This window comes from Tenrec ecaudatus, chromosome 1, assembly GCF_050624435.1.
Source record: "Tenrec ecaudatus isolate mTenEca1 chromosome 1, mTenEca1.hap1, whole genome shotgun sequence".
Taxonomy (NCBI): Eukaryota; Metazoa; Chordata; class Mammalia; order Afrosoricida; family Tenrecidae; genus Tenrec; species Tenrec ecaudatus.
The window spans coordinates 23,297,314-23,438,725 of record NC_134530.1 but is presented as its reverse complement, the minus strand read 5'-3'; the positions used below and the strand labels follow the sequence as shown (position 1 = coordinate 23,438,725).

Below are 141,412 nucleotides of genomic sequence, written 5' to 3'. Positions count from 1 at the left end.
CTCTGACACTTTTCCCTTTGTCATATTTGAATTTTGTTATTGTCCTCTCTGGATCACACAAGCTGGCGTGCTTCATCTGTGTGGCCTTAGTTGACTCCTTGCTTAGATGGCTGCTTGTTTGAATACAAGCCTTTAACACCCTAGACACTATTTCAAGTGATAGCCAGGCACCATCTATTCTCTTCACTACACTTTGCTGTAATACCTTTATCTTCAGTGATAGGTGAGTATGGAGCAGGGCCATGTTATTAGAACTAACTCTTCTTAGATTGGGGCTAGAGTTACGTAGGAGTGCACAATCCATCTGCTTGTCCATGGGATATTCACGAGTGGCCGCACTATGACAAAATCAAAACCCCATAAGACCAACTACATCAAGAACAGCTACAAACCAACCAGCAAACAAACAGAAGAAGAAGAGCTAAAGGCAGGAAAACAAAATCCCATCGAAACAAAAGAGCACAACACTGGCAATCATCCCCTGGGTATATGAGGAGTCTATGAGAGTGCATTCCACCTTGAGCCACAGCCCAGGGTTGTTGCCTTACACAGTTGTAGCTCCCATTTGATTGGGCTCTGTTGACTCCAAGTATGGGGGTTGGTGCCAGTGGGGACCTTCCTGGATCAATTCTTCCAAGTGCAGCTCCTGGTCCAGTAGATGAAATCATGTCATTTCACTGCAAGGTGGGCATTGAAGTACTAAAAATATGGTGCTTCTGGGTCCCTTTCCATTGGACACCCACCATGCCAGGGGTTCCTCCCAAGGTCTAATCACCACCACTTCCATGGTCCCGGGTGTCCCACTGCTTCCTCTCCCATCCAAGTACCCCAGTCCTCAGTCCAAGGGTGCAGGCAACTTCAAGGCAGGGCTCGGTTCATGTAGAGTGGCCTCTATGTTAAGTCCTTCTAGTGTAGCCCTTGTGTTATGCCACGCTGCCTGCAAGGTTGACTTCCATAATCATCATGGTGCTCAGTCCAAGCGTGATTCACCCACGGTTGGGTAGAAAAGTATTCGTGGTGTCTACCCAGGAACATAAAAATCTGGCCCATTGTCCCCATAGATTCCCTATAACCATTGTCTAGCATCCCTTCCCCAATCTCTCCCCAATCACCCACCAGACTCACCAACAGAACTCTCTGCATCTCCTCCAAAATGTAGACGGCCCCTCCCCTTGCTTAGCTTGATTTTCCAGCCAGGTTCTCTTCCCAGTCCTGTGGTGGGGCCCGTGGATTTGCTCCTGCCTTGTCTTGGTGCTGCATCGCCTCAAGGGGACGGTCCCCTCCCATAGCCCCCTTTGTTGGAGGAGTGGCCCCGGGCGATGTATGGTCTCCTTCATGTTGGCTCTTGTGAAGTGTGCAAATGGGAGGCGATGGGTGGTTCCTGGCCAGTCGGTAGCCTTCTCAACTTTCGTTCAAGAATTGGGTCCTAGGATTTGTTTATTTGGTGCTTCTTCGTACAGTAGTGAACTCGTGCAATGCTTGTCCTTTTGTGATTGACTTACTTCACTCGGCATAATGGTTTCCACGTCCTTTCAGGTCATGTGGCGTTTCATACTGTCATGGCTGTTTTAGGAACGCACAGCATTCCATTGTGTGTGCGTATATAGGAGGGGGCACCCAAAAGACCCAGAATTTCTTTTCAAAGCTATGTATTAAAAAAATTCTTTTTAATGAAACAACCTTATCACCTTCAAAGTACTTTCCATCACACGGAATACATTTGTCAAACCCAGTCTTGGAAACATTTCTCTGACTCATCTGTTTGGATGGCTGACACAATCCCTCTCATTTTTTCTTCACCTCTTCTCGCTGTTAAATTGCTGTCCTTTCATGACCTTCTTCATTCATGGAAGCAAAAATAAGTCACATGAAGTGAGGTCAGGTGAGTAAGGTGCATGTGACGAAAGAGGCATGCTGTTTTTTTTTGGGGGGGGTTGCCAAAAACTGGCCCTCTGAGATGGCTGCATGAGCAGGTGCATTGTCGTGGTGGCAAAACCAGTCTCCCGTCTGCCACAAATCAGGCCTTTTTTGTCACACAGTTAGGCAATCTTTTCGGAATCTCTAAATAGAAAGCTTAATTAACAGTCTGACTTGATGGAATGAAGTCCAAATGCACTACGAGTCATCATTTTTGCCTCTTCAAGATCTTGACCGACATCCAGAAAGAGGTTTGTCATCAATGGACATTTTACCTTTATGAAACAAGAAAACCACTTGTACACTTGAGTTATTCATGTGGTACTGTCTTTGTAAGCTGGGTTCAACCTCTCAACAGTTTCAACCACAAGCCAAGGAACCCAGGAGCACCTAAGCTACCAAGGGAAGAATTCATAAAGGTGAGACCCTGATATGATGAACTTTTAGCCACCAGAATTGTGAGACAATAAAGTTCTGGTCTTTAAAACACCTACTAATGTCATTTGTGTCATTGCAGCCCTAGAAAACCAGAACAGGCTTCTCTGATCAGATCTTTGTGTCTCTAAGGACTGATTTTTTTTTAAGCTTCATTAGGGTAGAACCAAGTAGTGGGTCCAGCCCCTTATCTACTGGCCCTTATCAAAATTTGGAGACCTAATTTTGTATAAGCAGCATGATATACTGCTATTTTCCAATGATCCTCCTCCTCCTCTTCTAAGGTCAAACGAGATACCACTCCATCCTTTCTAGAATGGCAATTGCTATAAATTAAATTGTTTACTACCCCCCCCACCAAATATGTATTGCAAACCTAACCTTATGCTTGCCCATTGGGTAATGAGTTTTCTGATGAATGAGTTATGCTGATGAAGCAGGATTAGTGTAGGATGTGTCTGAAGTTAATCTCGTACAGGAGGTCAAAAGAGCAGATTAGGCAAGCAGAGATGGGGGAAGAGAGAAGCCAAGACACAGGAAGATTGCCCAGGAGCAAAGATGCAGAAGAGAAAAGAATCTTCCTCTAGATGTTACGGAGAAGGAAAATCTTCCCCCGAAGACCAGCCGTGAGGACGGAGCGGGCCTGGGCAGTGCGCATAGTGTGCAGGCTGTTGCGTGTCGGGTCGCTGAGTCAGAACTGACAACAACAGTGACAGAGACTGAATGTTGAATCGCATGGGAATTAGACTTCTAGCCTCCTAAACTGTGAGGAGATGCATTTTTATTTGCTAAAGCCACTCAGTTGGTATGGCTGTTATGTCATCACTAGTTAATTCACCCTGGTGAGGAGAGTTATAGGGAAAGTCTTTATCATCTTAGAGAACACATACCGTGCCAACAACAGAATGCTGCTACAGATGAACATTGTGTTAGGCGATGTTGACTGGAGAAACAAATGCAGTAATTTTATCTCAAGAATTATATGTCAACATCCCAGTCCAGTCCCACTCATGTCCATGAGACCAATAATAGTCCCTCTTCAGACTCACACACTCACATGCAATGCTGCAGAATGCGGGAACATCACAGGCCAGGGGACACAAAGTCGCGTGGATTCAAAGTTGGTGAGAACCATTGCAGGGTCTGGCAGCAATCGGGGTGAGCAAGCAGGAAGGTCAAGGCGGAGAGAAGAGGACGTTCCCAGGGTCTTCTTAGGAGAAGGTCACTCCCACCAGGAGCTATCATCAGTCTGTGTGTTAGTTTTGGTAGACCAGAGAGACAAATCCAGGGAGACTCGCATGTTGATAAAAAAGAGCTTTCTATACAAGAGCAATTGAATATCGAGAGAACATTCCAGCCCAGTCCAGATCAAGTCCATAAGTCCGATATTAATTAGCCCATATGTCCAATACCAATCTATAAAGTCCTCCTCAGACTCACACACTCACATGCAATGATGCTGAATTCAGGAAGATCACAGGCCAGTCGGTGGGAAGTCTTGTGGATCCAGTGGCGCTGTATGCATCTCAGCGCTGGCAGGGGTCACCACGTGGCTCCTCCAGCTCAGGGCACTATCATAGCTGCCTGTGTCTTGTCAGCAGCAATGTCTCCCAGGGAGTGAGCCTGTGTCCTGCCTCCAGACAGTTATTGATCTCCTTAGTGCCTCCAAATGAGGTCATTAAGCTGCCACCTGATTGACAGGCTAAACTCCACCCCTTCACTCATTAGTCTCAAATTGATAACAGATTACATAACTACCACAGGCTACCTGATTCACAGCTTGGATCCCACCCCCACACTTTTACAGGTCTTCAAGATGACATGAAATTATGTCACTATCACAAACATTATTGTGGTAGCTACATAATCTGTTGTCAATTTAGGACCTGAGAGAACTATGTGTGAAGGGGTGGAGTCTAGTCAATCTTTGTACAGCCAAGGAGGCCTCTGTGTGGGCATGGTCTACCCCCTGATAATTCTGGGAATTCCTATTTTTCCTCCTTGGAAGCAGGAGAGACTCTCTGCTCACTCCCTTGGAGACTCTCTACTAACAAGACACGTGGCACTATGCTGATGGACCCTGTGCCTTGGGAACTGGAGAAGCCACATGGAGACCCCTGTCAGTGCTGAGATGCTTACAACTCCACTGGATCTAAAGTCTTTCTACCCACTGGCCTGTGACCTTCTTGCGTTTGGCACCATTGCATGTGTTTTGTGAGTCCAAAGAGAACTTTATAGATTGGTATCAGACATATAGGCTAAAATCGGATTTATGGACTTGATCTGGACTGGGTTGGGATGGTTTCTTAATGTACAATTACCCTTTATATATATAAAACTCTCTCTTATACACATGAGACCCTATGGATTTCACCCGAACCGACGCAATTATATTTACTTTGGGTGAGGCTTTAAAAGAAAATGGAGAACAAACGATAGGATAATGTTCTCTCTCTGTCTCTCTCTCTTGATTGTAATCTTTTAAAAAATCATTTTATTGGGAGTTCTTACAAGGATGGTGCTTTTTTATGTAGTGCCAAAGAATTTGTCTGAATGATACTCAAAGGTTTCTCTGGAGGGTAGAACTTGTAAGTGATGACCTTGCATTGGCCAAGGAGAGATCTTAAAGGGCCAGTGTGTTTTCTTCCTGTCACAATAAAATTAGAGGAGAGAGAGACTTTAAATGAAATGAGCCAAATGGAAACCAAACTTGACGATTTGGAAAATTCTGTTGTACAAAGTACGGGCACATATCTAGCATTTTCATCAAGTATGTGGCTGCACAACCTTTTGCTAAAAGTGTTAAAACCCGGCTAGACCAGAGGATGTGCACTGGTACAGAGAGGAACTGGAAACACAGGGAATCCAGGACACATGATCCCTTCAGGACCAGTGGTGAGAGTGGCGATACGGGGAGGGTGGGGTAGAAAGGGGGAACCAATTACAGGGACCTACATATAATCTCCTCCCTAGGGGACGTACAACAGAAAAGTGGGTAAAGAGAGACATTGGACAGTTTAAGACACGACAAAATAATAATTTATAAACTATGAAGGGTTCATGGCAGGGGACAGGGAGGAAGGGGAAAATGAGGAGCTGATACCAAGGGCTCAAGTAGAAAGCAAATGTTTCGAGAATGATGATGACAACAAATGTGCTTTACACAATGGAGGTATGTATGGATTGTGATAGGAGCTGTATGAGCCCCCAATAAAATGATTTTTTTAAAAGCATTAAACCCATGACTGACAAATCGAACCAAGTGTCACAGCCGAAACCCGTCCGCTTGGACAGAAAAGACACAGGGACAGAATGAAAGGACAACACACAGTCAGCCTTTTGGAATTGGGCAGGCAGAAAGCAGGCGCTGCATCCGTGGTCCTCCAGAAAAAGCAACGAGCCCTCTCTGGAGCAAGTCAAAGATCAGCAGGATCGCTGGAAGAAGCCCTAAAAGTAAGGTGTTCCTGATTTCGAGCGGTGGAATCATGGCCTTCTGGGTGCCAAGTGGTGGGGCCGTGACCTTGTGCAGGTTTAAGAGTCAGATCTTCCCGAGCTCTAGTCCAGAGCGTAGGGCTGCCCTTCTCAAATTCCAGAGGGCACAGGCTGAGGGGCCGGAACTGACGTGCCCAAAGGACAGAAGCACGAGACCTGCCGTCGCCGAAGCCACGGTAGCAGAGTTGCCATCTCAGTGGGCCTAGTGTCAGAGACCAGAGCCAAGGGATGTACATCCAGGACCTACAGAGCATGGCCAATCCCCAGAGTCGAGAGCAAGACCTTTGCACAGAAGGTCTCAGAAACCAGGGGGCTCTTTCCCAGACTGGAGAGCGGTGGCCGGCACGTGCGTCTGTGCTTTGAAACGGTCTTGGCCGTAGTCGCCCTCCTTGTCTGCCAAGGTCTCCTTTGGGTCCTGGAAATGTCTGCCTTGTTCCTGCGCCATCACGGTCTGGTAGAAACCGGTAACTTGTCGTCTAGATTTCACTGAGAAGTATTGACTCCAGCGATTCAGGAGATGAGGTTTGGGCACTGAGTGAAGACTTTGGGGATGCTTGTGATGGATTGAATGTGATTTGCACATGAGAAGGACGTGCATTTTCGGGGAGGGGGTGTGGGCCAAGGGTAGAGTGTCGTGGATGAATTGTGTCTCCCCCAAATGTGCACCTATGTCCTAACCTGTGTGCCCGTGGTTAGACTCCCACTGGCAAGGAGTTTTCCTCTGTGTTTAGGAGGCAGGATTGGTGTAGGGCACCTCTTGAGCTAATCGCTTAGGGGACAAGAGATCCCAAGCCACCGAGAAAGAGAGCCTTCCCCTAGAGCCAGTGCTCTGAATGCAGACTTCTAGCCCACACCGCTGTGGGTCAAAGAACTTTGTTTGTTCAAGGCACACCTGTGCTGTTTCTTACTGTCAGAGCGGCCTGCTGTGGTCAGAAGAATGGGAAGCCAGCGTGGGTGTGAACGCTGGCATGATCGGAAACCTCATCCACTGCAGGTGGCAATGGGAGATGGTGCGACCACTTAGAAAACCGTGTGGCCGTTTCTCAGCAAGCTAAGCACGAGTTACTCCTTAGAGGAGAGGCCCATAGACAGAGGAGGGCATTCATGTGTGGCCTGGGGTCAGTAGGAGGGTAACACGGGGATATCTTTCTTTCTTTTTTTATTAAATACTTTTATTGGGGAGCTTGGACATCTCTTATCACAATCCACACATTCAGTCATTGTGTCGAGCAGGGAGGTGTTTCTTAGGAGACCCTGAGTTTCTGGTGACAAACTGTGGGAACAGATCGTGGGGATGGTAAGGCAGCATGGTGAACGGAATGCGTGTCGCTCAGTGGTCTGCGGAAAAGTGGCTGAAATGACAAATGTCGTGTTGGACGCACTTCACTGCAGTTGGACAGCGGTGCCTTGCTTGAGCCCATTGATGCAGTTCCTGTGTCCACCCGTCTCGACAAGGGCCTTCCTCTCGTTCGCCGCCAAGCATGATGTCCTTCCCCAGGGACTGGTCTCTCCTGACCACATGTCCAAAGCACAAATGGAAGATGAGCGCCCTGGCTGGACTTCTTGCAGAATAGAGGTGTCCTGTTAGCAGTCCATGGTTCTTTCAATATGCTTCTTCAGCACCCAACTCAAGCTCATTAATCCATCCTCGGTCTTCCTTAGTCAATGTCCAATGCTATAGTTTCTTGTATTATATCTATCTTTATAAATATATTTATATATAATTACTAGCAATCTGGTTTGTCTCTCTAGAGAAACCTGTCTAACACATCCAACTTTCACACGCATAGGAGGCAATGGGAAATACCATGGCTTGGGCCAGATAGGCCTTAGTCCTCAAAGTAACATCCCACAAAGTGACATCCAAGTACCTGAGTAGGGTGGGTTCTAAAGCCAATTACTTGTGAGGCATAAAAAAAATAATAGATGAGGAGGACTGATGCCCTGGAAGGACCCCCGACAGACCAAGGAACCTAGGACGACCTAGGGTTACTGACAAGGAAGAAGTCAATACTGTCGTGCCCCTGAGGTGGGTTTTTAGCCTCCAGAACCATGAGACAATCGATTCCTGATTTTCTTACGGTATTTGTGCTACTGTAGCACGTGTGTGTGTGTATGTGTGTGTGTGTGTGAGAGAGAGAGAGAGAGAGAGAGAGAGACTTATGGCAGCATGATTCACAGTAGCTAAAACAGTGACAATAACTAAGGTCCACCAGCAGATGAAGGTGCCACAAGGTGGCGTGTCCAGAGGATGGCCTATCACTCGGCCACAAAAAGAACAAAATCAAAAACTCCTACTACAACCTGGACGAACCTTGAAACGTGATATGCTGAGTGGAAGAAGTCAGCCACAAAAGAGCACACGTTGTACGGACAGACAGACCCTTGGTTTGGGGTTGCCAGGGCCTGGAGAGGGGAAATTGTGGGTGCCGAGCCCTGGAGACACAGTGGTTATGGGCTGCCGTCCCAAAGATCCACAATTCGAAACTACCAGAGGCTCCTCGGGAGAAAGACAGGCTTCCTACTCCCACCGACAATTCCAGCCTCGGAGACCCACAGGCACAGTTCCAGCCTGTCCTATTGGGTCACTGTGAATCGACAGCCACTCAGTGGTGGTGAGTTCAGGAGAGTGGCCTTGGGTGTTTGGCTCCTTCGTCTTTTTTTTAAATTGTCAGGTATGATTTTTAGAAAGATCATTTTATTGGGGGCTTGTACAGCTCTTGTCACAATCCATCCATCCATCCACCCATCCATTGTGCCAAGCATATTTGTACATATGTTGCTATCATCATTTTCTTTCTACGTCAGCCCTTGATATCAGCTCAATTTTCCCTCCGTCCTTCATGAACCCTTGATAATTTACACTTTATTTTTCATGTCTTACACTGACCGCTGTCTCCCTTCACCTACTTTTCTGTTGTCTCTCCCCCAAGGAGGAGCTTATATATCGGTCATTGTGATAGGTTCCCCCTTTCTCCCCTGATCTTCTCCTTCCCCTCATGGTATCTCTACCCCCATTATTGGTCCTGAGGGGATGTTATCTGTCCTGGATTCCCTGTGTTTATGTTCCTATCTGCACCAGTGTACATGCTCTGGTCTAGCCAGATTTGTAAGGCAGAATTGGGATCATGATAGTGGGGGGTGGGGAGGAAGCATTTAGGAACTAGAGAAAAGTTATATGTTTCATTGATGCTGTACTGCACCCTGACTGGCTCATCTCTTCCTTGTGACCCTTCTGTAAAGGGATGTCCAATTGTCTACAGATGGGCTTTGGGTCTCCACTCCACACTCCCCTCATTTACATTGATATGATTTTTTTGTTCTGGGTCTTTGATGCCTGATCCCATCAACACCTCAGGATCACACAGGCTGGTGTGCTTTTTCCATGTGGACCTTGTTGCTTCTCAGCTAGATTGTCTAGTTTCTTTTACTCACTATAACATTGCTCTATTGCTGTTGTTTCTTCTTCCGATAACATTAACGAGCTACACTCTCAGTGGGAGAAAGAGGAGTCTGTCTGCTCGTATTCAGATGAGCAGCCTTGGATGTCCCAGGGCACATCAGTTCCACTCCGCCCTAGAGGGTGGATTGCTGTGGGTTGGAATCGACTCGATGACACAGCGTTTGGGACTTGGGGATCATTGAGACATAGCTCACATGCTATGAAATTCATCCCTCGAAAGGTAGGACTCTAGTTTTTATGCTAAGCACCAAGTTGCACAACCACTCCCAAAGCTAGAACGTTTTCTTCACCCCGAAAGGAAACTCCATGCCCATTAGCAGTGGTTCTTCCTGGCCTAGCCCCGCAAGCTCTAAACCTCACTGCTGAGGCATGATCCCACTCCACAGGACAAGGGCAGCAGATGACTGCCCCGTCTGTAGTTTAGCAGGCCAAGGCTGAACCTCCGGCACCACCAGGGTGCCCCACAAGCGCTCAAACCTCAAGACAAGTTCAATCCGTGAGTCGATTTCAACTCAGAGCAAGCCTGCAGGCAGAGTGGCACTGGCCCTGTGTGTCCCTGAGACCGTCCATCTTTACCAGAGCAGCAAACTGCCTCTTCCCAACCCCCGCATCTCCCCGCTCCCCGCCCAAACCCTGCCAAGCAGCTAGTGGTTTTGAACTGCTGGCCTTGCAATGAGCCGTCTACTGGGCCAACAGGAGCCTCCGCAAGTCTCCCACGAGCAGTGGTTGGCATCCTGTCTACATGAATCTGCCTCCTCTGGGCATTTCTATCCACAGATGGAAAATGCCTTTTGCACCTGGCTGCTTTCCCAGGTGTTCAAGGTTCGTGCCCACCTTGCCCGCTGCTGCGAACACCAGTTCACAGTCTCCGAGGGCCTTCCTACGTTCAGGGCTACCATGTTAGTACCCAACTCTGCCGTGTGTGTGTGTGTGTGTGTGGTGGGTGGGGAGTGAGCTGTTCTTGTCCTTGGTGCTCTGCAGGGACCCCGTGAAAGTGCACAGGACCCCCCCCCCCCGAGATCTTGTCTTGGAAGTCAATGTTTGAGCAAGGACTGAACTCAACAAACACAGCCAACACCTTCTGCCTTCGTGCGGAAGGCAGGTGAGTTCTTGGGGAGATAACATGAAACCTCGGTTGACCCCTTGGTGACACAAAGCCACTGTTTGCTCTCAAGGGTGGGGGAGTGGCCCGATAGACCGCACTCGGCTGGCACCCCGCGCCCTCCCTCACCTGGGACCTACTTTTATTTTGCTCAGACCCTGGCTCTCTGGCAGCATTTCTCCTAAATCAGGCACACACTGGGGTCCCTGGCAGAGCCTGGAATTGCCCTGGCAAGGCCCCCTTACCTTGTGGTAGAAGGCCCTTCCCCTCCTCCCAGGAACGCCCCCACCCCACATTCTGGGTGAGCCCCAGGGTTCACCCAAGCGGGAATTGGGGCTTTGAGTGCTGGAGCCATACAGACGCTGCTGTGTAAAAGTGAGACACCAAGGGCTCAAGGAGAAGGCAAATGTTTTGAGAATGACGATGGCAACAAATGGACAAATGCGCTTGACAGAATGGATTGTGATAAGAGTTGTATGAGCCCCCAATTAAATGATCAAAAACTATATCAATGTCAATGGCAACATATGTATAAGTGGGTTTGACACAATGGATGAATGTATGGATTGTGGTGAGAGCTATAAGAGCCCCCAATAAAAGCATTTAATTAAAAAAAGAATAAATAAGTACATAAAAATGACACGGGGAGGACAAAAGGTAAAGTACTTAGGAATAACCCTGAAGAGGGAAACCAAAGACTTGTACGAAGCAAACCACAACACACTGTTAAAAGAAACCAAAAGAGCCCTCCATAAATGGAAGTATGGTCCATGTTCATGGATAGAAAGGCTTACGCTTGTGAAAAATGTCCATACTTACCAAAGCCATCTATAAATACAATGCAATTCCAATCCAGATCCCTACTTCCTTCTTTAAAGAAATGGGAAAATGAACCACCAACTTTATCGAGAGAGGAAATAGACCCGGGATAAGCAAAGCAAAGCAAGAAGTCCCTCACTTCCTGAACTTAAAATGGGTGACACAGCCACGACACTCCAAACAGCCTGGCACTTGGTCCAATGAGAGACACTTGGGCCAATGGAACAGAATAGAGAAGCCAGAAATAAACCCATCCACCTTCAGACAACTGATCTTCAGCAAAGGGGGAAAGGCAAACCACAAGCAAACAAAACATTAAATGGGGGAAGAGCCAGTCTCTTTAACAAGCGATGCTGGAAAATCGGATCTCCATCTGCACAAGAATGAAACAGGACCCATACCTCTCTCTCAACAGGAAAAACAAGCTCAAGGTGGATTGAAGACCTACATGTAAATCCCAGAGCAATAGAGACCCTCACTGAGAAAATCGGGATTCATTTAAGGGCATAAACACATTATGGAACATCATGGAGTCAAAAAGCACACACAAGTGAAGATAAAAATACGATCGCAAACCTACTGAAAATAAGACACTATGTGCATCAAAAGAAAACATAGCAGACCTATTAAGCGGGGGTGGGGTGGGGAGGCGGGGATGTTTGGCACTGACACATCGGACAAGGGACTCAAATTTAGAGAAAGCTGTGACACCTCAATAAGAAAAAGATGAGTAATCCATGAAAATGGACAAAGGATTGAACGGGCAGTTCACCAAAGAAGACATCCAGAAAGGCAACAAACCAGTGAAGAACTACCCACGCCCACTAGCCATCCAGGAGAGCAAACCAAAACAAGAGGCTGTGGAGCACTGGGTCCCTCATACGCTCCCGGCGGAACTGTAAAAAATGCCCAGCCCCTGTGGTCGGCGAGGTGGCACTCCCTCAAAGAGCCGAGGATAGAAATCCCATACCATCCAGCAATCCCTGTGATGGGCAAATTCCCTAAAGAAGTAAAAGCCGTAACGTGAACAGATCCACGCACGCCCATGTCCGTCACAACACTGTGTAGAGTAGCAAGGAGACGGAGTCCACGTCAGTGGGCACCCGCAGAAGGATGTGTAAGGAAATTTTGGCAAGGATACACCGGATGACGATGCCTCCCTAAGAAACAATGATGAAACCAGGAAGCACTTCGTGGTTTGGACCTAGAGAATATTATGAGTGAAATTCGACAATCACAAAAGGACAAATATCGTCTGAGAGCACTGTTACCAAGGGGAAATGCAAACAGGTCAGAGGTTTCCAGAGGAACAGACTTAAGATTGCTGGGAAGGGGGAGGAAAAGAAGGAGCCGTGAATCACTAGGCTATAGAGTGGCCAGGTGTGGACCTGGGTGAAGGAGAAGATGGTATTTCACAAGAGGGAGAAAAGTCAAAGAGGTGGAGCGAGGGCTAGCTACTGGGAGGTAGGCGAGTCGAAGTTTGTTAAATAAAATGAATAATCTGAAAGGCAAACTCCACCTAATTCGCCAGTTTTCAAGACTGACACGGGGCAGGATCCTCAGGCCACCTCTGACTCAGGACTAATCAGTTGGAGGCTGATTGCGAATGAGGCAGAGGTAAGACATGCCTCCCCACTCCAACCTTTCCACGAATTCTGACACCAACCATCCCTCCCATGGCACTCTTTCCTCCCTGTGCTGAGTCTGAGTGTCCGTTCAAGGACCCCACAGACCCCACAGACAAGGCTCGAGTTTATGGGCCTTATTAGGGACGTCAGCAAGTTACAGTTCAGGGTCAGAAAGGCTCAGGGTAGTTTTTTTCAGCGAGGCGCTCATCTTTACAGTCACCCCAGCAGGCACGACCCTCAGCCTGGTCCTGAGATCTCTCCTTTCTGCTTCTGAGGCGGCTCCTGGTAAACCCAGTGGGATGGCAAAGCCGAGCAATCCCCACAGGAAGGCTCCACGCATCTTATGTGCCTGGCCCTACCCCAAGGCTGCCCCGTGCCTTATTATTAGGGTATTATTCTGAGTACTTGAGAGAAACAAATCCACAGAAACTCATGGATAAGAGAGAGTTTTATATAAAGGGTAAGTGCGCATCAAGAAAACATCCTAACCCAGTGCTGAGCAAGTCCAACATTAACCCATATGTCCAACACCAATCCACAAAGTCCTCCTCCATCTCTCAAAACAGACGCAATGACACCGACTGCAGGAGGAAAGCCGAGTCAGTGAGTGTGTAAGCATCTCAGCGCTGGCAGGGGTCTCCACACGGCTGCTCCAGCACCCAGGGCTGCATCAGGGTAGGTCCATGCGGCTTCTCCTCAGGGATGTCTTGCAGGAAATGAGCCTTGCCAGCTGAAGCAGGGAACTGGCTAAGGCAGCTGCTCCCTGGTCCAACCATCAGAAAGCAAGAGACCCGAGAACTCAAAAGGGGAGGCTCACCGAGCCATTTATCCCTCCACCCTTCAATTAACCCCAAATGTGTTTATCGACCAGGTTGGCACAATAAACTCACTACCTCAATTAGCAAGGTACAAAATCTCCTTGAAAACAACCAGCACCTCACATGTGCTTGGTCCTTCCCAGTCATGTGATGGGGGTTATGAAGGGACAGATGCATTCTTCACAGCCATGCGAACTGGTATGCAGCAAGGATACGGTTCAAACCCTGCTCCACCTGGCTCTGTATTCCAGCCTTGTGGCCACCTCACTGGGAGAAGATGACAGTGGGGTCTCAGGAATCAGAGTCAGGGCCTGTGCATTAGTCTCCTAGGCCTGCTGTCACAAATGCCACACACGCCTGGGCCCCAAATAGTTTGCAATCAGCTCCTCACCTGTCTCCGTCTTCGAGGACTGTGCAGGGATACCGTGAAGGATGGCTTTCACCATCGGGAATGTAGTATTCTCTCACGGTCTAGGAGGCTCAGCATTTGACTTCAAGGTGCCGGGTCGAGGGAAAGGTTTTCTCTCTGTCAGCTCTGGGGGAAGATTCGTTCTTCCTCTCAGCATCTGCGAGCCTGGTGCTCTTTGGAGATTTCTGGGTGTCTTGGCATGGATCTGTCTCTGGGTCTAGGAGCTTCTCATCCCAGGAACCCTGAGGCCAGAGGACAAACCCTGTTCCTGGTTTTCCTTTCTTGGCGATAGCAGCTCTCTCTGATCTCGGGTCACATATGTCCTTTTATATGGCAAAAGCAACCGACTCAAATCCTGCAGTTTGTATCCTGCCTTATTAACCTCACAGGGCTTAGGATTTACAGCCCATGAGCTGATTACATCAGGTCACAAAAATGAGGATAAATATGTAACACTGGGGATCATGCCCGAGCCAAGTTGACATGTGGAGCCACGGCTCTGTCTCCCAGTTTCTTTCTTTTCTGCCAGAAGGACACTAGTCACAGGAGATGAAGACTCACTCTACTCCAATATGACCTCCTGTTGGCGGTGGTGGTGGGAGATGCCCAGCTCATGGTGACCCCATTTACAACCCTGGCCCTACACCGCCGCGCCTGTGGTCACTGGCATCCCATTGGAATCCACGGGGTTTTCATGGGCTCACTTTCAGAGACAGAGTGCCAGGCCTTTCCCCCTAGTCCTTCTCAGTTGCAAAGCTCCGCATAAACCTGTGCAGCGTCCTAGCACCACGCAACCCTCCACCGACAGGTGGGTGGTGGCTGTGCTTGGGGAGCGTGGCCTGGAAATCCAGCCTCCTTCCCCACAGCCTCCTTCTCCCTTCCCGTCCCCTCCCCGTACATGCTGCCAAGGAAAGCCAAGCCTCAATCGCAAGCCAAGCATCGCGACCAACAACACACGGCTCTTTCTCCCAGGCAGTGTCAACATGTTTCTTGATCTCATCGAACATCAAAAGATCTCTCCCTCTCTAGAATTTGTTTTTCATGGCTTGGCCGGGGGCTTGGGAGAAAGCAACCTGGACTATGCAGTGAGGGGAGGTGGCTGGAAGGAGGTGGCAGGACGGTTTCGCCGGGACGCTATACGGCTGCCAGGTGGGGGTTAAAGGAGATGCCTCTTGAAAATCCATAAGCTCTGTGTGGGGAAATCCTTGTCCTCAGCCCCAGCCCGAGACTGGCCCTGAGGGGGGCAGGGCATAGGGTAGATCCTCCATCCCTGGACCTTGCACCTCTGGGACTCCTAGATCCAGCGATCCTGAAGCTGACTCCGGCAGCAGTCTTGGGGAGGAGGCAGGAGTTCCTGGACCAGTGGAAACTTACCAGCTTCTGGCCTGGTCTTGCCTCCTGCTCCGCCTGGCTCCCTGGCCAGCCTCCAGACATCCCGAATGAACAGGAATGTAGGGTCTTAGCCGTGAATGCCCAGAGCAGCAGGGGAAGCTGGGCGATGCCTCTAGGCCTTGTGTGGCGGCAGGGCCGGGAGGTGGAGGTGAGAGGGTGCTGGCCAGGTGAGCAGCAGGATCACCTGGAGGAGGGTCTCAGAGAGGGTCTGGGGAGCAGGGCTGGGTTCATCTTGTTGATCCCCTGCAGATATTCTGGCAGACACCCACGTTTATCGTCACAGTGGAAATCAGCTCAGCTGTGGGGGGCAGAGATGCCAGGAAGGGGTCAGGAGTTTGGTGCATGCAAAAATGCTAAATAAAACATCAGCAAATTGAGTCCAGCTGTGTCCTCCAAGGACAACATGCCAGGAGCAGGCCAGGCTCTGTTCCAGGGAGACAAGGAGGGGTCAGCCCCAGAAAGCTCTGCACATCACTGACCCAAAAAGGAGATGAAAGGAGAAAACATCCCGCATCTCAAACGGTCATCGCGACTCTGCTGGGGGAAAACAGTGGGCCTCTTTCCACATCCACTTCCGATGGCTTTGGCTTGTTTTAAGTGCTTGGTCAATGAGGAGTCGGAAGAAGCTTCCTTTGCCTGATCACGGATGGGGGCTAGGAAGGAATTGCCTAACCCTGTTGACGGTGGGACGGAAGGGAAAGGTATTCGGGTACAAGGCAGGATACTCGCATTCCCGGCTAATGAGAAATGCCGGTGCAGAACATGGAGACACTGGACGATGCAATAAGATAAGAAAAAGAACTAAGTGACCACAGGATACTATCATCTCTGCAGTAGTTGTGGGGTGTTGGGGAGTGGCGCCCCCACGTATGACAGAATAGAACTTCCCCATCGGATTTTCTAGCCTGTAAAATCCATGGGAGCAGATGACCAGGGTGGTCTCAGGCGGAGAGGCTGGGTGGATTCAAGCTGCCAGCTTTGGGGTGATCTGCTTAGTGCTTAATTGTTGCACCTCTAGGTCGCTTGACAACCACCTTGAGAAAATTGTGGGGGGGGGTGGGAAAGCAAACAAACAAATGGATAAACCAGGTAGAGCAGTGGAGAGCAAGATCGACAGACAGACAGCGGTAGCTCTGTCCCAGTAATAGCTGTTCCACTCGATGGCCACAGGCCGTAAGGGACACCCAGCAGTGGACCTGTCAGAAACACAGACTGGTTTTTCCCATGCAGAAAATTGCACTGAAGGAGCACGTGTCTAGATGGGCAGGACTCCGGTGGCTACGTCATTTCCGCCTGAGTTCACCTATAAATGAATTCAGTGCTACGCTGTGATAGCTGGCTTTTTTGGGCGCCAACATGGCACCCCTAAGAAGATATGGGTGGAGTTTAGCCCGTCAATCAGGTCACGATTTGATGACCTCATTTAGAGGTGCCATGAAGATAAATGGCTCTCAGGAAGTGGGCCTCTCTCTCTCTCTGACCTTCACCTTCCTGTTGACGAGCCACGTGGAATCCCACTGAGCCCTGCGAGAGCCCTGTCAGTGCTTCCACCGCCCCTGGAGCCACAAGGCTCGGACCCACTGGCCTGTGATCTTTCTGCCTTTTGCATCACTGCATGTGCTGCGGAGTCTGAGGAGGGCTTTGGGGACTAGTATCGGACTTATGGGCTAACATCAGACTGGACTGGGCTGGGCGGTTTTCTTAATATACAGTTCTTCTTATATATAAAGCTCGTTCTTACACATATGTGAGTGTCTCTGGATTTGTTTCTCTAGCCAAGCCGGTCTAATACACATGCCATCCAAGAGCCAAGCACAATGTCGCTCCCATCTTGATGACCTGCGAGGGAATGCATTTCCTCTCCTCATCTGGAAGCTGTTGGACAAGGGGGATAAGAACGAATTATCGTGTTGGATAGCAACACCTATCATCAAAGTGCAGGAATGATGAGGGCATCGCTCGAGCACGGAAAAGGACCAAGGAGCCCCCTGAGCAGAAGCAGCAAGCCCACACTGCTGTTTGGGGATTGGAGGAAGGGGACGCTCATGTAGGGAGAAAGACGAGCACAGCAGCTGGCTGTCCACGTCGCATGACCACCGAGGGGACTCCAGCTCCTGTCGGCTCCATGCGCTAGAGTTGACAGTGGCTGTGTGTTGGAAAGCAGATTCCCAGGCCTTGCTTTGGTGGTGTGCCCTGGTGGGCTGGACTTCGGAAAGCCAGGATGTAACTTTGAGGAGTAGGATGTGCCTGCTCCAAGTCACGGTAATTCCAATCGCCTCCTATGCGGGTGGAGGGTGGACATTGACTAAGGGGGACTGAAAGAACATGGATGTATTTGAACTACAGTGTTGGCGAAGAAGATTGAAAATGGCATGGGCCGCCAAAAGAACCAACGGTACTGTCTTGGAAGAAGTCCAGCCAGGAGGCTCCTTCGAGGGAAAGATAAGGAGATATCTTCTCACGGGCTTCGTGCTTGGTGAAGCACCAGTCGTGCTTGGTGAAGTTGAGGGACAGGGACAAAGAGGAAGACCATCAACAAGGAGTGACACGGTGGCTGCCACACGGGCTCACACGCAGCAAGGCCGACTGTGAGGCTGGGGCAGGACTGGGCGGTGGTTTATTCGGCTGAATAGAGGTTGCGATGAGCCAGAGCCTACCCAACGGCCCCTAATACTACCACCTGGGCTTTGGAGAACCCCAAAGACACTGGCCATTTCCAGAGCCCCATCCCCACGGATCCTGAGCACATCTAATCCTGGTCCTTCCTGACAGCAACAGGACGCAGGCCCCTCTGCTGTCGTCACCCCAAGGGGGCGCGGTTTGTCAAATCCAGATCAAGTTTGCATCCTATTTGCACACTGGCCAGGAGCCCCTGGTCATTTGCAGGTGGTGGTGGTTGGGAGACGCCATCGAGTCGGTGCCGATTCCGGCTCCATCCCTTAACAAGCCCGTGCGCTGCGCAGTCTGGCTCCATCCTCACCATTGTTTCCATGTCTGAGCCCATGGTTGTAGCCGCTGTGTCCGTCCCTCTCAGTGAGGACCTTCCTCTCTCTCTCTGCCCCTCCACCTTACCAAGCCTGATGGCCTTCTCCAGGGACCCATCTCTCCTGGCAAGATGTCCCCAGTATCCTGCAACTCTCCTCCGGCACCATAATTCAAATGCCTTGTCCAATGCTCACACACACAGGAGCAGATTGAAAACACCCTGGCTTGGGTCAGATGCATCTTAGTCCTCAAAGTACCTGATTTTCAATACTCTAGAGAGGTCTTGTGCAGCAGATTTACCCAGTGGAACTTGTCTTTTGATCTCTTGACTGCTGCCAGTGGGCATTGATTATGGATCCAAGCAGACAAAATCCTTGACGACTTCAACCTTTTCTCCATCGACCATGACGGCGGTCCAGCTGTGAGGACCCGGGCCTTCTTTACATTGAGTCGTGTCCATCCTGAAGGCTGCAGTCCTTGAACTTCATCAGCAAGTCCTTCAAGTCCTCTTCGCTTTCAGCAAGCCGGGTGGTGTCATCTGCATGGCACAGGTTGCTAACAAGCCTCCCTCCAACCCTGACGCCACATTCTTCTCTATAAGCCAGCTTCACTGATGATTTGTTCAGCGTGCATATAGAACAAGTATGGTGAGAGGCTACAGCCCTCAGGCACACCTTTCCTGGTTTTAAACCGTGCAGTTTAAAAGTCATTTGCATAAAGTGTCTGTACTTCCCCCTAGCCCCACCCTGCTTCCTACTTGGGTTTGACAAACAAAGATAGGGTTTCCGGTGTGAGTCCTAGAGATGGGCTGGCCCCAGCTGGGCCTGAACTGGCAAGCTCCGTGAGGAGTGTACGGATGTATGTGTTCTGTCCAGCAAAGATTATAGACCTTTGCCTTGCTACCCTCTGTCCCATCAGAGGCCCTGACCACAGCCAGCCCGGGCCCCAGACCCTCACCCGGAAACACAGTGCACACATCACTCGCCATTGTCCTGGATGACCCCTTACTTAATTACATCACTCACGGGAATCACTTACTCAAGGGACATCCATGCCTTCCCTGCCTCCCTTGCTACAGCACTTTCACAGCGCTGTCAAATGTGACGTTCCATTAAGACGGAACCAACCGTGGTAGTTACATAATCTGGTGTCAATTTGGGACTTGAGAAGATTAAGAGTGAAGAGGTGGTGTCTGGCCTGTCAATCAAGATATAACCAATGAGGCCTCTGTGTGGGCATGGCCTTCTCCTTGGAATTCTGGGAACTCCTTCATTTCCCCCTTGGAGGCAGGAGACACATCCCTCTGTCTTTTTCTCTCTACTCACTCCCTTGGAGACTCTCTACTGACAAGACTGACTCCCTGCGAGACATCCCTGAGGAGAAGCCGCATGGACCCACCCTGATGCACCAGAACCCTGGACCTGGAGAAGCCATGTGGAGACTCCTGCCAGTGCTGAGATGCTTACACCGCCACAGGATCCACAAGACTCCCCACTCACTGGCCTGTGATCTTCCTGAATTCGGCATCATTGCATATGGTTCTGGAGTCTGAAGAGGACTTTATAGATGGGTGTCGGACATATGGGCTAATATTGGACTCATGGACTTGATCTAGACTGGGATGGGACATTTTCTCAATAGTCAATTGCTCTTGTATATAAAATTCTTTCTTTTTTTGTAGATATCAAAGTTTATTAGTGATTACTAAGGTCAGTATACAGAAAGTGGGGGTGGAGGATAGCGGGGATGGAAAAACTACATGGATCATGGAACGGTACACTTGCAAACATATTCTTTTAATTGCTGCCAATAAGGCTTGAACATGTAAATAGTTGAATGGGGAAAAGTTGTGTGATAGATATACAAGTGGGCTTCAAAAAGTTGGTGGGAGACTTCTGTTACTTTACATTTTATTTGCCGTCATCTCTGGGGCTATTTCTTGCTGATTTGTTTGCTGGCTTGCTCTCCACCCGCATGGCCAGGTGCAGGGTCTTCCTGAAACCTTGGAGGGCTGAGAGGTGCTTGGTAAAGTTGGCGAGGGTGGACTCCGCTTTGTTCTCAATGGTCTCCAGGTCAGCGTCAAGCTGCTTGGTCACCGTGGGAGAGCTTAAGTCAGGTGGGCCCTTGCTTTGAGCTGAACAGGTGCAAGGAGTCTTGGGCAGAAGACACATCTGGGAGTGCTGGTACGAAGTGTTCAGGCTGTGGACGCTTCTCTGGCACTGGGGTCCCCGTACATGGGAAGTAGGAGCCGCCCTGTGAGCCCATAAAATTCTTTCTTATACACATATGCGTGTTTATGAATGTGTTTCTCTAGTCTACCCAGACTGACACAACAACACACACACACACATAAGTGTGCACCTGAGTATTTACAGCAAGATTCACAATAGCCCAAAGGTGAAAACACTCCTTGTGTTCATCCACAGATGGGTGGACAAGCACAGTGCGGTCCATCCACGCGGTGGAATACGAGAGCAGCCACAAAGAGGAACAAAGCACTGCTGCATGCTACCATGTGGATGAACCTCGAAAACACATGTTCAATGAAAAAAAAAAAAACAGACACAAAAGACCACATGTGTTGTGGTTGCCTTCACATCAAATGTCCAGACCAAGAAAGTCCACAGAGACAGGAAGCAGGTTCGTGGTTGACTAGGGCTCGGGGTGAGAAGAGGAACAGAGTGGTTACTAACCTCACGGGTACGTGATCTTCCTTTGAGTGACAGAAATGTTCCGGGACACAACAGAAGCGGCGATGGCGCAGTCCTACGAACGTATTAACTAACACCCATGGGGCTGTGCATTTTCAACGGGTGAAGTGCATGCTGCATGAATTACACCACAATGACACTGTTTTAGAAAGGGAGACTCTGAAAACATGAACAAAACAAGAACGTGTTCTTTGGCCCAGTGGGGGCAAAGGAAGAAGAGAAGAGGGGGAACAAAGATACATGTGGGCTTTGCGGTCACCATCCGGCCTCCCCATCGCCTGGTCCCCTCACTCACAGAAACTGGCCACTCGGACAGAGCTTGAGGATGAGGGGTCGGGGGAGCTCCAGGGAGCTGACCGGGGAACCTGGCTGGCCTGGAGGTGAGTTCGGGTTCCCAGCCCCATTGGAAACGGTGATTCGGTGGTGGTCTGTTCTCCATGTTCTCCTAAAGCATCCCTTGGGGGGACTGAAATGTTCTGTGATGGATCTGAGGGCTCTGTGAGCAAGACCGCCCCTTTCCTCCCCGTCAGAGGAAACCAGCCTCTGACAACCACATGGTCCACAGGCACAATGGCACGGCGATAATACATCAAGGTGATAGTAAAATCATAGAGAATGGGAGAGAGAGTAAAATGAAGGAGTCAGACATTTCATGGTTGCACGCTCACCTCAGCCCCTCTTAGTGGACCACCTGGGGGGTGGGAGAAGAGAGAGGAGGAGAGAGAATATGTTTCAATCACAGCTTATATAAATTTAGGAGTGTGCAAGCCCCCCCGCCCCCCGATTACAGGTAACCACATTCGTAACAGGAAAGGTCTGTACAATAAGTAAATGCACGACAGGAAGAGGGTGAGCTGGGGTGTACACGCAATAGGAAGAGAAGGGACTGGGGGTACCATGTAAGAAGATTGGCGACTCTAGATTCAAGATGGCAGCCCAACCTTGGTCTCCTTGAGTTGGCTTGACCTTGTCTCTGGGCTCTCCTTCAGGGAAACAACCAAGTTCCTTATTAGCATGGAGTGGGCCCCACTTAGGGTGGGACAGAATAGGGTCTGATTGCTCTAGATGACTGATACACTCTGGGAGATAACCTCCAAGCTGCTGACCTCCCGTGTGATCCCTGTGGGTCGAGACCCTTTTGGATGTCGAACAACCCTTTCACAGGGTTCGCCCATTTCATAACAATTGCAAAACGACAGTGATGAAGCAGCAATGGAAATAATGTTATGGTTGGGGGGTCCCCACCACATGAGGAACTGTATGAAAGGATGGCGGCATTAGGAAGGCTGAGAATCGCTGTGCTACAGTCATTTACCATGTGTTGCAAGCAGCATCCTAGGTTTAGCATATATTTGGGGGACTGGGAGGAACAACCTGGGTAAAACCTTTCTGTATCCCACATCCCCCAAACCACCTTTCGACTCATGTATCCTCCTCATTGAGATCTCAGCAGGTAAGTTCTAAAATGTCCCAGGCCCCCCACCTAATTCACAATAAATTTTTTTTAATGTTTCAGGGATTTCAAAGAACCAAGAATAGCCCAAACCTTGAAAAAGAATAACATTGAAACTCAAGTCTTACTACCTCGGTGAAACACACACATGCACAACACACTGATAAGAAAGGGAGGTAGGAAAACACTCAACACAAAAGGTATAAGATGACATCACAGAGTCCGCAGATGGAGATAATAACCCTGCATATCAATGGACTGAACTCAGGCATCAAAAGACTGAGGCTAGCAGACTGGCTTAGAAAACACAACCCAGAGATTCAACAATCCAGTAGAGATGAATTCACCAGATGGCAGTGAGGAAGTGAACGGTGGTTCGTTTTTAGAAATAAAGGGCTAAACCACATGCACAATGTCCAGAAGCAGAAACTCAGAGAGAAGGACCTTCCCTTGAGCTAAAAAAATTCACTGCCATTGAGTGAATTCTGACTCCTAGGGAGCCTGTAGAATAGAGTGGAAATGCCCCTGGGGTTTCTGAGACTAATTCTTGACAGGAGTAGAGAGCTCCATCTTGCCTCTAGAGCTTGCACCCAGAATTTGGACTTTCAGCCCCCTAAACTGTGAGAAAATAAATTTCTGTTTATGAAGAACAAAAGGAAAAAAGAAAAAGAAAACACAACCCTGTTAATCTGCTGCCTACAGGAGACACATCTCAAGACTGCAGACAAAAATAGGCTGAGAATCAAAGGCTGGAGAAAAGCAGACCAAGCAAACAGCAATCTTAAAAAAGCAGGGGCTGCAATCTTAATCTTGGATAAAATTGACCTTAAAGTGCAAACCACAAAAAGAGATAAGGAGGGACACTACATAATGCTCAAGGGAATGGTAGACAAAGAACCACTAAGCATTTTAAACACATATTCCCTGAATGAGAGGCCCGCTGACTACGTCAATCAAACACTCCAAAATATGAAAAAAGAAATCACAGCCTCAACAAGTACAGTAGATAGCTTCAATACATCACTCTCTGAGAAAGACTGATCACAGGGAAAGAAATTCAACAAAGAGGCTAGAGATCTAAACACTAAAATTTGACAATTTTACCTGATAGATATTTAGAGAATTTCATCCAAATACAAAAAAATTCACATTCTTATCAAGCCCATGTGGCATGTATTTGAAGAAAGACCACATGCTGGGCCATAAGGCGAATCTGCATTTATTTAATCACATTGATATCATACAGACCTCTCGCTCTCTGACCACTGTGGCATCGGACTGGAAATCAACAAAAGGAAGATGAAGAACACAATTGGAGGATAAATAACTCTCTATTGCAAATGGAGAAGGCAAATGCCCAGATCAGAGATGAAATTAGAAAATTTCTAGAAACTAACAAGAAGGAGAACAAGATGTACCAAAGCTTCTGGGACACAGCAAAGGCAGTTATCAGAGGAAGTTTTATAACAATACATACATTCCTGAAAAAGGAAAAGAGACTTATGATTGATATGCTGGCACAAAACTTACAGCAACTAGAACAGAGTCAACAGGACAATCCTACTAATAGAAAAGAAATGATAAAAATCAGGGCTGAGATTCAGGAGATGGAAAATAAGAAAACTATGGAAAAATTAATGCTGCTAAAAGTTGGTTCTTTGAAAGGATAAGCAGAATTAACAGACCACTGGCAACCTAACCAAAAAGAGGAGGGAACAAATTTCAATAGCAAGGATGAGGGATGAAAGAGGGGACATTACAACAGACCCTTCTGAAATCAAAAGAATAATTACACAGTACTATGAAGGACTGTACTCCAATGAATTCAACAACTTGGAAGACACGGACAAATTCTTGGAAAAACAGTCCCTCCCTAGACTATCCTCGATGGACGTCAAGAATCTCAACAGACCCATAGCAATGGAAGAAATAGACAAGGTTATCAAGGGATTACCAACAAAAAATCCCCTGGACCAGATGGCTACACTGGAGAATTCTACCAAGCATTTAGGGAAGAACTAACACCAATCCTACCCAAACTCTTCCAGAAGATAGAAAAAGACGGCAAACTCCCGGATTCCTTCTATCAGTATAACTCTGATAGCCAAACCCACAAGAATCGAGAACTAGAGATCAATATCCTTAATGAAAATTGATGCAAAAATCCTTAACAAAATACTGGCCAATAGAATACAAAAATACATAAAACAAATTATACACCATGACCAAGTGGGATTCATACCAGGGATGCAGAATGGTTCAACATACAAAAGACCACTAGTGTCATTCACCACATTGACATGAAAAAGTATAAGAACCACAGGACAATATTGATAGATGTGGAAAAAGCATTCAACAACATCCAACACCAAATCCTGTTTAAGACACTCAAGAAGATAAAAATGGAAGGAAAATTCCTCAAGACGATACAAACTATGTATGAAAATCCAACCATCAATGTGGTAGTTAATGGAGAAAATAACACAATCCCACTGAAAAGGGGGACCAGACAAGGATGCCCCTTGTCCTCACCCTTTTGTTTTGTTTTTGTTTTACTTAATATTTGTAGCAGTTTGTGCATTTAAATTTATTAACAAGGGTTATTTCTCAGTAGCAAGGTCTTTCAGTATGCCTTTATCATCTTAAAATATTTTAATTTTCTTTTTTAATCGTTTTATTAGGGGCACATACAACTCTTATCATAATCCATACATACATCAATTGTGTAAAGCACTTTTGTACATTCATTGCCCTCATCATTCTCAAAACATTTGCTCTCCACCTAAGCCCCTGGCATCAGCTCCTCATTTTTACCCCTCCCTCCCTCGTGGTACCCTTGATGATTTATAAATTATTATTTTGCCATATCTCGCCCTGTCTGACGTCTCCCTTCACCCACTTTTCTGTTGTCCATCCCCCAGGGAGGAGGTTATATGTAGATCCTTGTAATTGGTTCCCCCTTTCCAACCCACCCTCCCTTCACCCTCCCAGTATCGCCACTCACACCACTGGTCCTGAAGGGATCATCCGTCCTGGATTCCCTGTGTTTCCAGTTCCTATCTGTACCAGTGTACATCCTCTGGTCTAGCCGGATTTGTAAGGTAGAATTGAGATCATGATAATGGGTGGGGAGGAAGCATTTAGGAACTAGAGGAAAGTTGTATGTTTCATCGTTGCTACTGCACCCTGACTGGTTCGTCTCCTCCCCGATACTCTTCTGTAAGGGGATGTCCAGTGGCCTACAAATGGGTTTTGGGTCTTCACTCTGCACCCACCCCCCCATTCACTATAAGATTTTTTGCTCTGATGATGTCTGATACCTGATCCCTTTGACACCTCGTGATCACACAGGCTGGTGTGCTTCTCCCATGTTGGCTTTGTTGTTTCTGAGCTAGATGGCTGCTTGTTTACCTTCAAGCCTCTAAGACCCTAGATGCTATATCTTTTAATAGCTGGGCACCATCAGCTTTCTTCGCCACATTTGCTTATGCACCCATTTGTCTTCAGCGATCGTATCATGGAGGTGAGCACACAAGGATATGATTTTTGTTCTTTGATGTCTGATAATTGATCCCTATGGCACCTCGTGGTCACACAGGCTGGTGTGCTTCTTCCACGTGGGCTTTGTTGCTTCTGAGCTAGATGGACATTGTTTACCTTCAAGCCTTTAAGACTGCAGACACTATATCTTTTGATAGCTCGGCACCATCAGCGTTCTTCACCACATTAGCTTATTCACCTGTTTTGTCTTCAGTGATCATATAGGGAAGGTGAGCATCATAGAATGCCAATTTAATAGAAGAAATTATTCTTGCATTGAGGGAGTACTTGAGTGGAGGCCCAATGTCCTTCTGCTACCTTAGTGCTAAACCTATAAATATACGCACATAGATGGTCCTCACTCTTATTTAACATATCATACTGGAGGTTTTAGCTAACAGCATAAGGCAAATAAAAGACATCAAAGGTGTTCGCCTAGGTAAAGAAGATGAAACTATTATTATTTGCAGATGATATGATTTTATATATAGAAAATCCCAAAAGCTCCACAAGGGGAGTACTGGAAGCAATAGAGGAATATGGCAGAGTGGCAAGATACAAGATCAAAGAAGTCTATCAGACTTGTAGACACATCAGATAAGATCACAGAAGAGGAGATAAAAAAGGTAGTACCCTTCACAATAGCCAAACACAAATTGAAATCGAGGAAATAACTAGGGATATACTTGACTAAAAGAACAAAAGACTTATATGAGGAAAACTACAGAACACTATTACAAAAAACCAAGAGTGACCTCAACAAATGGAAGACTATCCCATGCTCATGGATTGGAAGACTCAATGTAATAAAGATGCCAGTTCTGCCCAAGGCGCTATATAAGTTTAATGCAATCATGATACAATCCCGATACAATTACCCTCATCTTTCTTCAAAGAAATGGAAAAACTGATTACCAACTTCATATGGAGAGGGAAGAAGGCCAGAATTAGCAGAGAACTCCTCAAGAAGGACACAGGGCGAGGGCTTGCTTTACCTGACTTTAGCACATACTATACAGCCACCGTTGTCAAAACCACATAGTATTGGGACAATGACAGATACTCAGACCAATGGAAAACAACTGAAGACCCAGAAATAAAATCATCAGCATACAGACAGCTGATCTTTGATAAGGGCCCCACAAGTATCAAATGGGAAGCAGATGCCCTCTTCAACAAGTGGTGCTGGGAAAAATATGAAGCAATACCATTATCTCATTCCATGCACAAGAATAAACTCAAGGTGGATCACAGACCTCGAGGTAAAACCCCAAACTATTAGGACCACCCATGAGGGAAATGGGACCAACCTGAGAACTTTGGCGGAGGGAATACATAGGCTATTGTCAGGGGAAGCCAGCCCCTAACACATCATTACGGGTCCAGTAGGCGCAATTGTACAGCGATAATAAGTAAAGATCATAGTAAAGTCATAGAGAGCATGAGAGATAGAAGAGAAGTATTGAAATAAACGGAGTCAGACACAATTCATGGTAGCATGCTCACCTCAGCCCTGCTTGGTGGTCCACGTGGAGGGAGAGAGAGATCTTTAAGCTAGCCCAGGCTTTTATCTTCTCTGGGGACATGCAAGCCCCCTAATTACAGGTAAAGACATACATCACAGGAAGGGTTTGTGCTATAGAAAATACAGTAATGATAGGGGGTGGTCTAGGGACATACATGCAACAGGAAGAAGAGGGATTGGGGGTATACATGTGACAAGATGGGCAGATCCTAGATTTAGGATGGCAGAGTAACCTTGGTCATCCTGGGGCGAGTTTAACTTCTCTGGGGTTTCCTACAAGGAAATAGACAACTATTATCCTTATCAGAAGGGAGTGGGCCCTACTTGTTGTGGGATAAACAGTGGTGACTGCTTGCTCTAGATGGCTGATAACCCTTAGGGAGAATGACCCATGATCTACTCCTGATGATCTCCAAGTGTATACTCATTCACAGGCAGCTAAGTTTGGCATATATTTGGGGGAGACAACTTGGGAGAATTCCTTCTGTTTCCCACAGGCTATCTGAAATAGTGAAGGACACAAAGACAGATGAGTCACAGTTGACAAATGGGATATACTGAAAATAAAACACCTGTGTACATCAAAAGAATTCACCAAGAGAGTCCATGGACTGGGAAAACATCTTTAGCAATGACACATCAGACAAAGGCCTTATTATTAAAATCTACAATACTCTGCTAGCTTCCTAAAAGAAAAAAGCTAATTGCCCACTGAGGAGGTGGGCAAAGGACCTGAACAGAAGTTTCAGAAGGGCAGAAATCTGAATGGCCAATAAACATATGAGAAAATGCTCCTGATTACTAGCCATAAGAGAAATGCAAATTAAAACACCAATGAGATGCCACCTATCACCCTCAAAGTTAGCCCAATTCAATAAACCAGAAAGCAACAAATGTTGGAGGGGCTGTGGTGAGATAGGAACTATCATCCACTGCTGGTGGACCTGTAGGTATGTATAACCCCTATGAAAATCGATCTGGCGGTATCTAAAACAGATGGAAATTGAGCTACCCTATGACCCAGCAATCCCTCTACTGAGCATATACCCAGAAGAGGCAAGAAACAAACCACAGCCAGACTTCTGAGCTCCAGGGTTCATTGTGACACAGTTCACAATTTCAGGGAGTTGGAAACAACCCAAATTTCCATCAACAGACGAATGGATTAAAAAATTGTGGTTCATACATACAATGGAGTACTATGCATCGCTAAAAAGCAGTGATGAACGCATGAAGCACGTTGCCGCAAGGGAAGGACTGGAGGAAATTATGCTAAGTGAAGTAAGCCAAGCGCAAAAGGACAAATACAACTTGAGTCCATGAGGTAAGCTTAAAAAAAACAAAAAGCAAGAGGGGCATAAGGAAAACGCTACTGTATACAAACATTCCTGGGGTGAGGCCCAGGTAGTATGGCAGGGGTCAGACCAAATCCAGGGATACATATGGTAGCCCATAAAAAGCAGGGGGCACAGGACACTAACCCACCAAAAGAGAGGGTATTGTTTACATCTTCACAAGGAAAGAGGGACCAGACTTCAACCCAGTGCTCCAAGATGTGAATGCAACATACCGGCATGAAGCAGGGAACAAATAGAGAGATCTGAGGGGCTGGCCCCAATCCAAACTGCGTGGACAGCTGCCCCTCCCCCCAGAAGAATTGACTTCAGAGGACAGCACTGAAGCTACAGCTCAGGGAGAGGGACATGTCTGACCAGAGCACATGGGAGCACATGAAGGGGAGGAAGAGAGAGTGGAGAACCTCCTGGTCCACCAAGCCCTGAGGACGATATCCCCACACAGAGTAGCCAATGCACAGAGAGGAGCATATGACCGGCCCCACTATGAGACATGAGGTTCCTCACTAGCCCTACAGGGACAACACTGGAGACACAGTGTGGGAATTGCACCCGATCTGACACCACCACACCGAGGCAAAACACTAAGGGCATGCAACAGAACAGCAAGGGGAACAGAGTAAGGAAGTCCCCAGGGAATACCAAAGATAGACTTTGGGGCCAGGGCATGGCAGCCCATCAGAGTCAACGAGAAAACACTCCTAAAGTCAACAAACAGTCCTTGAACTATTTACAGGATTTTCTTTTCTGGTCATTTTTTGTTGTTGTTTTCTTTTCTTTTCTTGCTTTGCTCTGTCTTGTTTTTGTGCATATTATTATCTCTGCAGGTCTATCTAGATAAGATAGGCAGGGTAAACAATCTGGAGGAGAAAACAATGGGACTGAAGGTTCCGGGGTTGCACATGGGAGAGGCAGAGGTGGGGGAAAGGAAGTGGTGTTAACAAACTCAGGGACAAGGGAACACGTGATCCAAAATCAGTGGCAAGGAGGGTGTAAGAGGCCTGGTAGGGATTGATCAAGGGCAATGGAACTGAGAGGAATTACTGAAGCCCAAATGAAGGCTGAGCATGATAGTGGGACAAGAGAAAAGTAAAAGGAAATAGAGGAAAGAGCTAGGAGGCAAAGGTCATTTATAGAGGTCTATTTATAGGCATGTACATATGTAAATATATTTATATATGATGAAGATGAAATAGATCTATGTCCATGTATTTATAGCTTTAGTATTAAGGTAACAGATGGACATTGGGTCTCCGCTCAAGTACTCCCTCAATGCAAGAACACTTTGTTCTATTAACCTGGCACTCCATGATGCTCACCTTCCCAACACTATTGCTGAAGACAAAGCGGCTGCATAAGCAAATGTGATGAAGAAAGCTGATGGAGCCTATATCAAAAGATATGGTGTCTGGGGTCTTAAAGGCTTGAAGATAAACAAGCGGTTATCTACCTGAGAAGCAACAAAGTCCACATAAAAGAAGCACACCAGCCTGTGTGATCATGAGCTGTCAATAGGATCAGGAATTAGGCATTAACGAACAAAAAATCATATCATTGTGAATGAGGGGGAGTGCAGAGTGGAGACACAAAGCCCATCTGTAGGCAACTGGACATCCCCTTAGAGAAGGGTCGCGGGGAGGAGACGAGCCAGTCAGAGTGCAGTATAGCAACAATGAAGCATACAACTTTCCTCTAGTTCTTTAATGATCCCCCCCCCCCACTATCTCAATTCTACCTTACAAATCCAGCTAGACCAGAGAATGTACACTGGTACAGATAAGAGCTGGAAACACAGGGAATCCAGGACAGATGAACCCTCCAGGACCAATGGTGAGAGTGGTGATACCAGGAGGGTGGAGGGTAGGTGGGGTAGAAAGGGGGAACCAATTACAATGCTCTACATATAACCCCCTTCCTGGGGGACAGACAACAGAAAAGTGGGTGAAGGGAGACATCAGACAGTGCAAGATATGACAAAATAATAATAATTTATAAATTATCAAGGGTTCATGAGGGAGAGGGGTGGGGAGGGAGAGGAAAAATGAGGAGCTGATACCAAGGGCTCAAGTAGGAGACAAATGTTTTGAGAATGATGATGGCAACAAATGTACAAATGTGCTTGACACAATGGATGGATGTATGGATTGTGATAAGAGTTGTATGAGCCCCCAATAAAATGATTTTAAAAAATAAAGCTTGTAGAAGAAAACAATGGCTAAAGTCTTTGTGACTTTGTGTTTAGCAAGCATCATTTAGAATACAAAAAGCATCAACCTTCAAAGGAAAAAAAGACAAATTTTGATAAATTGATATTACAAATTCTACTCCTCCAAAGGCAGTCTCAAACCACCCATACACGAGGGAAGCATTAGCAATCTGTACAGTGAACAAAGAACTTGTATCCAGATCATAAAAAATAAAATCATAAGATAAACCACCCAATTTTTTTCAAAAAATGGTTAGAAGGGTGAGAAGACAAGGCACCGACGGGGAGAACATATTTGTAAAACACATATCTGATCGAGTGCTAGTGTCCACAATACTCTGGGGACAGCGTTCTCTTACCTCCTGTGACTTCACAAGGGAGAAGAAGATGCAGGTCCACAGCCCCCGGCGGATCCTGAGAAGTGAAGTCAGACCTGCCTGCAAGCTCTGGACTTTTTACCAACGAACGCCAGCCAACACCCGCTGGGCCTCCCTCAGCACGCTCTGCTTCCCTGCTGCGTTAACCCAGGCCCCAGCCACAATTATGCAGCTTGTGAGGGAAGCAACACTCTAGGATCAGGAAAGACTCAGGATGCTGTTCTTCTCTCAGGATGCTGTTCTTCCCTCAGGATGCTGTTCTTCTCTCAGGATGCTGTTCTTCCCTCAGGACAGCTTCCTCTCGGCTGTGCCCACAAACAGACTTTCTCTGGTCCTTGCTCTCTTAGCCCATGGCACCTTGGCCTCTGCCCTACTTGGGAAAGTATTGCAAAGCTCTCTAGTTCTGCCCCAGCGTGCCCAGAGGCAGCCCACTCTGCCAGCAAGACTCACTCTCTCGCCCACCTCCCCCTTTTCCTTCTCCATCCAGTCTCCTGGTTCAGTTGCCGGTTCTCTGTTGCTTCTTCTTGCCCTCTCTCCCCATGTCTGGTGTTGCCACTCTCCGTGTCTCCACAGGGTAGGGGGCTCTCAGGGCAGGGATCTCAGGTTCAAAAGCTGGTGTCTGCTTCCAGCTCATCTTTCTGGGTGACCATGAGGTTTTCTTTCTCGTCTCCAAGAGGACTCATTTCAAGGCAGCAGGATGGCAAAAGTGACCAATTCTGGTTCCATAGATCTTCTTTTCAGGTTCCACGCCCTACCTTATTTACCATATGAGCTCATTAGCAAGCTCTCCCATCCCCTTGGCGGGTCACATCTGCATAGGCCTGCTCGGTCATTATAAGACGCCCTGGTGATGCCGGGGCACCAGTTGGGTTGCTAACTTCTGGGTCAGCATTTTGAAACGACCAACCATATCGAAGGGGAAAGGCAGGTCCTTCTGTTAGCTCTCTCTCGTGGGAGAAATATACCTTGGTCCTTAGTTGGTGTGAGAAAGAATTCACCCCAAAGCCTGGCTTGTGATCCAAGTGAGTTTTATGAAAGATAGGCATTTCAGGCTGTACACAGACACCTCAGGGTGCTTTACCCCCCGCACGTAGAGTCCTGAGGCCAGAGGAAATTGCTGCATGATCTCTGACTTCCGAGGGGCCGCAGGCTCTGGATTCTGGCTTTTCAGGTCCTCTGTTGGGAGGTGTGGTCGATGATCCTGGTCAACTCCATTGGCTGAATTGAATTCACCTGGCTCAGATGGGCCCATCCAGTTGTAACGCCCACCTAGGTGTACCACTCCTTCCTGGCCGGGATCTCGAACCTCTGAGCATGTGCAGTGGACACCCCGGTCCTTGTGCTAGCTACCTCAACACTTCTACTTCCATAAAGAGGAAACTCACAGGGGACGGTTCTACCCTGTCCTAGGGGGTCATTAGGAGGCACATCAGCTCCTACACGGAGTGGGTTTGGAATTTGGTTTACCCGGGCCTTTGGGGACAGTGAGAACGTTGACAGCTGTTGTTGGGAGACACTGAGCCAGAACAAGCCTAAGCAAAACACTGCCCGGGGCTGTGCCATCCTCCCAAATGTATTTGAGGCCATGGTTGCAGCCTCTGGGCCGATCCATCTCACTGAGCGTCCCTGTCTTTATCGCTGACCCTTTGCTTGGCCAAGCGTGACATCCTTTCCCAGGAACTAGTCTCTCCGCATAACATGTCCAAAGGACATGAGACAAACCCTAACACAAACCCTAACCCTACCCCTAAGCCTCGTCCTAACCCTAACCCTAACCCTAAACCCAAGTCTAACCCTAACTGAAACCCTAACCCTAACCCTACACCTAACCCTAATCCCAACCATAACACAAACCCTAACCTACCTCTAAGTCTCTGAACCCTAAACCTAAGTCTAACCCTAACCCTAAAAATAATTTTAAAAAAAGTATGTGAGACAAAGTCTCAAGAGCCTTGCTTGTAGGTCTTCTGTCGCTCTTTCCCCAGGAGGTCCAGACGGCCTGTGGACGTGTGCAAAGATGCTCGGCATCATGCATCAAGAGGGAACCTCAAGTTCAAACGATGACAGGGGCACCACACCTCCCACATGTCAGTGTGCTGGATTATGTAAGACGGCCTACTTGTCGCGGGTGGTCTTGGGAGCCGCACACAATGGCTGGGCAAGGCTACGCCAATCAGGGGCTGATGGCCCACCTAGGGGCCGGCTTGCCAACAATGCAGATAAAGTGCCTAGACACCTGGGGGGGGGAGCCATCCAAACCAGGCGTAGGGAACGTCAGCAAGGGGATCGGCCAGCTTGCCATCCCGGTGGGTCTGAAAGGAGCCGATCACGGAACTGAGGAGGAGACCTCTTGGCCATCAGGGAAGAAGAATCAGAAGTGGAGTGCTTCGTTTGGACCTGGGGCCCCTCCACTAAGAGACCCAGAGGGCCCTAACTCCCCGAGGCGGCGCAAGGTGACAAGCAGCAGCAGCAGCAAGCAGGGCAGCGTCCTCCCTCCCTGCCATCGAATCGATCCTGCCTCCTGGTGACCCCACAGGACAGCGTAGAACTGCCCCTGTACGCTTCTGAGACTGGAACGCTTTGCCGGTGTACGAAGCCCCGTCTTTGTCCCCAGTAGCGCCTGGTGGTTTCGAACTGCTGACTTTGCCGTTGGCAGCCCGACACAGTAACCATGATGCCACCGGGGCAGAGAAATGATGACAGGGAGCAGGTAGCCCACGGAGGGGGCCATCTAAGTGGGCACTCTGACCCCCTTGCAGGGAGGGCTGAGCACCTTCCGGCAGAGGCTTCCTGGTGGGAGGTGGTCCCTCCAGGCACGCCTTGACGGAGCTAACCAGCTTCTGAGGCCAGGCTGAGTGGGAACTGGGGTGGAGGCCTGGCCTGAGAGACCTAAGAGCGGTTCTCAACCTGTGGGTCGCGACCCCTTTGGGGTTCGAAGGACTCTTTCACAGGGGTCACCCGATTCATAACAGTAGCACAATGACAGTGATGAAGTAGCAACGAAACTAATGTTATGGCTTTTTTTGGGGGGGTCCCCACCACATGAGGAGCTGTATGAAAGGGTCGCAGCATGAGGAAGGTGGGGAACCACTGAGCTAAGAGAATGGTCCCCCCCAGGAGAAAGGAGGCGTCACCTATGCGCCTCCTGCTCCTGAGGCTGAGTTGTAGCCTGTTCCCTCCCTAGCGAACCCCATGATCCTGGGTGTGATCTGTGACCTCTGCGTGGCCATCGCAAGGGACCAACGATCCTAGCGGAGAAGTGAAAATTGCCTTGGAAGGGACAGCCAGTACCACCATCAGTTAAACCTCTTTAGGAAAGAATTGCCAACTCTAACCTCCACCTCACTCCAATCAGCTTTGGACTGATGCGGATTCCCATTCTCTCCCCTCCTCTTCAGAGCCCTGGGGATGGTGTGAGTCAAGCTTAGGGCCGCTACCCACAAAGCTGGTGGTTCAAACCCGCCGCAGGGCGTTTGTTTCAGAGACCCCACGGAGCGCTTCGACCAGCCCTAAGGGGGTCACTAGAAATTGAAGGGGCCTTGATGGCCTTGGGTTAGGGTCCCTCTCGTGGCATCAGAGGAGGAGGTTTGGCTTAGCCACATGTTTGTGTGTGTACGGTCCAATCCTGTTGCTCTGTCGCTGACTCTAACTCATGCGACCGTAGAGGACACAGCAGACCTGCCCCTGAGGGTTTCCAAGGCGGTGATCGTTAGGGACACAGACTCGTTCTCCTGCACAACGGCTGGCAGGCTCAAACCACCGACCTTTCGGTGAGCAGCTGGGTGCTTTAACCACTGCACAAACCGAGGCACCCCATAGAATGGCCCTGGAGGAGCTCTGGTACCATCGTGGTCTCATCAGGCTGCAAGCCACAAGGTCAGCAGTTCTGTGGGAGGAAGACCAGGCTTCTCCCGTGAAGGGTTCTAGTCTCCGGCAGCCCCACCCTGTGCTATAGGGTCGCTGAGCTGGAATGGACTCAGTGAGAGTGAGCGTTTTTTTTTTCTCTTTCTCTTTAATGGAGAATGACAAACATCCCAAACACCGTGACACCAAAGGCTGGTGACGGTGTGGAGTGGTAGAAGCTCTCGCCCAGAGTTGGGAGACAGCCTGGCGGTTCCTTACAGCATCACGCCGACGACTCATTGATTCAGCACAGCCTATGATTCATTGATCACGTGCCTCATTGCTCACCCAAGTGAGATGAAGATGCATGCCCACCCAAAATCCTCACATGGATGTATATTGACCACCGCCTATTTATTAATTTTAATTTAATCATTTATTGGAGGCTCATACAATTGTTATCACAATCCATACATACATACGTTGTGTCAAGAACATATGTACATTTGTTGCCAGCATCATTCTCAAAACATTTGCCTTTACTTGAGCCCTTAATATCTGCTGCTCATTTTCCCCCTCCCTCCCCACTCCCCCTACCTCATTAATTCTTCATCATTCATATATTATTATTATTATTTTGTCATATATTACACTGTCTGACATCTTCCCCTGCCCTCTTCTCTGCTGTCCCTCCCCCAGGGAGGAGGCTATACATAGATTCCTGTAATCAGTTCCCCATTTCTACCTTACATTCTCTCCACCCTCCAGGCATCCCCACTCTCACCACTGGTCCTGAAGGAGTCATCTGTCCTGGATTCCCTATGTTTCTAGTTGCTCTCTGTACCTATGTACATCCTCTGGTCTAGCCAGATTTGTAAGGTAGAATTGGGACTCATGATAGTGGGGCAGAGGAAACATTGAAGAACTAGAGGGAAGTTATATGTTTCATCGTTGCTTCCCTGCACCCTGACTGGTTCATCTCCTCCTCACAACCCTTCAGTAAGGGGTGTCCGGTTGGCTGCCAATGGACTTTGTGTCTCCACTCTGCACCCACCCACATTTTCTTTCTTTTTTTTTTTTTTGCTAGTAGTCTTTATTATTTTTTTTTTAATTTTAACAATTTATTGGGGCTCATACAATTCTTTTCACAGTTCATATATATACATACATCAATTGTATAAAGCACATCTGTACAGTCTTTGCCCTAATCATTTTTTTCTCTTTTCTTCTTTTACATTTTATTAGGGACTCATACAACTCTTACCACAATCCATACATATACATACATCAATTGTATAAAGCACATCCATACATTCCCTGCCCCAATCATTCTCAAGGCATTTGCTCTCCACTTAAGCCCCTTGCATCAGGTCCTCTTTTTTTTCCCCTCCTCCCTCCCTCTTCCCCCCTCCCTCATATGCCCTTGGTAATTTATACATCGTTGTTTTGTCATATCTTGCCCTATCCGGAGTCTCCCTTCCCCCCTTCTCTGCTGTCCCTCTCCCAGGGAAGAGGTCACATGTGGATCCTTGTAATCAGTTCCCACCCACCCACATTTTCAATGATATGATATTTTGCTCCTTGATGCTTGATACCTGGTCCCTTCGATAGCTCGTGGTCAAACAGGCTGGTGTGTTTCTTCCATGTGGACTTTGTTGCTTCTGAGCTAGGTGGACACTTGTTTATTGTCGAGCCTTTAAGACCCCAGATGCTATATCTTTTGATAGCCGGGCACCAATAGCTTTCTTCACCACATTTTCTTTTTTTTTTTCCTGATACACAGCTCACCAATTTATTGCAGTAAAAGTGCTGTGATTGTTTTTATTTTTTCCAAGATCATTTACTTTTGTTGTACTTGAGAACATACACAGCAGCACAGACACCATGCCAACAATTTCTACACGCACCATTCAAAGATGCCTGCTTTGAAGAGGACATTCTTCAGGCTGGGCAAGTATCCTGACCCCCTTTCCTAATGTGTTCCTCTTTCAATCACAAACTTGCTGCCGCTGGCTTTCCCATGGAATCTTAGAAGTTGCTGTTGTCAATTGGATCTCATATAGCTGGATCTTAAAAGAGCACCATATCCCAGGCAGACATTCTTTATTAGACTAACCTGTTTTGCAGGGATATTTCACTGTTGGTTGTTGTTGATGTATGCACAGCAAAACATACCAATTCAACCTTTTCTGCACCTCCAATTCAATGATGTTGGTCATAGTCTTAGGGTTAAGCAACCATTCACACCCTCCGTTTCTGAGTTGTTCCTTTCTCATTCACATCCAATATTAGGGGGCTGGAGGGGGGTCACCACATTTTCTTATGCACCTGTTTGTCTTCAGTGATCGTGTCAGGAGGTGGGCACCCACTGATGTGATTTTTAGTTCTTTGATGTCTAATAACTGGTCTCTTTTACACCTTGTGGTCAGCCAAGCTGGTGTGCTTCTTCCATGGACCACCCGCCTATTTCTAACTGCCCAATACTGGAAGCATGAATGGATAAACACAACAGACTCTGGTATGTCCATCTGATGGAGTATTAGTCAGCAGTGAAAAAGATTCCACTATCTGGTACAGATAAGAACTTGAAACACAGGGACTCCAGGACAGATAAACCCCTCAGGACCAATAATGAGAGTAGCAATACCAGGAGGAGAAGGGGAAGGGGAAGGGGGGGGGAGACCAATCACAATGATCTAAATATAACCCCCCCCCAAAAGGGGGCGAACAACAGAAAAGTGAGTGAAGGGAGTCATCCATCAGTGTAAGACATGAAAAAATCATTTATAAATTATCAAAGGTTCATGAGGGAGAATGGGGGAATGAGGAGCTGATACCAAGGGCTCAAGTAGAAAGGAAATGTTTTGAGAATGATGATGGCAACACATGTACAAATGTGCTTGACACAATGGATGGATGGATTGTGATAAGAGCTGTACGAGCCCGCAATAAAATGATTTTTTTTAAAAAGCACTATCCGGCCACAGAAAGACCTGGGGGAACCACAAATGCACGTTGCCAAGTGAAAGACGCCACTCGGAAAAGCCTGCGAACCAGGTGCTTCCAGTCCTCTGCTGTTCTGGAAAAGACAAAGCGACAGACACAATAAAGCGTTGCTGGTTGCAGGGAGCTGGGAGGCAAAGGGAGGGCCCGGTGGAGCACGGGCCAGTGTCCAGGCAGTGGGACACTCGGTGTGATGTTACAGTGCCGGGCACAAGCTGGATGCCTTTGTCCAAGTCCACAACACAACACAGAGCTGGACCTTCATGGACTCTGCCCTCGGTGCAGACTCGTGCCCCGTATCGTCTTATCAGAGGTAACACGTGCACCTGTGGAGCAGTGAATGACTTACGACGAGTCTTCTGGCCAGTCTTTGTAATGCCCACCAAATGACTGGGTAACGCTGAAAATCAAACTCACTGCCACAAGCTGATTCCAACTCACAGCGTCCTCCAGGGCAGGACGGACTTGCTTCTGGGGGTTTCTGAGACTGTGACTCTTTACCCGAGTAGAAAACCTCCTCTCTTTCTCCCAAAGATGATGGATAGGACCATGCAAATATGAGGCGTTTGCAGGCTCAAGGGGATCCGACAACTTGCTAATAAAGTAAATCAGATCCATGGGCACCCCTGTGGCATCAAAACCAAACTGAATTCACTGCCATCAAGTTGATTCTGACTCTTTGTGACCCTATAGGGCGGAAGGGAACGGCCCGGGTGGGTTTCTGAGGCTGTACAATCTTTATGCGTCCAAAAAACCTCATCTTTCTCCCTTGGAGTGGCTGGTGGTTTTGAGTCGCCAACCTGCCAGTTAGTAGCCCAACACATAATCCGCCAGGCCACCAGAGCTCCCTCGGGGTCAGCCCATATACAAAATGCAGATGGCTGTAAGGTGCTAGGTTTCAAATGTGCCATCTCAGAAGCGAAAGAGAGGATCTCGTTACTCTCAAGAAAGGAGAGCCGGGAGTGGAGCACGTCCTTTGGACTGAGACCCCTGCACTGAGCCTCCTCCCTCCAGCAGACACAGAGATGGCACAGAAACGGCAGCACTAAAGACCGCAGAATCTAGAGCACACGACAGAGTGGAAGGTTCCTAGCCCACAGGGCACCTCCGACAGGGAGGCTTGGTGGCAGAGTGGGCTGCCTCCAGGCACTTGATCGGGAATGAAGTGGGGCCGGGAGCTGAGTCTGGCGAACCCACAGGGGGCTAGAGCAGAACACTTCGGGGTTCGGGCTTACTGGCAGAACTAGTGTTCAATCAGCAGAGCTACACTTGCCCAAGCAGAGGAGAGGCCAAGGGGCCCCAGGGCGGAGTGGCCAAGGACCAGAGGGAGAAGTGTGCCGGTCGGCATGGCTGAGAAGAGGCTGTCCTGACTGAAGAATTGTATCCTGGGGATTTCTGATCCTGGGCTGTCACCTGGTAAACTTCCCTCCAAGCTAAGAGTGTGGTCTGTGAGCTCTGTGTGGCCACGGTACCAGCCTGATTGAATCCCCCAGGGGTGGTGGGTGTCAGAATGGGGAAGGAAGTGGGGAGGGGGAGGCAAATCTGACCTTGGCCTCAGAGGAATCCACCGCGGGGCTAACATTGTATTCAAGTCAGAGGTCAGGCACAGTCTCTGCACCATTTTTTGCCAGAATTCTAAATGTTAGTTATAGGAGGTATCATGGTGGTGGTGGTGGGGGGTGTGGTGGTGGGGGGCAGCAGGGAAGGGACAAATTCAGATGTGTGTCTGAAAGGGCAGTGAGACCCCCCCCCATACTCCCGCATTAAACACACACACACACACACACACAGACCTGGCTCACTCTGTGAATATTCAAGAGTTTATTTACTTGCAAGCTGGGGCTCTAAGGGGAGTTCGTTATGTCTCCTGCGGCCACTGTGGCAAAGTGGGTGGCCTACAGGAACAGAACCTCACTGCCTCCAGTCTGGAGGTCGGAACTCAGAGGCCATGTCGATTCTTCCAGGACGCTCTACCCATGCTCACCGCTCAGCGTCCGGTGGCTCCCAGCAGCCCTCCACTCACATCCTGGCTGCCCTAGTTGGTTGGCTAGTCACAGGAATGCCACAGTGGGTGGTGCTGAACAACAGCGATTTATTCCTCCCTCCGTACCCCCTCCCCATTTAGGAGGCTCAGAGTTTGAATCCAGGCGTACTCTCTGTCGGTTCTGGGAAGGTAGGGGTGGGGGGCAGGAAGGGGAGCTCTGTCTCCATTTCTGTACACCCAGGATCCCTTGGTTCCTTGGCAGGCACTTCTACTGTCCCTTGTTTGTGTCTGCTTGGCTCTGTGCCTAATCCCCTCTTTTTAGATCTGGAAAGTGGACAGGCCTAAGACCCAACCTGAACAAGTGAGCTGACACTCACAACCAATGCAACCCTTCCCAAATGGGACCTGTCCCCAGCGGCAGCTCTGGGCGAGGGTTTCATCCTGCCATTGGAGGGGGCGTCATTCCATCCATAACTGCATCTCCCCAGGTCTCTTCTCTTCTTACAGCGACACCAGTTATGTTGGGTTAGGACCCACCTTGCTCCAGCAAGACGTCAGTTCAGTCTCACTGACAGCAACACCAAAGGCCTTACTTTACAACGAGGTCCAGTTCACAGGGATGATGGGCTAGAGCCTCAGCAGTTCAATCCCCTCCACCCCCTGAGGGGCACAGAGATGCACTCCGCCCTGGTCAGGAGCTCTGGGGTGACGATGGGATAATCAGAGAGCTGGGGACACTGAACTCTAGCATCCAAGAATTTGAGTCCCCAAGCATGTGGCAGGGACGGGAGCTTGCCCTCCCACCCTACCCTTTTATCCCTTTACCCAGCGAATAGGAAGACAGGGAGGCTGTGGAATCCTGCAGCTCAGGGCCCCTCCCTGCGCAGAACCTCTCTTTGAGCCTCAGTTTCAGTCTCCATAAAATAAGTTCTGGGTCTTTGGTGCATGAGAGCGCTAATGGACGGTGGCAGTTACATCATCTCCTATCAACTTGTGAGGGGGTGGAGTCTAGCCTGTCAATCAGGTAGCAGTCTGATGGCCTCAATTGGAGGCGCAAAGGAGATCGTATAAAGTTTTTTCCTAAACATATATGAGTCTCCCTGGATTTGTTTCTCTAGTCAACCCAGAATAACACAAGTACCCAGCCTGCATCCAGCTCATGGAAGAAAGCCCTGAACACCAGAGTCTTCTACTTCCTCCCCTCCTGCTTCCCAGGTGGCCTCACATCCCTCAAGGGAGGAAACAGGGATAGGCCAAGGAAGAGACGGGTTCCTGCTGTGCTGTGTGATGCTGGGCAAGTGTCAGCCCCTCCCTGGGCTTTCGTTCCCTTCCCTGTGGATTGGGATACAAGGGGCTGGATGCAAGAACTGCCAAACACCTTTTCCCAGGTCCAGGAGGATCCCAGGGAAGAGTTGGGGGTCTTCCTGAGACCCTGATGTTGGGTTTGGGGGTTCCATGTCACCCAGAGGAAATGCTATCACCTGTGCATTCTAAACAGAGACACCTGCCATCGTGTTGGGAGATCAGCAACATCTAAGACTACAGGGGGCTGGACAAAATGACCTGGACACGGACGCTTCTCTTCTTCCCACAGGGAATCTCAGCCTAATTTGCACACAATATGGGCCCAGCCCATTGGAGCGCAGACCACTAGTGCTCCAATCTGGGATTGGCCAGTCCCAAGGTTCTCTCCCAGGAAATCAGTCCAGCTGACTTCTCTCTCAAAGGTCCGACTCCCTTAGGTCAGGGCCGCCATCTTGACCATGGTGGTGGGTCCGCAAGGCAGCCGTCTCCACCTCCTTCTGCCCGAGGAAAATTAGATGGCCCTTGTAGATGGGCAGGAAGTCGGGGGTCCTCTTGTCTCCCACGGGGACGTCCTTGGTATCCTGGGGGGAGGGAAGAAGAAAACGCCCCCTATGTCAGCTCATCTCACAACTGGGGGTCTTGAAGGCGAACCAGTCAGGGTCCCACGCACCCCTTGTCTAGTCCTGTCTCCCTTCAAAAGAGCCATCGCTGTGGAGTTCACGCCCAGTCAGTGTGACCCAGTGAGCATCACGGTCCACTGTGCTCCATCGAGGCTTCAGCAGAAGCAGATCGCCAGGCTTGTCTTCTGAGGCACCTCCTGGGAGGACGTGAGCAGGCAAGCACCATAACCATGGGCACAACCCAGGGGAGCTCCAGCCCTGATATCGCTGCCTCTGACCTCTCATGGTGCCCACAAGGGCAGGCCATCAGCTTGTGCACCGATGTTTGCCGTCGTCGCCTCCCTCCTGCCCATCTCCTTGCTATGCCTGGCTACCTGGTCCCTCGGAGAGAGAAACCAGTGAGGGAGTCCCAAGTGGCCACAGGAAGCTTTGAAAGCAACGTCACCCAAATCCGTTCCTTCCCTGGTCTTCTGTTCTCCTCTGCCAAGCCTGTCTGGCCTCGGGATCTTTGCACCTGCTCTGCCTGCTCCCAAGAAGGTCCTCCCCATCCCCCCCGCCCGCCCCAGATCTCTCTATTGCCGGTTCTTGCTCTCCTTTAGAGCTCAAGGTTACCTTCCCCAAGAGGCTGCTCCTGACCTCCCGGGCTGACCCGTTGTCCTGGTGTTGATTCTGACTCATGCAGCCCCATGAGGGTCAGAGCGGAACCATGCCCCACAGGGTTTCCTTGCCAGGAAGCTTCTGCAGAAGCAGGTGCTAGGTCTTTCTTCCCCAGCACCATTGAGTGGGTTCGAACCACCAATCACCCATTTGTAGTTGAGCTGCACAGGGACCTCCGTGAAATGCTATGGAAGCTTATTGTCAGAGGTCACCCTCGTCTGTCAGCTTTGAAGACCGTGGTGATTTGTGAGCTGCTGGTGGGCTGGAAGGTGTGTCACCAGGATTTCAAACACCACAAACAGGCTCACTCGAGGTGGATGGGTTTCAGTGGTGCTTCCAGATTAAGACAGCCGAGAAAGAAAGAGGTAGTCTGTTTCTGAGAGGTGAGCCCGTGAAAACCTGGTGGGTAGCAGCAGGACACTGTCTAACAGAGTGCCGGGAATCTGGCCCCGGGTTGGGAATGTGTTGGAAGGCAGTAAAATACAACTGGGGAGGAGCTGCCTCCTCAAGGTGGAGTCTCTCTCGATGACCTGGACAGAGCAAAGCTCCTGACTTTTGTTTGCTAACAACGGCGCCCTGCTCAAACCGAGAGGAAGGAGCTGCAAACGTCTATCAACAACCCGACCACGACATGTACGAAGCATGAAACAAAAACAAAACAAACCAACTGGAAGTCTTCGAAAACAAAGATCAACGTCCTAGACATTGGTGAACTGAAATGGACTGGCACGGGCCACTTCAAAGGGGACAATAACAACGAGGTTTGCTGCTCAGGAGTGACAGATGAAGCGCAATGGTGCCGCCTTTACTGCCCAAAGGACCATTTCAAGGCCTTTCTGGATGAACAGCTCTGTCAGGGATAGAATCATATGTATATGCCTACAAGGAAGACCAGCTTATATAACTATCTATCCAATTTTATGCACCAACCATCAACACCAATGATGAAGAATTTGAAGAATTCTACCAACTTCTACCTGAAATCAGACAGACTGTCCAATACCAGTGTACTGATAATCACTGGTGATTGGAACACAAACGTTGGAAACCAACAGGACAGATGAGTAGTTGGAAACAGTGGCCTTGGTGACAGAAATGAAGCTTGCGATTGCACGATAGAATTTTGCAAGACCAACGATTTAGTCGTTGCAAATACCCTTTTTTTTTTTTTTCAAAAACATAAGCAGCATCTGTACCTACGGACCTCCCCAGACGGAATGCTCAGAAACCAAATACATTGTATCTGTGTAAAGAGATGATGGAGAAGCTCAATAACATCAGTCTAAAAAAGGCCAGGGTCCAACTGGGGACCAGGCCATCAGTTGCTTATATACAAGTTCAGGTTGATGCTGAAGAATGTTAAAACCAGTCCATGACAACAACATATGGCCTGCAGTATATTCCACCCAGATTGAGAAAGCTTCTCCCACAGATTTATGCACTGAATGACTGCCTGGCAGAGGCGGTGGGGGGTGCTGATAAGAGCACCACACGTGAAGAAAGCCAACAGTGGCTAAAAAAGGTCGGGCAAACGAAGAAAAGGAACCCCCAAAGTGGATGTCTGAAGACACTCAGACCTTGCTCCTCCCCCCGCCCTCCCGAGCCCCCTGCCCTGGAACTTGCTCTTGATGGCAGAAAAAATCAAGTAAATGGAAGAAACGATGCAGCCAAAGAACTGAAGAGAGAAACGTCAAGGACGGCTCAGGCCGACCAAGTATAATGAACTATGGAAAGACCTGGGCTTAGAAAAATAAAAGGGATAAAGGACACTCAGCATTTCTTAAGCCGAAAGGCCTGACCTCCAAAAACCAAGCTTCAAGTGGAAACACTGGAAGATTCTCCGGGGACACAGGGAACGATGCAGGAAGCATCCAGAGAAGATGGAAGGTAGATCTGAGGAGGAGTCACTGAACCAAAGGGAACCTGTCAGGAGGCAGCATGTGTCAGGAACCACTGACACTCAGGGAAGAAACGCAGGCTGCACTTACGGTGTTGGCGATAAATGAGGCTGAAATGCCCATGGAAATCGTTTGATAACCTGAAATGGCAATTCTGGAAGCACTCCTTCACGTCTGCCAAGAAATCTGGAAGACAACGGCCTGGCCAACCGATTGGAACACGTCTATGACTCATGCCCATGCCCAAGGAAAGTGACTCAACAGAATGCAGAAATTATCCAACAAGATCACTGATTCATATGCAAATAAAATTTTTGCTGAAGATGGTTGAAAAGAACCAGGCGCCTTCCTGCTCCTTGGAAGTGAGGACGGTGAGGCTTTGTCTCCCATCCTTTGAGCTGTCCCGGGAAAAGGCCGTCACGCTTGGTAAAGTAGAGGGTTAGCGACAAAGAGAAAGGTCTTCACGGGGATGAATGGACACAGGGGCTGTAACCGTGGGTTCAAATAGCACGCTGGCGAGGCTGGTGCCGCCCAGGCAGTGCTTCACGCTCCCGTCCAGATGGGTCGCTGTGAGTCGTCATAGACCCGACGGCACTTCAAACAGCACCGTCTCTGAAGCAGTGTCCCTGAGTGGCACGTGCTCAACTGCTAGCCAAAAGGTGGAAGGTTTGAAGCCCTACAGGGGTGCCTTGGAAGAAGGGCCTGGTATTCCATTTCAAAAGACGCAGCCCTGAAACCCTGCGGAGCCAGTTCTACTCTGACAGGCACAGGGTGGCCAGGAATCCTGATTTCCTGCATGGAAAGGGATCACTGGTGATGGAATTTAAGAGAGAGACTTTCTGTGAGTATCTTCTTAGCAGGGCAGCTTCCCTTTCCCTGGATTACAGATCATTGTACCAACAGAGACCCAGGAAGTACGCTGTGCACCTTCTGTGTTCAGCGAGCGGTCAGCCAGTCCATTCCGGCTCTTGGCCCCCTGTGCGTTACAGAGCAGACCAGAACAGCACCACAGGGTTCTCTTGGCTGGATCTTGACAGAAGCAGATGGCCAGCCTTCGGCGGCATTGCGAGGTAGCTTCATTGTCCAGGGCACCCATTTGCATCACCCAGGGACTCTGAGGGGTGAAAGACGCCCTGACTCCCAGTAGAATCTTTTCCCAGTGGAAGAATTGATGACATCCATCATGCCCCTCCTCTGAGTTGGGGTGGGGGCACCCTGAGCATCCACAAAGTCACCTCTCTGGCCCTCTCTCCATTGTAGAAACCCAGCCCTGGGACTGACCTTGGCCAATCTTTGATCTAGGGGGGTTGCATCCTCTGCGGGGGCCACCGACACCGTCTGTTTCTTGAGGTCCCACCACAGCAGCCCAGGACCCAGGGCGCTGCGTTTGGTTGGGCCTGAGGGTCAAGGAGAAAGAGATGATTAATGACGAGGGAAGGAGGCTGGTGATGGGGCCCTGGTGTGGAGCAGGGCAGGTCCTGGTGTCTGATCGATTTAATGATCAGCTCTGATAGTGAGCTGCTAGAAAGCCCTGGCAGGACTGCCCTGCTCTGACCTCAGAAAGAAATTGAAAGTCCTTCATGATTACCCTAGAGGGCCCACCGGCATGTTCCATTCACTGTGTGTCCCCAGTACGAAGAACAGTGCCCGGCACATCAGAGGTGCTGACTAAAGGCTGGATGACCTAAGGCTCTCAAGACCTGGCACTCAGAGAAGAACAGGTACTGCTGAATGTCTGTCTCGAATTACTCCGTGGGAGTCAGAAGCTGTTTCAGCACCGCGGACAGCACCACGGACAGCACCCACTGTCTTGACCACTAGGGCAGGATGTGATATTACGGATCGGGATGGGGACCTGGGGGACAGGTGCCTACGTTTCTCCTTCTGCAAAGTGTCAAAAGTGACTGCCACCCCACAGGGCTGTGGTGAGAGTAAAGGGCTCCGATGTGCCCAGCATAGAGTGGGCACAAGGCCAGTGGCGCCTCCTTCTTCCCCGTTCCTGCCGACCTGGAGGCTGCACTCACCTGTCAGTGATGGCTGCACTCACCTGTCAGGAAGCTGACCAGGGCTCCACACAGCACAGTGCTCAGAGTGCCCAGGGCGCCATAATAGAGGTAGGAGATGGCGTAGAAGCTGTCAGCTAAGGCCGGCCGGCTGGAGGGGACAAGATGAGCAGTGAGCCTCTTCCTGCACCCCTTCCACATTTATCCCCAAAGCATCCGCTTCCTCCTGTCTCCATAGCCACAGCCACCGCCCCACCCACCATCGGTGCCTGCTAGGATAGGTGCAGTAGCCAGCCCTTCCTCCTCTCCATTCCCTGGCATTCTCCAGACCCAGCCGAGGGGAGGGGAGGGGAGGGACTTTCCTAAAACTTGAGTCAGAGTATCTCTGGCTCCTGCTTATCCCCTTCCATGGCTCTCCATTGTCCTCAGAATCAAATCCAAGGAAACGCTCAGAAGAAAGCTAAGGCGTGCCTCTTTAGTGCCTTGGATGAGGCAATCACAGCTTGGGTATGACGTCAAGCATCTGAGTGACCCAAGGAAAAAAAAATGAGACTTCATCAGCATTTAAAATGTTTGTGAATCAAAAGACAGCATCAACTCTAGAAGAGTCCTGGTCGGAAGGAGGGCAATGCAGCGCAGAGTTTAAAATACTCAGGGAATCAGACTTTAGGGAGCCATGGACTCTGGATGAGTCCCCCAAACTGTTGCCTTAATGTAATTTTTAAACACGATTTGGGGTTTCTCTGAGGCTCAGATGTTGGCCCCAGGGGTTTCCATGTTGTCTGGAGGAATCCCATGTCCCTTTGCACGCTAGCTAAAGTTCAGTTTAATAAGTAAAGAATGCCAGCCTTCATCTGAGAGGAAGCAGATGGGGCAGTTAGCTATGTTCAACGTGAAGGAGCTCAGAAAAAAGAGGGTGGGGTGGGTGGCACAACTTGGAGAACAAAATCCGTGACACTAACTTCTACATGCAGAAATTTGGGTCTGTGGGTGCTAGGGTGCAACAAGTCTCAACAACACCCACACACACTTTTTTTAATGGGCAACACACTTGAATGGGCACTTTAGAAAAGAACACACACACACACACACACACACATGGCGGGGGTGGTGGAGAGCGCCCTGGTGGTAAAGCCGTGATCCGCATGGTCTGTAGTTTGAAACCACTAGCAGCTCGTGGGAGACAGACTGGGCTTTCCAATCTACACACCCATTCGAATCGTTAACATTAAAACAAACAAAAAACAATGGCAATGTTGGTCAGGCTCTAAAGTGAACCCAGCTCTTGTATCCTACTAGTTGAAATGTAATATGCCACAATCACGTTGGAAGGTTTGGCCATTTACTAAAAGGTTCAATTTATACCAACCCGTGAACTCTGCTATTGATCACACTCTGAGACCAGAGCAAACCTGTCTGCAAAACACCTGTACAGGAATGTGCATCCCAGCTTGATTTCAAGAGAACCCCTCCAGCAGCCACCCACTGGAGGCCGGACGACTGGATCGGGATATAGTTATTCCCAGAAACATTTCCAAGCCACGAAAAAGAATGAATTATGGAAACCTCAGACCTGGCGCTGAGAATAGGAGCAGCCTAGCACCAAAGGGTGTATTTTGAGAATATGGAATTCCAGGAATACATGGATTCATCTATGATGGAGGAAAATAAGAATCCGAACTCTGGTTGCCTGGAAGGTGAAGAGTGCAAGATGAAATGATGGGAAGAACAAGGAAGAAACTTCCGGGGGGGGCGGGGTCATGTAAATGTTCTGTATCTTTCTTGCGCAGTGAGCTACAAAGGGGTACCCATTTTCAAAGCATAACACAACAGGTGAGCAGTTTACTTTAGAATTTAACCCGGAAAAGGGATGGAGTGGGAGACAGAGAGCGGGTGGAGGCAGAGATTGAACAAAATGGCAAGGTTGATAATAGTCAAACCATGCTTAAGGATATTCATGACACTATGGTGTTTACTTTGTGATTGCTTAGAAATTTTCCACAATAGCTATTTGTTTGTTTACATTTTCAAAAACAGGGGTGGGTGGAAGATACCCTCAGAAGAGTGAAAAGACAACATAGAGGATGAGATATCTGTCAATCACATATCTGATAAGACTGCAGTAGTCAGTAAATACAAAGAGCCTCTACAGTTCAAGTTCGGGAAGAAAACAGCCCAATTTTTAAATGGGCAAAGAAATTGAACAGACATATCTCCAAAGAAGATATACAAATGGTCAGTAGACTCAAGAAAAGATGATCGATGCATCATGTCCATCAGGGAGATGCAAAGCAAAGCCAAAGAGTCAGAAATATAAAAACACAATAACAGGAGTGGGCAAGCCATCTCAGGCGCTACTGTTGGTCACTGCCTGCACCAAGCAAAACAGAGTGGAGACAAATGAAGACACATGGAAACAATTAGGCCAGTGGGCTTTTGGACCGTGCAAACCCAGTTTCCATGCCCTCGAGACCAACAGCACTAGATGGTGCCCAGCAATCACAATTGCTCTGAAAGGGATCACATTAAAAGGTCCTGGAGAGAGAGGAAGGAAAAAATGGATCAAAACTAAAAAAAAAAAAAATTAAACAGACCAGTGATACTGGTCAGAGACTGCTGCACCCCCTGCCTATGGGCCTGAGCCTTCAGGCCTGCAAAGCGAATTCATGCCTGCAACTCGAATTCACGCCTGCAACTCGATTTTCAGCCCAACCGCTGACAAGTCTTAGTGAAAACAATGGCACTCGGGAGCCATCCACTCCTAGGAACAATCCAGCACTTGCACCAGAAGGGCAGCGTTTGTCCCAGGACCCGGTTCCGCCGGGTGGTTACTGGGAAGAGTTGTGGAATCCAGTGTGACTCACAGAGAAGGAAACACTGCCTGGTCCTGTGCTGCCCTCACAAGTGTTCCCCCGAAGTCTTGGTTGCAAATGTTAGATTCCTAGGTGAGAAACACCTCCGTCCTTGGCTCGCAGGAGAAAGAATTCACACCCAAGCCTAGTTTGTGATCCAAGTGGGTTTTTCTGAAGGATAGAAGTTTCAGGTTTTACCATACATGTGGCGACCTAAGGGGGGAGGTGAGAAGGGAGGGAGAGTGAGAAAGAGAGACCCTGAAGCGCGGATGAGCGGAAGGCAGAGGAACGATGGGAAAGAGAGGGTGGTCTCCAGGTCCTGGCCATTATGGGCTTTCCGGCTCGGAGGTGTGGTCAACAGTCCTGGTTGATCCCATTGGCTGTATTAAGCCCACCAGGCCTAATGGGGGCCCACCCAGGTGTACCACCTGCCTGGCTCTTAGGCCCGAATTTACACATGCCTTTTAGCCTTTATTGGCTTCCACCTTCCGGTAGGGGACCCCTAGGCACGGAGAGGAACCACCACCTTCCTTGCTACCTACACAAAGGTTAGCAAAGGAAAGATGCACGTGGGAGACACAGGGAGGAAGTGGGACAAGTAAGTGATGTCACGTTGTGGGGCTTGTAGCCCATGACCTTCAGCCGTGTGCAAGCGGATGGTTGAAGGGCAAGCTGATCTCTTCTGTCAGCATTCACCCAATTTACAACAAGAAACAGCTTTACAAGCACAAGTCCTGGCAAGGATCTGAGGGGAGGTGAAACCCTGGTAACATGCCTGGTGGGAATGGTGCAGCCGCGACGGAAAACATTTTGGAGGGTGCTCAAAAAAGTGAAATCTAGAGCTACCACCCGAACAAGCCAATCCACGCCTAGGCATTCATATCCAAGAGAACGGACATCGTAGGCGCACACATCACCCGATGAAATGGCCGGCACCACATCACTGACCACAGCCAAAAGGTGCAAACTGCCCACGTACTCATCAGCAGGGCAACAACGCAGCAACTACCCTCTGTACAGAGCGACGTTCAGCTCTCCACGACGACATGTGATGCTGAGTGAACGTAGCCAGGCACAAAGAGCCTGGAGTGTCTGACCCTCATTCTAGGAAACGTCCCCAAAGAGGAGAGTCCATAGAACAGAAAGTGAATTAGTGGTTGCCAAGGGCTTGAGTGACCACTAAGGGCTACGGTGTCTCCTTCGGGGGATGCGAATGTTCCTGAGTTACATAGTGATGATTGGGGTTCACACAATGTGGGGTGAGGGGGAAACTGAGTCGGACACGTTGAAAGGGTTGATTTTATGCTTTGTAAATTATATCTGAATTGTAATTAAAAAAAATATCAAACCACATCCCTTCAGCCAGACCTCAGCTCTCCCCTCGCCTCTTTTTCCTATTAAATCTCTCCCAACCTCATTGTCTACCACTCCTCTGTCAGCTTCGGCCAATAGGAACATGTGGGATTAATATGGTTGCAGTTTGATTGGAGGACAAACAGATAAATGGCTCTGTAAGGCCCGCCCCTCCCCACCCCTCTTACTCTCTGGTGATTAGAGTGTGCTGGAGTGTGCTGCTGCTTTAGCTAGTTCTCTGCCTCAACCTGTGAGCTACACTACCTGTGGGCCAGGCCAACCCATGGATTGTAGATCATGTCACCAAAGCTTGAGGCTCCTACAGAGACCTACTTTGTCACGCTGCTGGTGCACATATCGCTTGAGCTTGAGGCTGGTGGATCCTGTCGTCTTGCATTGCTTGCATTTGATATCCCATCCGGGCCTGCTTCACCAAGTTCCCAAGCTCCTAACTGTTGGTGACGCACCCTCTGCTTGCCTTGCCTGAGGGAGAATTCTGCTGTCTGCTCCCTTGAACTTGGATCTGGCAGCCCTCGTGAGTTGAAGGACTTCCAGCAGATTAACTTCCCCTGAAGTGAGTTGAACTGAACCCTCTGTACTGCTGTGTGGACTAATTAGCTGCTCTATTCCTTCTCGCAGTATATATGTATATATATACATAAGTTTATACATATACATAAGTTTCCTGGTTTCGTTTCTCTAGAGAACCCTGCCTGACACAGTCACCCATGGCAGACAGGTTTTGGCAGAGCTTCCAGACTAAGAACAGGCAAAGGCAAAGGAAGCGGAGGTCCATTTATAAGGGATTAGCCACTGAAAACTCTATGACCAGCAGTGGAACATTGTCAGATATAATGTTGGAAGGTGGGCTGGTCAGGTTGGAAGGCACGGAAAATACAGCTAGAGAAGAGCTGGCTCCCCAGAGTGGGTTTTCATGGCCCAAATGGAGCAAAGCTCTGGGGACTTTTATTTGCTGGTGGATCGTGACTCCAACTGAGAAGAAACAGCAGCAATCATGTATTAATAAATTTGGAGTATGTGAAGTCTGAATCTAGAAAGATCGGAAGTTGTATAAAATGAAATGGAATGCCAAAAGTTCAATACCCTAAGCATTAGTGAGCTGAAATGGGCTGGTATTAGTCACATGGAATCAGACAATCATATGACTTGTGCTGGGAATGAGATTTCCAGAGGAATGGTATTGCATTCACTGCCAAAAATAAACCAACCTTTCCACACCCATCTTGAACTAGCTGTCTCTGGTAAGATAACATCTCTGTGACTAAAAGGAAAACCAGTTAACCCAACTACTATTCAAATTTCTGCACCAACCACTAATGCCAGTAATGAAGAAGTTGAAGAAGCCCATCAAGCGATTTAGTCTAAAATTAATCACACATGCAATCAAGACGCATTGATAATTACTGGTCATTGGAATGCGAACACGAAATAAGAAGAAAAGATCAGTAGTTGAAAGCATGACCTTGGTGATTGAAATGGAGACCATATGATTGGATTTTGCAATTCCAATGACTTTTCCATTACAAATACCCTTTTTCCAACAATGCAAATGGAGACTATACACATGAACCTTGCCAGATTGAATACACAGGAGTCAACTTGATTATGTTTGTGGGAAGAAACCATAGAAAAGCTCAACATCCTTAGCCAAAACAAAGCTAGGGGCTGACTGTGGAACAGACAATCAATTGTTCAAATGCAAGTTCAGGTTGATGTTTAAAAAAATTAAAACAAGTCCCTGGGAGCAAAATACAATCTTGAGTATACCGCACCTGGATTTAAAGACCGTCTCAAGAACAGATTTGAGACATTGAGAACTAGTGACTGAAGAGCAGTTGAGTTGTGGGATAACATCAAGAACATCATACACGAAGAAAGCAAAAAGTTATTAAAAAGTTGGAAAAGAAAGAAAAGCCCAAGGTGGGTGTCAGAAGAGACTCTGAAGCTTGCTGTTGAACATAAAGTCGCTCAAGCAAATGGAAGGCATGATGAAGTGAGTTAGTTGAACAGAAAATTGCAATGGGTTCTCCATAAGACAAAGTAAAGCACTATCATGAAATGTGCTAGAGCTAGACAACCAGTGCTAGAGCGTGCTCACCGAAGCTGACATTGGAAGACCTGAGGAAGACAGTCAAGTTGCGATATCGACGGGTTCTATGGGCAAAATATCGAATGATGCAGGAAGCATTCAGAGAAGATGGAAGGAATGCACAGGGTCACTGCACCAAAGCAGAATCGGTCAATGTCCCACCATTTCAGGAGTTAGCATGTTGGTGAGGACCAATGCTATCGAAGGAAGAAATCAAAGCTGCGATGAAGACCTTGATTTTTAAAAAAGCTACAGGAATTGATGGGATACCAACTGAAATGTTTAAAAACATCAATACAGCAAGGAAGGCGGAAATTGGAAGCTACTAGCCAATCAGCTGAAATGATTCCTATCTGTGCCCACTCCAAAGAAAGGGGACCCAATAGAATGCAGAAATTATCGAACAATATCATTAATATTACAGTCAAGTAAAATTGTGCTGGAGCTACATAAAAATGGATACAGCAGATTATCAACAGAAGGTTGCTAGAAACCCAAGCAGATGCAGAAGAGGACGTAGACCGGATCTTGGCTGAAGGCAGAGCATACGAGGAAGATGTTTACTCGTGTTTCATTGACCATGCAAAGCATTCGACTGTGTGGATCATATCCAATTCTAGTTTACACTGGGAAGAACAGGGGTTCTGGGGTACTTCACTGTGCTCTGGTGATGTTGGGAGTTGGGCTACTAACCGCAAAGCCGGCAGTTCAAACCCACCACAAACTGAAGATGAGGTTTTCTGTTCCTGTAAAGACGGATAGCCTTGGAAACCCACAGGGGCAGTTCAACACTGTCCCTGTGGAATCAACACGAGTTGGAACAGACAAGACGGCCGTGACAGTGAGGGTTTTTTCATTGTTACTTTTTTTTTGCGTTTTTAATTGTGCTCACCTGGAACCTATCATCTACAGACCAAGAAGCAGTTGTTTGAACAGAACAAGGGGAAACGGTGCGGTTTAAAATCAGGAAAGGTGGACATCAGGGCGACATCCTGCCACCCTATTTCTCCGCTCTACAGGCTGATTGGATTACGTGAAGAAAAGATTGGATTATGTGAAGAAAAGCGCAGCATCAGTATTGGAGGAAGAGCCATGATCAAAGAATGTGAGTATACAAGTGACACCCCCTTGCTTGCTGAAAGGGAGGACGACTTGGGGCGCTTCTTGAAGATCAAAGAACACAGCTTGCAGGGTGGAAATAAATGAACAAACACCCCCCCCAAAAAAAAATCCTCACAACTGGACCAGCAGACAACATCCCGATAGAGACAAGGCCGATATTGTCAATAATTTCATTGTACTTGCCCCCACAAAGAACAGCTCACGGAGCAGCCAACCAGAAATCAAACACTGCCCCGGGCCCCCACAAAGAACAGCTCACGGAGCAGCCAACCAGAAATCAAACACTGCCCCGGGCAAACCTGCTGCCCAGGGTCCATAGAGCGTGTTAGCGAGGACTAAGTGCCCCCAAGCCCAGCCATGGCATTTTTCAGTCACCCACACAGTGCATGTGGCATCTGCGAAACATAAAGGAAGCAGACCGCGGAAGAATCCATGCATTTGAACACTAGTGTAAGGACCATGGACCTGACAGAAGGACAAACAAATCCGTCTAGGAGGAAGTACAGCCAGAATGCTTCTTCGAAGAGAGGGGGACGGGACTTTGTACTTCGTCCACGGTCTCCGGAGAGACCAGTCCCTGGAGAAGGACATCAAGCTCGGAGAAAAAGAAAAAAACTCAAACGAGAACAGACACAGGGGCTCCCGCCAAGATCCCCAACAATGCGGAGGATGGCGCGACACTGGTCGTGCTTCCTGCTGTTGTCCATAGGGGTCGCTACCTGCCGGGGATGACGTCAGAGGCACCGAACAATCACACACCTCACCGTCCTGGAAGCCAAAGTAACATTGGCCCTGGCTTCTCGCTCAGTCCACCCTCAGCCAGAAACGCCCTTGCCCTCCCCTCCTCCCGCTTTCGTCTCCCTGTCGTGGAGGCTCAGCGCAGACCACACCCTCCCAGGCCACGCCTCCCACACCTGCCCGCTCACCTGGGCGCGGGGCTGGGGGCTTTGGAGACCAGCATGGGGTCCAGGAGGGCAGAGGCGTTGGCTGGTGAGGCCGCGCAGCCCGTGGCTGAGGTGGGCAGGACCCCCATGGTCTGCTCACTCGGCGGGTACAGGATGGCACCCACAACCACCCACAGCGAAAGCGCCAAGCCCACGATGAGTCCGGAGAGAACTCCCTGGCGGGTGCGAGGAGAAGGTGGGAGGAAGGAAAGCCTGCTTCAGGACCGGGGTTAGTCCGGCTACGCCCCCACCCCGCCTGTCCGTTCCTCTGGGGCCCTCACTCACCGGCACATTGCAGGCCGGAAGGAACATTCCCAGGATGAAGGCCCCCAGGAGGGGTCCGCTGATGACGCCCATGACGGTGAAGGAGCCCTAGGGGTGGGAGGCAGGGCGTGAGAGATTCCGTCTACCTAAGCGGGGGTGGAGGGTAGAGCCAAACGCACTGCTATCTGACTCACAGCGACCCTACAGGACAGGGTGAAACTGCCCCTGTGGGTTTCTGAGACTCACTCTTTACAGGCGTAAAAAGCCCCAACTGTCTCCCCTCCAAGGGAAGGGGCCCCTTATTTCTGGCTCTTTCTCCTAGATTAGAGGTCAAACCGAATTCTGAGTCATGGCTGGGCACACAGTGACGTTTGATGACTGATCCTAATGGCCTCTCTCATGTCCCAAGCACCTCCTCTGTTCTCCGGGGTGGGGGTGGGGGGGTCCATTTCCCTCCCAGAGCTGATGAGGTCAAGGTGGTCTTGCCTCTCACTCCTAACTCCTTTCCCGCCCACTCGGAGCCTCAGTGTCAGGGGGATGAAGTCCAAGTCCTTGGAGGAGAACTGGGTGGGAGGGGTCTCACCTGGAGGACTCCGCCCCCTAGCAGCGAGGACAGAGCTGCCACTGTTAGACAGGCTGAGCCATAGATGAGAGCTGCGGACAGGGGATGGGGTGGGGTTGGAGCAGGAGGGTCAAGGCTGAGAAGCCCCATCCCCACCCCTGCCCCAGCTTAACACCCTCCCCCGCCCCCCAACTCACAGAGTCCCTTAGAGATGACCATGAGCCTCCGGGGTGCCAGGTTCACCATCCATGGCTTAATGAGGTCCTCAACCGTCACCGCAGCCATGGCGTTGATGCTGGTGGATGCGGTGCTGGGGGACAGACAGACAAGAGGGAGGCAGGGTTGAGGCACATTTGGGGATCACACCCACTCCTGTGTCCACCTGCTCCTGGGGCCTCTGGCTACATGCCCCTTCCGTCCTGCCAGGTACCCCTCCCCCCATCAACTCAAGAGTCCTGAGGAATGATGTCCAGACTCCTGCCAGAACCTAAAATACCCTCTCCACCCCCACCCCTGGGGGAGGGGCCAAGGATGTGTAGGCAAAACGAATGAGCAAGTGTGTTCTTGTATGGGGCAATCAAAAGGGCTAGGGCAGGGCAGGCAGGGCTACATGGGGCCCAGGTCACAGCTGGGGGCTCACAACAGGGGGGCAGTATAGAGCAGTGGGGGTGGGGAGAGCTGGCTGTATGGGTCTTGCTTTGCCCCTGGAGTTAGCACAGCAATACCTGACCCCCGCCCCCCAGTTGTAGGTGCTCATTAAACATTGGTTGGAAGTAAGGAGGGAGGGCAAGAAAGGAGAAAGAGGAAAGAAAGGGGAGGTAGGAGGGGGAAAAAGAGAAAGGAGAGAGGTACCAGGAAGAGGGAAGGAGGAGAGAGGAGGGAAGGAGTCAAGTGTGGCCCTTCTAGGAGATAGGGGACCAATCCCACAGCCAGGGCCTGCTGCCCAGGAGCACCCAGCCAGAGCCCACCTGAGCGGCCCACAGGGGATGGAGCACGAAACATGGCTGGTGGGCAGGCCCAGAACATTCCCCCCACCAGGAGGGATGCTGCTGGGGACAAGGAGGCCCTGAGGGACTGGGACAAGCCGGGTGAGTGGTCAAGGCAGCTCACCTGAGGGTGCCACTGTAGGCACAGGCCAGGAAAAGGCCCGGGATGCCAGGCAGGTCTTCAAAGATGTCCAGCACCAGCAGGGGCATATACTGGGGGGAATCAGAAGTTAGGCGCCAGGGCAGCCACGCCTTAAGGGCAGGACCTCGTGTCCTGACCTGGAGTTGGCGTGGGGGGAAGAGAGGGACCCTCTCCTCTCCAGCCTCTGTTTCCCCACCTGTGAAGTGGGTCATGGCCACCGTAGCTCACTAGCTCTTGGAGGATTTGATGGTAGGCTAACTGCTTGGGCTGGGAATAGCACAGGCATTTAGAACATGGAAGGTGACGGCATTGTTATTAATATCAACCCTTTGTGTCCACACCACAACCCATCTCTTTCTTGTACTCCCCCCAAGGGGCCCCTCTGACTCCACCCCGTCTCACCCCCAAGGTCTCTCCAGTGTCTCCCAACCCTGCTTCCTTCTGGATCCTCCTCCAAGCCACGCTCCTTCCTGCCTCCAGACTTCAGCTTGCTCTTTCTTCAAAGCCTGCCTTTTTACCCCGGCCCCCAAGGCTCAGAGGAAGGGTTCACCAAAGAGGCAGGGCTCACCTGGTCAGGGGCAGAGATGCGGCCCTCAAGGAGAGGGTCGCAGCTGCTGTAGAGTGTGAACATGACGATGCCACAGCCAGCAGCACTGCCCACGATCAGGAACAGGCCGAGCTGGTTGATGAGCAGGGCCCTGGGAGGGAAGGGGAATGTCAGCTGGAGGGAGTAGGGGCAGCTACCCCCTAGAAGACCCCTACCCCACTCCTCCGGAACACTCACAGTTTGGCCTGCCTCTCTGTGCGGCAGGCCACGTAGCGCTGCACCTGCGCCTGATTCACACCGTACATGGAGAGCCACACCAACGTGCCCCCCACCACAAATGTCCAGAATGTGTATCGTCTCCGAGGGTCAGGGTTGAAGCTGGAGAGGCAGGAGGGCAAGTCAGTCGTCAAGGACTCCTTCCACAGATATCACCCTCCCGTGCATCCCAGTGGCCCTTCTAGGCAGGCTTTATGGGCCTTCAGGGTGGGTTTTGAAGTGTGGGTAGGAGTTTGCCGGATTGCAAATTCACTTATTTGTTCAAGGAGTCACTTTTCCATGCATTCCAAACCACTCTTTCTGTGTTCAGCTGGGACCTCAGAGATTCTCTGGCCTCCAGTCTGGGCAGGGAGGGGAGGGGAGCAGAGTGGGTGAGCTCAAGGCTAGGGGAGCTTAAAGGGGGAGCCATGCTTCTGTCTGGGGCACAAAAGAATGCCAGCCCAACCCTGTGCATTGTTGGTTCCACACTCTCACTCACTCCAGCAGATTGATCCGGGAGTAGTTCTGGGCCAGCTCCATCACTCGCTGGGGCCCGCCCACCATCACAATGCCCCGGCCCAGAATCACCCAGAAGCCCAGCAGCATTACTAGAACCTGGAACACGTCGGTCCAGACCACGGCCTTCATGCCACCCTGCAAAAAAGGGCAGAGCCAGGGAGATGGCCAGATGGGGCAGCCCGCTAAGACTGGCCAGGTCTCTCTGCCTCAGTTTCCTCATCTGTAAAACAGAGCTAATCATGGACTCTCATAGTGAGCGGTACTGTGAGGATTAAGTCATTTCGTACATGGAGAATCACCTGGCACATTCTCACGTTTTGTAAGGGATGCATTGTCATGGCTGGTGTTACTGATTCCTGTTTTACTATTATTCTTAGCGGTTGTTTCTGCCCATCCAGACCCCCTGCCTTAGTTCGAACTCATGAAAACCTCTGTCAGAGCAGAACCTCGAACAGGGTTTTCAAGCCTGTGGTCCTTCATTAGATCGCCAGGCTTTTCTTCCGAGGAACCCCAGGATGGCTTAGAGCTCTCAGCCTTTCAGGTAACAGGAATGCGGTTAGCCATTATTTTTGCCACCCCTGCACTCCCTTCACAAGGCAGCCCCTGGGTTATTCTAAGAGGTACTAGCAGGGCAGACAGTCCTTTAGAGTAAGGGCTGGTCCTGGCTCCAGAAATGGCCAGAGCATCCCATCCCTGAACACTAGAGCCAATCAGAGTTCTCCCTGGGTCTTTAAGTGGGACCCCATCCTGAACCCTGAGCTCACTTTCTCACCAGCCAGGGGTGAAGGGAGCCTGAAGCCGAGGGCACTCCAGTGAGGGGCAAAGGAGTCCAAAGAGCCCCTGGATCCAGTCATGCCTGAAGCCAGCATATCCCTGACTTCAGCAATAACACAGTGCCACAGAGGCGACTTCCCCAATCACATCTCATTACACAGATGAGGAAACCTGGGCTTGCTTGGGTGGCAGGAAGATCTGCATTAGGCAGCCCATGCAGGGTCTCCTCCCACCCAGAGACACCCACCCCACCCCACCCCCCACCCCCAGCCGGCCTGGAGTGCCTCTGTAAGGGCTGGGGTGTGTTCACTCACTACAGTCGTATAAATGGTGCAGATGATTCCAGTGGACAGGAGTGACGCCCAGATGTGTAGCCCCGTCACTGTGCGGGGAGACGCCCTGTTAGGCGAGAATCCTCCCACCTTGCCCCCTCCCCTCTCAAGTCCCGCCGCTAAGCCCGCAGTTTCTCCAGACACCCCCTCGTCATCGCCCAGAACCAAACCTTGGTTAAGGATGAGTGCGGGCGCGTAGATCACGATGCCAGTGTACAGTATCTGTAGGTGGGGGGCGGCACGAGTGAGGCCGGTTGGGGTCCCTGCGCGCAGGGATAGGGAGGCGCCGGGCAGATGGGTAGGGCCTCGGGGAGGGGAAGGGGCTGGACAGGTGGGGTGGGAGGCGGGGCCTGAAAGGTTGGGCTGTGGGCGGGGCCACGACAAAGGCAGGTCTGTGCAGCATAGGGGGTGGGTTTAGCGGGCTGTGGTGGCGGAGACTGGCGGAGGTGGGGCGGGGTGGGCGGAGTCGGCGGAGGTGGGGCGGGTCGGCGGGGTGGGCGGGTCGGCGGGGTGGGCGGAGTCGGCGGAGGTGGGGCGGGTCGGCGGAGGTGGCCAAGGTCGAGGACCCGGTCAAGGCTACTCACTGTGGCCACTAGGTACTGGACCGTCCCGCAGAGCCGCACTGCCCGGCTGAAGCGCAGCTCCAGGTACTACAAGAAGGAGCCAAGGGCCTGTGGTCACCTCGACGGGCCCCTCTCAGGGGCCAGAGGCCTCTTGGAACCCGGCCGTCTCTGCCCTCTGGAAGCTGTTGCCTGTGGTGGCCGCCGGCACGCGCGCGCTCGCCGCCCTGTCCGCACACACCTAAGCACATGCGCCAGGCACGCACCTGTGCCCCGGGCGTCGGCGCAGAAGGACCGGCCACCCGCGCGCCCATCCCAGCCCCACAGGGACTTGCCCGGATGCCGTCGCCCAGTGCACAAGACCGAGTCCTCCGGCGCTCCCTATTGACGATTGGGGACCTGGTACAATTGTTATCGATGTTTCCTTATGCCCGGGAGTGGGGGTGGGATGGGGGAACCTGTAATTAACCCTATTTGACAGCGCTGGACTGCTAGCCAAGAAGTTCTCCAGCCTCTCCCCGGGAGGGAGAAAGGTGCGGCTCTGGGGAGGAGCCATGGGGCAGGTGGACTCTATCTTAGGGGATCGCTATGGGCCTGACGTCAACTTGGCGGCAGCGGGTTTGGATTGGGTTGGGGTTTGGTGGTTGGACCTTTGGAGGTGAGGTCGAGTGCCAGTTCTCTACGGTGGCGGCGGGCTCCCGCCCTGGAAAAGGGGGCATCGGGGTGTACCCCGAGAGTGCCCTCCTGGCCGCGCCTAGTTCTGCCCCTCCCAACTACCGCCTGGAATGGGGCCACCGGCTCCTCTTCCTCCTTCCTGCCCCTCGTCCCGCCGCCCGGGGCCGCTTCCCAGAACCCTCCCACCCGTCTGCCTCCAGCCCCGCCACAAACGCTCCGGGGGGCCTCCCGACTCCTGAGCGGCACCTGGAACCCCCCCGGGCCCGCGGGGCTGCGCGTTCGCCGCCGGCCAGCGCCCGACTCGCCCGCCGGGACCTACCTGGTAGGTGCTGGTGAGGCCCAGGCGGTAGAAGACGGGCAGGAAGAGCGTGGTGGTGAGCAGCGAGTTGAGCAGCTGGCCCAGGCACATCCACAGGAACTTGAGGCCGTAGCGGGAGGCCTCGGCGGGCACGCCCAGCACCTGCACCGCCGACATGAAGCTCGCGGCCAGCGACAGGCCCACGGGCACAGCCGACAGTTGCCGGCCGCCGGTGAAGAAGTCGTCGGCACTGCGCTGTCCGCCGCGGGCCAGTCCGACCCCCAGCCCGATGCCCATAGACCCCAGCAGCATGAGCGCGAAGACCCCGTAGTCCCAGGCCCCGAAGGTGCCCCGTGCCCCTGCGGCCACACCCGCCATCAGTGCCAGGGAGCGCCAACCCCCTCTGCACCCTGGGCCCCGCGCTTCCCGCCTGCCAGACGCTGGGGAAGCCAACGGCGACTGAGCAGGGACCACCAGCCACGGCGTGTTGCCCGCCTGGCCCCCCTGGTCCGCGCCTGGGGATGCGGGAGGGACCGGGGCCCGGGGCCGCCTTGGGCAAGGATCTGTGGGTCTGGGCTCCGTCCGCCTGTCCTTGTCCCTCCTCTCCGACCGCCGACACTCTCTGCCGTCTATCCGTGGACTTTCTCCTGGTCTGGCGGTTGCTGCAGTGGCGGGTGGCCTGGGGCTCAAAGGGGGTGCTGGCCACCGCAGGCTGTATTTATTGGCGCCGCGGGGTCAGCGCGGCTCCGCCCCCGCCCGCCCCCCCGCCCCCCGTTAGGGACGGGCCAGACCCGCACCCTTTCCTCCCTGGACGGGACAGACAGGTAAGGGCAGGCTTTGCGAGCGGTGGCTGGTGGGGGACCAGGGGACTTCCAAACGTTCCCCAAGGATGCAGCGGGCATGTGGCCGGGCTGTAGGCCGCTTACATCTCTCACGGACAGGTGAGGAAAGAGGCCCAGAGAGGCCAGGCCACTGGTTCAAGGTTGCCGAAACAGAACTCTGGCCCAGGCTCTTGTCCTGTGGCACTTCCATATATGGAAGTAGGGGAGCCCATTCATTCTCCCAGTGGGGACGGGAGTGGGGTGGAGTGTGGTGGTGAGGCGCTATATTAAAAATTCCTCACCTTGAACCTCCCACAACCCATATATGAACCCGGCCGTTTCTCTTTCCCTCAGCTGTAAGGGAATCTCCAAACCCATCCTCAGTGGGCAGGTAGCACCCAGGGTTTAAGTCCTGGTTCTGGTTACAGACTTGGGGATGTCTATTTCTCTCTGGGCCACAATTCCCCACCTGTAAATAAGGAGAAAATAGCCCCTGCCTACTAATCGGCAGGTTCATGATTTGAATCTGCTCTGGCGTGGTGCAGAGGAAAGGCCTGGCTGCTTCCTTGAAGATTCGAGACAAGAAATCTCTGTGGAACAGGTCGACTCTGAAGCAAATGTCCGCCCCATGAGTGGGAACTGACTTGGTGGAAATGGCTTTTTTGTTATTCTTTAAGCTCTCTAAGGAATGCATTAGCAGAGCCCTGGTGGCCTAATGGTAAAGCACTGGGTTGGTAACCGCAAGGGCAGCAGTTTGAAACCACCAGCAGCTCCATGAGAGAAAGACGAGGCGCGCTTCTCCCTTAAGAGTGGGCTGTCCTGCTGGGCTGATTTGAGTTGGCATCCACTCCATGGGAGTTTGGTTTTTTTTGGATTTTTTTTTTGTGTGTGTGTGAAGGAAACTAGGATGTTTGACTCAGAGCTGGGTACTAGGAAGCACGCATTCCTTCCGGCTAATTCCTTTGGCAAATATGCCTTAAGCCAGGCAGGCTAGATGTGGATGGAGGTGTATTTGTGTGTGTGTGTGTGTGTGTGTGTGTGTGTGTGTGTGTGTGTGTGAATGGGGGGGAGAGGCGTTCACATCAAGGGCCAGAATCTCAAATCAACGCGGACCTCTGATTTACCCCAAGGATTGGGTCTTGTCCCATCATGCAGATGAGAAAACAGGCACAGGGCGGGGACATTTTCTTGCCTGGGGTCCCCAGCACTGTCATCTTGGGATGCCTTCCTGGGGGTGCTGGAGGGAGTTTTGAGCATTTCTTGAGTCAGACTTTGGCCCTTGGACTCCCTACCTCATGCTTCTAGAAACCTGGAACTCCCTTCAGGAAAGCTTAGAAGGAAATGGGAGACCCTGGCCAGGATTGCCAGCCAAAGAAAAGACCTGTAAACCGGTCCTGTAATCCCCACCCTGCCCCCTTGCCACGATCCTCCTTCCCCCACCACCCGCTTCTGTGGTGCCTGCTGTAGGCAGGTCTGAGCTGAGTCCTTCTTCCGCCTGCACATGGGCTGAGCGCCTGCTGTATATGGGCACCATCCAGGAAGCTGGGGACAGAGCGGGGCCAGGTGGGAGCTGCTCTGCAGTCTCGGTTCAGGTGCAGGATGACAGAGGTGAGATGGAGGTGGACTGGGGGAAGGGGGCCTCTGGGAACAGTGATTAGCAGTGGAGGGGCAGCTAGCCAGGCGTGGAGAGAGCTGGCGAGAGAGGGGTGAGAGGGTGCTCTTGGTGGGGCACTGGCAAGCACAAAGGCCCTGAGCTGGGAAAAGCTTAAGAGTTTGACGAAGAGCCAGGGAGGCCCGAGGTGACTGGAGTAGACACCAGTGAAGGCTCGGCTCAGTGCATGGGGCAGGGCCTCAAGGCGGTGCCAGGAAAACCCAGGGGAGGGTCTGGAGCAGGCAGTGGCCTGAGAAGTCCCTAGGTAACCCCCAGGCCTTACTGAGGGTGGGGAGAAGTGGACAGATTCAGAACGGCCTGGAATTCCAGGTGCAGGCTGACGAGAGGAACCAAGAAGCAATCCTCAAAGGCAGTCCCTGCAGGTCTCCCGAGCAGAGGGGCAGGAATGGGGGAGACTGCGGCCTGGCTAGGGTGCTGTGTGGTTGGTAGCCCTGTAGAGATGGAGTAGGGTCAGGGACAAAGGACTGTGCACACCGTGCTTCCAGTAATGACCTGTGGGTAGCCCTGGTGGCTCCCGAGCGGGCTGTGGACTGATTCCGTCACGATTTAAACCCTGGGCCACGAACGTACCACAGACTGCCAAGAGAACAAACCTGTCCTGGAAGAGGTACAGCCAGAATGGTCCTCAGAAACAAGAACGGAAAGACTGTCTCACATACTTTGTGACATGGTGTCAGACCCCAGTCCCTGGAAAAGGACATCATGCTTGGTAACATGATGGAAGGATGGGTTGACAGGGCGGCTGCAACAATGGGCTCAAACCTAACCATTGGAAGGTTGGTGCAGGACCGGCTGTTGGTAGGTCCGTGAGTTGAAGCGGACTTGAGGGTACCGCTTTAAAGCCGGACCATGAGCTTCAGGCCTGGGCTCAGTAAATGGGGCTCATCTGCAAGATCCCAAGGGTCTAAGTTCTGAAGGACATAGTATTAAGATATGCAGCTGGGGTCTCCACTCTGGACCCCCGTGATCCTGACTCAGCTGAGATACAGTGAGGTCATGGGTCTCTTCCCCAGGGATCCTGGGAGCCCTCAGCACTTGTGTACTCTAGTTGTCAGGTTAACACCAGCCTCATCCTTGGACAGGTGGGATGAGCCATTCACCACCTCTCTCCTGACATCCTGCTAGTGAGAGGGGAGGGTCACAGGATCAGGGAACAAGATGGCCCAACCCCCTTTTGTTACCTCCCACCTTTGCCCGACACCTGGATGGTCCAGCCAAGCCTCAGCTCAGTGGGTCTGGCCTCCAGCCAGCTCTGGGCAGCATGTATTTGACTTCTTTGCTGGCTAGCTGCTGAACACACCAGGCATGAAGGATGAAAGAAGCTACTATGTAGGGACGAGGGTAGGCAGATGGGTAAGTGGTGAGGCAGAGAGCTGTGGATGGTTGGCTGGCTGAATGGGCAGGTAACAGGTGGATGTCTTCAGATGAATGATTCCTGACTGGCTGGGAGAGGTGAGGGGTCCCAGGCAGGGAGTGAAAGGTTAGGGAGTCCTCACGTTTCAAGGGCTGCCCTCATTCCTGGGCTGGTGCAGGCAGAGCCCTCCTATCTGGTTCCGTGGTTTAACCATCACACACCCCGTGGGTCCTGCAGGATGACTCCTGGTTTCTCAGCCTCTAGCGGGGAGCAGTCACCACCCTCAATGAAGACTCAAATTGGGCAGATCTGTCCCAGCCAAGTCCCAATGAGAAGCCCCTGCAAAAGGCGGCAGCCCTTGCAGAGACGGACTGACACAGGAGCTGCAAGGGGCTCCAACACACCAGTTGGCGTCGTTCTGCTGTGCTATGAATCAGAACCTACTTGGGGGCAGCCCCAGCCCACTCACCACCCCTGGTGCAGAGCCATCACTCGTGCCCCTAAGGCTGAAGGGCGCAGGTCTTTGCTCCTGAAAAGCAGGCCTGAATGCACTGTGCCACTAGGACTCCACTTGTCCCATGCTGCCCACTTGAAGGTCACCGTGCCTTAAGAGGTTCCCCAAGTCAACATCCAGAACAGGACGCTTAGGCTCAGTGGGGCCAGCAGCCAATCTCGAATGACTTGAGCACCATTAATATGCTTTACATGTTTCAATTTTATCTGAGCCCCATGTAGGCACCCCTGGAGTGGCACATGCCAAAGCTGTACTGCCTTCAACGCTCTCCCACCTTGCTGGTCAACATACGGCTCCATGTGGTTGCTGGCAATACCACCCCAAGTGGCCCCATTCTTCACCTCTGAATCATATAGATCTTTGGGGGCGGGGCAGAGGTTCCACATGTGGGCCCAGCTTGCCCAATGGTCACTCACTGGGCCATAACCTGCAAGGTCAGCAGTTCAAAAGCAGCTCAGCTGGAGAAAAAGCCTTTCTCCCTTAGTCTCAGAAACTCACAGGGGCAGGCCTACCCTGTCCAGTTGCGTGTGGACTCTTGTCAAGTGGGTTTGGCACAGAGTCTGCCATGTGTAAAATCCTTACAAAAAGCAGCAGCCTGCTCCCAAGGGGAAGATGCTCAGTGATTCATGGGAGAGGAAAAGTTTTCACTCTAACTTGTCAGGCTATAAAATACCCCAAAAAAACAAACTATCAAGTCAATGCTGACTCATCGCACATCTTGTTTCTAAAGACTCCACTTTACTGGAGTAGATAGTCCAGTGTTTCTCCCACTGGTTTCAAACTGCTGACCTCACAGATCACAACCCAACAAGTAGCCAAGGCTGTCCCCAGGCCACTGCTCAGTGTTGACTGGCCACCCCAGGTGTGAGCTCAGGGTAGAGGCCGTTGCCCTTCTCTGGGATGTACCTGGCCCTTCCCATCCACTTGGGCTTCTTTCCCATGTACAGCTCGGGACTCTGTGCCAAGGCAGGAGCCCTGCCCTCAATAGCTTGATGGCAGAAGACAGAATGACAATGAATGTTCTCTCCCAGCAGAGGGCTCAGGAGGGGGAGATGGCAGGAGCCAGCTTGTCCGTTAGGGAGAAGCAGGGGTGCGGTTCTGAAACCTTTAAAACCGTGAGAAAGGTTTGAAGGGGCTTATTCTGGAACGTTAAGCAAACGTGTCCCTTTGAAGACTAAAGGTGTGCCGACCCAAGCAGAGTGCGTCCAATTCACGAGCATGTGAAAGCTGCAGAGACCAGACAGTGACACTGGACGGCCAGAAAGGACCCCCCAGTAGACAACACAACATGTAGTTGTGCACTTCAGGCTCTGACCCCCAACCACACATAGGAAAGATGGGAAGCTGCAAGTGGGTTGTGGACAAGCTCTAGGGGGGGCCCTGCTCCCAGGACGCGCTCTGGCTCAGGTAGAGCAGGAATTAGGTTGCGCCTGCATTCATTCGCCCACCTAATGCGGTTTCCTGGAGACACAATGGAAGAGATCCTGGGACAAGATTAAAGCTCCAGGATCTCCACCGGAGGAGTAAAAGTAGCCCCCCACCCCAGCCCCCGTCCCATGGAGATGGGATAAGGCAGGTCTACATGAACTCCACCATCTCAGCTATTCCTGTGGCAGGAAGGAGCAGACGTCGGGTTTGCAGACGCACAAGGGCTGTAACCAGCAGTGCCCATCTCTGCGCGCTTTTGATTTCTCTATGGTGGGCAAAGAAAACAACCTCTAGGCCCCACGCCGGTCCCCGAGGCATTTATTGGGCAGACTGGGGCGGGAGGTCTCAGCTTAGAAGAAGGTGTTGGGCCGCTTGGTGGTGAAGCGTGGCTTGTGCTGGCGTCGCAGGACTCGGTGGGGCAGTGGGAACTTGATCTTGGAGTCCTGAGAAAGAGGAGGATACAAGATAAGCAGCTGGGCAGGTGCCCAGAACTTCTTCTAAGGTCACCGGGGTGTGGCCACTCCCAGGACTGCAGTTTCAGGGTCTCCCTGCCATCCAGGTCTAAAGGACCACGCCCCCAAACTCCAGCAACTCACATGGAACTGCTTGACCGCAGGCCGGCGGCACTTGCTGGCCGCAATCTCGTCCACCTTCATGATCTGGATGGAATGGGCCCGGGCTCGGTGCCGAGCACCCATGTCACGGTCTGCAGGGAAGGAGAAACATAGCTCCCACATGCACTGCATGGTACCGACTCCCACTGGGCCCACGGGCCCCCTACCAAGCTTGTTGAACCTTCACATTCACTCTGAGGGGCACTGCGCAGCCCCTCAAAGGCGACAAGGCCCACTTGCTGTGCGCACCACTCTTTAAACTGCCGCTACGAGAAGCCACAGTCCTTGGGTTTGGGTGCAAGCAGGCAAACTCGGAACTCACAAGTCCAACGACAGCGGGTACCAGGACACTCAGCCTGCAGGTAGAGATGGCAGGGTTCTCACTGGTCTCTCCCCAACCCCCTAATCCTCAATTGCCAGTGAAGGGCATCCCAGAGACCTGCTTGTCCTCTACAAATCTGCTCCCTATGCCCCCCTTCCCATGTCTTGCACCCGGCCTGCTCGGGTCTAGGGAACCACACTGGGGTGCTTACAGCACTGGGTGACGGCGCCTGCGGTGGTCAAGTCCCGGTACTCCCGGTACATGTTGTGGGTCCCGCTGCGGGAGTCGTATCGCAGCCAGATGCCAAAGTTCTTCACCCGCAGAGGGGTCTTCTCGAACACCTTTGGGGCAAGGGCAGGGCTCAGGGGAAGCCGCAGGGACCCCCTAACCTCCCCTCCACAGCCCAGCCCCCATGTTACCAGGGAGCCTGCTACCTAAGGTAAGTCCACAGCACCAGCCAGGCCCTTCGCCAGCTTGTCCTAAACAACCAGGTGACATCACTGCTCCCACCCCACCTACACTTTATAGCCAGGGTCTAGAAGGGTCACTGTCCTTGCTCCCCTGATGGAGCACAACCAGTTTTGTGAACGGTAATCCCGCAGGGACACCGGCCACCCCCCAGACTCACATACCTGCCCGCAGTACACAATCTCCCCGGAAGACTTCTTCATCTTCTTCAGCTGTGACACAAAGTACCAGAAGCGGGACTTGGCGACGACGTGGTTGGGGGCGAAGATGCGCATACGGTAGAGTGGCGGTGTCCGGCACTTGGGGGTGGGCAGGCAGCGGCCCACCACCTTGTACTCACGAAGCTGGGAGGGATAGAGGAGACAGAAGTGGGACAGGAGCCCAGCGACTCCAGGAGTAATCTAGGTGGGCAGGGTAGAGAGCTTTGCGCCCTGATTTGTTAGCCAAGCTGTGCAGGGATTTCAAGGGGGCCCATGGGGTTCAGTTCTGCCCTCCCTTGCCTTTCCCCATCAGTAACACCCTGCCCAAGAACTTTAGACACAGGACACTATAAGCAAGTGCACAGGGTGAGGCCCTGGAGGGATCCCAGTGCAGGGGGCTCTACTCCCAACCAGCAAGCCCTCCAACCCCCAACCCATATACAGCAAAGCCAAACCTGCCTCTCTGGTTGGGTTATTAGATGCTTGGCTTACGAGTCCAAAAGTCGATGGTTCGAACCCCACCCACAGGTACCTTAAAGGGCTGGCAATCTGCTCCCAGAGTCATGAAAAGTCCACACAGTGGTTATTCTATGCAGATTAAGCAGCTGAGGCGTAGGCCCACCCTGCTCCTAGAAGTAATCCCTGCCACTGCCACTTTGTAGCTCATTGGCTTGACAGCCTCCCTCCCCCAACTTCCAGCCACGGTTCTTCCTCCGAGGCCTACAGACAGGAAGGCACAATTCTGGGCCTCCCACCACGACCCACCCGCTCAAAAACCTAGGGACACTCCCAGCCCTGCTGCCGGGCTTCCCGAGTCTGCTACCGAGCCCACTGCAGGGGTTCGGATCCGTCATGGCCGAGGACTTCAACGAAAAGCAGACATTTTGCCCAGTTTGAAAGCTGTTTCCGTCAACGAACTAATAAGTTCTTACGAGTTAAAAAAATGTCACAAACGAGACTTTGCTGCCACTTCCAGCTCTTCGGGGCCTGACCCGGCGGCCCCGCTTCTCCCGGGGGCTACCTTCCACATTCCTCCACTCGACGCCGGCTTTCCAGGCGGGGAAACCGGCTCGGAGGCGCACGAAGGGCGCAACGCACTCTCTCCACAGCACGCAGCGTGGCCCTGCCTCCGGCGCGGGCACCCGATCGCCTCAGACCCCGAGTCCAGACCGGCTCCCTCACGCGGACCTCCCCACGCGGCGCCGCCGCCATGTTCGCGGAGCCCGGATGAGGGTGGCGTGCGGCCGCAGGCGCCCAGGAAGGAGCGAGCGCACCCGTCTGACCTGTAATGTCCTCCCAGGCGCCTCGAGTGCGCCCGCACCCCGTCCCACGGTGCGGGGACCCGTCGCTCCCGGCTTACCGTGCCCGAGGCCTTCATGGCAGACCTTCCGCGCTCGTCCCGACCCGCAAAAGGAAGTACCCGTCCTCGCGCAGCCGCTCACCACGATTTCGCTGCCGGAAGTCCCTCCCTCCGACGACGGCGCGTCTATTGGTCCGTCGGCCCCGCGCTCACCCAGATCCGCTTCGTCATTGGTCCTGGATCACTCGGTAAGCGAGAGACGCACGGGCGTGCCTTTACGCGCGGCGAGACTACATCTCCCAGGAGGTAGCGCAGAGATTTCCTCCCCCGCCTCGTCTACCCAATGCGATCTTGGCGAGTCGCCGCGCGAGGCACTCTGGGAGTTGTAGGCGCTCCGGGGTTTTCGTCGGGTTGGCTTTGAAGTTGCCTTTCTTCCCTGGGATGCTAATGCTATCCGGACTTAAGAACTTGTTTAGAGATCCCGGTGCGTCTCCCGCCTCAGAACATCTTCTTCCAGGAAGGATTAAAAAAAAAAAAAAAAGTCCTGAGCAACAGATCTAAACGTTCTCATCTGTAAAATGGGAATCATATTCGTATTTTCACTGGTGGTGCAGCGATTACACAGGTGAAAGACGGTGCTTTCTACTCAGCGCAGTTCCACCCTGCTCTATGTGATCAACTGGATGGCAGTTATGAGAGGGAACGCTGTATGAAGTGTGGATATTCGTTAAGCGCTTGACTGCTAATCGTTGAGGTCTGAGTTGTGGTTTCTGGTCGCCCTACACAATACAGCTGTTTTGAAAACCCCATGGAGACCTCGACGCATAGGACCCTTGTGATCTACAGGGTTGTCATGGTCTGATTTTCGGGAGCAAGTCCCCAGCCTCTTCTTCCTAGACTCTCTATCTGGAAGCACCACCGGAATCTGTTCAGCCTCAGGTCCACATTCAAGCTTACACTGGTGGTGGCTGCGCAAGAAGTGCTTTCACTGGGCAGAAATCAAACCCAGGTCTCCCTCATTGGACTCACTGCCGTTGAGAGTTCTGTCTCATAGCAACCGGATGTGGGTAGACTACAAGCGCCCCATGAAGGTTTTGGAGGAGACTGTAACTCTTAAATGGGAGCAGGAAGTCTCATCTTGCTTCCTCAGAATGGCTGGTGGTTTGAACTGCTGACCTTGTGGTTTGCAGCCAAATGCCTAACCCATTTTAGGGCACCAGGGTTCCTGCTGTGCTTCACAGCTGTTGAGATTCAAAGTTAACCCACCTGCTTCCTGTTCTTCAAAACCCAACCCAAACTCACAACCATTCAGTTGATTCAGACTCCTGCTTGGGAGTCGATCAGATAGAGTACACCTGCCCCTTTTGGGTTTCCGAGGCTGTCAATCTTTGTGGGAGCAAAAAGCCTCCTTTTTCTCTCCCTGAGCATCTGGTGGGTTTGAAATGCTGACCTCACAGTTAGTAGCCCAATAACCTAGTAGGCCACCACGCCTCCTCTGCTCCTGAGGGGAGGTGCCTAACTGACCAAGATGGAGTTCCCAAGCTTAGCCATTTGTTCTGGCAAAGGAGGCTCTGGTCTCTCTCTCACTGCCATCCAGTTGATGCCAACGCCCAGTGGCCCCATAGGACAGGGGAGCATTGCTCTTGTGAGTTTCTGAGAGCATGGAAAGCCTAGTCTTTCCCCCAAGACAAGAGGCTCTGCTAAGGGAGTCCAAAGATGGAAGAGGAAGCTGCTCTCCTCCTGTAAGGTGCTGGAAGCACTGTGAAGAACATGTCACCAGGAAAACCACATTTAATGCTTGCATTTATAAAATGGAGGTTAAATTGGAATCCGCTTAATTTCAGTAATGTACAGAAACCTTACTTAGACCATCCCTCCCCCTCTGAATGTCGTTGGTAGAACATCTTTGTGGTTGAAGAATAAACTATGCAGGTCAGGTGGAGAAATAATCTTATACATCCAGCAAACATGTCACTCTCGTGATCATATATGATGTTATATGTCTCAAGGAGTGGAGGAAGGGAGAGCAAATACATACTGATAGAGCACAGTCTCTTTTTCTCCTTGCAAAAGCCCTCAATTCACCCAAGTGCCTGTGGAAATGTATTGATTTTATTTTTGTCTGTACAAACTGCCTGACGTGACACCAGAGGGAAAGTGAGACACGAGTCCTTTCCCCCACTGCTCCACCCCAAGCAGCATGACTTAAAGACAAGTTGGATGGCAGGGCCCTGATGGGACAGGTAAGAGAGCACGGGGATACAGCCTCCTAGGTTGAGACCAAAGGTTTGCTATTCTGTAGCACAGTGGTTCTCAACTTTCCTCCCTCGTGTGGTGGTGACCCCCAACCATGAAATTATTTTTGTTGCTACTTCATCACTGTCATTTTGCTACTGTTAGGAATCGTCCTGTAAATATCTGATAGGCAGGATGTATTTTCATTGTTACAAATGGAACATCATTAAAGCATCGTGATGAATCACAAAAACAAGATGTAATTATATATTGTGGAATATTTATTTCTAATGACAAATCAATGAAATTTTGTCTTGAAGCATGGTGTAGCATGGGTAACCGTCTTCACGCTGGGTACTGGGTACTCGGATGTGCGCATATCTGCATGTGGGTAGACCCGCCTGGAGACAGCTAGAGGAGCAGGGTTCCTAAGACCATTGGAAATATGTGTTTTCTGATGGTCTTAGACGACCACTGTGAAAGGGTTGTTCAATCACCAAAGGGGTCGTGACCCACAGGTTGAGAACCGCTGCTGTAGCAGTAGCTGGGCCAGGGGTGGGACCCTGGGTGGGGAGAGGTTCTGGGGGCCAGACAAGGGAGAAAAGGCCAGGTGTGCTGCTGTGGCCGGATGGACAGGAGGCATGTGCAGACACAGCAAGGGCAGGCTCCCTCTAGGCGAGAGACACGGGTCTGGGTGGCTGCTGTCCAGAGCACAGACTTTCTGAAACTTTCTTTTTTTAAAAGGGTAAGAAAGAACAGCTAGGGTGGTGGTGGAGAGGAAGTCTAGGCTTTTCTGAACCTTTCTAATAAACTCTCTGATCCCGTCGTTTGTTCCTCTGGACTTGATTATCTGGGATCATTTCCTTCATCCAACAACTATACTGCCACGTGCCTCCTTTCTGGTATTGGCCCCAAAGATAGAAATATATATTCATTTAAAATGCACAATTCCCCTTTCAATCAATGATGACAAGTTGTCATCATGGGCCTGCTGAGTTGACTCCCATTCCCAGTGACCTGGGTCAACAGAGAACTAACCCCCGCACCCCACACCCACACCCACGGTGTCCCAGGCTGGTGTCTTTACAGGAGCCCATGACTGGATTCTTACTTCTAGGAGTGGCAAGGGGATGGTGGATTCAAACCACCGACTTTCCAGTTAGCAATCAAGTGCTTAGCCACTGGGGACCATGACTCTGTTAAGAAAGAAGATGCAGGGGACTGCACCGGAGACACAGTGTGGGACTTGCACCCGACCTGACCCCACCACATGGAGGCAAAGCACAGGGGGAGTGCAGCAGAACAGCAAGGGAATGGAGCGGCAAGGTCCCCAGGGAAAGCTGAAGGTGGACTTTAGGGCCAGGACGTGGTGCCCCAACAGACTGGACTGGAAAACGCTCCTAAAAGCCCACAAATGATCCTTGAACTAACTACAGGCTTTTCTTTCTTGTTGTGTTTTGTTTGTTCTTTGTCAGTGGTTTGTTGCTTGGTTGTGCTCTGTCTTGTTTTTGTGCATGTCATTATCTCCGTAGGTCTGTCTAAATAAGATAGGCTGGATGAACAATCTGGAGGAGAAAACAATGGGACTGACAGTTCAGGGGGGACAGGGTATAGGGGAAGGTGGGGGGAAAGGAAGTGGTGTTAACAAACCCAGGGACAAGGGAACAAAAAATGATCCAAATTGGTGGTGAGGTGGGTGTGGGAGGCCTGGTAGGGCAAGATCAAGGGTAATGTAACAAAGAGGAATTGCTGAAACCCAGGTGGGGACTGAGCATGATAGTGGGATAAGAGGAAAGTCAAGGGAAATAGAGGAAAGAGCTGGGAGGCAAAGGGCATTTATAGAGGTCTAGACAAAGATATGTACATATGCAAATATATTTATATATGAGGATGGGGAAATAGATCTATGTGCCTATATTTATAGGTTTAGTATTAAGGTGGTGGAAGGATATTGGGCCTCCACTCAAGTACTCCCTCAACGCAAGAATACTTTCTTCTATTAAATTGGCATTCTATGATGCTCACCCTCCCAACACAACCGCTGGAGACAAAGTGGGTGAATAAGCAAATGTGGTGAAGAAAGCTGATGGTGCCCGGCTATCAAAAGGTATAGCATCTGGGGTCTTAAAGGCTTGAAGGTAAACAAGCGGCCATCTAGCTCAGAAGCAACGAAGTCCACATGGAAGAAGCACACCAGCCTGCACGATCACGAGGTGTCGAAGGGATCAGGTATTAGGCATCATCAGAACAACAACAACAAAAACCTTACCATAGTTAATGAAGGGGGAAGTTCAGAGTGGAGACCCAAAGCCCATTTGTCAGCCACTGGAGATCCTCTTGCAGAGGAGTCTAGGGGAGGAGATGAGTCAGTCAGGGTGCGATGTAACATCGATGAAGAATACAGCTTTCCTCTAGTCCCTAAATACTTCCTTCCCGCCCCCCCCCACTATCATAACCCTAATTCTACCTTGCAAGTCTGGATAGAGCAGAGGATGTACACTGGTGCAGATAGGAGCTGGAGGCACAGGGAATCCAGGGCGGATGATACCTTCAGGACCAGATGTATGAGTGGCGATACAGGGAGGGTAGAGGGAAAGTGGGTTGGAAAGAGGCAACCAATTACAAGGATCTGCATGTGACCTCCTCCCTCTGGGACGGACAAAACAGAAAAGAGGGTGAAGGGAGACGTGGGAAACAGGGCAAGATATGACAAAATAATAATTTATAAATTATCAAGGGCTCATGAGGGAGGGGGGAGTGGGAAGGTAGGGGTAAAAATGAGGACCTGATGCAAAGGGCTTAAGTGGAGAGCAAATGTTTTGAAAATGATGAGGGCAATGAATGTACAGATGTGCTTTACACAATTGATGTATGTATATGTATGGATTGTGATAAGAGTTGTATGAGCCCCTAATAAAATGTTTTTAAAAGAAAGAAGATGGAATGCGAACAAGAAACCCATAGAAGTGTAGGGTAAATAACGTTACATTGTGTTGGTTGCAATCCATGACATGAAACAAAATGTGTATAATTGTTGAATATAAACGGATTTGTTCTGTATACCTTCACCCAATTAAAAATAAAAAGTTTTTAAAAAGAAGAAAGAAGATGCTGTTTTTTGTGTGTGTTAAAGAATTGCATCATTCCGTTGCTGCTGTGAGTGGCCATGGAGAGGATTTGTGACCCCGTGTGATTAGTGAGACCATCTCCATGCAGTTTTCTTTCCTGTCATAGTTACAGGAGCAGACACCTCACGTTCTAGGTAAGCACTTGAGCACAAAGACTTGTCCCACTGACTCATGGAAACCTCACAGGGACAGAGTAGATCTGCCCCACGGGGGGTTGTAGGGGACTGTAGTTTTTTTAAGCCGTTTTACTGGGGGCTCTTACAGGTATTATCACAATCCATCCATCCATCCTTTGTGTCCAGCACATTTGTACATATGTTGCCATCATCATTCTCTAAACATTTTCTTTCTCCTTGAGCCTTGGTATCGGGCTCATTTTACTTCCCTCCCTCTCTCATGAACCCTTAATAACTTATAAGTTATTATTATTATTTCATGTCTTACACTGACCACTGTCTCCCTTCACCAACTTTTCTGTTGTTTGTCCCCCTGGGAGGAGGTTCGATATATGTCAATCATTGTGATCGATTCCTTTCTCCCTTCACCTTCTCCCAACCTTCCTGGTATCGCTACTCTCGTTATTGGTCCTGAGGGGTTCATCTGTCCTGGATTCCCTGTGTTGCAAGCTCTTATCTGTACCAGTGAACATCCTCTGGTCTAGCCGATTTGTGAGGTAGACTTGGGGTCTTGATGGTGGGGTGAGGGGAGGAAGCATTAAAGAACTCGTGGAAAGCTGTATGTTTCATCGGTGCTATACTGCACCCTGACTGGCTCGTGTCTTCCTTGTCACCCTTGGGGAATTGGGGATGTCCAATTGTCTACAGAGGGGCTTTGGGTCTCCACTCCGTCCATTCACATTGATATGATTTTTTGTTCTGGGTCTTTGATGCCTGATACCTGATCCCGTCGACACCTCGTGATCACACAGACTGGCGTGCTTCTTCCATGTGGGCTTTGTTGCTTCAAGACTGTCATCTTTATGGAAGCAAATTGTCACATCTCTCCCCCGGAGCAGCTGCTGGACTCGAACTGCCACCTTCAGGTGAGCAGCCCAGCGCCTGACCACTGGGCAACCACGGCCAACATGTGACTATGCAAGATGCAGGTGACCCGACCTTGCATGCTGGCGGCAAAGGTGACAGGAAACACTTATTCCTGGAGATCACAGATTACGGCCTGTGGTATGCGTGACACTTAATACAGAGGAAACAAGACTCTTCACAACTGGGCCAGTAAAGCCACATCCTGAGAAAGCCCGGAAGTTGTCTGGATTTCCATTTTCCTGGGATCCATCCCCCATGCAGCAAGGAAGCGATCAGAGATCTTTGCCATCAGGTTCTCTCAGAGCACTGGGATTTAAAGAGGGATCGGTTTGAAGAAGCTAGAAAATCGAGTTCCTCCCTGATTTCTTACAATATTCCGATATGCTTTCTGGAAGGGTTAATCAGTACTAGATACACAGAGCCCATATCAATTCTGGAAGTCCTGATGGACCTAATCCCTCAAAGGAAATGAGGAACACCTTTCTCATCTGTCTTTCATCTCTTGTATATTTGATGTGATGTAGCTTAAATGAATATTGCCGCTGTTAGGTTCTGTGGAGTCGGTTTTGACTGGTAGCAACCCTAAGCACAAAAGAACACAGCACCACCCGTCCTGCGCCAGCCCCCCAATTGTTTTGCTTGAGCCCATTGTTGCAGCCACGGGTCCGTCCATCTGGTTGAAGACCTTCCTGTTGCTCGCCGCCCCTCCACTTGATAAGCATGCTGTCCTTCTCCAGGACTGTCCGGGGCAACTCTCCTGACAACATGTCCAAAGTACATGCGTTGAAGCCTGACCATCCTTGCCCTAAAGAGCATGCCGGCTGCGCTCCTTCCTGGCCAGCTGTGTCGATTATTTGGGCAGCCCGGGGTAATTTCAATATCTTCACCAGCACTGAGAGGTCAACACTGAGACACAGAACGTGAGGTTAGGAGCGGCTTTATTAGGGTAGGAAAAGCACTCCCGGGAGGGAAGGGAGAGCAGAGAAAGGGACAGGGGCATCTTGAGCTCCTGGGAGGGTTCCAAGACCCAACGAGTGGGGTCCGGGAAATCGCAGCTTGTCGGTGAGGCCGTGGGAGATACCTAGGGGTCGAGCTAGGGAGGTGGAAGTTGACAACAAGAAGGGAGATTGTTGGCTTGCAGCTGCAGGACCTTGAGTCGGGATGCGATCCATGGGAAGTACCTCTGTCTTTTGCCAACCTGCTCCCTGGAGCGCTGGGACAGGGGCTGCACAACCTTGGTCTGGAGAGATGAGCTCCTTGGAATGTTGGGGCAGAAGATGCAGACTTCCATAAGTCATTTATTTTCCTGAGAGGCTGGAAATGGGGGCCTTGAAGTTCTATCTCTCAGAGGAGCCGAGGAGATGGGGGCTGCCCAGTGCGGCCCCGGCCCCGGCCCAAACAAGCACCACAATTCAAATGCTCTGATTCTTCTTCAGTCTTCCTTGTTCAATGTCCAACTTTCACATGAAGATGGGGTGACTGAAAACCCCCAGCCTCGGGTCAGTTGCATCTCAGTCCTTAAAGCAAGCTCCTTGCTTTCCAACACTGTAAGACACTTATTGAATGTAATGTGTCACTTGGTCTCTTGACTGCTTTTCTGAGCATTGATTGCGGATCCAAGTAAGTTCAAATCCTCGACAGCTTCGATCTTTCCCCCATGTATCCTGATGCTATCGATTGGTCAAGGATGTTGGTCTTCTTCACAGTGAGTTGTCGTCCATCCCGAAGGCTGCAATCCTTGAGCTTCATCAGCAGGTGCTTCGAGTCCTCCTCGCTTTCAGCAAGGCTGTGTAGTCTGCAGACCGCGGGGTGTTAATAAGCCTTTCTCCACTCCTGAGGCTGCCTTTTCTGTTTCCAGTTTTTGCATTGTTCTTCCGATCATCCGCTTCTCTGATGATGTGATCAGCATATAGATCGAATAAATACGGTGAGAGGATCCAATCCTGATGCACACCTCTCCTGAAGCGGTGAGGTTTCTGGAGTGGTTTCTACCTCACTCCTTGCTGCGTAATGCTGAGAGAATTCATGCGGCCGAAGCATGTTTACATAATCCAAGTGACTTTTATGAGGACAAGGGACGTTTCCGGGACTCACTGGACATCTCGGGGGCCGAGAGCAAGGTAGCGCCTGCGCGCCCTTGCTCTCCAACCTGCAAGAGCATACCTGAACGAGAGACTGCTTACCTGTCCATGGCTGCTTCTCTCCGGCTGGGGAGGCATGGTTCAAGGTATTGGCTGACCTCATTGGCTGATTTTAGACTCACCTGTGTGATGTCATGTGGCTTAGCCTAGTGAACCAGGTGTCCTCAAACTACGGCCCATGGGCCACATGCGGCCCGCCAAGGACATCTATCTGGCACACCGGGTGTTTTTGCCCCATTTGTTTTTTTACTTCAAAATACGATAAGTGCAGTGTGCATAGGAATTTGTTCCTAGTTTTTTTTTAAAACTATAGTCCGGCCCTCCAACGGGTCTGAGGGACAATGAACTGGCCCCCTGTTTAAAAAGTTAGAGGTCCCCTGGCCTAGTCTGTGCACCCAGGTGGACCTGGGCCTAGAGGGCTTGTGTCTGAGCATGCTCAGTTTGGATCTTTCCAGAGGAGTCTAATTAATGTGCCTGATTTCTTTCCAACCCCTTGGTTGTGGCCCTCTGTAGGCATTGGGGAGACCACACCGCACCCCTTCAGAATCTACTCTGGCTAACTAACAAAACTATATAATATTCTCTCGGTCCACGTACAATTTCACATGATCACCATGAAGCGGTCTGGATTTCCCATTCTTCTCAAGGCTAGCCATAGTTTGTCCTGGTTCACACTTCAATGCTTTATATATATATAGTTTTTTAAAGTGTAGAGTCGTTGTCCTTAACATGTAGATTTCAAGAACCCACCCGGAAACAGAATTAAAGACTTGCAGAGCTAAAAAAGAAAGAGATCAGCGAGTAAACACGACAAAGGACAACGGCTGCCTTTGATTTATGGTGTTGGTGGAGACAGTGAGCACGCCATGAGTGACAAGAACAAACCAGCGGGTCTGGGAAGAAGTACCACCGGCTTGCTCTTCAGAAAGGAGGGGGGGAGGCTTTGCCTCGTGTACTTTGGTTGCTGGGAGGGAACCGTCCCTGGAGAGGGACATCACCCTGTGAAGTGGAGGGCCAGGGACGGAGGGAGATCCTCGGTGAGGCGGTTTGACACCGCGGCTGCAATGAGGGACTCCAGCACAGTGACGGTTGGGAGGACCACGCAGGACCGGACCGGGCAGCGGAGTGTCATTCTGTGGCTCTCTGCACCGACAACATCCAGGGTTCCTTCACCCCACCTTAATGATCTTCTCCCACGTTTTGTTTCAAGGAGATTGGGATTCACCCTGAGGGCTACTTCCTTTTCATTGGAATAGGGGTTCTCAATCTGTGGGTTGCGACCCCTTTGGGGGTCAAATGTAGGGTTTGCCTAAGACCATCGGAAAGCACATCTTTCCGATGGTCTTAGGACACGAGACCCCGCTCCTCTCTCCTTCTCCAGGCGGGTCCGCCCACATGCAGATGCGCCCACATACAGTACCCGTCGTGAAGACTGTGACGCATGCTACACCATGCTCCACGATGAAGTTTCATTGATCTGTCATTAGAAATAAATATTCCCCAATATGGAACGACATATTGTTTTTGTGATGACTCACTATGCTTTCATGATGTTCAATTTGTAACAATGGAAATGCATCCTGCCTGTCAGATATTGACACGACCATTCATAACAGTGGCAAAATGACAGTGCTTTAGTAGCAAGGAGCATCGTTTTCTGGGTGGGGGGGGGTGTCACCACCACCTGAGGCACTGGATGAAAGCATGAGGAAGGTCCAGAACCGCTGCACTGGAAGAGTCTCCTTTATTACTTCTCCCCTGAGGCGGGCAAAGCGCTCTCCGGCACTTGGTTGCCTGTGTTAGGTGCCAGCACCCAGCCGGTCCCAGTGACCCTCGGTACCACGGCATGAAGCGCTGCCGGGTCCCTGGCGTCCTCACCGTCAATCTTCCGTCTGTGCCCATCGATGCAGCCACGTGTCTGTCCATCCATCTTGTCGAGGGTCTTTACCAAGCGTGATGTCCTTCTCCAGGGACCACTCTCTCCTGACAGCACGTCCAAAGCACGTGAGGGCAAATCTCGCCCTCGTGCCTCTCAGGAGCCTCAGGCCGTCCTTCTTCCAACCCCGAGGCTGCGTTCTCTTCACGCAGACCAGCTTCCTAGAGCACGTGCTCAGCCCCCCTCCCGACAGAACAAACCCATCTGTCACAGATGCACAGCCCGGCTGTCCCTTAGACTGGAGGAGGGTGAGCTTTGAACACGTGATCGAGACAGACCAGTCCCCTGCGAAGAGCATCATACGCGGTCAAGTGGAGGGCCGGGCAACAAGAGGAGGAGCTTAAACAAAGACGGATCGGCACAGCGGCTGCAGCAAAGGGCTCAAGCAGGCGCAATGGGGAGGACTCCGCAGGCTTTGTTCTGTCGCTCGCAGGGTCGTTGTGAGTCAGCATCGGCCTGAGGGCACGCAACACCACCACGGAGGGAATGGCCGTGGTGAAAGGGTGCAACGCGACGCGCGCAGCCACTGATTTCCAGTACCGCAGCAGCGCCTTGTTCTGTTTTCAGAACTGCCTGGTGGTCTCGGGTGACGCACAGTTTGCACATGAGCAGTCAGGCATTCTGGAATCCCCATTCTTCCCAGTGTGCTCCAGAGTGTGCTGAGATCGCCACAGTCCAATGCCGCTGCCCCACGGATAAAACACAAGTAACCCTCTTTCTGCTACCTGCTGTCAGTGAAGACCCACCTGCCCTCAGCCGTGGTATCCCTCTTGGCGACCTGGCTTGACTTTCTGCCAGCCCCTTGTGACAGTACTGCGGCGCCATTGTTAACTCATCGTCAGCAACGACTTAAATGGCATATGGTATTACTGCTATTGTCCAATCTATCAGGCCACCTTTCTTTGGAATGGGCACACATATTAATCTCTCCCAGTTACTAGGTCAGTGAGCTGTCTTCCAAATTTCATGACATGGAGAGCAGGGAATGCTTCTAGCTGCAAGCTTTTGGGGAAACATTTCCACGGAGAGTCTGTCAAATCCTGGAGCCTTGTTTTTTGCCTAATGACTTGTTTTGTTCTGCTGTTTGCGGCATCTTTGAATCTTTTGTCCATAGAATCTTTCTTAGTGGACACTCACTGAAAAGTCTGTCTCATATGAGTCACCCCTGTGGATTTTAGAGGCTGTAACTGTTTACAGAAGCAGAAAGCCCAGATTTTCTCCCGTGGAGCGGCTGGTGGATTTGAATTGCCCACCGTGAGGATTGTAGACCAATACTAACCACTACACCACGTAGTAATTAAGAATTTTGATAGGAGAGTAATCTAATCCCTGTCTGGGCAGGCCACGATCATCCGCATGGCACCACCGCGAGCGTCCACCAGATGACAGCAGAGTCCTTTCCTGCTGCCAGGCAGCAGCCAATCCCTGGGGCTTCCCCATGGGAAGTGGTTTCGAATCCCATTCCCGATTGTTCCCAGTTTCACCATTCTTTTATTTTTAAATCATTTTATTGGGAGCTCGTACAACTCTTATCAAAATCCATCCATCTATTGTGTCAAGCACATTTGTACATTTGTTGTCATCATTTTCAAAACATTTTCTTTCTACTTAAGCCCTTGGTATCAGCTCCTCATTTTTAACCTTATCTCCCCCACCCTCCCTCTCTCATGAACCCTTGATAATGTAGAAATTATTATTTTGTCATGTCTTACACTGACTGAAGTCTTCCGTCACCCACTTTTCTGTTGTCCATCCCCCAAGGAGGGGGTTATATGTAGATCATTGTGATTGGCTCCCCCTTTTCCCTCTACCTCCCTTATCTGTCCTGGATTCCCTGTGTTTCCAGCTCTAATATGTACCAGTGTACATGCTCTGGCCTAGTCAGTTTTGTAAGGTAGAATTGGGATCATGATAGTGGGGGGCAGGGATGGGAGGGGGTAGGAAGCATTAAATAACTAGAGGAAAGTTGTATGTTTTATTGGTGCTATACTGCACACTGACTGGCTGATCTCCTCCCTGCAACCTTTCAATAAGGGGATGTCCAGTTGCCTACAACTGGGCTTTGGGTCCTCACTGCGCACTCCCCCTCATTCACAATGATATAATTTTTTTGGTTCTTTTGATGCCTGATACCTGATCCTATCGACACCTCGTGATCACACAGGTTGGTGTGCTTCTTCCATGTGGGCTTTGTTGCTTCTGAGCTAGATGGCTGCTTGTTTACCTTCAAGCCTTTAAAACCCCAGATGCTATATCTTTTGATAGCCGGGCATCATCAGCTTTCTTCACCACATTTGCTTATACACACATTTGTCCTCAGCGATCTTATCATGGAGGTGTGCACTCAACAATATTATTTTTTTTGTTCTTTGATGCCTGAAAACTGATTCCTTCAGCGCCTCGTGATCACACAGGCTGGTGTGTTCTTCCATGTGGGCTTTGTTACTTCTGAGCTAGATGGCCGCTTATTTACCCTCAAGCCTTTAAGACCCCAGACGCTATCTCTTTTGATAGCCGGGCACCTTCAGCTTTCTTCACCACATTTGCTTATGCACCCGCTTTGTCTTCAGTGGTTGTGTTGGGAAGGTGAGCATCATAGAATACCAATTTAATAGAAGAAAGTATTCTTGCATTGAGGGAGTACTTGAGTGGAGGCCCAATGTCCTTCTGCCACCTTAATACTAAACCTATTTTGTTTTTAATGGGAAGGCAGTAGTTGGTAACCTCTCCCCCACCCTTCACCCTCACCATGTGTGACCACCTTCTGATTCTGGGGTTCAGTTTCCCTGGGCTGCCGGGAGGAAACAGATAGGTGGAAAGAAGTTCTTGGGATGGCAGAGCTGTGGGGCTGGGAGGTGCCAGTCAGGGCCGGGGAAGGCAGTTACAGGGAGGCGCTGGGGAAGGAGTGGTGGTGGAGGAGAGAGGGGACCTATGATGCCCAGCCCTGGCCATGGTGGCAGGACCTTCTATCTGCAAAGGCAGGGTAGGGGTGACCTCAGCGGGAGAAGGCCACTTGGGGCTGGGGACTCTGCCTAAAGGTTTTTTTAAATCTGTGCTTCATACTGGGTGCCCCTGGAAAGTCTACAGCTCTCCCTGCTCCCAGCTGCCCCGCCCCACTCCTAGCCTCCACATCAGCCGCCTCCCACCCCAGTAAGTAAGTTAGTCTGGACCTGAAAGGGGCACCTCCTCCTGCCTCTGACACCGGGGTTCCATCGGTTCGGGGTTTCGGGGTTCACTAGCGCAGTCCCGGGAGCCTGTCTCTTTCCACAGGACCCCTTTACCCATTGAGAGACCCCAGCCTGGGTCACCGAGCAAGCGCAGGCCCATCCGCCCTTTCCGGGTGATGCCAGGCCATTCTGGGGGCACTGAGGTTGATTCTTGTCCCTGACGTCACTCACTTCCAGATACGTGGGCCATGGCCTCGAGGCCCCGATCTCTAGCCACTTCCAGCTCTAGTTCCTGCTTCCCGCACTCATGAATTAATCCGTTCATTCATTACCATCCATTCAGGCATTCCTCCATCACCCATCCGGGCACCGGGAATGCAGCTGGGACAGGCCAGAGCGTGGATGTTCTCCTGGGGAAATGAATAAATAGAAGCGAAAGACATGTTTTGGGGTGTCGCCGAGTACACTTCCACTCTGTGCGACCTCATGGGACAAAGAGAACTACCTTAGAGGGCTTTAAAAGGAGGCCTGGTGTCATAGGGGAATACGTGTTGCATTGCTAACCCCAACCTCGGCGGTTTGAACCCACCAGCCAGTTCTTGGCAGAAAGATGAAGCGTTCTGCCCCCAGAAAGCGTTACTGTTTCAGAAACTCACAGCGGTGGCTCTAGCCGGTTCTAGAAGGTCACTGTGAGTCAGGATGCACTTGAAGACAGTGAGTTGGGGTTGGTTCTAATCTAGTAGCGTAGAGGATTACATGGTAGGCTGCGAACACCGAGGTCAGCAGTTCTAAACCACCAATTTTGCACGGAAAGAAAGATGAGGCTTTTTAGTCTTGGAACCCCCCCAGCGGCAGTTCTGTTCTGTCTCACGGGGTCACTATGAGACAAGAGAATTGGTGGCAGTGAGTTCGGAGGTTTTGCTGGCTCTATGGATCAAGCGCTGGACCGCTCACCCCGAGGTGCGGTGTTCAACCCACCAGCTGCTCTGAGACAGCAAAAGGGGTCTCAGAAGCCCTACGGAGCAGTTCTACGCTGCTGCCCCATATGTGGTCCTGCGAGGCGGAAACCTCCATGGCCCAGGGTACTTTTAGACTGCGGTGTTTCTAGAACTAGATAACCAGATCTATCGCCCACAGTCAGGAGGCCGGTTTGACCCACTGACCTCTGGGACAGCTGCAGAAGGCTTTGTGGATTTCACGAGAGAGTGCGGACTCTGAAGTATACCATGGTACCCATGGTGGAAGCTGCTTCGACGGTTCCCAGCAAGCGAACAGAGAGCAAGCATTTAATCCAGACGGCCGATCCTCCAGGGTCTACTCTTGAGTGGAGGTAGGAATGCCAACAGGTCGACCATTGTCCCCAGAGCCCCCAAGTGGACCCGCCATCATGGCCATCCATCCCCAGAGGCTGGGCGAGCAGTTCCGCCTCCCCTCCCCACTCCCCATTTACAATGGACCATTCCCCAACTGCAGGGAGCAGTGGAATCCTGATGCCACCGCCGCAGCAGAGACCGGCCTGGAAACATCAGCGAATGGCAAAAAAGGGCCCACCCAGTCCTTCCCTGTGTATAGGAATGAGCACACACAGATGTGGGATCCGCGAAGCTGTCAGCACTGGGCGCAGGAGAACTGGGGGCGCCATTGAATAGTACAGACAGGGGAGGGGGCCTGCCATCAGCTGTGTCTGTTTCCCACAGTGACGCGATTCAAGGAGGAGCAGAGCTCAGGCTCTGGGTAGAAATACAGTCATGGCAGGGTCATCTGTTGGCTGGCTCCAGGTGGAGGTCCCTGTCCCCCGCTTCTCCCAGCCAGTGTGACTCCATCTCCCTAGTCTTTACCTGGGGGAGGGTGTTAGTCTGGGTACTTTAGAGAAACAAATCCACAGAAACTCACGTATAAGAGAGAGTTTTATATAAAGGGTAACTGTGCATCAAGAAAACATCCCAACCTAGTGCGTCTCAAGCCCACATGTCCAACATTAACCCATATGTCCGACATCAATCCACAAAGTCCTCCTCCATCTCACGAAATAGACGCAATGATGCCGACTGCAGGAGGAAAGCCGAGTCAGTGAGTGTGTGAGCATCTCAGTGCTGGCGGGGTCTCCACACGGCTGCTCCAGCACCCAGGGCTGCATCCAGGTAGGTCCATGTGGCTTTTCCTCAGGGATGTCTTGCAGGAAGTGAGCCTTGCCAGCTAAAGCAGGGCACTGGCTAAGGCAGCTGCACCATGGTCCGATCATCAGAGAGCAAGAGACCCGAGAACTAGAAAGGTGAGGGTCACCGAGCCATTTATCCCTCCGCCCTTCAATTAATGCCACATGTGTTTATCGGCCAGGTTGGCACAATAAACCATAACTATCTCACCATCTGAGCAGTGTCCTGTATAGGAAATATGGAAGGAGTCAGGAAGAGGGGAGATGGCCATGTGACAACGGAGGCAGAGATTGGAGTGAGGCATCTACAAGCCAAGGCTCACTGAGTGTCACCAGAGACTGGGAGTAAGGCTTGTGGCAGATCTTCCTTCAGAAGCAAACCAAACTCACTGCTGACCCCTAGCGACCCTGTCGGACAGGGTAGAACTGTGCCCATGGGTTTCCCAGACTAACTCTTCACTGGAGTAGAGAGCCCTGTCTCTCTCCCGCGGAGAGTCTGGTGGTAAATCCACACAGCTGGCAGCCTGGGCGCCCAGCCTTCAGACCATCCAAGAACAAGTGTGTGTTGGTAGGAGCCACCCCTCAAGGCCCTTGGCTATGACACCACTATCATTCCCAGAGTCCTTTGCAAGGGGTGGTTACGTGCTAAGCTGCTTAGGTCTGTGGCTGGGCCCCACCCAGAGGCTTTGTGGGAGAGAGAGCTGGTGATCTTCCATCAAGATCACAGCTCAAAACCAAAACCAAAACCACTCCTGGGTAATTCCCCTGGTCACTCGGGTCAGTATGAGTTGGCAGTGAACTTGGCAGCAGTTACCATCAGTGCAAGGACACGGAACGCCACGCGTGACATTTCACCAATCTGTACACAGACCGTTTGGTGACATTATGTTCAGCATGTCGCACATCACCTCCACCATCCAGTCCCTGATTCTGCCATCCCCTTAGTAGCAGCTGTGTGTGCATGTGTGTAGGGGGGGAGGGTCCCTTAAGACGGAGTCCTCTTCCCTCTGCCCATCTCCTGGCCCCTTAGTCACCAGTCACCATCGTCTAGCTCTGAGTTACCAGCCCTCGTGTGTGGCAGAGTTCCAGCTTGGAAGCAGGTCACCAGGCCTTTCTTCCGAGGCACCTTGGGTTGGACTCGAACCTCAAACTTTAGTTAGAAGCCGAGCGTGCTCACCACTTGGGTACTGGGACTTCATGCCCACCCCTGGCCGCCACTCATGCGTCTGGTCTCATTCTGACCCTTGCAGGATCCTTCCAGAGATCCACCCAAGGAGAGTTTCAGCTTTGTCTGGGGCCACTCCCCTCCTCCTTCCTAGGCTAATCCAGCCCAGGGGTGTCACATTATCTCCACTGGGTGTTTAACCCACACTTGCCACAGATGGGACAAGTGGGGCTTGTGGGGCCAGGACCCCACAGGGATCAGGACCTGGGCCCTGAAGTCTCTGTGTGACCTCAGCCCCGTCTTGGCACTGTCATTTTATTGCGGGTCTCTGCAGCCCGCACAAACAGAACTGCGGCTGCAGAGGCTTCCGGAACATTCTACCCCTCCTTGGCTGAGCTCGATTGCCTCCCCACCCCCGCCCCCTCACAAGGCCCAGACTTTCCGTAAGTGACTTGGGCTCAGGAAGTCGAGGGGCCCACACAGGAAGGAGCTGGTGGGACTTTCCTTGTGTGACTGTCTGCCAGAGTCCATGAGCGTCGTTACCTGCCAGGTAAGTGCCGCCTGGCTCTGGTTTGGTACTGGGGTGGGGGCGTGGGGGTGGGGTGGGGCTAGGGATGGCAGGGCTGGTGGAAGAGGCTGTAATCACAAAGGGACCCACCTGCCCCCCCCCCCCAGGTCTCAGGGCAGCTTTTGGACGGAAGTGCATCCACTGAATCTGCTGAGGGACTCCCCGCAGCCCTCCCCTCTCTCGGGCTTTGTTCTGCGCCACTGGAACACGGATTCCCAGCCCATGGGCCTTGGACGCGTCATTTCCAGTGTGACAGCCCCTAGGAAGCAGCTCTCAGCCCTGAACCTCCAGGACCCCGGGTCACAGCTCAGCGTGACCAACAGTCCCCTTTGTCCAGTGCCGGTGGGTTTTCAGTGCCTTCTGGGTCCCAACACTGCTGCTCAACTTTTTTTTACTTTCACTATGTCAGAACTCACAGGGATTTCAGATTCAAAAACCAAAAACCTTTTGGAGCCCTGGCGTGAGGCCCACAGGCCCTTAGCCAGAGGTTAGTGGCTCAAACTCAGTCTGAGGTTCCTCAGAGATAAGCCAAGCTAGACCCATACTCCCAAAAGGGACACCCAGGCTCGCCCTGCACCCCGAGCCTGCTGAGTGACAACCAACTGGGCCCTGGCCAACAACAGCGATTGCACTGCTAAGGCTGAGAGGAAGGGTTGGTTTTTGATGGGGGCCAAGTGCAGACTGCTTTATTTAAGACACTGCATTTTCCTCTTACAAAACCCCAAACCCACTGCCATCACGTCAGGGCTGGCTCCTAGCGACCCTAGAGGACAGGGGAGAGCTGCCCTGTGAGGTTCTGAGAGGAGAACTCATTTTTAAAAAAACGATCTCTTCTTTAATTTTATTGGCATATAATTCACACATCATACAATGTCATAGGTTAATCTATTAAAGAGAGTTGTGCAATCACCACCACAATAGCTTTAGAGCACTTTCCTCTTTTCAAAAGGAAATCGTTTTAGGGGGGGCTCTGACCACAGCCCATGCATCCAGGGAATCAAGCACATCTGTACACTTGCCGCCGCCATCATCATCCTTCTCAGAATATTTTCTCTCTTCTTGAGCTCGTTCTTATTCCCTCTCTTCCACGCACCCTCAGGACCCCTTCATAAATGATAAACTATTATTTTCTCTATCTTATGCCATCCCCACTATCTCCCTTCACCCGTGTTTTTGTTGTTCGTACCCTGGGGGCTGGGTGGGTGTTATAAGATCATTGGGATTGGTTCCCCCTCTTCCCCACCTTCCCCCTACCCTCATGGTATCGCTGCTCCCATGATTGTTCCCGAGGGGTTGATCTGTTATGGAGTTTCGAGAGCTCTTATCTGCACCAGTGCACATGCTCCGGTTTGTAAGATAGAACTGATTTGTAAGATAGAACTGGTGTCGTGATAGTGGGCGGGGAGGAAGCATTAAAGAACTAGAGGAATATTGTGTTTTGTCGGTGCTATACTGCACCCTGGCTGACTTGTCCCTTCCTTGTGACCCTTACATGAGGGAATGTCTTACAGATGGGCTTTCAGTCTCCACTCTGACTCATGGATTGTTTGCTTCGAGTCTTCTTACTGCCTGACACCTTATCCCATCAACACCTGTGACCACACAGGCTGGTGTGCTTTTTCCCTGTGGGCTTTGTTGCTTCCCTGCTAGATGGCTGCTTGCTTAACTTCAAGCCTTTAAGACCCCAGACACTATCCCCAGAGCCGGGCACCATCAGCTTTCTTCACCACATTTGCTTATGCACCCATTTTCCTGAGACTGTAACCCTTGATGGGAGTAGAAAGCCTTGTCTTTCCCTTGTGGAGCGGCTGGTGGTTTTGAACTGTTGACGTTGAGGTTAGAGACCCAATGTGTAACCACTGTGCCACCAGGGCTCCTGCCTCTTAGAGCACAATGTTAATAGACCCGTGGCTGTCTAGTGGATCCAAACTCACAGCGATCCTGCAGGACAGAGCGAAACTGCCCCGCAGAGGACTTCCCGGGGTGTCAGTCTTGCCAGAAACAGACCACCTCACCCCTTTCCTTCTGCATATCGGAGTCTTGAGAATTGCCAGCAATTGAGTAGTGTGGTTTAGCCTTGCAAGGACCATTGAATTGGCTGCAAACATCCCAATCCAAATTCACTGCCCTCAAGTCGATGCTGACTCACAGTGACCCTCTAGGACAGAGAGGAACTGCTCTTCTTGATTTCTGAGACCTTAAATCTTTAGAGGCATAGACAGCCTCATCTTTCTCCCTTGGGGCATCTGGTGGGTTTGAACAGCTGACCTTGTAGTGGGCTGCGCCACCAGGGCTCCTTACTGTATACATTCAGGCCCTTCCATTTCTGACTAGGGAATGGTGTTCAGATAATCTTGCTCAGGCTTACTAAGGGTTTTTGTTTTATCTTAGTATACGCTGACTTGATCCCAGAGTGCTCCTTAGAGGCAAGGATGGGGAGACTTCATTTTACACCCACTGGACACATTGTCTGGATGTCGTGCTTGGTAAAGTGAAGGGGCAGTGGAAAAGGGGACGGCCCTCAAGGACAGGACTGACCCCATGTTTGCAGGCAGGGGCTCAGGCCCAGGAACCATTGTGAGGATGGTGTAGGGCCGGGCCAGGTTTGGTTCTGCTGTGCACAGGGTGCCTGTGGGTTGGAACCAACTCAATGGCACCTGAGGACAACAACAAATGTGATCATGTTGCAGTGAGACAGAGGACAACAGGGGGCAAAGCCGCTCGGTGGTTAGAGTGAGGATGGAGGTGGTGGTTCCTATGCCTGGTCTAAATCCCTTCTGGAAAGTTCTCCATTCCCCCGTGTCCTCCCTTTCCAACTTTCCTGGCAGGTTGAGCTGACTCACTGGGCCCATGGCCAAGGGGAACAGGAATACAGGCTGTGAGATGGCTGAAACCTGGGCCCAGGGCTGGACTCTGTAATCCCACCTCACGGGGGGGTGGGAGAGCCTGGCCCTTTCACAGCCAAGGAGCAGAATCCCAGAGAGCAGGCAGGGGCCACATGGAAGGTGGTGGTCTTGTTTGCTTTCGGGACAGCTTCAGCTCATGGCCCAGTCCTGTGCCACGACCACTGGTCTGTTGGAGTGTGTTGCTGGTGCCACTGGGTCAACTCACCTCATCGAGGACTCCCTCTGTCAGCCACGATGTTCCTTCCTACCGATGCATCCACGCAGAGTTTCGGTCTGTTCTGCATGGAGTCGCGATGGGTAGGGACTGGCTCAAAGTCATCTAAAAACAATACATCCTCTCTGAGCCATGTTTTGGTTATATTTCTTCTAAGATGGACCGATGTGGTCTTCTGGCAGCCAGTAGACAGTCGATTCAGTAGCCATCACCCACACCACAAAGGGACAACCCTATGGGATGTGGGGTGGGAGGAGAGAGATTCGAACCTGGAGCCTGAGGTCTTCACCTGCAGGGTATTCTGGACGGTGTTGTTAGGAGCCGGGGAGTCGGTTCCAGCCCCTCTCAGGCTTGGGGACAACAGAAGGAAACACTGCCAGGTCCTGCCCCATGTTCACAATGGTTCTGAGGTTGGAGCCTATCGTTGCAGCCTCTGGGCCAGCCCCTCTTGTTGAGAGCCTTCATCTTTGTCACTGCCTCTCCACTCTACCCAGCAGGGTGTCCTTCTCCAGGGCCTGGTCTCTCCTGTCAACATGTCCCAAGAATGTTCCGCCTTTAAGGAGCATTCTGGCTTCACCTACGCTGACAGATTTGTTGGCTCTTTCGGCAGTGCGTGGCGTTTTCAACAGTCTTCGCCAGCACTGCGGTTCAAATGCCTGGTTTCTTCTTTGGTCTTACTCCTTGTCCAACCTTCTCATGCATCAGAGGCGATTGAAAATACCATGGCTTGAATCAGGCGGACCTGGGGATGGGGGTGGTTTCTTCTTGAGTCTGACCATGGTGGGCTTCCCTGGCAGGGATACATGCTGTTAAATGGCTGATCCCTTGGGCCAGGCCTGACCTCAGCAAATCACCTCCAGGGCTGGGGGTGGGGAGAGTCCGCTAATTCCACAGAGCTGGGGAGAAGGGAGATGCTTGCAGGGCTAAACGGTGTGAGTGTGTGTGTGTGTGTGTGTGTGTGTGTACGCACTGATAAGCAATGGGACAAAGTTGGTGAAGAGAGACAGAAACAGAGAACAGAGGTATATTCCCCTCACCCCACTGTGGGCTGAGTTCAGAGACTGGACCCTCCTCTAAGCCCATTCCCCAGGGCAGGCATTATGAAGGGGTACTCAAAATACCCCGGATAAAAGCTCTGCTAGGCAGAGCTTTCATAGCACGCATTTTTTTCTGCTGGGCAAGCATCAAGCAACTTGCTCTGAGTTAGTGCACCCAGTGGCATCCTCTGGGAAGGTTCTCTCTGGTCACAGTGAATTCTTTTGTAAAAGCGGTTTCGATCGAATCTCGTTTTTTGCGATGGCCAATTTAGAAGGATAGCATGTGGCTGTGGGATTTTGTTTCCTGCTTGGGGAAAATGCCACAGGGTCTGTTGTGATGTTGAACACAGCTTACAAGGACAGCGCTATGGGAAAAACTCAAGTGTACGAGTTTTCGCATTTCAAAAAAGGTGAAATGTCGGTTGATGACAAACCTCATCCGTTTGGACATCCGCCAACTTCCCGAATGGATGAAAAACAGATGAAAATGTCGACAAAAATTCGTGCACTTGTGCTCGAAGACTGACAATGGACCAATGAAGAGATGGGAACGTTATCTGGACTCTCTTGGAGCTCGGTTCAGCGAATTTTAACAGAAGATTTGGGAATGAGGAGGGTGGCTGCAAAATGTGTGCCTTGGGTTCTGACTGACCAGGAAAAGGGCATCGAGTGGAACATGCCGTGCATTGAAAGAACAGGTCCGAAGCAACCCAGACTCCCCCCCCCCCACGATCATTACTGGTGGTGAGATATGGGGCTATTCTTGCAACCCCGAAAGCAAACATCAATCAAGCCAGTGGAAGATGTCATTGTCACCTTGCCCCACCCCCCCGCTCAAAGCTCATCGAGTGAAATCAAAGATCAAGATGATGCTCATTTGTTTTTTTATGTGAGGGAGATAGTGCGTTTGGAGTTCGTTCCACTAGGTCAGACTGTTAATCAAGCGTTCTGTTTAGAGGTTCTATAAAGATTGTGTAACAGTGTGTGACAAAAAGGCCTGATTTGGGGCAGGCTCTTGACTGGTTTTGCCACCACGACAATGCACCTCTTCAAGCAGCCATCTCAGTGCGTGTTTCTGGCAATAAACCAGCATGCCTCTCTTGCCCCATGCACCTTACTCACCTGACCTTGCTCCATGTGACTTCTTCTTGTTTCCGAGAATGAAAAGGGACATGAAAGGACAGTGATTTGATGGCATAGGTGAATAAAAAAACAAGGGAGGTGCTGTCAGCCATCCAAATAGATGAGTTTGAAAAATGCTTCCAAGAATGGAATTGCAGACTTGACAAACGTATTGAGTGTAATGGAGAGTTCTTTGAAGACAATACGGTTGTTTTGTACAAAAAGTTAAATATACAACTTTGGTGGGTGGGGGATTCCTTCTTTTTTTTTTGTATCCCCGTGTACATACACCAAAGGAGCCTTCAGCCCCAATGGGCTTGAGCCCCCCAGGTCCACAGGGGTAACAGGTGCCCTTGTCCCCTCACCACTACGTGCATGGGTATTCCAAACCAGCATCTATATGCTCACTGGTTGGTCAAATCTGAACATCTGTGATAGATTGCTCATGCCTGCTAGGGGCACAGGCTGGAACAGAGGGATTTGAATCTTCAGGGGGATTATCCCTGTCTACCCCAGGCACCAACAAATATGTTGAGTTTGAGTTGATGGAAATCTGGGTGCAGAATGCCCTCTAGTTCCCAGTTTAACTCTCACATGGGAGTAACAGCCCTCCTCTCTCCTATCTCTCTCCATCTCTGTCTCTTTCTGCAAGTGTCTCTGTTCCTCCTTGCCTCTTCACCCCTACCTGACTCTGCGGCGTCTCTGCTCATCTGCTCACCTGTAAAGAAGTCCTGTCCCCTGTGCCATGGATGGGCTGGGGTCTCCTGGCTGGCACTGAGGGGCTGCGTCTTCCTGTGCTCCCGGCAGGCAGCACTCATGGCTTCTCCAGGCGAGGAGACACCCCTGATCTCTCAGCGCTCCTGCAGCCTCTCATCTGCAGAAGTCGATGCCGTGCATGTGCTGCTCCCCCCCAGGGGCCTAGGCCCCCCTCAGCGCCTCTCCTTCTCCTTTGGGGACTACTTGGCTGAGGATTTGTGCGTGCAGGCTGCCAAGGCCAGCGGTGAGTGGGCTGGGCCAGAGGAAGGGCTAAGGAGGAGCGGGTGGTCATGAGGATCTACAAGAAGCAGATTAGAGCTGGGGCTTTGAGGGGTGGATAGGAGTGTGGCAAGGGAAGAGGGGGCCCTGGTGGCACAGTAGTTGGCACTCTGCAGCCTGTACCCATCAGCAGCGTTTGGGGAGAAATATGAGGACACCTGCTTCAGTCAAGCTTCCCAGCCTTGGAAATTGGGAGGAGGCAGTTCTACTCTGTCTCAGAGAATCACTAGGCATTGGAATCAACTTGGCAGCCATGGGTTTGGTTTGAAGAGAGACGGATAGACAGGCCACTGTCTGAGGCAGAAGGGGGGCACGTGCAGGTTCAGAGGTGTGACAGCAGCACAGTAACAGCTGGTTGTCCCCTGGGGGGGTGTGCAGAGAGGAAGGGGTGGTCTGGGCGAGAGGCACAGAGCCTTGCCAACTAGGCTGATGACTTGGCGTCTCTCCTGAGAGCAAATAGAGTGTGTGGACAGGGGTGTCAGGGCTCTAAGTGAGGAAGAGCCCTGTGGGGCTTTGTAGGGGTGACCCAACAGTCACAGAGGGACAGGTGGGGCTGTCCCTCACTCAGGAGGGAGCTGACAGGGTTGTCCCCATAGGAATCCTGCCTGTGTACCACTCCCTCTTTGCCCTGGCCACTGAGGACCTGTCCTGCTGGTTCCCCCCCAGCCATGTGTTCTCCACCGAGGAAGGGGACACACAAGTCCTGGTCTACAGGCTCCGGTAGGAAATGCCCTCCCTCCACCTCCCCACACTCACTCCTTCACTGCCATGCCAATTCCCGTGCCACCACCACCACCACCCCGCCCACCTTGGGTTTCTGAGACTGTAGCTATTTATGGGAGTAGAAAGTCCCAACTTTCTCCAGTGGAGCACCTGGTGGCTTCGAACTGCTGCCCATGCCAAGAGCAGCCTGACACCACCAGGGCGGCTCCTGCCTCCCCACAGGGGCCGGCTAAAATGATCCCCAGACCAGACGCCTTTGCAGAGGGAGGGCTTGGGAGATGGGAGCTGAAAATGACAGGGATCCTACATTTTTATCACGACACCCATCTCTGAGACGTGGAAACCGAGGCCTGCGAGTGTGGGTCTCTGGCACAGAAAGTCTGTGCCACAACTCAGGCTCTGAAAGGCCTCCAGAACCCCTGCCCGCACCCGCTCCCAGCCACTGAGGTCAGGATGCCCACCCCACCCCAGGGCTCTCCCCCTGTCTGCAGTTTTTACTTCCCCAACTGGTTTGGGTTGGAGCACTGTCACCGCTTTGGGCTCCGCAAGGACCTGGCCAGCGCCATCCTGGACCTGCCAGTCCTGGAGCACCTCTTTGCCCAGGTACGTCTCTGGGGGTGGGGTGGGGTGGGGTGAGGTGGGCGTCAACCCGGCATCGCCAGGGTGGCCTCTGCTGAGTTTTGCTGTGTCAATCTAGGGTTGAGGATCGGCCCAGGGTGGGAGGAATGGCCTGGGGTAGGGAGCAGCCTTGGGTGAGAGGTCAGTTCCAGGTTGGCTGGCATCAGCTGACCCTCCTTTGTATCTCAGGGCTTGGGGTCAGCCCTGGGCTGGGAGCCAACAGGCCAACATCAGGATGGCCTTGGCTGACTCTCCCTGTGGCAGACTAGAGTTGGGGGCCAGCAGGGACACTCGTGGGCCCCTGGTTGAGCAGCCTCGGCTGACCCTCCCTTGGTCTGTGCACAGTGCCGCAGCGACCTGGTGAGTGGGCACCTGCCTGTGGGGCTCAGCCTGAAGGAACAGGGCGAGTGCCTGAGCCTGGCTGTGCTGGACTTGACTCGGATGGCGCGGGAGCAGGCCCAGAGGCCCGAGGAACTGCTCAAGTCGGTCAGGTGAGGGTTCGGGCATTGTGAGAGGCACCCAGGGCTTCTTCAGGGGCCTCAGGCTGGAGTGAGGCCCCCCCTCCTACCGTGAAAAGCCCTGTGTCCCCACACGGATGTCCTGTCCCGACTTCTTGTATTCCTGGGTGTGTTGCTTTGGGTCCCACTGTTCCCCTGCTGGGCACCCTCTTTCCATTTTTGAGGCCTGGGCTTCTAAGGCTTGTCAGTGTCCCTGAGGGGACTCCGCCACACACATACAAGTCCCCGACCCCCATCCCCCCCCCCCCCCACAGCTACAAGGCCTGCCTGCCGCCAGGCCTGCGCGACCTCATCCAAGGCCTGAGCTTCGTCACGCGGAGGCGCATCCGGCGGACCGTGCGCCTGGCCCTGCGTCGCGTGGCTGCCTGCCAAGCCGACCGGCAATCGCTCATGGTCAAATACATCATGGACCTGGAGCGCCTGGACCCGGCCAGGGCCGCCGAGACGTTCCCCGTGGGCCTCCCGGGGACCTCCAGCGGCGCAGACCAGCAAGGGCTACTAAGGGTGGCTGGAGGCAGCGGCATCGCCTGGAGCCCCGGAGACCAGGAGGTGGGCGTGGTGAGGGGCGTGGCTACTCGAGAGGGCGGGGCTGAGCGGGGCAGTGGCGGAGGGCGAAGGCGGGGAGGTGGGCAACGAAGGTGCCAGAGGCCCGGAAAAGGAGGGGGAAGGAAGTCGGCGGGTGGGGGGGCGGGCAAGACTGAGAGATGGAGCTAAACCACAGAGCGAGACTGAGAAACAGAAGGGTCTGAGAGGCCGGGGGCAAGTTAAGGCTCAGAGCTCTGGGTGGGTGGGGCTGGGGGTCTGTGGGCCAGGTAAGAGTACTAAGGGTGGTGGGGGAGGGGCTCTAGCTGGGCTAAAAAGAAGGAGCTACCCCTGGTGGTAAGGCGTGTGGTTACACATTGGACTGCTAACTGCAAGATCAGCCGTTCGAACCCACCAGCTGCTCTGTGGGAGAAAGATGAGGCTCTCTGCCCCCGTAAAGACTAACAGCCTCCGAAACCCATGGGAGCAATTCTGTCCCATCCCCTAGAGTCGCCATGAGTGGGAATCAACTCGATGGCAGTGAGTTGAGGTATGGACGATCTTTTCTCAACTTCTTCAATCTGTATGCTGAGCAGAAACGTCTGAGAAACTGGATTGTATGAAGAAGTATACCAGGATTGGAGGAAGGCTTAGGAACTTCTTTGGAGATGTGGACGACACAACCTGGCTTGCTGAAAGCAAGGAGGACTTGAAGCGCTTGCTGATGAACATCAAAGACAGCAGCCAGCAGTATGGGTTACAACTCAACACTGAGAAAACCCAAATCCTCACACTGGACCGACAGACAGCATCATGACCAGCGGACTGCAGTGGCCGAGGATTCATCGTTTGATGGATCCGCAATCCATGCCCATGGGACCAGCATTCAAGAGGGCAACAACACATTGCGTTAAGTAATTCGGATGCACAGACCTCTTTAAAATGTCCAAGAGCAATGATGCCACGTTGAAGACTAAGGTGGCACTTGATCCAAGTCCTGGGGTTTTCACTGGCCTCGTATGCACGTGAAAAGTGGGACTGAAGAAGGAAGACTGAAGAAGACTGATGTGTCTGAATGATGCTCGTGGCAAAGACGATCGAGAGAGGCACGGACTACCAGGAGAACAATCATATCTGTCCTGGAAGACATACAGCCAGGATGCTCCTTCGAATCGAGGGTGGCAAGACTTCTCTCACGTCTCTCGGACATGTGATCAGGAGACACTAGTCCCTGGAGAAGGACATTGCACTTGGCAAAGCGGAGGGGCAATGGAACAAGAGGAAGACCCTCACCCGGATGGACAGACCCAGTGGCTGCCACGGTGGGCTCCCACGGAACCACAGCGAGGAAGGGTCCCTTCTGTTGTGCGCTATGAGTTGGAAACCAGTCTGCCACACCTACTAACACCAGGACCTGTAGGATTATAGGGAGTGCAGCTAGGTGGGGTGGGTGGTCGCTCAGGCCTTGGAGGGGGCGGAGCTTGGAAAAGAAGAGAAGCCCTGCTGGAAGATAAGGCCTTTGGAGGGGTGATGTTGGGAGAAGAGGTCAGGGAGAGGCTCCGAGCGAGTCACAGTGGGACTTGTAAAGAGGCTGAGTTTAGAGGGGAGGGGCACGCAGGAGAGGACAGGCCCAGAGAGGACCCAGGGCCTGACAGGGACGGGATTGAGAGAGAGAGGAAGGAAGAAAGGTGAGGTGGAGAGATGAGGGGGTGTACGGTGAGACCAGTGGAAGGGGTGAGTGGAAGGAGGTGGGGCAGAGAAGGAGAGGGTCCGAGGAGGGGGGACAGGGTAAAGTAGGGTCCAGGCCTCCCAGAGAGAGACTGGGGCTCAGCCCCGTCCCTCTCCATCCCTACTAGGCCCTCCAGCCCTTCTGTGACTTTCCTGAAATTGTGGACATTAGCATCAAGCAGGCCCAGCACATGGGCCCGGCCGGGGAGCACCGTCTGGTCACGATCACCAGGATGGACAACCAGATCCTGGTGGGTGCAGGGGCCCTCCTTCCCCTCCCTCCCAGCTTCCCCTGGGGGTGAGGCAGGGGACCAGCCTCCCTGAACCACAGCCGGGGGCCGATGGGAATTCTTTGCGCAGGAGGCCGAGTTCCCTGGGCTGCTGGCTGCCTTGTCCTTTGTGGCGCTTGTGGATGGCTACTTCCGGCTGACCACCGACTCCCGGCACTACTTCTGCAAGGAGGTGGCCCCTCCACGGCTGCTGGAGGAGGTGGCCGAGCAGTGCCACGGCCCCATCACGTAAGGGCCTGGCCGGCATCTGCAGTCACCCTCACCCGTGCCCCCAGCCCAGCCACCACAAGTCATTTCCCTTCTCGGCACCTTTGTCCTTGCCTCCCTGGCTGCCCCAGGAGGCCAGGTCAGGAGCAAAGCCACTCAAAACTTTGTCTGGGACATAGTTGGTGCCCCAGGAGCCTGGGGTCTCTCATCTGCTGGCTCGGTGCTGCTCCCCAATCTGACTTGTGGGTCCCGGGAGGTCTGTCACCATTCCAATACCCCAGAGGAGGCTGAGTTTTGAAGGGGCGGTTAGCCCATGCCCCCCTGCCCCTCAGAGTGATGGGGATTCGAACCCGGATCCAGCTTTCTCTCACTACCTGTCTCTCTCTTTGATTTCCCCCCACCCCACCCCCACCTGCTACTTGCCACCCACCTATCCACCACAGACTGGATTTTGCCATTGACAAGCTCAAGACCGCAGGCTCACTCCCTGGCTCCTACATTCTCCGCCGAAGCCCCCAGCACTTTGACCGCTTCCTCCTGACTGTCTGCGTCCAGGTGTGACCCTCTGGTCTCCCTCTCTGGCCTGGGGGAGGAGGCTCTTGTTCAGGGCCAGGAGGGCTATCTGGAGGAGGCGACCAGCAAGATGGGTTCATAATTGGCTGGTGAAGAAGGGGAGGGAACAGCATTGTTAGTAGAGGGAACAGTCTATGCAAAGTCCACAGTCAGGGATGAGCTGGTGGTGCTTAAGGAAGAGGGATTCTGAGGGAGGGTGGTGCCCGCTGTCCCTCAGCAACTGCTCCTCTCTGCAGACCCCCCTTGGTCCCGATTACAAGGGCTGCCTCATCCTGCGGGATCGGACCGGAACCTTCTCTCTGGCGGGCCTTGGCCGGCCCCACGGCAGCCTCCGAGAGCTCCTGACAACATGCTGGGATGGGGGGCTGCATGTGGATGAGGTTGCACTGAACCTCACCTCCTGCTGCCCCCCCAGGCCCAAAGGTGAGCCCTGACCCTGGCTTTCTGGGTCAGTCGCAGTGTTGCGTGGCAAGTGGCAAGAACCGCAGGTCAAGGTGGTTGGTGGGCAGTGTGGAGTTGACTCTCACTCAATACGACCCTGTGCTCAACGGAACGAAGGACTGCCCAGTCCTGCCCCATCCTCACCATTGTAGCAGCCACTGTGCCAATCCATTTACTGGAAGGCCGCCTTCTTTTCCCTTTGAGGGCAGGGAGGCGATGGGCTGGCTGCTCAGCGCAGGCTCAGCAGTTCAAAGCTTCCTTTCTACTGCCTCTCAGTTGGAATCAACTTAATAGCAATGTGGGCTTCCTTCAGGTACAACTGGATCTAGGTGCAGCTGCATCCTTACTGCCTTCAATTCTGACTCAGTGTATCCACGGAGGACAGAGTACCGCTGCCCTTGTGGGTTTCTGAGGCCGTAACTCTTTAGAGAGCCTCATCTTGCCCCTACCAAGGACCTAATGGCTTTGAACCGCTGACCTTTTTGGTTAGCAGCCCAATGTGTGACTCACTATGCCGCCAGGGTTCCCAGCTGCATCCTGGAGGTGTCAGCAAGCTGGGTGAATTTTACCCTCAAACTCCTTGGATAGGAGATGTGAGTTCTCCAGAATCTCTCAGGACTGAGTCCTGGCTGTCCCGGAATCGTCCCTTCATTGTCACCCCCGTGGGGCCTCTTCCCTCCCTGTCTTTTCCCCAAACTCTGCCAGGGTCACTTCCAAACACAAGCCCCCAAGTCCTTGAGTCAGAGCCAGCCCCTGGGAGGGACCCTCAAACCAACACAGGCAGTAATCCTTGGTGACCTTTCACCTCTGACCTCTCATTCTTCCCCCTCACCCCATTCTCATAGAGAAGTCCAACCTGATTGTGGTCCGGGGAGGCTGCAGTCTGCCCACGTCGCCCCCCATTCAGCCCCAGGCCCAATGCCAGCTGAGCCAGATGATGTTTCACAAGATCCCCTCTGACAGCCTGGAGTGGGTAAGGGGCTCTGGAATGGAACAGGACCGTGCCTCAGTTTCCCCCTCTGTAAAATGAGACCAGCACCTGCATTTTGCTTGGGCCAGAGTTTGGGGACTGGAATGCCCGGGGAGCCCTCTGACAGCTCCTCCCCCTCCAGCATGAGAACTTGGGCCATGGGTCCTTCACCAAGATTTACCGGGGTCATCGCCAGGAGGCGGTAGATGGGGAGGTCCGGGAGACTGAGGTGCTGCTCAAGGTGATGGACGCCAAGCACAAGAACTGCATGGAGGTGAGGGGGCAGGTGGGAACGGCCTTTGGAGTCAAGGGCTCGGGTTGGAGAAGCGTCAGAACACAGGCCCTCAAAAAGACAACAACATCTCCAAACCATGCGGCACGGAAGCCTGGTGGGATTGGGAGCGGACAGAGAGCAGGAAGGAGTGGGAGCAACCAGTGCAAAGGCCCTGGGGCAGGACTGAGCCTGCCGCGTTTTCAGGAACCGCGAGTAGGCCCAGTGAGCTCGAGGAGAGGGCCCTGGGAAAGGGGGAGCATGTGGGCAGAGAGAGCTGCATCTGCTAGGACATAGGTTCCTAAACTTCTTTGGCCTACCGCCCTCAGTTAAAAAGAACAATTACTCAGCACCACCCCTCCGGCCATGAAACGTGTATGTGCTACAGACCCTACGAGGGATAAAATGTAGGTAGTTGCTTTTCCTAGGGGCCTCCTCTAGGGGGAGGTGTCACCCCTGAACCTCCCCCTTCTGGGTGAGAGACTCAAGGTAGACTCCAGGGGAACACCCCTACCCCAACAGAAGATCTTCAGAACAGAGCGTTGTGGGCTGTGATGATGGGCCCTAAGAAGCCCGTGGCCTAGGTGTCTCCCAGGGGCAGGCTTATAAGGAATCAAGTGTGGAGTTCTAGGGTGGAGGGGCCCACACGTCTTCTCTCCCTCTCCCCTCTCAGTCGTTTCTGGAAGCAGCGAGCTTGATGAGCCAGGTGTCCTATCCGCATCTTGTGTTGCTGTACGGCGTGTGCATGGCTGGAGACAGTGAGACACTGCCCCCACCCCCTGCCTCCCGGCCCCGCCCCAGCTCAGACGGCTCCTCCCCTCCCTGAGGGGCTACCTGGCCACCGTGAAAGTCTCCCCATACTCATTCCTCCTTAGATAAGCATTGTGACTGACTGAACATCAGGGAGAGACGTAGAGAGGGATGGCTTCACAGCTGGGACCTTGAAGCCCCTGCTGGAATTCTCCAGGAGCAGAAAGCGGAGGGCCGCCAGTGCAGAATGAGACAGGCTGGGGGTGGGAGAATGGGGCAGCGTGGGATGGGGCAGCCCAGGGAACGGCCAGAGAGCGGAAGAAGCTGTTGCTTCATCCATAGGGCGAGGGATTGGGTGGGTGAGGGGGAGGGCAGAGAGGCAGTCAGGTCAGCCTGGGGGTGGACAGGAAGGGAGGAAAGAGGGAAGTCTTAGGCAGAGGGTTCATCCCACAAAAAGTACTGCAGAGGAGGTAGAGGAAGCAAGCATGGTACCTTGCAGGCATTTAGGGGAGAGTTGAGGATTGTAGAGAGAACGGAGGCAGAAAGGTGGACAGGCGTTCGGGTGCAGCTGCTGACTGGGAGGAGCGGCAGAGTCGGAGCTGAAGTTCGAGTGAGCCCTCAGGTTGGGATGGGGACAGAGAGTGCTCAATGCAAGCCCAGTCCAGCCTTCCATCCCTGCCTTTCTGCTGCCCCCAGGCATCATGGTGCAGGAGTTCGTGCACCTGGGGGCGCTGGACACGTACCTGCGCAAACGTGGCCACTTGGTGCCAGCCAGCTGGAAGCTGCAAGTGGTCAAGCAGCTGGCTTATGCGCTCAACTACCTGGTGGGTGTCCCTCTGCCTGCGCCCTGCTCTGGTCACAGGGCAGGCTTCCTCTGGGTGGAGGCAGGCTTTGAAGTAGAGATAGGAGTTGGTAAGCATATCAGGGGAAGGCTTTTCAGGCTGAGAGGTGTGAGAGGACAAGAAGGGGATAACTGGTCATCTGTGATGGCTGAAGTTGGAGAGAATAGTGGAGGGGATATGGGAGCTGGGGCCTTGAAGATAGAGTAGGAGTTCAGCACCAGGAGAAAGGGAAGAGCTCCTATTAGGCTGAGAGAACAACCTGGGCAAAGGTCTACTGGCCGGGTGTAACGCATGTCCTGGGACCTATCGGGCAGTTTGTTGGCAGGGGACCAGGGCAGCCAGGAAGGAAGCGAGAGAAGTTCATGGGAAGAGTGGGCAAGGTCTGAGTCAGAAAGACCTTTAAATGTCAGGCTGAAGACCTTTGCATTTGTTCTCAAGGCAAAGGGGAGATTTGGGAGATGGATACAATCAGGTCAGCATGGGAACTGGACTGCAGGGGGCTAGATAAGATGCCAGGAGTCCAGGGAGGATGCTGGAGCACGGTTTGAGCAATACTAGATGGGTTTTGAAGGATGTGTAGGAGTTTGCCAGCCAGCAGATTCAGTCCTCAAATTCTCCCGTGTCCTGCCCATTTAGGAGGACAAAGGTCTCCCCCATGGCAATGTTTCGGCCCGAAAGGTGCTCCTGGCTCGGGAGGGGGCTGATGGAAGCCCACCCTTCATCAAGCTGAGTGACCCCGGGGTTAGCCCCACAGTACTAAGTCTGGAGAGTAAGTGCCAGGGGGCAGCAGAGGGTGGATCCCCATGGGGCCTGGAGGTAGAGCTCTGACCACCTTTCCCTTACCCCCAGTGCTCACTGACCGGATCCCCTGGGTGGCCCCTGAGTGTCTCCAGGAGGCCTGGACGCTCGGCTTGGAGGCTGACAAGTGGGGCTTTGGTGCCACGGTCTGGGAGGTGTTCAGCGGGGTGCCCATGCCCATCAGTACCCTGGAACCCGCCAAGGTCAGAGCTCCCCACCCGGCATTGGCCTGAAGAGCTCCCATTTGGCAGAAGGGCAGGCTGAGGGCCAGCGTGGGCAGGTCTGCCTCCAGGAGTGACCAGCCCCACTTTTCACCCTTAGAAACTCCAGTTTTACGAGGACCAAAGGCAGCTGCCAGCCCCGAAGTGGACGGAGCTGGCCCTGCTGATCCAGCAGTGCATGGCCTATGAGCCGGGCCACAGGCCCTCCTTCCGGGCTGTCATCCGAGACCTCAACAGCCTCATCACCTCAGGTGCTCACGCGTGAACGGGGTGGGCAGGGACCACAAGGGCAGGCGTCACCCAGAACCTAGTCACATGATCATGGCACACCACAGTGGTGGCTGGCGGAAGGGGGTCTCCCTGTGCTCCAGCTCCACAGGCCTAGGCTGCTGCACAGGATGCACCCCGAACCAGTGAGTTTCACAGAGGTGAGCCTGCCATGGTGCACAGAGAGGGTGATGTGGCAGGCAGAGGTCACACAGCCCGTCAGGCCAGGAGCCCAACCTGGGATGAAATGTGTTGCTCATGTACTTGCCCCCCCCCCCCCAGATTATGAACTCCTTTCGGACCCCTCACCTAGTGCCCTGGCCCCCCGTGAGGGGCTGTGGAGTGGTGCCCAGCTGTATGCCTACCAGGACCCCACCATCTTTGAAGAGAGGCACCTCAAGTACATCTCACAGTTGGGCAAGGTGAGGAGGGAGCTTTGGGGACGAGTGGGTGGGGTCTCCCCCCACACCGGGGTGGGATCTCTCCAGGGTGGGAGGGGCAGGGCCCAGACTAGCCCCGTCTTTGCCCAGGGCAACTTTGGCAGCGTGGAGCTGTGCCGCTATGACCCTCTGGGCGACAACACGGGCGCCCTGGTGGCCGTGAAGCAGCTGCAGCACAGCGGGCCAGACCAGCAGAAGGACTTCCAGCGGGAGATCCAGATCCTGAAAGCGCTGCACAGCGACTTCATCGTCAAGTACCGGGGTGTCAGCTACGGCCCTGGTGAGCCACTTCCTGGACAGGAGAACAGAGGGCGCCCTTGAAGTCCCAGGTCCTCGAAGGACTGTCTGGGAACACCCCTAGGGCGCCTGTGCCAGGCCCGGCCCCACCCCCGAGTCAGCTTGGGCAGACTCTTCACCCTCCCGGAGCCTGTTTCCCCTTCTCCAAAGTGGGTCATCACGAACTTTGAACAGATCCATGGGGGTGGATGCTGGTGGTTCAGAGATATTAGGGGTCAATGTCGCTGTTACCGCCCCACTTCACCAAAACAGCAACACCGAGGGCGGGAGGGAGCCCCCACCCCCTGTGAAAGGGTGGTGGTGGTGGTTGAAAGGGCAGGCGACGGGGAAGGGCCCTCCGAGGTGACGCCGCCCCGCCCCCAGGGCGCCAGAGCCTCCGCCTGGTCATGGAGTACCTGCCCAGCGGCTGCCTGCGCGAGTACCTGCAGCGGTACCGCGCGCGCCTGGACGCCGGCCGCCTGCTCCTGTACGCCTCGCAGATCTGCAAGGTGCGCGGACGGACCTGGGGGCTGGATGTCTAGGGCGGGCCTGGGGGTTCAAGTCAGAGTGAGGCTCCGCCTCATGTCGGAAGCTTGTTTGATGGGCCAGGCTTCGAGTCCGAGTCCGGGTGGGCGTTGGGGCCGGGCGCCAGGGCAGACCTGGATCCCCTCTGCTCCTCAGGGCATGGAGTACCTGGGCTCCCGCCGCTGCGTGCACCGCGACCTGGCCGCCCGCAACATCCTGGTGGAGAGCGAGGCGCACGTGAAGATCGCCGACTTCGGTCTCGCCAAGCTGCTGCCTCTGGACAAGGACTATTACGTGGTCCGCGAGCCAGGCCAGAGCCCCATCTTCTGGTGCGGACTCTACCCCTACCCACAGCCCCATGGCTCCGCCCCTCAGGCGTGACCCCGCCTATCACCTAGGAGCCCTGGTGGCATAGTAGGTCACGTGTTAGCCTGCTAACCGTTAGGTCGGCAGTTCAAATCCAGTAGCCACTCCATGGGAGAAAGAGGAGGCTTTCCACTCCTGTAAAGATCTAGTTTGGAAGACTTACGGGGACAGGTCTACTCTGCCCTATAGGGTCGCTAAGAGTCAGCATTGACTTGATTGCAGCGAGTTAAAAAAATTTCATTTATCACCTCTGCTACATTGTCTCAGCTCCCTTAGTCCATACAGCCACCGCCTGTCTTTTCTGGAGATAGCCTAGCCCTAACCTCTGCTCCCCGCCCCTTTCCCTAAGCCCCTCCCCTCCCTGACTCCACCCACACCCTTCTCACCTCCCCTCAGCCTAGCCCTACAATCCTGGCCACGCCCACCTAGCTTCCCGGTCTCCACCCTCTTGGGCCTGCCAGGACCCCGACAAGCCAGAGAAACGGAGACCCCGGGCAGGCATTGACTTCACTGATCCCCAGCTCAAGGCTGCCCCCCTCCCGCTCTCAGCGCACCCGGGCCTGTCTGTCCCCTTAGGTATGCGCCCGAGTCCCTCTCAGACAACGTCTTCTCGCGCCAGTCCGATGTCTGGAGCTTCGGGGTTGTCCTGTACGAACTCTTCACCTACAGTGACCGGAGCTGCAGCCCCTCGGTGGTGCGTGCTCCTGGCCAGCCGCCTGGCGGCCCCTCTGCGCAATTCACGTCGTTGCCCCCCAGTGGGAGGGACCCTCGAGGGCCCGCCCCCACCCATGGCTGACCAATGGCTGATCCTCTCTCACGGGCGGCCCCTCCATCACAGCCCCCCTCCCTGCTGCTTCTCCCTGCAGGAGTTCCTGCGGATGATGGGGTGTGAACCGGAGGCCCCCGTCCTCTGCTGCCTGCTGGAGCTGCTGGCGGAGGGCCAGAGGCTGCCTGCGCCCGCTGGCTGCCCCACCGAGGTGAGCGCCTGTTTCCTGGATGGGCTCAGGGGTCTCTGGGCTCCACCCTCTGTCTCTGGGGTGTCCGGCCGAGCGGATTCCGGCCTCCACTTGGGAGCTGGTTCACTGAACGCAGGCCTCAGCCGTGTTGAGAGCCTCCGCCCGCCCAGCTCATAAGTGAGACTAACACTTCATTGGTGGGTATTGCCTGGTAAGGTGGAAGGGCATCGGGAAAGAGGAAGACCCTCGATGAGGGGAATCAGCACAGTGGCTGGGCGGAGCGCAAACATCAGAACACCTTCTTAGACTGGCTCAGAGTCAGGCTGTGTTGCCTTCTCTTGTCCCTAAGGTCCCCATGATTCGGAGCAACAATTGGGGATCCTGGTGTCAGAACAGCTAACACCGATCAACACCAGTTGGCACTCAATCAACCAGTAGGGGTGACCACTCACCACTTGCATGGGAGTGACTGACTGCTCTTTCTTAAGTGGATTCATCCAGCCCACAGACTTCCATTGAGTGCCCTCTGCGTTCCAGGCTCTGTGCTGGGTGTGGGAACCAGGCAGGGGCCAGAACAGACACTCCTGTGGGAGTTATTCCCCCTAAAACCCCCAAGCCTGCAGCCATCGAGTCAATTCCAACTTCTCCCCTAGGGTTTCCCAAACTATAGCTCTGTGGTGGTAGGCGCACAGCGCTATCTTTCTCCCACAGCGCAGCTGGGGGGCTTGAACTACCGACCATGTGGTGAGCAACCCGGTGCACCACCAGGGATGCTGTGTTGGGTGCTGTCACATTGGTGTTGATGGCTAGGGACCCCATGTCCAGCTGAACATGACACTGCCCTGCCCCGGACCATCCTCACAATCGTGGTTTGAGTGCATCATTGCAGGCAGTGTCAGTCCATCTCCTTGGTCAGTGTCTTCTGCTTTGCACTGAGCTTTTACCAAGCACGATGCCCTTCTCCAGGGACTGGTCTCTTCTGAAAACATGTCCAAGGTACGGGAGGCAAAGTCTTGCCCTCTTGCTTCTAAGGAGCACTCTAGCTCTTCAGATTTGTTCGTTCTTCCAGCCAACCAAGGCATATTCCATACGCTTCATCAGCACCCTGAGTCAGAGACATCGATTGTCGTTCAGTCATCCCCCGTCATTGTCCGGCTTTCATGTGCATGCGAGGGGATAGAAAATATCATGGCTTGGCTCAATCGTACCTTTGTCCTCAACATGGTCTGTTCACTTTTTAACATTTGCGTCTTTTGCTGCAGATTTGCCCAATGTCACATGTCATTCGACCTCCTGATGGCTGCCCCTCTGGCCGTCAATGGTGGATCCAAGTGAAACGAAATCCTTGCCAATTTCAATCTTTTCTCTGTGTATCCTGATGTTGCTTATTTGGTCCAGTGATGAGGATGTTTTTTTAATTTTTATACTGAAGGTTGTAGTCTTTGATCTTCATCCGTAAGAGCTTCCAGTCTCTCCACGTTCAGTAAAAGCCAGGTTGTGTCCTCTGCAGGTCAAAGGTGGTAAACGAGTCTTCAATCTTGATGCCATGACTTTATGTACACAGTTCATTTTCTCAGATTATCTGCTCAGCTTACAGATTGAAGGAGGATGGTAAGAGGATACAGCCCTGACACACATGGTTCCTGATTTTAAACCACACAGGATGTGTCTCCATCTATTCCAATGACTGCTTCTTGGTCTCTGTACAGGTTCTAGGTGCTCTGGAATGCTTATGCTTCCCATAATTTTTTAAAATGATCCACACAGTCAGTGCCTTCATGTAATCAATAAAACACAGGGCGATATCCTTGACGATATCGCCTGTGTCCAGCCAAGATCTATCCAGCATCAGCAATGCCATTCCTCACTCCGTGTCCTCATCTGAATCCAGCTTGCATTTCTGGCGGTTCTCTATGGATGTGCAGCGGCGACTGTTTTTGAATTATCTTCAGCAAAATTGTACCGAAGCGTGATAGAAATGATATGTTGGATAAGGCCCACATTCTGTTGGCTCACCTGTCCTTGTAATGGGCACAGATGTGCATCTCTTCCAGTTGCTTGTGCAGTACCTATCTTCCAAATTTCTTGGCATAGACCAGTGAGCACTTCCAGCATTGAATCTGTTTGCAGAGCTGTCTCAGTGGGGTTATGTCAACTCCTGGAACCTCAGTTTTCGCTCATGACTTCAGAGCCGCTTGGATTTCCTCCTTTGATACCGCCAGTTCTGGATCATGTGCTACCTTCTGAGATGGTGGAACACTGACCAGTTATTTTTAGAATTGTGACTCTGTGTATTCCTTCCACCTTCTTTGGATACTTCCTGCACCGTTCAATAGTTTGCCCATAGAATCCCTCTGTCTTACAACTCAAGGCTTGAATCTTTTCTTCAGCTCTTTCAGCCTGAGAGATGCTAAGCATGCCTTCCTCTTTTCCCCGCTAGTTACAGGCCTTGGCACGTTTCTTTATGCTTTACTTTGTCTTCTCAAACTGGTTTTTGAAGTTTGCTGTTCAGCTCTTTTACTTAATTATTTCTCCCACTTGCTTTAGCTACACTCCATTCAAGAACAAGTTTCAGAGTTTCTTCAGATATCAGTTTTGGCCTTTTCTTTCTTTCCTAACTTTTAAGTGAACATTTTTCTTTCTTCGTGCCTGCTGTCCTTGATGTCATATCCAGCCATTCATGTTCAATGTTTCAGCTCTATTCTTGATATGATTTCTAAATTAAGTGGGTTATACTCAAAGTCAACATGACAAACCAGCCACTAATGCCAAAGATGAAGAAATGGAAGATGATTTGTCTCTCATGGAGTGGTTTTAATTTAATTCAAGTTTCACCTTGAACTTGCCTATAAGCAATTGATTGTCTGTTTCACAGTCAGCCCTGGGATTTGTTCTGTTATTGAACTTCTCCATCACCTCTTTCTGCAGACGGAGTTGATTTTATTTGTGTGCCATGCCATCTGGCAAGATCGATATGTATTGTTGCTGTTACATTGTTGGAGGGAAAAGTATTGAAAATGAATAGGTCTTTGGTCTTGCAAAATCCTGCTTCATTTCTATCACCAAGTCTGTATTTCCCAACCACCACCTTCTTCTTAGGAGCCCAGCGGCAAACTAGCTTAACCAAGGGCAGCATTTCAAAACCAGCAGGCAGCTCTGCGGGGAAAGATGAAGCTTCCTGCCCCCTTAAACATTGACCGTCTCAGAAATCCTGGAGGGTGGGCATGAGTTGGAATGGACTCATTGGTGGTGAGTTGAGTAGCCTTCTGTGTTTCCAACATTCGCATTCCAATCACCAGTAATTATCAATGCATGTTGGTCGCATGTTTGATCAATTTCAGACTGCAGAAGTTGGTAAAACAAACACCCCCACACCAACATCAAGGTTTTTGTCTTTGGCATTCGTGGTTGAGTTGGGAAGTTGAATGTTAACTGCATTAACTGGAAAATAGGGATATTGTCCTGTCACTGGCAGTGTTGTATTTTAGGATAGCGCTTGATGCGTTCTTGCGACAATGACTGTGACCGTATTTCTGTCCAGTCAGTGAGCACAAGAGCAGAAGAGAACTTTCCAGTGACAATAACTGCATTGAAGGGGTTAACAGGGGGGCAGTGGCAGAGCATGACACAGTGGTGATGGGGTGTTTCTTAAAGGTGGCAACACCTGAGATGGGCCCTGAAGAATAAGGAGGAGTTCCCCCCTCCCACACACACACACCCATGGGGAGAGCTGGGCGAGGCCATCTGCAGTGGAGGGACTGGCAGGTGCAAAGTCCCCCGGGTGGGAACATAATTAACAGTCACACGGAGGCTAATGTGGCTGCAGTCGAGCCAGTGAGAAGGGCGTGGAGCGCAATAAGAAAGGGCTGAGGTTTTGTTCCTAGAACCAGAGGGAGCCATGGGGGGTTTTAGAGCAGGGGAGGGATGGAGGGTGGAGGGGGTCTCATTTATGTTTTCAAACTAAAAATGGGAGCACCTTCTTCCTACTGCTTGCCCATAGCCCCTTTGCCTCCCCACAGGTTCATGAGCTCATGAAATTGTGCTGGGCACCCAGCCCGCAGGACCGGCCTTCCTTCAGCACCCTGGGTCCCCAGCTGGACGCACTATGGAGTGCAAGCAGGAGGTAGTGACCAGGGGGCTGGGACTGTGACTCTCTGGCTCACTCCGGTGTCGGACCCTCCTGCACACAGGCCTTGGCCACCCGATCTCCACGGCCTGGGTTTGTGACCTCAGGCTGGGAGCCACCCTCTCTGGACCTCGGCGCTTCCAGGAGTGATGCCTGCTTCAGAGCAGTCTCTACGGAAGGAAGGACCTTGCATTGTGGAGGTGCCCCTGGCTTGGAGAACAGCGAACATCTTGCAACATTTGGAATTTGTAAGGTTGCTTCAAGGCAGAAGGCTGGCGGGAGTCTCCCAACCCCACCTGGCACTGACAAGACGATCCGAATTTAAGTCCCGCCTGTCTGCCCCACAAGCGGGCCCTGAGTGTACAGTCTTACTTAGCTAGTGACGCTGTAACAGACGTAGCACAAGTGGGTGAGGTGGCTTTAATAAACAGTTGTCTGTTTCTCCCAGGTTAGGAAGCGAGGCCTTGGCCCCAGGGGAGGCCTTTTCTCTTTGTGGGTCCTGGGTTTCTCTTTGAGGGTTCTGTGCTTGTTTCCAAATTCCTCGGGGAGCTTCCCCACCGGGGAACCCCCTCCCGCTGTGGTCGATCTCCAGCGGGGTATGGGATCTCTCGTCCCTACCCCCGCTTGCTGGCTCGCTTGTTTAATCTCTTTCCTATCTCAAAAGAAATTGACCCAAAACACACTCTACCCTCATCAGGTCTCATTCATCAGACAAAGACAGCTCTTTCCTGAATGGGATGAGGATAACACACATGGGGTGGGGGAGGCACAATTCCATCCGTGACATGAACATTCACGGAGCCTTCTGTCCTCCGCCCCAGGGTTCCCCTCGCCGGTCTCTGACAAGCCAAGACTAGCAGCAGCCTTCGGCTGGAAGATCATTTCCCAGTGGCCCGTGTGTCTGGGTTGGTGGAAGGGGGCAGAGAGACTGGGGTCCAGGTGGGACGCTGATCGCACCCGAGGGACCTGACCTCCAGCTCTCCCACCTGCCCAGCCCTTTCTGTTCTGACCCTCAGGGTCCCGTGGAAGCCTAGCGGGAGCATCACAGGCAGTCCAAGGAAGGAAAGATTTCCAGTAGAGGGAACGGCAGGTCATGGGTGAACACTCAAGAGTGCAGCGGCTAAGAGAAGCCACTGTTCTGTCGCCCCTGTGTGCTGTGCCGCTGTGGGGAAGCGGCCTCCCATCTCTGGGCCCCAGCGCCATGGCCTGTAGATTGAGTAGAGCAACATGCGGGGCCCCTGGCCATGCAGTCCACCCCGTGAGGCATTCCACTCGGAGTGGCCTGTACAGACTCAGTCCCTGGACCAGGTCAAGTCCCACTGATGCTCTTCCACCTGTCTTGAAGCCCCTTCTGCCACTTTGGTCACCCCAGAAAACTCGTACGCAGCCTTCAAAACCCCAGTGTTCGTCTCCCTCCAGTCTTCCTCAGTCTCTTCACCTCCCCTGGCTCTGTTCTTCCCCGCAGCCTGCCCTGATGCCAGCTCTGGAGGTGTCTGCATCCAGCTCTTTCTCCCCCTGCCTGGGTGGGACTCCTTGAGGGTAGGATGGGCAGAGGGGGGAAGGGAATGTTGTTGAATGAATAAAGGCATTGGATGGACAAGATGGTTGGGCCCAAGTCTTGGAGGATGTGTGAGTAGTGCAGAGTTGTGGTTTTGGGCTTCAGACTAGAAACTGCTTCACGGCTGTCTTGGGGATCCTTGACAGCCAGAGAAAGATCCTGGGGGTAGCTGGATACCTTACCCCATCTCCCCTAACCAGCTTCCCCTCCCTTCCCCAACCAACCCACCCAATTCCCATTTCTCCAGTCCCTGATGCTGGTCTTGGCTCTGTCTTGGGGGAGCTGATTACAAGTCCTCAGAAGCTGGAGAGGATCTGCCACTCTGAGCTGTCAGAGGGCAAGGTTGGGGGTGGGTTGAAAGCCACTGTGCCCAACCCCCCAGCCATGTCCCTGGCCCAGGACTGCAGGTGACTGGAAAGATAAAGGAGGATGACAGAGATGGGGAGTCAGACAGAGAGAGAATCAGAGACCCACAGAGAAAAGCAGAGAGACAATAAGGAACTGGAAGAGACAGAGAATCAGAGAGACAGAGAAAGAGGAAGGGTTAGGGAGGGAGCAGAAAGACTGATTGAGAGAGAAATAGAGACCCAGAGAGCGAGGGGGAGAGAGAGTGATTCAAGAGAGAGGACTATCGAGAGAGAACAAGGGGGAGGGATGGAGCAGCAGAGAGACTGAGATCTCTGGAAAGGTGAGCTGGTTTGGCACAAGGGTCCCCTTGCCTCAGGTTGACTCTTATTTCCCAGCCTCAGTTTCCCTCTTGGGCTAAAAAGAGTCCTAGCTGCCCTCCCCCCCCTCCCCCAAAGGCTGAGCTAACCCTGGGCTCTCGTCTGGACCCCTGTTCACTGCCTGGCAGCCCCAGAAGCTCCTAATTCCAGCAGCCAGAGGTCAGGGCTTGGCTGACCTCTGCTCCCTATGACCCTGGGTACATCTGGGTCCCTGTTAGAGCCTCAGTTTCCTTATCTATAAAATATGGGAACCCCTGGTTGGGAACTTCACTGCATCTTTTGTGCCGGGTTTGTCTATGTCACCTCTTTGAAATGCTTTAAAAAAAAAATTCCTGGCTCCCTGATCCCAGGGAGAGGTAGAGCCAAGATCTTGCACTGGAGAAAAGGATCCTCCATCTGACCTTATTCTTGGCCTTCTGGAATGTTCTGTCCCTCCTTCTAGGCTCCCAGCTAGGACATTCAGGCACCTATAATAGGAGTCTGGCTGATTGGCTTTGCTTGTCGCCATGCATGGGCTCTGCTGCTGTTGCAGCCTGCACCCACGCCCAAGCCTGAGGTGCCGCCAGAGAAGTTATGTGGTGCCCACTTTGCGTGCACCTGTGCATTGGTCCCTGGAGTCTGGGCAGCAGTGGCCCATGGCGACCAAGAATGGCAGCCCAGGGGTGGGGTGGGGCAGAGGCACGCAGGGACATGCACTCACCTGGGGTCAGGGTCCCTGGAAAATGAATGCTGCCAGGTGGGATATAAAAAGACTGTTCCCCAGCTCGACCCCCGCAAATATATATGTTAGACCTAGGGCACTGCTTGCAACTAATGGTAAATGATTGTCAAGTTATCTCCATGAAGACTCCGGCCATCCAGAGCAAGCAGACACCGATGTTTCTCCCACAACAGGTAGGGCTCACCCTGCTGTTAGGGGCAGTGTGGGTCGCTTCCCCTGAAAGCTTAGGCTAAATAACTGTCCAGCTCTAGGGCAATCTCCCCTTTTTTTGGACACGTGTACCCTCTGTCCCTCCCCTTCCTATTGCGTGTATACCCCTAGATTGTCCCCCTCATTACTGTATTACCTATAGCACAACCCTTTCCGGTGACGTATGTCTTTACCTGTAGTTAGTTGCACGTCCCCAAAAGATATATAAGCCTTGGTTAGCAATAAATCGCTCTCTCTCCTGCCTTCTCTGCCGGAGCTGTGCGTGCACCTGGCTGTTGAGCTCATGGCCATTGGGAGGTGAGCATGCTACCATGAAATGTGTCTGACTTCTTTATTTCACTCTCTTCTATCGCTCTTGTTCTCTAGGAGTTTACTATAATCTTTACTTATTATCGCTGTACAATTGCGTCTACCGGACCCGTGATGATTTGTTAGGGGCTGACTCCCCTGACAGAGTGGGGTAGGTTCTGGGCCCAGCCCTTCTCTGATCTGGCTCAGGGTAAGGCCTAAGCAAGACAGAGCAGGGCGGTGCTCTTGAAAATGCCCATATTTTGGTCTTCATGGATGTTCTGACTTAAATTGTGTCCTCTCAAAATGTCCTGGCCCATGTCACCCGTCGCCATGGAATCGGTAGACTCTCAGTGACCTTATAGCTCAGAGTAGAACTGCCCCACAGGGTTTCCAAGACTCTGAAGTATGGAAGCCCACTGCCACATCCTTCTTCCCGGAAGCTGGTGTTGGGAGGTCCAACTGTCAGCCTCCCCATCAGCAGCCGGTCACTTTAACCACTGCCATTTGGAAACAGCCCCAGCACCAACCACCTGCCGTCTGCAGAAGTCTGACTTCTAGGGCCCACAGACAGAGCGGAGCCGCTCCCTAGGGTCTCTGAGGCTGCACACCTTTCTGAGAGGACAGAGCCACCTCCTTCTCTCACGAAGCAACTGCCGGGTTCCAACGCTGACCCGCTGCAGCCACCTGGCTCCCTGGGCCCTAGACCTAATGTAGAAGGGTGTTTGGGCTTGGGTTTTCTTGACGATGTTCAGGAGGGGTATTAGTGGAGGATGTGTCCTGCACCAATCTTCATCAAGCACAAAGGAGCAGATGAAGGCTCAGGAAGCAAGCACAGATAGAGGGGAGACTCTACCACCAAGGAGCCAGGGGAGAGAGCTGAGAAAAGAGGAGGGCCATCCCCAGGTCCGTGCCCTGCCCTCCGCCTCCTCGTCTCTTGAGCTGTGAGGAAACAAGGTTCTGTTCACAAAAGCCCTCTGCGTGTGGCAGTTCTGTGCCAGCAGCCCTAGACAATGAAGATGGTGGATTTGTACATGTGGCTGGATTTAAAGACTTGGCATTCAAATCGTGCTCACCTCGATGCCGAGCTTGGGAGCCTGTCCTCATGGTTAGAAGCTGAGCAGGCCACCAAGGCTCCTTGCTCCAGGTGGGGTAGCCACGACTGGGAGTTGATTTGACTGGCTCTAATTTAAAAAAATAAATCATTTATTGGGGGCTCTTTTGGCTCTTAAAACAGTCCATACATCAATTGTATCAAGCACCTTTGTACATATGCTGCCATTATCATTTTCAAAATAGTTTCTTTCGGTTTAAGCCCTTGGTATCAGCTCCTCTTTTTCCCCTCCCACCCTGGTGGGATCTTATTTTCCTGTCTTCCACTGCCCACTGTCTCCCTTTTCCCACATAACTGTTGTTCATCTCCCCTGGGGAGCGGGGAGGAATTATATGCTGGTCATTGTAGTCGGTTCTCCATTTCTTCCCCCTTCTCCCCCCACCTTCCCTCTACCCTCATGGTATCACTATTCCCATTTCTGTTCCTGAGAGGTTTAGCTGTCCTGGAGTCCGTGTGTTGAGAGCTCTTATCTGTACCAGTGTACATGCTCCAGTCTAGCCAGAATTGTAAGGTAGAACTGGGGTCTTGATAGTGGGGGAGGAAGCGTTGAAGAACTAGAGGAAAGTCGTCTGTTCCATTGGTTCTATACTGCACCTGGCTGGCTCATCCCTTCCTTGTGACCCTTCTGTAAGGGAGTATCCAATTGTCCACAGGTGGGCTTTGGGTCTCCACTCCGACCCCCATCGCTTACATTGATATATGTTTGTTTGGGGTCTCCTGATACCTGATCCTATCGATCCCTCTGATCACACAGGCTGGTGTGCTTCTTCCATGTGGGCTTTGTTGCTTCCCTCTTGGACGGCTCTTTTCAAGCCTTTAAGACCCCAGATGCTCTATCTTTTGATAGCTGGGCACCATCACCTTTCTTCACCACATTTGCTTATGCACCCGTTTTGGCATTGGCGATTGTGTCAGGAAGGTGAGCAGCACAGCATGCTGGGTTATTAGAACAAAGAGTTCTAAAAGGGCATCTATGGCTTCAAGAATCATCTTATTCCCTGAGGACTCACTCCCAGTGCTGAGCACCCCTCCACTCCCATCCCCACCCCACACACACCTGCCTGAGACCAGTGGGGCAGGGGCCACCAGTGTTCTTGATCTCCCCGTCTGTGAGATAGGCTGGCTGGGGGCTGGGTCTGCCGTGTCAAAGAGCTCTGCACCACCTGTGGGCTTGAGCCTTCCCTTCTCTGGGCACTGGGGTGGCTGTGCCTGCTGGGCAACTCTGCTCCCTGAATTCTTGGGGTGCGAGGTATAGGAATGGGTTCTGACTGGAGACTCCAAACTTCCCACCTCCTCCCTCCTCTGCCCAACACGTGCACCACCTTTTGACATCACAGCAAGGAGGGGGTGGGACCATTCAAGGGCCTACCTGGCCTCTCCTGCCCTCCAAAGCCTCCTTGATGGGACAGAGGCCCACAGCAGAATGGCCCCCTTTTCCAGGCTGAAGGATGCTTCTCATTTCAGTTCCACGTGGCCCCAGGAGCTCCTGGTTTGTCACAAACCGTGGCTGGAACTCCTCAACCATTAACCACTGTGGAGTCACTGACAAGTCGTGGCTCACCACTGCTTGGGGTTCAGGCTGGGACAAAAGCTGAGTCTGGGAAGTGGGAGCTTGACCTGAGTAGCCTCAAGGAAGCAGCCACTGGGACCTCAGCAGAGCTGCTCCTGCCATTAGCAGCCACTTAAAGGAGGTAAGACATGTTCAGCCTCCTTGGGGGCTTTGAAGGATGTGTAGGAGTTTGCCAGGAAGAAGAGTCACTCATCCAACTCTCCCTGGGACTCCCCGATTCCTCAGCCACTGAGGAGGGCAAAGGGCTCAGCATCCTGGGAGGAAGTGAAGCTCAGCATCCTGGGAGGAAGGCCAGGGTGCGGTGGGTGGGGGTGGGGGCTGCCCTGCCTCAGTACAAGCGGTTCCGCTTGCCACAGGCCAGATCAGGCTGGCTCAGCGCCTCCCACATGAGCAGCATCTCGTAGGGCAAAAAGCGATGCACCAGCAGCAGCTCCCTGTAGAAGCAGGGGTCAAACGAAGGCAGGCGCGGCGAGGGAGCATTCATGCCCCCGGTGCGGATGCCACTGTGCCTGGTGGGCTTCAAGCCCTCGTGTTCTAAGCACATGCCCAGGAAGACGTCGTCGATGGGGAAGAGGTCCAGCACGGCAGCAGCCCGGCGCAGGGCGGCAGCTGTGAAGCGGGACAGCAGGAAGCCACCGCCCCCACAGTAGGGCGGGTACTGCTCCTTCTGCATCACCACCTTGGGGATGTAGTACTTGCTCCAGGGGATCCGGATGGGGCCCACATTTGTAATCAGGTGTCCCGCGAACAGGTGGCGGCTGGGGTCATGGCCCTGCAGGTAGGCAACCATGTTGTCCGTGTGGGCAAAGACATCATCGTCCCCGTTGAACAGGAAGCTGACGTTGCTGCACCGGGTCTCCTGCCACTGCAGGAACAGAGCCTGCAAGAGTGGGTGAAGGGGTGAGGGATGGTGGGGTGGTGGGGGGATGGGCACTGGCATCTCCTAGATTCCAGACCATAGATTCCCAGACTTAGTTGGCCCACTGCCTGTTTTCAAACTATATAGATAGGAGTCGTGGCCCTACTAGCAATTACACTTTTGTATCCTCTAGAACAGTGGTTCTCAACCTTGCTCATGCCGAACCCTTTCAGACAGTTCCTTATGCGGTGGGGACGCCCCAACCAGAACATTATTTTCGTTGCTACTTTATCACAGTCATCTTGATACTGTTATACATCAGGTGGCCTCTGTGAAAGGGTCGTTTGACCCCCATGTTGAGAACCGCTGCTCTAGAACCTAAGCCAGGATGGAGGATGGGCTTCTGCAGCCCCCCTAGATCGTTCTGTGCCCCCCACAGGTGGTGGTATCACCCACTTTGGGAAACACTGCTCTAGACCCTGCCCTGAGGGATAAGATGGGAAGCCCTCTCCCTGCCTCGACATCCGTCTCACTGTGGGACCTGCCCCCAGGGGGCTTGTCTGAGACTGGGGGCCGATGTCTGGCAAAATGCTCAGACACGGTCAGGCTCTTGTTTCTCTGATCTCAATCCCACCCGAACCCCTCTGTTCTGTGCTCTCTGCTTCTCCCCCTGTGCTTGCTCCACTCTCTGTGCCTCAGTCTCCAACTCCCCAACAGGTCTCTTCAGAAATGCGCTGTGGGGAGAGGAAGGCTCCTAGCCAATGCTCAGCAAAGCGCTTGGAAAAATGGTGACATTTGTTTATTTTTGGGTCACCTTCTTTATGGTGCCACATGTCACTGGTACCTGCCACTGCTGCACACCACCCTCACCCCGGGGGGGGGGGCACCAGGTGACCTCCCACGCAGCGCCACCCACCTGTTTGAGCGTGAGGTTGAAGAAGGAGTCGTGGAAGTCCCACTGCAGGATGTCGCCGTGCACGCGCGCCTCCCGCGCCAGCAGCTGGTTGACCTTGAGAGCCTCCAGCGCGTTGGCGGCCGTGCCCACCAGGAAGAGGCGGCGCAGCCGGACGCCCCGCACCTGGCGCTCGCGGCCCCACGTGCGCCGCACCATCTCGCGCCGCTCGTAGTTGACCGGGGACGACTTGATGGCGAGCAGCAAGAACACGGGCTGCGCGCACTTCTCCGGGGGCGCGTCCTGCAGCAGCGCGAAGTCCCGGCAGTGCTTGTAGAGCAGGAAGTCGCGCACGTGCGCCGGCTGCTCCTTGAAGGTTGGCTGGGAGATCACCGAGGTGTTCGCCACGCAGCGGGCAGGCCGGGGGCGCTGCGCCTGCGCCTGCGCCTGCCAGGTCACCAGGACCGTGGGGAGATGAGGCGGCTCTACTGGGCCCGGGCAGGTGGGTGGTGAGGGGGGCAGAATGACGAGGAAGAGGAGGGTGAAGGTACTGAGAGCCAAGGCCAGGGCCACCTTGGCCTCTGAGATCCGGATCCACATTATCCCAAGTCGCCCGGGGCCAGCTGGGGTACTGGGGCCTTGAGAGAGGCCCCCTACTGCTCCTACAGAGAACAAAGGCGGCCATTAGGGGTTGAAGTGTGTGACCCCAAATCAATGCTATGTGGCTCTCTTCCCCAATGCACCTGGGGATGTGAAAGCGCTTGAAGGGGGGTCGGGGGGTGGTCTTCGCAGGTGCTGTTGGCCCAGCGGTTCTCAACCTTCCTCAGGCCGTGCCCCTTTCATCCAGGTCCTCATGCCGTGGTGACCCCCAACCATAAACTGATTCTCATTTTGCAACCGTGATTGCTCGTCATGTCAATACCTGATAGGATCCATTTTCATGGTTACAAATGGAACATAACCAAAGCATCGTGATGGATCGCTAAACAATGCCATTCTATATTGTGAAATATTTATTTCTAATGGCAAACCAATGAAATGCTGTCTTGGAGCATGGTGGAGCATGGGTCACAGTGCACGTGTGTAGCTGCATGTGGGTGGCCCCGTCTGGAGACAGAGGAGCGTGTCTGTCTCGGTTCTTAAGACCATCAGAAGTAGGTGTTTTCCAATGGCCTTGGGCGACTCCTGTGAAGGGGTCAAGGGGTCGTTTGACCCCAAGGGGGTCGCGACCCACAGGATGAGAACCACTGGATTAGGCTGCCATGAAACCCTACGGAGGGCGGGCAGGTTCTGATCCACTAAGGGTTCCCTTAGCCCACCAGCATCTGCGAGGAGCAATGAGCTCTGTGGAGAAATCTGTGGGCAGCTCCTCAAAAGGTCCAACGGAGACCCGGCGTCCCTCTCCCAGGTGGCTGCCTGGAGAAGTGAAGGCAGGGACGCCCACGGAACCTCGTGGAACACCACGCGGTCCATCCACACCTGGACGTACTCTCCTCAGCCGTACAGAGAAATGAAGTCCTAACGCGTGCCACCGCGTCGGATGGCTTGTGAAAGTATCACACGGAGCGAAGGAAATCAGTCGCCCCCAGGACAAATCCTGTATGATCTCACTTATGAGAGATCCGCAAATAAGCAGAAACCAAAGATGAGTCTATTTTCTTCACAGAAGCAAATATTTCTATGATAAAAATCATATAGAAAAAGAGATACACACACATACACACGGTGTGACCTCAGAGGTGGAGACTGGTGTGAAGTGGCCACAGACACGTGGAGGAGACTGGAAGGCTCCTCTCCTCCAGAGTCTAGGGGTGGGGGTGGGAGGGGGGCGCTGCCTGACACCTTGACTTTGACCTCTGGCCTCCAGACCGTGGCAGACAGATTCTGCCTCTATTTGTGGCGCTTTGCTCTGGCAGCCCCGGACACGCACCACCACCCCCAAAGGGCCCCCATGCCTCGCCGCACTCAGGCAAATGACAAGACCCCCATTAGTCCCCCACAGGATCCTCTCCAGCACCTATGTGGGTTCTGAACCTGTTGGGGGTTACATCGTTTTGCCACCACCTCACCTGACAGCAGACACTGACAGGGAGACACAAAAGTGGTTCAAGTCCCCCAGACTCTAGTCCCTGGAGCCCCTCACCCAACCTGGTCCTTCCCACATCCCCACCTCAGAGTGGATCCCCCAGGGATTCCCCAGGGTGAACACACTGCCCTGAAGGAGCCAGGAAAGTCCCCTCTATTCAGCGGAGAGCTGCTGGGAATTTCCTGTTTCCCTTTTCCCCTGTCCTTGCAGGAAGCTCTGGGTTCCTGCGTATCTACTGATCCTCTGTCCTAAGATTGGCCCCTGGGTCCTCAAAGACCACCCTCAGACTCAACAAGTCTTAAACTGAGCTCAGAATCTTCCTTGGAAAATTCTCGGCCTCCTTTAAAACCCATCTCAAATGATTCTTCCTCTGGCGAGCCTTCTGATTTCTCAGCCGTGGTGACTGGCTTTACTCTTTCCCGGACTAGGGGCTCCCTGGGGGTCCTAGCAACGCCCAGCACGAAGCAGGGACACGGAGAGCAAGAGCTTGATGGATCCATGAAGAGCAGCGTCACTTTCTGTCTGGAAAACTCATACACATCCCTCAAAACTGCAGCTCCAACATCCCCTTCTGAAAGTTATTCTTGCCCACATCCTGGTCCTGCTCTTCAGACCACTTTCCCGGGCATCCCTTCTGCCTGGAAAGAGTGTGCGCTGACTCCCTGACCTGAGGATCTACTTTCCAGTGCGGCCTGACTCCGAGGCAGTCTGCCTCACTCAGCAAACGCGGAGTTGCTCGCCCAGGAAGGCCCAGACATTCCAGAAGCAAAGTGGCAGGAACTCACCCCTCTGAGTTTGCACTCTTAGCACTTCTTGGCTGTGTCCTCAGAGCCTCGGTTTCCTCAGCTGAAAAACAGCACCCACACAGCCCCCCCACCCACTCAAAGGGCTCCTGGTGCTCACTGCCCAGTGGGCTTCGAGCCAAGGCCGGTTTATTGAAGGACTATGTGTACATCAGCACTTACCTCAGGCCGTTTCAGGGTGTCTGTGCTGGGCTGCAGTGACCTTGGGCTCCCAGATGGCACCTGGAACAGGGTCAGGCCGTGAGTGGGTCCAGCTGGGCTCATTCATGCCCAAGTCACTCTACCTGGCAATTGTCAGGTAGAGCAAGGAAGTCGGTGGCCGTGAGGCTGCTTCCTCCACTTGTCCAGCCCCGTCCATGCCCACCACCTGGGTTCTGTTGGATGAGCCTGGGAAGTAGACATCACCCCGCTCTGAGCCTCAATTTCCTGGGATGTAAAAGTGGGACGTGAGGGGACCTGGGAGTCAGCCCTAAATGAAAAGTGTCATTGTGGGATTTTATTGTGAAGCATGACAGGCATGGCCCGGCCTCAGGGCCTTTTCACTGAGCTGTTTCCTCTGCCTGGAAATCTCCCTGGATCTCCACACAGCTTCTCCCTCACCGACTTCCATACTTTGCACAAGTGTCCTCTTCTTAGAAACGCAACGTTATGACGGTTTCTTAGATAGACCCTTTGGGGATAGACTCTGGGGAACAAGTTGCTAGGCCTTGGCAGGTCAAGACCATAGTCTCGGGGGACACCAAGACCAATTGGCATAACACAGTTGGCAACGACAATGTTCCAAACCCTGGGGTCTTAACGGCTCATGAGAAGCCATCTAAGGTGTAACCATTGGTCCTTCTCCTCCCAGAGGAAATAAGAATGATGGCAATGGGACCAATGGGTGCAGTGGGCTGAGACCATGCAGACATTGCTCTCCACACCTGGAGACAAGAAGAACTAGACGGTGCCCGGCTCTCACTTTCAATGGCTCTGATAAGGAGCACACTGGAGGCACTGAATAGAGGAGCAAAGTGTGGAGAACTCAAAATCAGAAAAGAGACCAGGCTTGCTGGTTGGATAGAGACTGGAGGGACCCCCAAGACTGTGGCCTGTAGTCACTGAACTTACCCCAGTGTTAGAATAATCGACCACTGGAGGGAAAAATAGAGGACCTGATGCAAAGGGCTTAAGTGGAGAGCAAATGCTTTGAAAATGATTAGGGCAAAGAATGTACAGATGTGTTTTACACAATTGATGTATCTATATGTATGGATTGTGATAAGAGTTGTATGAGCCCCTAATAAAATGTTTAAAAAGAATAATCGACCATTGAGATCAAAGGAGCGGAATTTACCCAGGACCAGGGATAGGAAAGGAGGGGGATTGGAAACAGGATACACTAGGGGAAGTGGGATAAGTGATCACACAAAGGGAGGGTACGTTGAAATAGACAAGTGTGGTGAAAAAAAGTCTACCCGTTGTTGAAAGTGAAACTCAATAATCTACAAGCCTTCATCTGGATCGCAATAGAATATTTTTAAAAGTATCAAGGAGCAAATATGTAACTTGGAGCCCGTGGCCGTTATAGAACTTCATGTCAACTTGAAGGTATGGAGGTGTAGGGGTGGAGTCTAGCCTGTCCATCAGGTCCCAGCCTGATGTATCTCCTTGTGAGCTTGACTTTGTCATAAGGGGGTCCCAGGAACCCCTGCCCTCTCTCTGCCTTCACGTTCCTGACATCGAGACGTTTGAAGACCTGCCAGAGCCCTGGAGACGCGTCCACCACCATCGGATCCTTCAGACTTTGCACCCACCGGCTGGTGATCTTCCTGTATTTTGCATTATTGCTTGTGGTTGTGTGAGTCTGAAGAGGGATTGATGGACTAGTATCGCACTTAGGGACTTGATCTGGACCGGGCTGTGATGTTTTCCTAATATACAGTTACTTCTTGATATAAAGCTCTTTCTTACACATAGATGAGTGTCTCTGGATTTGTTTCTCCAAGGTACCCGGCCTAACACAGAGCACTAGGGTGTCAAAGAAAAGCACCTCCCCCACACACCATGGAACTGTCCGCCCTGCTCCTCTCGACCCTGTCACGTTTTCTATACATTGGTCCACCTCCTGGAATGCTGTTCTTGCTCGTTGCCATCGACTTGACTCACGACAGCCCCATGGTTACAGTAGAACTGCACTCCACAGCGTCTGCAAGGCTGTGACTGGTGGGCAGCAAATCACCAGGCCTTTCTTACGAGGCACCTCTGGGTGGGGTTTGAACTGCCAACCTTTCAGCAAGGGGTCGAGTGCTTTCCCATCTGCGCCACCCGGGCGTCTCTTGACCCCTAATAACAGATGTTTATAATTGCCTTATGTTTATCGTCCTCTATGTGCCAGACACCTCCTGGGTACTGGGGACCCAGGAGGGGACAAGGAGTGGACACCCCAAAGCCTTTGCCCCTGTGAAGCCCACACTCTCCAGGGGGAAAGAACACTCAACAAATCATGAGAATGGAAATCAAATGAGGCCACAGAGCCTGGGATGGAGGAGAGACATGAGGAAAAAGGAGCAAGACTGGCTGTAGTCTGGGGTGGGCACCCCAGAGAAGGCTGAGCAGGCGGAAAGGCCTGAAGCAGGTGGAAGCTGGGCCAGTTGGAGCAGCTCAGGGACCTGGCTCAGGGTCTTCTGACTGCTACTGCATTCACATTGGGCACTGGAGATATCCTGTGCCTTCCACTTTGGCATCTAGCCCAGGCGTGAGGCTTTAAGGGCAGATCTGAGAAACTCAAAAACAAGAGAGAAGAGTCTTAGAATTAGACCGTAAACTGTTTAATGGAATGCAATAAGGAAGCGAATTCCCAGAAACTCCGTGTGCACCTTCTGGACAGCACAATTCACCTGCACCGAAAGGTACACAGACGCAAGCCCATCAGAAAATGGATAAATAAGATGGTGGAGCCAGCCTGTGGAATAAGAGGCCATAATAATCAGGAATGAAGCATTGACAATGTGCTACCAGATGGATGAGTCCTCGGGGAGAAAAGGCAGACTCGAGGGATCAGAGCTTGTCTGGGTGCAGCTGCGTAAGGTCTCCAGAAGGGACAAATCCAGAGGGACAGAAAGCAGATTGGTGGTTGCCTAGGGCTTGGCGATGAGGACTGGTAGCTCATGAGCCGGCGAGTTTCCTTGGGCGAGGGGTGGGGCGATGACAGTGCTCTGGATCAACATGAGTCCGTTGACTGCACAACGCAGTACGTGTTTTAAACGTCCTCGACATGTGTATTCTCGCTGGTGAAAGTTCATGGGCGGACCTCACGGTATGTGAACCATGCCTGAGTCAGTCTATAAAAATCAAAGCGCTCAGAGAACAACAGGGCTGGCCCCACTATGAGACATGATGCCCCGCAGTGACCAAGGGCGATACAGGGGACAGCACGGAGACACAGTGTGGGAATTGCACCTGACCTGATCCCACCACACCGAGGCAAAGCACTGGGGGAGTGCAGCGGAACAGCAGGGGAATGGAGTGGCAAAGTCCCCAGGGAATGCTGAAAGTGGACTTTGGGGCCAGGGCGTGGTGCCTGGAAAATGCTCCTAAGGGCCAGCAAAGGATCCCTGAACTAACTACAAGCTTTTCTTTTGTGAAGTGTTTTGTTTTGTTCTTTGTCAGTGGTTTGTTGTTGTTGTTTTGTTGTCTGGTTGTATACTGTTGCTTTGTTTTCCTCTGTCTTGTTTTTGTGCATGTTAGTGTCTCCACAGGTCTGTCTGAATAGGACAGGCTGGATGAACTATCTGGAGGAAAAACAATGGGACCGACAGTTCCGGGGGGACTTGGGGTGGGGGGTTAGGGGGAGTAAGGAAGTGGTGTTAACAAACCCAGGGACAAGGGAACAACATGGGACCCAAAATGGTAGAGAGGGGGGAATGGCAGGTCTGGTGGGGAATGATCAAGGGTAAGGTTGCATAGAGAAGAGGCATAGCTGTAGCCCAGGTGGTGACGGAGCATGGTAGTGGGGCAGGAGGAAAGTCAAGGGAGATGAAGGAAAGAGCTAGGAGTCAAAGGGCATTTGTGGAGGTCTAGACAAAGACATGTACATGCAAATATATATAGGAGGATGGGGAAATAGATCTATGTGTCTATATTTATAGGTTAAGTATTAAGGTGGCGGAAGGACCTTGGGTCTCTACTCAAGCACTCCCTCAATGCAGGAATACTTTCTTTTATTAAATTGGAACTCTATGATGCTCATTCTCCCAACACAACTGCTGAAACCAAAGTGGGTGAACAAATAAATGTGGTGAAGAAAGTTGATGGTGCCCGGCTATCAAAAGAGATAGTGTCTGGGGTCTTAAAGGCTTGAAGATAAACAAGCGGCCATCTAGCTCAGAAGCAACAAAGTCCACATGGAAGAACACACCAGCCTGTGTAATCGAGTGGTCCCAAAGGGATCAGTTATCAGGCATCAAAGAACAAAAAATCATATCATTGGCTGCACACCTCCATGACAGGATCACTGAAGACAAATGGGTGCCTAAGCAAATGTGGCGAAGAAAGCTGATGGTGCCCAGCTATCTAAAGAGATAGTGTCTGGGGTCTTAAAGGCTTGAAGGTGAACAAGCGGCCATCTAGCTCAGAAGCAAAAAAGCCCACATGGAAGAAGCACACCGGCCAGTGCGATCACGAGGTGCCAAAGGGACCAGGTATAAGGCATCATGCAAAATAAAAAAATAGATATATGTGTATATGTATATGTGTGTGTGTATATATATATATATATACACCATATTGAATGAATGGGGAAGTGCAGAGTGGAGACCCAAGGCCCAAATGTCGGCCACTGGAGATCCCCTCATAGAAGGGTTTAGGAGAGGAGATGGGTCAGTCAGGGTGCGAGGTAGTACCGATGAAGAACACAGCCTTCCCCCAGATCCTGGATGCTTCCTCCCCCCAACTACCATGATCCGAATTCTACCTTGCAGGGCTGGATAGGGCAGAGGTTGTACACTGGTACATATGGGGGCTGGAGGCACAGGGAATCCAGGGTGGATGATACCTTCAGGACCAAGGGTGTGAGGGGCGATGCTGGGAGAGCGGAGGGTCAGTGGGTTGGAAAGGGGGAACTGATTACAAGGATCCACATGTGACCTCCTCCCTGGGAGATGGACGGCAGAGAAGGGGGGGGGGAGGGAGACTCCGGATAGGGCAAGATATGACAAAATAACAATGTATAAATTACCAAGGGCACATGAGGGAGAGGGGAGCGGGGAGGGAAGGGGAAAAAAAAGAGGACCTGATGCAAAGGGCTTAAGTGGAGAGCAAATGCTTTGAGAATGATTGGGGCAGGGAAATGTGCAGATGTGCTTTATACAATTGATGTATGTGTATGTATGGATTGTGATAAGAGTTGTATGAGCCCCTAATAAAATGTTTTTAAAAAAAGAATTGGAATACATAGCTTTGAAAAAAAATCGAAGTGCTTGACTTATGCTATTGACAAAGAATATTGAGCATACCATGGATGTGTACCAGATGAAGGAACAAATCTGTCTTGAAAGAAGTCCAGAGAGGGAGTTAGTTTACTGTGCCAACCTGGCAGATAAACACATGAGGGGTTAATTGAAGGGCAGAGGGATAAATGGCTCAGTGAGCCTCACCTTTCTAGTTCTAAGGCCTGCTTTTTAATGGTTGGGCCAGGGTGCAGCTGCCTTAGCCAGTTCCCTGCTTTAGCTGGGCAAGACATCCCCAAGGAGAAGCCGCATGGACCTACCCCATGCAGCCCTGGGTGCTGGAGCAGCTGTGTGGAGACCCCTGCCAGCGCTGAGATGTTGGCACATTCACTGACTCAGCTTTCCTCCTGCAGTCGGCATCATTGTGTGTGTTTTGTGAGATGGAGGAGGACTTTGTGAATTGGTGTTGGACATATGGGTTAATGTTGGACATATGGGTTAATGTTGGACTTGTGGGTTTGGGCAGCACCTGGTTGGGATGTTTTCTTGATGTGCACTTGTCCTTTATATAAAACTCTCTCTTATACATGAATTTCTGTGGATTTGTTTCTCTAAAGTACTCAGACTAAAACGTCCCGTTGGAACGCTCCTTAGAAGGGAGATGGTGAGACTTTGTCTCGTGTACTTTGGACACGAGGTCAGGAGAGAGCGGTCTCTGAGAAGAACACCATGCTAGGTCACGTGGAGGGTGAGGGCACATGAAGAGGTGCCTCCGTGAGCTGGGCCGGGCCAGGGGCTGCAGTGATGGCTCAGACAGAACAGTGACTGTGAGGCTGGTGGCAGGACCAGGCGGTGTCACATTCTGTTCGACAGAGAGTGACTGGAAGTTGGAAATGATTCCACAACACGGAATAATTCTAACAACAAGGAGTCTGTTACAAGAAGAAGAAAGGTACCAGAAAGGACACTGAGCGGAGTCCTCGAGGAAGCCTGGGGTCCAAGGGTGATGATGAACAGGGTGAACTCCTGGGCTGGCTCGGTCTGGCAGGTCCCTGAAGTTACCCGCAGAGACAGCAAGTCTCCAACTAGGAAATAAAACCCCATGGAAAGCTTGCCGTTCTCCTGGCCCACAGTGATGGTCAGGAACCGGGAGAAGCCAAGAGTGAAGGGTGGTGTATGGGAAGCAGGCAAGAGAAATTCCCTATCTGGGAGGACAGGACATGAAGACCAGCGGCAATCTACACCTCCTATCTCATCTGCACTTTTGAGTCGAAACCTGTGGGTCCACTGGGGTGGTTTTACCACTGGCGACGTCTGGAGACATTTTAGGCTGTCCCGATGGCGGGGTGGGGTGGGGTACTAGTGGCATCCGGTGAGTGGAGGTCAGGAGTGCTGTTCAACACCCCACAGTACACAGGATGACCCTTCACCCCACAGAATGAACCAGCCTCCACCACCCCTCTGTCAGATCGCCACACTGTGGTGACTTGTAGGTTGCTGAGATGCTGGACACTAAGCCACCAGTTCTTCAAATGCCAGTAGGGTCAATCAAGGTGGGTGGCCTTTTGTGGAGCTTCCAGACTAAGACAGACTAGGAAGAAAGTTTCTATTTCCAAAACCCAGCCAACGAAACCCCCAAAGTAACCAAAAATTGCTTGAGACGCTGACTTGCTTGCTTTGGATACGTCATCTGGAAGGACTGACCACTGGAGAATCCCTGGGGATGGACTGGTCCCATAGTCACAAAGAGGCACTGAACAGAGCAACGCTCCTGAGGGTGGCGTGGAGCAGGCCCAGGCTCCGTTTTGTGATAGAGGCCTCACCGGGGGTCAGAAGTGGCTTGACGGCAGCCGACAACAAAGGTCAACAGAGCCCAGTTGGAAAATCCCCAGCTGGACCGAAATGGAAAGTGACCCAGAGAACACAAAACACGGGAGACGTGGAAGAGAATCAAGGGTGAGCAAAAAAGAAATCTAGACACGGATTTCTTTTGCAATTTTAACAGTTTCATTGATAGGTGACGGACATACCATATGCAGTAGTGCGATAATCAGCTGTCAGTTTGAGAGGATTAAGAGGGAAGGGGTGGAGTCTAGCCTGTCAATCATCATATAGCCAATGAGGCCTCTGTGTGGGCATGGCCTTCTCCTGAGGATTCTGAGAACTCCTGTATTTCCTCCTTGGAGGCGGGAGATACTCTTGGTTCGCTCCCTTCAAGAGAACATTTCTGCAGAGAAGCCACATGAAGGTACCCTGAGGCAGTCAGAGTTTCGGAGTGGAACCACGTGGAGACCCCTGCCAGCGCTGAGATGCTAACAACGCTGCTGGGTCCACAAGACACAAGACTTCCCACCCACTGGCCTGTGATCTTCCTGCATTCGGTGTCATTGCACGCATCTCGTGAGTCTGAAGACTTTGCAGATTGGTATTGGACATATGGGCTAATATCGGATTTATGGGCTTGATCTGGACTGGGCTGGGATGTTTTCTCAATATTCAATTACTCTTGCATATCAAGCTCTTTGTTATACACCTATGAGAATCTATGAATTTGTTGCTCTAGTCTACCCAGACTAACACACCATACAACTCAATGGTTTAAATATATGGAAGACTTGTACAATCATCACCACAATCAATTTTAGAACACCGTCTTCATTTTTATACTCATTAGCCCCCGATTTCCACCCAAGCTCCCCTGTGATGACCCTAAAAACTCAACTACATTGAACTCACTAGCATTGAATCAATTCTGACTCATAGTGACCTTAAAAGGCAGAATAGAGCTGCCCCTCTGGGTTTCTGAGACTGAAACGCTTCATAGGAGCAGAAAATCTCATCTTTCTCCCAAAGAGTGGCTGGTGGTTTTGAACTGTTGACCAATGGGTAACCTTTAGTACCCCACTGGGTAACCATTACTTCACCTGGGCCCCTGCCCTAATCCTAAGAAACTATTAATCTAATTAATCTAAATCTATGGATTTACCTATTCTGGATTTCATATAAAGAAAATCACACAAAAACAAAACAAAAAAAACCCCCACAATACTAAGAAAAGCATGAAGAAAAAGAATCCAAAAGAGAGCAGAAAATAATAAAAAATAGAACAGATTCCAAATGGGTCAAAAGGGAGAATTATGAAGGTGCTAAATTTGAGCCTCACTATATCTGCATGACCGCACTCTCCAATGTACTCTGTCTGAGAGTGAGACTCTTCACCTCCCTGGCAATGCTCAAAGGGCGTTCACTGGAGAAATAACTCACGCAGGGACTCTGCAACTGGATTGGGGGCTTTCGCTGTCTTCATAGCCTTCTGTAATCCAGGTGCTCAGAACTTAAGCTCTACTATGATTCTCTCCGCCGGTCTTAGATTTTATTCTTAATAATCCGTAGATCACACAGGCTGATGTGCTTCTGTGTGGGCTTAGCTGACATCTCATTTGGATGGCTGCTTGTTTTAAGACAAGCCTCTAAGACCCAAGATGGTATTCTTTCTGATAGCTGGGCACCATCTGATTTCTTCACCACACTTTGCTACTGTACCCTCATCATCAGTGGTCCTTTCACGAGTGTAAGTATCAAGCAGGTCTGCATCCTAAGAACCAAGCAGTTCTCAGGTCAGGGCTCATGGTTAAATGCAAGCTCAAGTGGATATAGATTTGTTTTACTTCATCCTCTGTGACATATATTATCTATATGTTACTTACATGCTTTAAGCATGTAAAAAAACAAAACAATAAAAAAATTTTAAGACATGTATTGAATTTTACAAAACAACGGTTTTGAATTAAAAAAAAACGTATTAATCTAGGTGGCTAAGGTAGGTGTTTTGTTTCTGTCCTGCCTTGGCATACATCTGTCTTTATTGTTAGTGTTGCTTAATCATTTTATGGGGGCGCTTACTGATGTTAGAACAATCCATAAATCAATGATAGCAAGTGAACTCGTACATATGTGGTCATCATCATTTTCAAAACACTGTCTTTCTACTTGAGCCTTGTGATATTAGCTCCTCTTCGTTCCCTCCATCTCACCCTCCTGCCCTCGTGAACCCTTAGTTACACACACACACACATACATATATTCATGTCTTACACTGTCCACAGTATCCTCTCACCCACATTTCTGTTATTCATGTCCTCTGCTCAGCGTGGGGGGATTATACATCCATCATTATAATCAATCCCACCCCACCCCCCCGCCCTGCCCATCACACCCTCATGGTAGCACTACTCCCATGACTGTTTCTGAGGGTTTTATCTGTCCTGGAATCCGTGTGTCCAAACCACTCATCTATACCAATGTACATATTCCAGTCTAGCCGAGTTTGTGAGGTAGAACTTGGGGCATGATGGTAGGGGGAGAAAGCAGCAAAGAACCAGAGGAATGCTGTATGTTTCATCATTGCTATACTGCACCCTGGGTGAATCAGCCCTTCCGTGTGACCCTTCTGTAAAGGAATGTCCAATTTGTTCACAGATGGGCTCTGGTCTCCACTCTGACCCCTTTCTTTCACCTTGATATAATTGTTTTTGACCTTCCAAACCCTGATCCCATCGACAACTTGTGATCACACAGTCTGGTGTGCTTCTTCCGTGTGGACTTTGTTGCTTCTCTGCTAGATAGCCGCTTGTTTACCTTCAAGCCTTTAAGACCCTAGATGCTCTATCTTTTGATATCCGGGCACCATCAGCTTTCTTCACCACATTTGCTTATGCAACCGCTTTGTCTTCAGTAATTGTGTCAGGACGATGAGTATCACCCAGTGCCAGGTTATTAGAAGAAAGTGTTCTTATGTGGAGGGAGGACTTGAGTAGAAGCCATCTGCTACCTTAATACTTTCAACCTATATGTACATAGACTAACCCCCTATCTTTATATATTAATATATTTACACATACACACGTCTCTATACCTCTCTGTATAACTCATCTCCTAGTTCTTTCCTCCATTTCCTCTTACTTTCCTCCTGCCCCACGATCATGTTCACCCTTCATTCAGCTCTCAGTGCTTCCTCTCGGCTACATTACACTTGATAAAACACCACCAGGCATTGTACACCCTCCTTGTCATTGGTTTTAGATCCCTGTGGCTTCCTGGGTCCCTGAGTTTGTTGACTACCCACTCCCTTCCCCCGCCTCCTCCTTTCCCATACAACTCGAGAACCCTTGGTCCTATTGGTATTATATATATATATATATATATATATATATATATATATATATCCCCTATATAGTTCCAGCTCTACCTGCTGACTATTTTGAATGTCCCCCAGCCAGGTCTGGTGTAGGGCCAAGGACTACCCCAGGGTCAGAAGTCTGTTGTCACAAGTCCTCAGGGACTTTGTGACTTTGCCCCCCTTACTGCTCTGTTGTGCTCCCTTTGTGATTTGCCCTGCTCTGTGTGTGTGTGTGTGTGTGTGTGTGTGTGTGGCGCAGGGGGGTCAGACTGGACACACTTCCTGCACTGTGTCTCCAGTGTTGTCCCCTGTAGCGCTGCGGGTCATTGAGGGGACGTCGTGTCTGGTACCGGGGCGAGCTCAGGTGTTTTGTCAGTTCCAAGTAAAGGCTTACAATCAAGGAGATCCCTTGTTCAGTACGAATATTCGTAACTCTGCCCAAGCTGGCCACTGGGGTTCGGGGAGGAGCCCCGGGGGCAAGTGGTGAAATGCTGGCTGTTCCGGAAAGGTCACTTTCTGGAAGCCACGAGGCTGCTGGGTGTGGGTCACATCACACCAGGATGTGGAGGGCAAACTGGGGAAGGTGTCACTGCAGGGCCCAGAGCAGCCAGAGCCACATTCCTTACTCCTCTGACAGCTGGTTCGAAAACTAAGCCACCACCGCCCTGGGAGGAGAAGACAGGGCAGGCAGCAGACAGACTCGTTTCTCCAATCTGGTGGTTTCTATTCTTGGGAGTCCCTCACCTGTTGCCCTGGGGCACACTGCTCACAGCTTTGGAAACCCTGTGGGTAAGACTTGGCCTTCCCCCTATAACATGCTCACATAAATAACATGCACACTCAGATAACACGCATGGCGTGTATAGAAAACTAATCCACAAGAGGCTGTGTGGTTTTGAGGGGGGTGGAGTGGGAAGAGGGGGGACTGGATAGCATGCATGTTGAGTTTTTTAAAAAGGTAGTTTTAGTCTTCCATCAGTGTCTGCTCATAGCCTTGCGGTTTTTCCCTGTGTTGTTTATTCGTAAGAACTCTTTGCATAGGAGGCACTTAACCCTTTACTTGCTCCTTGCATTCCCAACTTGTTTCTGCCGACATCTATGGATTCTCTAAGTAGAGGGATCCCAGGGGTCTTCCCTGAGCCCTCACAAGGATGCGGGGGACCTCCCAGCCCAAGCAGGAAGGAGTGCTCTTGCCCCAGGCCTGGAACAGTGAGTACAGCTCAGACCTCTCCCAAATGAACAGCCTGCAGCTCTTCAACCTTACTGGAGGCCTGCTGGTGGTGCCTGGGGAGCACTGGACTGCTCACCCCAAGGCCAGGGCTTCAAGCCCACCCGCTGCTCCTCTCCCCGAGGCAGAAGGATGCGGCTCGCGGCTCTCACCGCGATGCTCAGCCTGGCTTGCTGTGAGTCAGACTCACCGCCGTGGCTGCTAATGTTGTTTTGTTTTTTAGGTAAATGTCAAGCCAAAAAGGAAAACCTCAAACAGGAAACTCTGCCATCGTCACAGCTGTCCACGTGAGGCTGACACCTGGGAGGAGTTCCAGGGCTCTCTCTCCCCAAAGGTGAGCTTATGGGGGGCTCATGTGATTCCCAACATTTCTCGGGGCCACACCTGTCCTCACGGCTCCTCTGCTCCAAAGGGAGGCTCGCTCGGGGAGAGGACGCCTCTGAGCAGTGCCCCTTCCAGCTACGGAGCTGCAGTTCTGAGATGTCCACTGAGGGGGCTGGGGGGACACCCTCCCCTCACCTGGGTTGAACTCCTGACTCCCTGACCCCAGATTCTGCTGTTGCTTACTGCCCGTGGGTCTAGCCCATAAAACAGAATGAAGGCCACAGAGTGGCTCCCTTGGCAGTTTGAGGGGGTTCTGCATAATGGGGGGAAGCAGCAACGCACCCCCCCACTCCATTTTATCGTCTGTGAAGGTAAGGCCCAGTCAGTTGCCCTGAGGTGACCTGAGAAAGATCATAGGGGTCTTCCCCCAAAAGGTCCATGTGAGAATCATTCACCGAGCCCCCCCTTCATTCCATGTATAGGTCCAGGGTGCTTCCAGGGAACCTGCAAGGCTCCATCCTCAACCACCAGAAACCTTAGAGTTGGAGAGAGTGAGGGTGTAGGGTCACGGATATTGAAACTCAAGCATACGAGTTCACTTAGGGGAGAAGACAGGTTCAGCCGGGGGAGGCAGCAAGGGCTAAGGCCTGGCGGGGAGTAAACAGGGCTGTTTAGCGCCCTGGTGGCATAGCGATTACCCTTTAGTCTGCTAGCTGCAAGGTCAGCAGTTCGAAACCACCAGTTGCTCCGCTGGAGAAAGACGAGGCTTTTTACTCCCGTAAAGAGTTACAGTCTCTGAAGCCTTTGGAGGGAGGTGGGCTCTGCTGACAGCTGGAGTTCAGACTCTGGCCGTGGCCTGACACTCCCAGTGTGTGGCCCTTTGTGACGGCAGCCACAGGTCACTTGTACAATAGAAATTGGGGAGGAATGATGTCCAAGAGGATGGTGGTAGTCTCTATAAGACCTTGAATGCCAGGCTGAGGGGCGGGGCTGGTCCTGGGGAGCCACCGAAGCTATTGGAGCAGGAAAAGTGTGAGACCAGACCGATGCGTTTAAGAAGTCCCCGTGGCCGTTGCAGTGATGGGCAAGGGAGAGTCCACCATGGGGTGCAGGGAGGTGGGCGGGGCTCAGGACATCCGAAGGAGGGTGGAATCAATGCTTAGCCCCCAAGGGACAGGATGAGTGAAGTCTGAGCCTTCCCAAGGGGCCGAGGGAACCCCAGGTCTGGGTGCAGTACGTTGCTGGTTTAAATAGATGAAGGGACTGGGCTGGTGCCGCCACTCTGGCACATGCCCCCCACTCATCCCCAAGGTAACATCTAACTAACTTGTTTTAAGTGTGTGTGGCTCTGGAGAGCTTGTCCCTCTCGCAACTTTCATACAGTTCCTCATGTGGGGGTGACGCCCCCAACCATAAAATTATTTCCGTTGCTACATCACCACTGTCATTTTGCTACTGTGATGAATTGGGCGACCCCTGTGAAAGGGTCCTTCAACCCCCGAAGGGGTGGTGACCCACAGGTTGAGAACCGCTGCCCTACAGTTCCCCCACTTTCCAGATGAGGAAACTGAGGCTCCGGGAGAGCAAACACCTGGACCTCCCGATCCCTGACTGGCTGGGTCTCAGGCTCCTTGTGGGGAAATGAGAGGACATCACCCCCATGCTCAGCAGAGAAAGTGGCCATAGGGCCCCCGGGGCACGGCCGAGAAAGGACATCCTGGGGCTCGGTGTCCCTGACTTGGCCACTGAGTGGCCGCTGGGCCCCTGGACTAGAGATGAAAACCTGCATGGTGGCTTGTTAAATGCTGCTGGTGGGCTTTCTTTTCTCCTTTCCGTTTCATTTTGGTTTTTATTGTTTCCGCTGGGTTTCCCAGTTTGTGAGCACAGGAGGAGTGGACGCCTAGATAATACTGATGTAGGGTTTATCCAGGGCGGGGGTGGGGGGTGCAGGGAAGCAAACAATGCATGTGTGCGTGGGGAGATGTGTGCGGGGGGAGATGTGTGCGGGGGGGAGATGTGTGCGTGGGGAGATGTGTGCGGGGGGAGATGTGTGCGGGGGGGGGGAGCAAACAATGCATGTGCACGGGGGGAGATGTGTGTGTGGGGGAGATGTGTGCGTGGGGAGCTGTGTGCGGGGGGAGATGTGTGCGTGGGGAGATGTGTGCGTGAGGAGATGTGTGCTGGGGGAGATGTGTGCGGGGGGGAGCAAACAATGCATGTGCACGGGGGGGGGGGGGAGATGTGTGCGGGCAGGGGAATGGAGCAAACAATGCATGTGTGCATGGGGAGATGTGTGCGGGGGGAGATGTGTGCGGAGGGGGAGATGTGTGCGAGGGGTGGTAAGCAAACAATGCATGTGCATGGGGGGAGATGTGTGTGGGGGGGTGGGGGAGGGAAGCAAACAATGCATGTGTGTATGGGGAGATGTGTGCCTGGGGAGATGTGTGTGTGGAGAGATGTGTGCGGTGGGGTGGGGGGAAGAAAACAATGCATGAGCGTGGCGGGGAGATGTGTGCGGCGGGGAGATGTGTGCGCAGGGGGGGAGACGTGTGCGGGGGGGGGAGCAAACAATGCATGTGTGCGTGGGGAGATGTGTGTGGGGAGATGTGAGCGGTGGGTGGGGGGAAGAAAACAATGCATGAGCATGGGGGGCAGATGTGTGCGGGGGGGGGGGGGAGGACCAGACCTGATTGTGATGATATAGCCAACTCTTTTTCAAAAGAACTAAACGGTGCAAGAGTATGATTTGTGAATAAGATATCAAGAACACGACTGAACAAGGCAGAGTCCAGAGCTGGCGCCTGGTGACGGGGCGACGCAGGAGGAGCTGTCTGTTGCTGCGGGAGCAGCGCTGGGTTGATGCTCACAGTGGTGGAATAATTTGGGGGGGGACATGACACGGGTGCGCAACACGAAGAGCAGCATCAATGACCCGGAATTAGACATGCAGAAGTGTTGGACGGGAGAATGTTTGGGGGCTGGGACTGGGGGTAATTTCTGCCACAATTAAAAAATAGGAATTAACAATGGCAACAAATGTACATATGTTCTTGACATGATGGATGGATGGATGGATTGTGGTAGAAATTGTACGAGCCCCCAATAAAATGATTTAAAAAAACTAACAAAAAATAAAACAAAAACTTCAACAACAAAAATTATAATACATTTTTGAAAGCCACACACACACAAAATAGGAATTACACGGTCGCCAGGAGTGCAAGAAAGAAGAAAATCTTCTAGAATCGATTGTGGTGCCAACTGCCCAGCTCTCCCGGAGCTGACCGGGCTATTGAATTGGCTGACCTGTGGCTGACGGGATGACCAGCGTGTTTGAAACAAACACCCGCATGGTCGGGGGGTGTCTGCCTGGAGGCTTCACTCCAAGTCCTCAGCTGGAATCTGCACCCCCCACCATTTCAACACTCCGAGGCTGAGGGGTGAGGGTGGCCCCTTGCAGACCCCCTTGCTGGGTATAAAGGCAGGTCAGGCTGGGAGCTCTAGGGCCAGCACTCAGCAGCAGCCCCCTCCCGGAAGGCCGAGCACGGTGGGCGAAGTTTGCTGTAAATCCACTCTAACACCTGCACATCCTGTGTGCAGAGACTGCTCCATGGGAGCCTTCAAAGGCTGGCATCTGGGAAGCAGGTGGCCAGGCCTTTCTTCCGAAACATCGCTGGGAAGGGGTCTCGTGGGTTCGAACTGCCAACCTTTCAACTAGTAGCAGCGTGCTGAGCTGTGGGGGGCACCCAGCAGCACCTCGGGCCTGACTGCTTCGAGTGCGCACTGAGTACCTGGTGTGTGCCAGAGGACAGGCCAGGTTCCCAAAAAACCAGAGGGCTCAAACCATCAACAGTGTATGAATGAGGAACAGAAAGGTTGCAGACAGGACAGACTTACAGGAAGGAAGCAGCTCTGTGTGTGTGGGGGGGAGGGGAATAGATGCTCAGGCGGAAGTTGTGAGGCCCTCACCCATGGGTGAGCCCTGTGATGCCCCACGCAGGTGGGCAGGGGAGTGTGTCTCTCAAGCATGGCAGAGGCCCAGAGGGGTGTCCGACAAGTAGCTCAGCCCCCCCACAGAAGCCAGGAAGGTCGGTGGGATAGGAACCCATGAACCTGGAGGGTGGGTCTGGCGGGGTTGGCCCGGTGTTGGCAGGCAGGGCTATGTTTACGATGAGCAGGAGGCTGCCTTTATGGACACATGAAAAAAATACAAACCCCAAACCAGTAAAGGTAATTGCTAGAAAGGCCAGGCCCTCCTTGAGTCACACCGTGAAGGTGGTGGATTTATGTGAACACACACCCAGTGGCAAGGCGGCAAGGAGCCCCAGTGACCCCGTGGGCTAGGCCTTGGGCTGCCGACAGCAAGGTCAGCAGTTCAACCCCCCACCCCAGCTCCTCCAAGGGAGACAGGACGAGGCCGTCTGCTCCGTGGAGATCTGCAGTAAAGCCCGTGGGGCAGGTCGACCTTGTCCCGTAGGGTCCCCCGGAGTCCAAATGGACTTGATGGTGGGGGGTGACACACGCCCGCTGCCTGGAGTCCATTCTGGCTCAGAGGGGCCTCGGGGCAACAGGAGAGCCAGGTTCCCAGGCCGTCACCTTTAGGAGAGCAGACTGCTACATTTTTTCCCTCTAGCAGGGTGGCTGGTGGCCGCGGCCTGTGTCTAAGCAGCGCCCCATCAGGACCCCTGGTTAAAAAATGACGAACCCTGGGCTGTGAAGTCGAGTCCCTCTCGAGGATGCCTAGAGGACAGAATAACTGCTTGCTGGGCTTTCCAAGACAGTGTATCTCTTGTTCTTCCTTCCCCGACTCAGTCATCTCTAAGGAAGCAGACAGTCTTATCTTTCTCCCATGGTGCAAACGCCTGGCTGGTAATTGGCAAATGGGGAGGGCAGGGTGTGCCCTTTGGACCTTCCTGCTCCAGGACACCTGAGGTGACCCAGATGGGATGAGTGGTCACACCGAAGCTTGGGACCAGAGGCCGGCTGGACCTCCAAAGGCAGGTCTCGGCTCATTTCCTCGGTGGAGCGTCACAGGCTCAGAGGCCGGCACGTCCTACACTCCCTCTCCTCAGACTCATCCTGACCCAGGGTTGGGGCGGGACCTCGGTTAACAGGGAGCAAAGAGGCAGTAGACAAGACAAACTCCTCCTCTGGGAACCTCAGACCCCCCCCCCCCCCGCCGCCCCAGGAGCATCACGACTCCTCCCCAGGCGCCCCACCCCCATCCAGAGATAGTCACAGGATCGCTAGTTAGTAATTTTAACACTCAGCCTTCATTAAGCCATTCACATGATGTCCATCACGTTGGAGTGCCACAGAGGAGATTGTCTGGAGCCCCAGAGGGAGGGCCCGAGTCTCCTCAGGGCAGGTCTGGCTCATCTGAGCACCACACCTGAACCAGAAGGGAGGGCGGTGCCAGCCCCATATTACAGATAGGGAGCGTTCATGGAACTCCTCTGAGAAACCTGAGTGGAGTCCAGCCCTGCTTTGAGCCACCCTGACACGGGTGCTTCTAGTAGTTTGCTATTTGGGTAATGAGCTTCCCCAACACGGGAGGCAACCAAGCTAAGGCAGGATCCCACCAGGAGAAGGGACAGCAATGGGTGTGCTTTCCAGTTTGTTGCGGTCTCTGAGGCCAGTGGCAGGAAGAGAAGTTGTCTGTTTCCCTTGGGCTGGCTCCCCACAGACACTCAGGGTCCCTGGGCTTAGCGTCTCACTGGAGCAGAAAAGCTGCAAGCCCCCTCGTCCACCCCCCACTTAGTTCCCTGATTCCCAAAGCACCTTCAAGAGGCACCAGACCTGGGCGGGGGGCAGCTCATAAGTGGCTTGAACTGGTGAATTCAGGGCTGCTGGTCTGAAATATAAACACTCTCCCTACACACTTAATTTACAATAAAAAAATTCATGAAAAACAAAAAAGGCACCACACCCCGTAGGTGAGGCCAAGGGGAAGGGAGGGGACGGGGCTCAGCTGGATAAACACAGAGCTGCCCACCAACCAAGTGTGGGCCCAGCTGACTGACGGGGCCTGCACCTCTTCCTCCTAACGCGAGCTGCCTGGGAAGTCACAGGACAACGCAGGAAAGCCCAGCCCAGATTCGAGCAGTTCTTGAGCCTCTGGTTCCGAATCCGGACTGCGGTGGGCCCTGGTCCAGATGGGGAGAGCCTCCGTTTTCCATCTGAAAATGAGCATGAGAAAGGAAATCTGACCCAGAAGGCAGGGGGACCAGGAACCTGGAACGTGGGTGAGTCCAGGGCAGTGGCTACTGATGAACGCTGGGTCCCTGGGTGGCACCAAGAGCGAAGGGCCTAAAGGTTGGCAGTTCTAATCCACCTAGAGCTGCCTCAGCAGAAAGGCCAGCTGGTCTCCTTGGAGCCCTGTGGCGACAGTTCTCTGCACACAGGAGTTGGAACCAATTCAATGGTAACTAACGACCACAACACATTAGTGTTGTTAATATAATTACGACAAGACTCTGAGTGGCTGTGGTGATGGCTGACTCAAGTGACTTTCACAACGACCTTGTGCCAATATCCCACTTGACACGGAAAACTGAGGCCCCGAGACCTCAAGCCACTTGCCCAGTGGCCAGAAGTGAGAAGCTCTCCTTGACTAAGTGCCACAGACACCCTACGACAACCCAGGCAAGGCCTCACCTCCTGACAGGAAAAGTGAGGCGATTAGGACACCTGGAGCAACCTGCCCACTGAAGCCATCTGGCCAGCCGCTGGCTGGGCCGGGATGTAAACCTTGGGCTGAGCCCCTCACCTGTCAAGGCTGGGGGTGATGCGGAGAGGCAGGTGATCAGCCAAGGCCCACTCAAAAAACAATGGTCCCACCTGCAGTGACCCAGGTGCCAGCCTAGCCCCCATTAACCCCATAATTGTCACCTACCCAATTCCAACTCACGGTGACCCTATTAGACAGAGTAGCATTGTCCCCTAGGGTTTCCAAGACTGTACATCTTTAAGGGAGTAGAAAGGCTCATCTTTCTCCCTTGGGGTGGCTGGTGAGTTTGAACTGTCGATCTGTGGCTAGCAGTCCAGTGCTTAATCCACTATACCACCAGGGTGCCTTTGGCCTTGTCCAGACCCTCCTAAGTCCCCAAGATGCCACCTTCAGTGACAATGAAGTCAGTAATGACCAACACATACTGAGTGGCCCTGGGCTCCTGTGTTCTGATCCCATGCAGGCCTGGGAAGGGTGTGGGGGTCCAGGCTCATGCCTCTGATATCAAGGGTCACCTCATTGGGTCCAGCTATCTCAGGGATTGGGTTGGGCTCTCAACCCAGCCACAGGGGCGAGAGGGCACATGTGGATCCGTATGGGTTGAGGCAAACCCAGACTTCTCTGGGGTCCCAGTTCCCTGGGCATTCTTGGCAATGCTGGAGACTACATATGAGGTGCCGGATATGTAGACCACCGTCCTCTGACGGTTTGTCATACTATTGTGGCTCGCGTGTTGCTGGGATCCTGGAAGCGACACCACCAGCAAGATCACCCATGGTGGATAGGTTTCAGTGGAGCTTCCAGACTAAGACAGACTAGGAAGCGGTGGCAGGCTAATGCGGTAAAGAAAACACAACCAAACGACCAGGGAAACCTTAAGCTTAGCCATGGAGCCCTGTCTGATGTAATGCCAGATGAATCGCTCAGCTTGGAAGGCGTTCAAAATACAACTGAGGAAGAGCTGCCTCCTCAAAGTAGGGCCATCCACAATGACGGGGATCTCCGCAGCTTCCTTTGCTGATAGAAAATGACTCGGCATCATTAGAACCAGCTCTAAACATCCCTTCATAATCACAATGTGGGATGTACGAAGTGGGGATCGCCAGCCAAGTATGAATCTACGGAAGTTGCCATCAATTCAACTCACTAAAGGCTAAGATTCCAGGTACGGTCCACTGTTACGGAGCTGGTTCTAACTCATAGCGACCCAACAAAACCAAACCAGGCAAGAAAATGCTTGATAGTTTTCGAGCCAAAAGAACTGGAAGGAAAAAAAATCCTAGTCTCACCTTGCCACAGGGAAGTGTTTGATAAGACATTGAACAACAAAGGGACCATCCAGAGAAGATGGGGGGGATACGTAGAGTCATTCTGGCCAAAAGACTCAGCTGACGCTCAACCATTCCAGGGGGTAGCACATGATCAAGGACCGATGGTGGTGAAGGGAGATGCCCAAGCTGCGCTCGCCACAATGGCCAAAAGCAGGGC

General features: G+C 52.0%; 4 protein-coding genes and 1 non-coding gene across 5 annotated transcripts; 1 reads left to right on the top strand and 4 right to left on the bottom strand.

Moving 5' to 3' along the window:
• Positions 1-41,924: 41,924 nt before the first annotated feature.
• On the bottom strand, positions 41,925-61,506 carry SLC5A5 (solute carrier family 5 member 5). The gene is made up of 16 exons (XM_075537852.1): positions 61,257-61,506; positions 60,287-60,352; positions 59,873-59,924; positions 59,685-59,752; positions 58,577-58,731; positions 58,060-58,200; positions 57,844-57,973; positions 57,258-57,346; positions 56,345-56,457; positions 56,169-56,239; positions 55,607-55,693; positions 55,312-55,497; positions 49,392-49,405; positions 46,985-47,091; positions 46,219-46,334; positions 41,925-42,343 (listed from the first exon to the last, which is right to left on the bottom strand). The coding sequence occupies exons 1-16, from the start codon at positions 61,410-61,412 to the stop codon at positions 42,179-42,181; spliced, it is 1,716 nt and encodes a 571-aa protein (XP_075393967.1). The 5' UTR covers positions 61,413-61,506; the 3' UTR covers positions 41,925-42,178.
• Positions 61,507-67,299: 5,793 nt separating this feature from the next.
• On the bottom strand, positions 67,300-70,088 carry RPL18A (ribosomal protein L18a). Its single transcript, XM_075548888.1, has 5 exons — positions 69,989-70,088; positions 68,593-68,772; positions 68,172-68,301; positions 67,621-67,730; positions 67,300-67,467 (listed from the first exon to the last, which is right to left on the bottom strand). Exons 1-5 carry the CDS (start codon positions 70,004-70,006, stop codon positions 67,375-67,377), a joined length of 531 nt encoding a protein of 176 aa, XP_075405003.1. The 5' UTR covers positions 70,007-70,088; the 3' UTR covers positions 67,300-67,374.
• On the bottom strand, positions 67,809-67,940 carry LOC142438414 (small nucleolar RNA SNORA68). The gene has a single exon (XR_012782791.1). It is a non-coding gene; the product is annotated as a small nucleolar RNA SNORA68 (small nucleolar RNA).
• Positions 70,089-93,561: 23,473 nt separating the features above from the next.
• JAK3 (Janus kinase 3) lies at positions 93,562-113,814 on the top strand. The gene is made up of 23 exons (XM_075548882.1): positions 93,562-93,745; positions 94,377-94,500; positions 94,995-95,106; positions 95,467-95,612; positions 95,894-96,188; positions 98,018-98,140; positions 98,250-98,407; positions 98,830-98,941; positions 99,196-99,382; positions 100,246-100,373; positions 100,513-100,644; positions 101,315-101,399; positions 102,088-102,215; positions 102,870-103,002; positions 103,083-103,234; positions 103,353-103,503; positions 103,802-103,941; positions 104,050-104,239; positions 104,620-104,744; positions 104,917-105,089; positions 105,703-105,820; positions 105,993-106,103; positions 110,102-113,814. The coding sequence occupies exons 1-23, from the start codon at positions 93,562-93,564 to the stop codon at positions 110,207-110,209; spliced, it is 3,315 nt and encodes a 1,104-aa protein (XP_075404997.1). The 3' UTR covers positions 110,210-113,814.
• A 2,908-nt stretch (positions 113,815-116,722) lies between these two features.
• B3GNT3 (UDP-GlcNAc:betaGal beta-1,3-N-acetylglucosaminyltransferase 3) lies at positions 116,723-118,745 on the bottom strand. Its single transcript, XM_075556592.1, has 2 exons — positions 118,170-118,745; positions 116,723-117,274 (listed from the first exon to the last, which is right to left on the bottom strand). Exons 1-2 carry the CDS (start codon positions 118,743-118,745, stop codon positions 116,723-116,725), a joined length of 1,128 nt encoding a protein of 375 aa, XP_075412707.1.
• Between the last annotated feature and the right edge of the window lie 22,667 nt (positions 118,746-141,412).

Excerpts from the sequence above, each read along its gene's own strand:
- SLC5A5 (XM_075537852.1), bottom strand. The coding sequence starts at position 61,412 with ATGTCGGCGGTGCAGGTGCTGGGCGTGCCCGCCGAGGCCTCCCGCTAC. Across the intron at positions 59,753-59,872 it reads CGCACTCATCCTTAACCAAG|TGACGGGGCTACACATCTGG; the intron begins GTTTGGTTCTGG and ends CTCCCCGCACAG. Across the intron at positions 58,732-59,684 it reads GCACCATTTATACGACTGTA|GGTGGCATGAAGGCCGTGGT; the intron begins GTGAGTGAACAC and ends CCTTTTTTGCAG.
- JAK3 (XM_075548882.1), top strand. The coding sequence starts at position 93,562 with ATGGCTTCTCCAGGCGAGGAGACACCCCTGATCTCTCAGCGCTCCTGC. Across the intron at positions 93,746-94,376 it reads GCAGGCTGCCAAGGCCAGCG|GAATCCTGCCTGTGTACCAC; the intron begins GTGAGTGGGCTG and ends TTGTCCCCATAG. Across the intron at positions 96,189-98,017 it reads GGAGCCCCGGAGACCAGGAG|GCCCTCCAGCCCTTCTGTGA; the intron begins GTGGGCGTGGTG and ends CATCCCTACTAG.
- B3GNT3 (XM_075556592.1), bottom strand. The coding sequence starts at position 118,745 with ATGTGGATCCGGATCTCAGAGGCCAAGGTGGCCCTGGCCTTGGCTCTC. Across the intron at positions 117,275-118,169 it reads TCAACCTCACGCTCAAACAG|GCTCTGTTCCTGCAGTGGCA; the intron begins GTGGGTGGCGCT and ends CCACTCTTGCAG.
- RPL18A (XM_075548888.1), bottom strand. Across the intron at positions 68,302-68,592 it reads AGATTGTGTACTGCGGGCAG|GTGTTCGAGAAGACCCCTCT; the intron begins GTATGTGAGTCT and ends CTTGCCCCAAAG. Across the intron at positions 67,468-67,620 it reads CTGCGGTCAAGCAGTTCCAT|GACTCCAAGATCAAGTTCCC; the intron begins GTGAGTTGCTGG and ends CCTCTTTCTCAG.